General features: G+C 37.3%; 4 protein-coding genes and 2 long non-coding RNA genes across 9 annotated transcripts; 4 read left to right on the forward strand and 2 right to left on the reverse strand.

Moving 5' to 3' along the window:
• Positions 1–15778: 15778 nt before the first annotated feature.
• On the reverse strand, positions 15779–28203 carry LOC139116003 (uncharacterized). Its single transcript, XR_011548213.1, has 4 exons — positions 28064–28203; positions 23219–23518; positions 22412–22592; positions 15779–18819 (listed from the first exon to the last, which is right to left on the reverse strand). It is a non-coding gene; the product is annotated as an uncharacterized lncRNA (long non-coding RNA).
• Positions 28204–28525: 322 nt separating this feature from the next.
• On the forward strand, positions 28526–80009 carry LOC139116004 (uncharacterized). 2 transcript variants are annotated; one of them, XR_011548214.1, is made up of 7 exons: positions 28526–28631; positions 72141–72458; positions 73269–73370; positions 74212–74275; positions 76528–78267; positions 78354–79545; positions 79626–80009. XR_011548214.1 is itself a non-coding variant. In XM_070678493.1 (5 exons), exons 2-5 carry the CDS (start codon positions 72173–72175, stop codon positions 77063–77065), a joined length of 990 nt encoding a protein of 329 aa, XP_070534594.1. In that variant the 5' UTR covers positions 28526–28631; positions 72141–72172; the 3' UTR covers positions 77066–79937. The 2 variants fall into 2 exon arrangements, 1 of the variants encoding a protein (XP_070534594.1); XM_070678493.1 differs by having other exon boundaries at positions 76528–79937.
• LOC139116520 (uncharacterized) lies at positions 33487–35667 on the reverse strand. The gene is made up of 3 exons (XR_011548325.1): positions 35375–35667; positions 34696–34784; positions 33487–34421 (listed from the first exon to the last, which is right to left on the reverse strand). It is a non-coding gene; the product is annotated as an uncharacterized lncRNA (long non-coding RNA).
• A 2039-nt stretch (positions 80010–82048) lies between the features above and the next one.
• On the forward strand, positions 82049–90701 carry LOC139116005 (programmed cell death protein 2-like). Of its 2 annotated transcripts, XM_070678494.1 has the most exons (7): positions 82049–82198; positions 83352–83477; positions 84404–84564; positions 84922–85380; positions 86505–86615; positions 88215–88363; positions 89922–90701. In XM_070678494.1, exons 2-7 carry the CDS (start codon positions 83376–83378, stop codon positions 90053–90055), a joined length of 1116 nt encoding a protein of 371 aa, XP_070534595.1. In that variant the 5' UTR covers positions 82049–82198; positions 83352–83375; the 3' UTR covers positions 90056–90701. The 2 variants fall into 2 exon arrangements, with proteins under 2 accessions (XP_070534595.1, XP_070534596.1); XM_070678495.1 differs by lacking the exon at positions 82049–82198 and having other exon boundaries at positions 83388–83517.
• Positions 90702–93937: 3236 nt separating this feature from the next.
• LOC139116006 (solute carrier organic anion transporter family member 2A1-like) lies at positions 93938–103991 on the forward strand. Its single transcript, XM_070678496.1, has 9 exons — positions 93938–94076; positions 97723–98531; positions 98759–99079; positions 99671–99835; positions 100496–100712; positions 101087–101246; positions 102255–102445; positions 102764–102828; positions 103307–103991. Exons 2-9 carry the CDS (start codon positions 97727–97729, stop codon positions 103552–103554), a joined length of 2172 nt encoding a protein of 723 aa, XP_070534597.1. The 5' UTR covers positions 93938–94076; positions 97723–97726; the 3' UTR covers positions 103555–103991.
• Positions 103992–108641: 4650 nt separating this feature from the next.
• LOC139116008 (solute carrier organic anion transporter family member 5A1-like) lies at positions 108642–124411 on the forward strand. 2 transcript variants are annotated; one of them, XM_070678497.1, is made up of 9 exons: positions 108642–108738; positions 114835–115629; positions 115873–116193; positions 117166–117330; positions 118035–118251; positions 120556–120715; positions 121609–121799; positions 122128–122192; positions 122675–124411. In XM_070678497.1, the coding sequence occupies exons 2-9, from the start codon at positions 114843–114845 to the stop codon at positions 122965–122967; spliced, it is 2199 nt and encodes a 732-aa protein (XP_070534598.1). In that variant the 5' UTR covers positions 108642–108738; positions 114835–114842; the 3' UTR covers positions 122968–124411. The 2 variants fall into 2 exon arrangements, with proteins under 2 accessions (XP_070534598.1, XP_070534599.1); XM_070678498.1 differs by lacking the exon at positions 108642–108738 and having other exon boundaries at positions 114755–115629; positions 122675–124207.
• The last annotated feature ends 19768 nt before the right edge of the window (positions 124412–144179 follow it).

Consider the following 144179-nt stretch of genomic DNA (forward strand, 5'->3'; position numbering starts at 1 on the left):
AATTAAAGACTGGTGATACTTAGATTACGCACTCTAATTTACAAATTTCAACTCCTGACGATCACATTTGTTGTCGACTACGCTGCTGCACTTACTCTTCTTTCTATCACATATATTCATACAAAATAAAAGTTCACTATTTTCATTTCAGATATTTTTCATCTTATTCTTAATGAGTCCGGGTATTTCTTCACTTCCACACTTATCAAATGCTTTAAATGTTTTACTTTGATTCCGTGCTCGAATTTACAATCCAAACTCCTGCATTCACATTTAGTGTTTACTACGCTGGTTCATTTACCAACCCTTTCAGATAATTTTAATTTTAGTCAGCAAACTCATTTATTGCAGTACTCACATTTATTTCAAATAATAAACCTAGATGTCAAAGGACGTCGGTGCTCCAGTGCCACATGTTTATATCACCAGAGTCATTCTCAGCCAGAATTCTGAATAATACACGGGTATTTAAGTCTTACTTATATTATTGACAGTCTTGTTTGTATTGTATCATAGGACTGACGTCGGCTGGTTTCAAAAAAAGTACGCCATTATATACGCATCATATGAAGAGGCGACAGCGGTACAAGAACAGACGGTTGTCAAACCGAGTACTTCTGGTACTTCTGGTGTAGACAGTGGACATTTACCGCGAGGTGAGTGAGAAGGAGCTTGTAACAAAGTTTAGTAAAACGAATAATAAAAGAGTGGTACCTTGATATTATCATTCGTTTCGAGATAAATTTTATATTGTAGATAGCCAAAGATATGAAAACTTGTGTCGTGATAAGTGCTCTAAGAGTGTAACTTTTTGTTTTGTTTTAAATATTTCTCAGGTGTCAAAAGAAATCGTTCAAACTTTAAGGGAACCAGCGATAGAAAGGCGAAACAGAACAAATGTAAGAAAAGGAGATCAGCAATGGTTGACGCTGTCAAGTCTTATCCTCTTTCTACCGACAGTTCTCAATCTGAAGTAGAAGACGAAGCTTGGCCTGTTTCTGCAGGTCTGACAGTTTTACAAATTATTTTATATATTTATGAGGATCCAGAAAAACAATCACTGGGGTTAACAAAAGCGACGGGGGGGGGGGGGTTATTCAAGATAAATAAATTCGCTTGAGGTAAATAAAAACGGAGAGGGTACTGTGGTAGGTAGAGAAAAATCGCCGGAGTGAATAAGAAAGGAGAGGTACATCCAGAAAAGAATCTGGGGTAATGAAAAAAACGAGGTCGGGGGCTAACATCCAGAAAAAAAAATCGCTGGGGTAAAAAAGGAGGGTACTATTGTAGTGATAGATCCGAATTTATGGAAGACCGGTCACGACATGCGACATGCGAGTTTTTTTAAACTGCGACCTGGGAGTTCTTAAACTGCGACATGCGAGTTCTTAAACTGCGACGTGCGAGTTGCAAAACTAATATGGCGTTTGCATACATGTCATTTCGTTCTCCTCCTAACGATGGATTACAGAGGTAGACACGAGCCTTTTTCTACAATGGATACACCCTGGAAGAAATAGCGGCCACGTTAGGACTCCGACATGGATGGAAGACCGGTCACGACCTGCGACAAACGACCTGCGTCTTTAACTGTGATCTGCGACCTAACCCTAACCCTAACCCTACCCTAACCCTAACCCCTAACGCTAACTAACCCTAAGTTATGCCGTTACAATTTTTCTGTCCCTTGGCCTAACCTCCAGGGTTGAGAGCGAAGTAAGGCTTTTTACGAGAGAAAACCTAAACCCTAACCCTAACCCTAACCCCTACCCTAACCCTAACCCTAACCACTAATCCTAAACCCTAACCGCAGATCGCAGTTTTAAAAACTCGCATGTCGCATGTCGTGACCGGTCTTCCATACGAATTAAAGAAAATCGTTTGTGTCATTAAAAAAACAAGGGGGGGGGGGTTAGCGCCGGTGTAAATAAAAATGGGTTGCTTAGATATTTGTGAGGATCCAGAAAAAAGTGAAGGGGTGGGAGGATACAGTTCCAAATGATTTTAGATATTTGTGGTGATCAAGGAAAAGTCTTGGGCAAATTTCGGTCTACAATTCAGAATTTTTTCACAGAAACTAAGGATTCGCGCACATGTCAATACGCACATCTTTTCAACATGCATAAATGTAAATATGGGCATGCTTTTATGTCTAGCTGTCTTTCTCTCTGTTTGTATTTTTGTGCTATGTTACTATGTGGTTTTCATTTATGGCTACCTGCTTCTGTTTTATTTATGTGGCGAGCAATCCAATTTCCCAGTGAGGATTAATAAAGATAATAATAATAACTAAATAAAAATGGGAAAATCAAGAAAAAGAACACACAGGGGAGAGAAAATCGGAGGTTATCACCATCCACTTTAAGGAAAATACGAATGTATCATGATGCAAAATTTTTCAGTGGCTTTATGAATGTCAGGAAAAAAGCAGATATATAAAAGGATACTGAGAAAAAAACGAGCCGTGCTTGTTGAAAATATGGAGTACTTGTTTGGTGGGAAAAATCAAGATAGAGGTCGCTACCAATCAAAATTTGTGGAGTGGGCGGACAAAATAAAAAGTTAGGGGGTCTTGGTATCCCATTTTTCCCGTGAGCATTTCGCAAATTGCAAAAAAAAAATATAATAAAATAAATAAATAAATAAATAAATAAATAAATAAATAAATAAATAAAAACAAGGGGGTGGTCACGACATGCGACATGCGACCCGCGACTTCAAAACTGCGACCTGCGTCCTGCATGTTTGTCAAACTGCAACCTGCGACTTCCGGGTGCTCTGGCCTAGCTGCCACCTGCGAGTTTGAAACTGCGACCTGCGAGATCACGACCCGATCCATGATTTTAGGTATTTGGTGTTTATTGAGAGTATGAAAAGCAGTCACAAGTAATATCAGTGATAGGTGGTGTCATTTAGGAAAGAGATGAGCTTCGATGACACAGCTGTGTTGGCCTACGTGTTGTTCGGTTGCTTTCAAAGTCCGGTTTCAAAGGGACAATGCTCAACTGATCACCGATTTTCATGAATAAAATTTGTTTTGATAGGCCTACTTCAACAAGCATGTTGTTATATATGTTGTTTCCTAAAGTGGTGGCTATTTCACAGATCGAAATGACCTAGTTTTATAGGCCTAAAGAAGTATTCTGTGGTTGTTGTACTTAGATTCGGTGACCATGCACCCCATCCAGCCTTAGACATTACAACCCTTTTCAGAATTAGAGCGCGAAGCCAATGCAGTGAACTGCAATAAAACTGCTTACACTAATTAGTTTCAGCTGTAGCCGTGGCCACTTGGTGTTGAACAAGGCTACTTGATAAAGACCAAAAAGTCTGCTTGTACAAAGGCAAAACTAGCTCTGTCTGAGGCTCGAGTTGTAAATGAGAGTTTACGATTGGCACCCTGTGTTCAAGATTAAGATACAATGTAACATTACCATGCACTGGTCCATGTACAAATCTTTTTTATTTCAACTTCCCCAGACAAACTGTCTGCATGGGACATACAATGTTGTCGACTTTGCCAGCTGGCTACAGCTGAAACTAATTAGTGTGAGCAGTTTTATTGCAGTTCACTGCATTGGCTTCGCGCTCTAATTCTGAAAAGGGTTGTATTTATCTCGCAGTTTGTAAGTCGCAGGTCGCAGTTTGACAAACACGCAGGACGCAGGTCGCTGTTCTGAAGTCGCAGGTTACACCTAGCTAGGTCTAAATGCCAAAGTCACAGGTCGCATGTTTCAAACTCGCAGGACGCAGGTCGCAGTTTTGAAGTCGCAGGTCGCATGTCGTGACCGGATTTCCATAGTGGTGATCCTTAAGCTCTCTCATTATTTTGGTCAAGTAAAAAAATGAAGGGGTGGTGATCCCAGCTCACTCATTATTTTCAATATAGAGTCGATGCTGTACTTTATAATGACCGAAGAAAGTTGACAACAAGGTAGCCAAACTTGAAACAGCTAATTCCCTCATAATTCCACGAGCACTAGGTCGCAGGCGGCCATATTAATCACTTACATCAGTTATATGCGATGCGTCAGTGACTGGTAGTCGCCGAGATCCAACGATTAGGGAGGCTCTCACATATTTCTCAACGCCGATGCTTTCCGTATTGAAAGCTGATGTAAGTATACGATTCGATCGATGCAAGTCGCATGAAAATCGACTCGATTTGATAAAGTTACGGCCATTCGAAGTTCTCCGAATTGAGCGTGTGAGTACCGAGTATAGCCCTGCGTATGATGCTGTGTTTCTCGGCGTTATACGGCCTCCAACCACGGCCCTGCTAAGCTCCATTGTTGCATAGCCAAACCGGCGAAATGCGGTTCCAATTGGGACCGCACACGAAATAAATTCGATTCCGCTCTATGCTTACCCGAATAACTCAATCACTCACAGACTAAAAAAAAAAAAAAAAAAAAAAAAAAAAAAAAAAGAAGCTCTCGTGACGCCCCAAACCACAGGCGCTTCTTAGCTGGATAGTCTGCTAAGTAGATCGATTTTCGGATCCATTTATTGATCCCGTAGTCGATATGCCCGTCACTGCAACCTAAATAGATCGATCCGGAAATCATCTACTTAGCAGACTACCCAGCTAAGGAGCGCCTGTGCCCAAACCGGTAGTTTCCCAGCGATGCATGAACGTATCCAGTGGCAGGCCTATCAAATCGAGTCTAGTCCGATTTTCATGCGACTTGCATCGATCAAATCGTACTTACATCAGCTTTCAATACGGAAGGCATCGGCGTTGAGAAACCTGTGCGAGCATCCCTAATCGTCGGATCTCGGCAATCAGTGACTATCAGTCACTAATGCATCGCATACAACTGATGTAAGTGATTAATATGGCCGCCTGCCTTACAGTCAGCAGGGAAATAAAACACGAAACATCTTAACACACGACCGAGTGATCTTGAAATTATGAGAAATTTAGCTGTTTCGAGTTTGGTTATCTCGTTGTCAACTTTCTTCGGTCATTATTAAGTACACCATCTACTCTATATTGAAATAATGAGTGAGCTGTGGGATCACTATCCGCCTTCATTTTTTACTTGACCAAAAATAATGAGAGAGCTAAAGGATCACCCCTCTTTTTTGCAGCTCGCGAAATGCTCACGGAAAAAGGGATACCAAGACCCCCTAACTTTTTTATTTTGTCAACCCACTCCACAAATTTTGAGTGGTAGGACCCCTATCTTGATTTTTCTCACCAAACAAGTACTCGACATTTTCAACAAGCACGGCTCGTTTTTGTTCTCCTCAGTATCCTTTTGCATCATGATACACTCGTATTTTTCCCAAAGTAAATGGTGATAACCTCCGTTTTTTCTCTCCCGAGTGTTTTTCTTGATCTTCCCAATTTTATTTGCCCCAACCCTTTTGAAACTGTATTCTTCCGCCGTTCACTTTTTCTGGATCCTCACAAATATCTAACCAACCCATTTTTATTTACATCAGCGCTAACCCCCATTCGTTTTTTAATGACACAAACGATTTTCTTTAATTTGGATCTACCACTTCAAAATAACCCCTGCTGTTGTACCCCAGCGATTTTTTTTTTCTGGAACTTAACCCCCCCTTCGTTTTTTCAATACCCCGGATTTTTTTCTGGATGCAACCCCCTTTCTATTAACCCTGGCGATTTTTTCTCTATCTACCACAGCACCCTCTCCGTTTTTATTTACCACTAGCGACTTTTAAATCTTGGATGACCCCCCCTTCGTTTTTCCTCACAAATATTTAAAATAATTAGAAACAATCGGCGCGCCGTAGAAAGCACATGTAATTGCGAATCCCTTTCGTTAATAAGTATGCCATGTTATCGTTATTTCAAAGCTAGCTACCCCCCTCTCTCTGCTTTCTGTTCGTCCGATGAGCCATTATCTCATTTGGATACCTGGATGATTTATGGTCAGCAGGCAAGTTGAAAACTTTGGCACCTTTTTCATCTCAGCTGTATCCATGGTATAGCTGTAGTATAGTTCGCTAGTGTCAGTGTAAACATAACTGCAGTCACCTGTGAATGCTTTTCTTAATGCTTTAGCGATTGCAGTGATAAAGTTATTTCATTGAATAGAGAACTTGTAGTTAAAGCCTGTTAACACTGGGTCACTAGAATCCCATTTTATTTCGTGTGTCGCTTAGCCAGTGCATATCAATTATCTACATATCAATGAAATTTACACTCATTTATTTCTGTTCAATGCTGGACTGCCACAAACGTCTTTGATTACTGTAGCGCTGCCCCAACTCCCCACCGTTCCATACCGAACAAAATCATAACCATGGTTCATGTGTTTGTTGTTTCACTTCAAGGCTTTCCTACCACGGCGGTTCAACTTGGACTTCGCTGCCGGGAGTTTAACTCTGCCTCAGGCGGTGACGGGGAAGAACACACGCGGGAAGAGAAGTCTATTCTTCTTCGCGTCAAAGAAATGAGACTGAAAGCTGCGGAGAGAATATTTGAGGAAGAAATCGATGATATAAAGAATGGAAAAAGCCCTAGAAAACGATTGTTGATGAATAAAGCATTCGAACGATATGATCTTCGCCTTGAGAAAATCATACGCGGTAGCGTCTTCCTGTCGCTGCGCATCTTAGCAGTCAATGGTGTTCAAATTATCCGGCAGGGAGAAAAAGATACAGAACTATCTCGACAACTTGAAGAAATTCTTGTAACTAAGGAAATGACCGACTTAGTGAAGGATGATGGAGAGTTGAGAATCGTCTTGATTCCAGACTATGCAGAACTAGACAAAGTGGAAGAGTACTTCAAAGGTGAAAAGAAAGTTTGTAACATTTGAAAAAGTTACGCGTCCTGTGTGGAATCATATTATCCAAGGGATAAAAGCAGTGTTTAGTCTTATTTTGGTAACGCATTCATCGTTTATTTAGCCTATCAATCATTCTCGACCCACAAACCATATACGCTAAGTAGTCAAAGTAAAAGGTTAATATTTATCACCATGGGGTTTGTTACACGTGATCAACACAAATTCGTCGGCTTGTCTTGCCATCTAATAGTTAACGGTATTGGCAAATTGACCGGGCACGTTAACTCGAAATGATTCATCTGCATCGTCATTATCAATCGATACGCGTATATTCGTTAAACATATTTACAGATCATATGAAGTTGCATATATAAAATCGTAATGTCCGGTATTTCTTGAACACAATATTCTGGTCGAGAAATTGATCATCATGGTTATTTTTTTTATTTCGCATAACTACCTCGGTCTGATTTGACAGTTAGCGAACCTGAGAAAATGGCAGATCCAGAGAAGGTCGCATTGAAGGAAGAACTGCCAATTAATGTGCCCACGGTTTCAACTTCAAGTCCAAGAGCCATCAGACCTAATGAAGCAGATGCTAAAACCAGACACCTTGGAAGAGGTAGGCTTTTATTTAAATCATTATCTTACGACGTGCTCATGAATTATTTTATTTTTCAGGCTATCAGAGCTTGTCAACTATACAACCATCTTTGTGAACATGGAGAAGTTTCAGTTCTTGATTATATCTTGCACTATATTTGTTAACCTTCAGCCGGAGGCTGCAAAAGCACAGTTTTGTTTACCATTAGGGTTGATTTAAAGACAGGTTTGTTTGCAAGGTCTATAAGTTCCGGGATACCTGACTCATCGTTTTTAACATTTCATAGGTGTCAAAGACGGCGTAGTCCATTGGGCTTTGATGGAGGTACAGCGACTGAGCTTAAAAGACACAAGAAAAGAAAACACGCCGATTCCGATTACGAAGTCGACGATACAGTCAAGAGTGGGATGCAGTCTTCTTCCAGTGACAGATCCGAAACCGACGATGAACCCGAACTTCATTAAAAGGTCATACGTATTTCGGAAACGTTTAATACGTTAAAATTAAACGTCCCCCGGGAATTCAGACCGTGGTGACATACAAGCGTATGATCAGAGACAATCTCCAAAAGCAGTTGTTTTAGGCTGCATTCACAACACCAACTCAAACGCGTTCAATGCCCGCCTACTGATTTGATATAATTTTCTAATCCCCTCAAAAACTCGCCTGATCACAAGGGCCGAAAATCACGGCATTTGAACGACTACAGATACCAGATTATCGATCTACGCATACTTTCACCAGCAATAACATCGACCTCAGTGTCAATATTACCAACCGTTCACAATTTACTTATCGGGATTCTATCGTCCATGACATTCGAGAAGTCCAGTTCAATTCTAAAGTGGCCTGCTTGCCTGGCATCACAGTCGACCAATTTCGTGTGGATCTCCATGCTAACTACACTGGTGTTATTAAGCCTGGAGAGATAATTTTGGACAAATGGTTTTTGTATGAACAAACATCCCGAGCAGATTCTGGCGGATTACAAATTACTACTGAAGGGAGCAAAACAGTTTTAAAGTGGTAAAGTATCTGTTTTCAGCATTTATCTGCGAATAGATGATCCGGAGATTCAAGCTAGTGTCGAGGAGGTATACCACCTACTGTTAGCGTTATGTGAACGGGAAAGGTGTTGTTTAATAGACAATGATTTATCATTCAGATACAGTATTAATGCTATTGTCAAATCTCTCTTCCTCTGTAATGGTGTTCATCTATATCGTATGCTGGCGTTGATGTTATAATATGCAATGGCAACCTGACTTCACTCGTCATGCCTCAGCTAAAGTTAAGAATCATGTAGCAATCGCTCTTCCATTCATCCCAGAAACAAAACCAGATGTGAAATGAATGTGCTCACGTGTTTTACAACAGGTTCATTAATAGTAGTACGCTTCACAGAACAATCAGATATCTGTTATATCATTATATGTAGCAGGTTTCATCAACTTTCGCACAGTACTCTCAGAGTTAAATCACTAATTACAAAACTTTATTTAATATGCAAATGAGCTGTTTATTAACTTGACACTGCTCAATGCTACATTGGACAATTAGATATCTATCAGATCAACATATGTAGCACGTTTCATCAAATTTAATGCTGTAATTATGGAGTAATATCACTAATTACAAAGTTCATTAAATATGCAAATGAACCCTCAATTAACTTGACACTGTTCAATGTTTCATAGCACAATTAGATATTTATCAGATCAATATGTGTAGCAGGTTTCATCGAATTTGGTGCCGTTATTTCAGAGTTATATGCCCAATTACAAAGTTTATGAAATATGCAAATAAACCCTTAATTAACTTCACACTACTAAATGTTTTACTCCACCGTTAGATATCTGTCTGTCTGTAGATGGTACCTGTCTGCCAAATCTGACTTGAATCTGTACAGGCGTTTTTGAGTTATCATGTAAACAGATAGAAAGACAGACACACACTCACTCTCTCTCACACACACAGACACACACACACGGACAGACAGACAGACAGGCATCGCTATGACATTAGCTCACGCGTGTGAACACATGAGCTAATGATGCTACCTCCCGAATGCCAAATAGAAGCGTTTGGACACACGGAAAGAAACAGAATCGTTATGTCATGAGACACGAATCTCGACCTAATCCAAGTAATGTTCCTCGATCAATTCGTAATTATAGCCCGCGTAGTAATTTCTACAACATAACAACGACCAGCTACTATAGGACACGATGAGTCCGATGCTATTTTTTGGTGAAGATTGCATGTAAAAGGAGTTTGTCGGCACGGGATCGCTGTTGGTTTGTTTAACTGTGGAAAATCAGGTCACAAACAGAAATCGTGCACTTTCGTGCGGACTATAGATTGTTGGCGAGGAAGACCATCGACCATTCCAGGGTAGTATCCAGGATCGGTAAAAACAACAATGCCAAGACAATTTGCTCGTGGAACATTCAACATATTACCAACAAAATTGACAGGCTTAGATACTTATTAAATTTCGACCATGACTCTGAACTACGCTCTTTTGGTGTTTGTGTCTTGCTTGAAACTTTTTTGAATAACAATGTATCAAGCTCTGAGTTCAGTATCGATGATTTTAATTAGCGGACTGTGATAGAAGCGAAAAGACCGAACGCAAAGAAGGTGGAGGCATCGTTTCATGCATCAGATCTAATTTATCTTCAACCAGACGTTATGAAATTATGTTTTCCTATAAACTCAGTTTACCGACTACCAGACACAACAGTCATGATCTCGATGTTACCATTATTTATAATTTTGAACAGGCCTTTCTTGAAGGGAAAGAACTAATTGTATGCACGGTATTAATGTTGACTTCAGTTCTAATATATCACTGTGGTAATACAAACGACATAGTTGATTTCAGTTTCCTGAACTATATCAGCATAACAGTGCGTAGGCGACGTCTGTCGTCGAATGCGACTTCACTGCTAGGGCTTCTTTTGCTTTGTTCAATGCAACTTTTTATCCTTCGTTTTTGCAAGCTACAAAAATGTTAACTAAAATATCTCAAAACATATACCATATCTGACGCTCCGAAGACTTATGCCAAGTGTGATACTTACCTATGCAAATATTTTTCAAGTAATGCAGAGCAGATTATTTCATGAATGACATTCATATTTTTTAGTTATGAAATTGATTTCATATTTCTTAGAGTTCTAACGGCTATTTAGCCTGTGAGATGGCGGGGACGAGGATTGAGCAGCTTTTGTAGTTGGCAGCCGGCATGAGAAAGGGAGTTGATTAGTCTCACATGCCAGATCTCTAACCTGCTTTTGCGCTCGATTTGCCATAAAGGTGCGGGATTGCTGGATAGCCAAAATTGCCAACTTTGATATATTTAATAGCTATTCAGCTAAGAGGGTTTACAGCAATGACTCAAGGGAGAATTAGCGGCTATTCAGCTATTAAGTTTGGGACCTAATGACGGAAACTTAGTAGCTGCTTCGGGGTTGTTGAGCAGCTATTCAGCTATGATACCAAAATCCTTGGCTATTCAGCTATTCAAGCTAATAGCCGTTTTTAGCCGCTAATAGCCAATATTAGCTGGCTATTAGCTGGCTATCAGCTATTTTCTTATCAATCTTATTCATGTAAAAACACTGTCATGTTTTCCCGTATTGATTGTTGTCTTGCGTGGAAACTTATACTCTCATCATTAAAGGTATACAGTCACCTGTAATCTAAATATGCCCATATATGGTCAAAGGGGCGTTCCTTGGTATTCAAAATGCCCATGTGGGGGCGCTGTTTTTAAAAAGCGGCCACCCGCTTAAAATCTGTGATTGGTTAGATTTTCTCTTTCCATGGTAACTGTGGCAAAATTGGAACAGGTGACAGTATACCTTTAACCCGCCGAATGAGGTGACATACAATTCGTACGTGTATTTTCTGACCTTTTAATTACATTTTCAACATTTGCTTACGAACTTTTAAACTCGAGAAGTCTTGCAATGCGATTACTATTGCAATGCAGCATCTGTTTGTCAATGTCTTTCTTATTTCACCAATTATTCCCACTGCCTATCTGAGTGACCTCGCAACTGAGCTTCTGCTTTTCCACATGAACTTACTGGTCGCAGTTCTTTGTCTGATTTAGAACCTGTGTAATCAGTCATTCATGTTTGTCGCCGGGATAAGTATCGTTTTGCTCGTAACTTCCTTTGTAAATAGTTGTCAGGCCTTTTCAGACGTGTCCACTGCTTAGCTGGTAGCCAGCTAATAGCTGGCTAATAACAGCTAATAGCGGCTAAAAACGGCTAATAGCTTGAATAGCTCAATAACCAGCCCATTTCAGACCTTGGGAGTTGTTAGCTGGTAGCCAGCTAATAGCTAGCTAAGAGTGGCTATTAGCGGCTAAAAACGGCTAATAGCTTGAATAGCTCAATTGCCAGCCCATTCCGACCTCGGGGGTTATTCAGATATCCAGCAATCCCGCATGCCAATCCGATTTGCGCCACGAGCGGCGGAACCTTGCGAGCAACTGCAGATTCGGTTGCTTGCAACGTCTCCGCTCGTGTGCAAATCGAGAGCAAACACCTCGAGGTCTGGGATTAGAAACTACGTCTTTTACCTTATTGAGCGCTGGGCCAGGAGAGAAAAACCATATGGTGGGAGGAAAATGTTTCGAATCAAATTGAAGTGGGAAGGAAGTCATTCACAGCGTATGTTCACCTCTAAGTATTTATTTTCATCAACATACTTTAGAATAATATACTTAAATGTGAAACATGTTTAATTAGTACGATTCTCTCTCTCTCTCTCTCTCTCTCTCTCTCTCTCTCTCTCTCTCTCTCTCTCTCTCTCTCTCTCTCTCTCTCTCATATCATAACACTAATAGTTGAGACTGACAGCAGTGCTTATCTTCCGAAACAGAGTTTAATAGAAAAGGCATATAAAAACAATTTCGTCATTCGATGGAACTCGCTACTCACTAAATAATGTCCTCATCATTATCCCTCTAGTTGTCAGAGTAATAACCTTACTTCTAAGAATGATTGAGAGTACTGTTTTGGCGATCGATTGTTCCGCGGAAAGACTGGAATATCGTTTTACGTTTGTAAGTCATTACAAATGGAAATTGAAGCTGTGCATAAACTTTCGTATATAAGTACTTAAATATAAAGTTTTGATTGTAAAATATATATGAAATTAAAAATTACAGTAAGATACATGTTCTTAAAAGGATACCGGGACTAAAATAACAAAACATAAAAAGTCGTTGCCACGTGCATTTCGTATCTACACTCATTGTCAATAAGAAACTCATTTTACATTAGACGTATCATCCTTCGTGCTCAAAGTATTGTAAAAGACGTATACATATAGCTATATTGTGGAATAAAATGAAATAAAACTACAAATGCAAATGTAAAATAAAAAAATGTAATTTAAGATCCCTCGTTAAAGGTATACTGTCACCTGTTCCAATTTTGCCACAGTTATCATGGAAAGAGAAAATCTAACCAATCACAGATTTGAAGTGGGTGGCCGCTTTTTAAAATAGCGCCCTCACATGGGCATTCTTATACCAAGGAACGCCCCTTTGACCATATATGGGCATATTTAGATCACAGGTGACTGTATACCTTTAACGTTATACCAACAAACAATAAAAAAACCCGAATTCATGCATAGATTTATACCATACAAATTACAAGATTGCAGTTAAGCGTAGGAAAAAACAAAACGACAACGCTGAACGGCCATATAAAACAATTCTATTAGTTGCAATGGTGTACTTGATTGCAAACTTATAACAACAATAACACGAAACCACAAATCAATGGCACGTTGTAATTCGCCATTGTGACATTGAGGCTGATGCAATACGTTGTGGGATAATTTTCTTGAAATTTTGTGTTGGCTATTCGGCAGAAGTCCGATGAACAAATGTATAGTACATAATGTGCCTAAAAGTATATTCATGAAAGAGAGGTGAAGTATAACCATAAAATGTCAAAATCAAGGTCGCATAATTTTTTCCATAACGTCTTGGAAAATACCCTAAAAGGGTCGGTGAACACCAAAAACTGAATACACCATTTAGGTACTGTTACTCGGCTACAGCGGGAGAATTGTTTTTAACAAAATCTCCCACTGGCTACATTCTTACTGATGACCTACAAACTTACTTACAAACTTACTTACAAATTGTCACAATACAAAACACAATAAGAACGCCCTAAAGCACCAAAATAATCACGATCGTGCGAGTATATTTTGGAACAATCCACCCCCCAAAAAAATCAAATTGGCTAAAGTAGAAGCCGTAGTTCGAAAGAGCAATTTAATTATTCTTCCTGGCTTATATAATAAGAAAAACACATTAAACGGGTAGAAATATCTGATATCTGTTACTTTTTCTTTCGAAATGCGCATTACAATATTCACATTGCGGCAAACATGATAAGAAGTCACATGTAATTTTAAAATTGCATTCTGCATACAATTGTCCGAAAATATATCTTGGCAATCGTACACGTGTAACTTACAGTGGTATATCTTATCAATCATAATGAAAAAAAACAACATTTATTTTAGTTAAAACTAAAAATCTGCATGGAAAAGTGGAGAACATGAAACAAAAATAGAATTCAATAAAGATAACATTGCAGTATATAGGCATATATAAACAATTTCGTCATTTGATGGTACTCGCTACTCACTAAATAATGTCCTCATCGTTATCCCTCTAGTTGTCAAAGTAATAACCTTACTTCTAAGAATGATTGAGAGTACTGTTTTGGCGATCGATTGTTCCGCGGAAAGACTGGAATATCGTTTTACGTTTGTAAGTCATTACAAATGGAAATTGAAGCTGTGCATAAACTTTCGTATATAAGTACTTAAATATAAAGTTTTGATTGTAAAATATCTATGAAACTAAAAAATTACAGCAAGATACGTGTTCTTCACAAGGATACTGGTACTGAAATAACAAAACGTAAAAAGTCGTTGCCAACGTGCATTTCGTATCTACACTCATTGTCACTAAGAAACTCAGATGTATCATCCTTCGTGCTCAAAATATTGTAATAGACGTATACATATAGCTTTGTCGTGGAATAAAATTAAATAAAACTACACATGCAAATGTAACATAAAAAATGTAATTTATGACCCCTCGTTAAAGGTATACTGTCACCTGTTGCAATTTTGCCACAGCTAACATGGAAAGAGAAAATCTAACCAATCACAGATTTTAATCGGGCTGCCGCTTTTTAAAAACAGCGCTCTCGTATGATGAACGAATGTACAGTACATAATGTGCCTAAATGTACATTAATGAAAGAGAGGTCAAGTATAAACATAAAATGTCAAAATTAATGGCGCATAATTTTTTCCATGACATCTTGGAAAATACCCTAAAAGGGTCGGTGAAAACCAAAAACTGAATACACAATTTAGGTACTGTTACTCGGACTACAGCGGGAGAATTGTTTTTACAAAATCTCCCACTAGCTACATTCTTACTGATGACCTACAAACTTACTTACAAATTGTCACAATACAAAACACAATAAGAACGCCCTAAAGCACCAAAATAATCACGATCGTGCGAGTATATTTTTGAACAATCCACCCCCCCCAAAAAAAATTGGCTAAAGTAGAAGCCGTAGTTCGAAAGAGCAATTTAATTATTCTTCCTGGCTTATATAATAAGAAAAACACATTAAACGGGTAGAAATATCTGATATCTGTTACTTTTTCTTTCGAAATGCGCATTACAATATTCACATTGCGGCAAACATGATAAGAAGTCACATGTAATTTTAAAATTGCATTCTGCATACAATTGTCCGAAAATATATCTTGGTACACGTGTAACTTACAGTGGTATATCTTATCAATCATAATGAAAATGACATGCATTTTAGTTAAAATTAAAAAATCTGTATGGAAAAATGGAAGAACATGAAACAAAAATACATTTCAATAAAGATAACATTGCAGTATATATGCTGAAAATAGTAAACTGTTAGTCGTCCGGGTATATCTGAGAAAATCCAGCTTTATATCTGGTAATTTTTGATTGCTACAATCTAAACACAATCACTAAGTTGAGTTGATTTGTTTTTAATGATGCCAAAAGAGAACATTAAACAATACAAACAACAACAATATTTGGTATATAGCTAACACAGTAAAGCGATAGGACTTATTCTGCTGTAAACCAATAATCAAAAATCAACAAATAAAGTATGATTTCCACACAATTTTAAACCCCCTAATTCACCTCGGCTACATCATTTTGACGAAATCGCTTGATTAGGATTTGCATGTATTTTCATTTGTTTTCAACTTACGATTCAGAGCAAAATTTCTAATGTTGCATGATAATTGTTCAATAAATAGAAGCTACGCATTAACGAATACTAATATGTGGTCTCCTTTGACTTAAACAATTAATGAAGGTTGTGCAACACACAAATTAAACCTGCTGAATGTCCTAGCAGCCATAAAGCTATGCAATGTGAACTTATGTGTATGCAGTTAATATGAACTCCTCCAGACAAATATAGCAATTTCCCAACAATTATGTTATGCGCAATTTAATTCACGAATGTTGGAATTACATTCATTCACCAAATATTGTGGAAAAAATATTAAAGGCAAAGTTTATAAAACTTTGTAACTGACGCTATTGTGAGAACATTGCTTCATAAAAAGTGTCATGGTTCACTGTTACAGTTGATAAATGTAGACGATACTCTCACCTCCTCCAGCTTTGCATTGCACATATTTTATAAGATATTGGTATCAGTCAGATCACTCGAGGACGTAAACAGATGAAACTAACTTTTAACTTGATAAGTATTCATTTTAGGGTCATCGCCGAACGGTTTCATTGCCATGCTAAATTTTGCATCATTCATGATTTGACTGTTCGTAACTGCTTTACGTTATTTTCAAGACCGGCACATTTAAGCTCACTTTTCTCTGCTTCATTCAATGTGGGTTCATCAATGTCTACTCTGAGGTTCTTTTGACGATTGTCCGCTTCCTTTGTATCGACCAACGCATCTACCATTGGGTGTGCTTCGTGTGAATCAATTAACCGCGTGGAAGGTAGACACATTTTCACTTCAACGAACAAATCGCTTTGTTGAAACAGCTTACACCACAGCTCAACCCACTGAGGTTTATCATTATCAACATTTGAAAAGCGCCATCGAATAATTTGCAAGTTACGCAAATATTTCATCGCGGAGACATTTGTAACGAAAATTTCGAACTGCTGAAGCGATACTGAATCGATACCCGATGGATTGGCTAGAACCAGTTTCATCAACTCGAATTCTACGATCTGTTTGCTCAGATTTACGTATTCGGCCAGATTTAAATCACATTTGTAAATTTCGAGGGACATATTTCTTCCAGTGAAAAGAGACTTTAAACAAGGAACTAAATTCGTAATGGCGCAGCGATTGAATTTGATGATAGTGAACATTGCCCTGTCTTTCCAAATTAAATCAATTTCACCCTTTTCTGAGCTTCCACCCTCCTTACCGATACCTTCTTCCGCGTTTTGTTGGTATGGTAGAACCTCGATTACATCTCTTCGAGTATTCATTACCGACTGGTCATATGTCATTTGGCGTTGTAGCACAACAGATATTGTCTTCCGCCGTGGGAAGCACTTTATTGAATGTTCTAATAGTTCACAGATAGCCTCATTCGCAATTGCTGGAAAGCTGTGAATCGAAAACTCTTCAATGATGCGCTCACATTCTGTTGTTTTAATGACTGAAAAAAGTGTCTTCACATGTTTTTTGGTTAGTAAGCGTTCCAAACATGAATTTTCGTCCTTGCAGAAAATTGTAAGTAACATTACTGATGATGGAAATCTTAAACACATTTCTTGAAATATCTCTCTGAACAATTTAATTTCACAAAGACGCGATAAAGAGATGTCTATGTCCAGTTTCTTTTGACTGCTACATTTGGAATGAGCAATAATTTTCTGACAAAGCTTTACATTTTCTGCATTTAAAATGCCGGTGATTGTGTTCTTCTTGGTGAAGACACTGGCAGCATAATGCACCAGGGTTTGGGGTGCTTGTGTTGCGTTCAGACAGTCGTAAACAACGTTTAAGCTACACACCTGACCCAACTCTCCAAGGCATTCGAATGCTGTATCGCACTTTTCCCTGAGTATTCCAAATAGGAGCCGAAGCCCAAGGGGAGCATTATTATAACGATACGATGACATAACATTTTTGAACTTGGATCCAAGCATTTCCTTGAATTTTTCTTTTTTATACAACGAAGCAAGATATTTCGCAACAAAAAACTCCTTAAATATATTGTGTTTCACTTGAAATTTCAAATTTTTCTCTGATGTCATTCCGAGTTTGGTCGACGAACATCTACACAGAATCCCTATATCTTTGATATCAGGATTTTCTCCTAATCTTAAATCGCTTTCACTCAAGCTGTATTCCTCGAAAGAGCAGAATTTTGTTAACAACATACCAATGTGCTGTAATTGCTTTTCGATGTTGTCTTCTGATGTCTCACAATTTGTTACATTTGTCGTTATATACCTTCTCACAATAACTTCGGTGATTTGTTCACAAACTCTCCTTATTTGGCTCGGCTGTACGCCATCTTTAATCATTACGTCACAGAGAAGCATTGTTAGGAGTGGACACTTCATCAACTCAAACAAAACAATTTTGTCGCTAGAACATTCAATATCACTTAGAAACTTCATGGTTTTACTTTCCTGATTTGTAGATTTAAAGTGATTACGTACATATGCCTTTATGGCGTCTTCTGAGAAACCAGTGAGTGACAGTTTTCTGTCAAATTGTACAGAAATTTCGTCCATACCCATTCCTCGACTTGTTACCATTACCTTACAAGATCTTAATAGCCAACCTCTCACAATCTTAACTATTTCCTTCTCCTCAACATCAGGTTGTCTCATTATGTCATCCCAACCATCAACAACAATAGCTACCTTCTCTTGATTTTTTTGAACATATTCCTTCAAATATTTCCTATCTACCCTCGTATCTTCTGAAAACCACGCATCAAACATAGAATCAACCAAACTTCCTTTTAGTTCGTGTGGCCGAAGAAAGAAAAGAAGTTTGAAGTGCTTTAGGTAGCCAGCCTCACCTTTTGCCCAATCATACGCTAGCATCGAGCAGAAAGTGGATTTACCATATCCAGGGTCACCTTGAACTAGTATCCTTCTTGGATCTTCACCTTCTTCGTTGCCAATGAATAGCTTCTCTCTCTGGAAGGGTTGATTTTCTCCGACTCTTTCAAGTTGCAGTTCAACTGGCGTGTATATACTGTTACGATGAAGACCTGTCTCACACCACGGCAACGGGTCCATGACAGCACATTTGCTAACATAAATTTCACGTAGCTCTCTCTCGCAGTGATTTGCAGCGTTGACAGTAGAATCTAATAAAACCAATTGGAATGGAATAAATGAAGGCACATTTCAAAACCTCACGCAGTAAAAGCGTGCACAAAGGTTACGGTGTGAATAAATTGCGGCTATTTCAACCATACTTTCAGCTAACTGGCTATAATATGGTTTCTATGAATAAGCACAAAATGTGCTATGAGTAAGGATCGTTTTCACTCTTCTGACAAATGTTTCTTTCGCTCCCTCCAGAACTATTTTAGCAAAATAAAATAACTTTCCAACCAGGGAGAAACAGAATTTCGTTATTCTTTAAGGGCACGAGCACAATAAACGGCACTCAGCCGTGGGAGAAAATGGAAGGGGAATGAAAATGATTATGTGTAGAGCTACTTGACTACTTTGGTGACCAGCACACTGTAAAAAAAGCGGACGCTAGACGCGTCTTTACGCGTTCAAAATGTACATGTCGGTGTTCAAATTTGAACGGCTAGTGTTCATATTGTTAACACTAGTGTTCATATTATTAACAATGATGTTCTAAACCTGAACACGTAGTGTTAACAGCCATCTCCTTATAGTGTTCAAAAACTCAGCATGACAGAAATTTTACAATACAGTGAAACTATTGACAATCTTTAGTGTTTTTCACTTTACTGTGGCTATATTAAATTTACTACTGCCTCGCTGTCCGGCAAACGTACACGGATTTTGATGTAACGAATTTCCCACTAAGTGAAAAATATCTCCGGTCTAAAATTGCTGAAAGCATGCTTTTTCTAAAAAAGGAAGTATACAAAATAATTTTACACGTTTATTACGGGTTGAAATTTTGAAATTTTGAAAAGAAAATCAGATAAGCACCATGAACGTTGTTATTTTAACATCGGCGTGCAATAGGCGTTCTACTCCTTAACACTTTGTGTTCAAGTTTGGTGCCTTTTCTTATCCCATCATGCATCAAAACGGAAGTTGCGACATTTTTCTTGTAAACGCACGCTGAAGTCATGATCGTGTGGAAGCAAGACCAGAACGGGTAGGTTTCTCTCCAAAATTTTAAAATGTGTTACATTTTGAAGCATCTGTATTTTTATCCTTTGAAATTAATTGCATTGTACCTTGGAATAGCTAAAATACGCGAAGAAACCTGTTTTCTTTCAGTGGCTGGTATACCATACAGTAGTTGAGAATAGGCAACGGTACTTTGGGCCATCATCGCCTATCGATCGCAATCGGGTCAAGGGTCATCGCAATAGAACTGTGAGGATAACCCTTGACCCGAGTGCAATCGATACGCCATGCAAAGTAACACTACGTAATCACGGCTAACACATACATGTCTTTCAGTAGGCACAATTGCATGTAAAACATCAGTTAAACTTCGCAGAGTATACACTATATTGTTTCAGGATATGAGAGTGGGCTTTTTTACCTTTCACCAGTTGATGACAAGAAGAAGCCAATATTTTGTAACAGTTTTTGAAAAGAGGCACTGTATGGGAGTTCTCCCCTTTTCCTTAACCTAATCAGCCCTCTTGTCATTCATTTAAAGTCTCATCTCGCTATATCACCTATTGTTGCATCATTTTCAGATATGAAAAGTTGGATTTAACTGGAAATCGAAGAGTTGATACAGAAGCTGGTGGTACAGAAATTGAAGAAGATGAGTGTATAGGTAGCTATCTGGAAACAAGCTTGAGAACCTCAGTTCATCCCTATAGACTCAAACTTTCAAGGGTCAGTAACTGAATTTTGATAAGTTTTTGTATTTTTGTTCTTAATTAATCTAAGCTTTGGTAGCACGCTATGATCAACTAAATGTTGCTAGAGAATAAGCTTTCACAGACATGTAGTCTCACTTATCAGATGCAAGGTTGGAATGAACAATTAAAGCTGAAAGTGACAGAAAATTTGTATCTCAAAACTTACCGCCTGTTATAGCTTTGATATTTGCTACACACGTTCTTAGAGATGATCTTAATTGATAAGTTCAAATTATATGAAACCTTCAATTGTATATTTTTGCAGCTTTTTACCATTTTTGGTCAGATAATTTTTAAGTGAGCTGTCGCAGATTCTCTACATAACACAACGAGCACTTTCGACCGCTAGGTCGCTTGTTGTATTCCTATATTGGTGAGAAATGGCTAGTATTTTGTTTGTTGCCATCGGTTTCAGGCGGCACTTTCCTTTCACATGCCAATTTCAGTAAGGACTGAGATTCCAAGGTTCAACATCAAATGCTTGTTGATACACAGAACAAAACTAATGAAACAAAGTCAAAATTAGGTAATATGTTTTTAATTTCTGAGAAGTAGATTTTTGAAATGTAACTGATTTATTGCAGGTTTTTTTTAAAGATATTACAAACAAACAAACTTTTGTTTATGAAGGACATTTTTGGACAAGGAAATAGGTTTTACACTGCCAAGGACGCACTCTCCCCACTTTGTTCATGTTGTGCCTTACTGTGACATTTCGACAACTTGACATGTTGTGTTTACTTTAGTGTCGACAACTATGTATCATGTGCATTAGGGAAGCCTTGACTATACTTTTTAAAAAATTCCCATTGTTTATACAGGAGGCAATGTCTTTAAGAAACTGTCTTACATCAGTGGATTATTCATTTCATATATACGTGTTTCAACACAATAAGTAAGCCAAATTTTGAGCTTTTTCAAAAGATTTTTTGTGCGTTTTTAACAAGTGTGAACATAAAACGTAATTTAAGTAAAACCTGCTTTGTCATTACTTTGTTCGTATTATTTAAAACAATCTACAGGGTTTATGAGAATTTTCTTCTGTTTATGTTTTCGATAGGAAGGTGTTAACATCGTTGGCGTTTGCCTCTGACAAACTTTACAACGTAGCTATATTTATTATCCCATTTTATACTAAATTATTGTATTTTACTCAAGGAATTTATGTGTAATTTGAGAATAAAAATAATTTTACTGCATATCAGTGGTATGTTTTGTTATTTCAAGGCTTTAACACCCCCTGAACGCCCAAAATTAAAGGTGTTCAACGAGTGCATATCATGTGTTCTATCCTTTAACACATTTATCGTTGAACGGCGTCCATGCGTTCAAAAAGTGTTACAGCCCTTTGAACGCGTAAATGCGTTCAATTTTTTGAACACATTTCATGTGCAACGTGTGTTCAGATATGGAACACATGGTGTTCAATATAATGTCTGATGAACACACAGTGTTCAAATTCTGCACACGTGTGTTCAAAAATTGAACGTTGATTGAACACGTAAGTGTTAAATTTCTGAACGTCTAGACGCGTTCAAAAAGTGTTACAAAAAGGCGTTTAATTGGTGTTCTATCCTTGAACACTTCACTTTACAGTGCAGCTGGCAGTGAAGGGACCTCTAATTGTTTTCCTCAAGGCAAATCGGTCACAGAATATTGAAACATTGTAAACATTGCCTGTATGTGAAACATGCCCTACATCATTGACAAATAAATCGTTCATTTTCATGTAACCTCCTCATGAACGTTTTACTTCTTAATGATTTTAATCCACTTGTTTAATTATAAAGTATGTATCAGGAAATTGATGCTTGTGCTTTAATTACTCACAGTCCTTAAAACGTTTGCGAGAAATTTGACGCACCTGAAGGGCAATGATCACACGTGTATTCATGTCTTGATTCAGACGAGATTCATATATCTGTCTTTCGCTTTGAGAAGTGACATTTTCAGATGGGATGACCTCTGTTCTAACTTTCTTCGGGCTTGGCAGTTCATCGCCACTCTCTCCAGTACAGCCCCCTTTTGACTGCCTGTATGTGTTTCTGAAAAACAGATTGAAAGCAATCAAACATACGATATTCTTTAACTGACACTCTGCCATGCTGAACCATTGCAATTGTCGACCTGTTCGTGGATCAAAGTTAGGTGAATTGTAATTCAAATGTACAAAAACCGACAATTTCAATTTACAAAAAGGAAGGAGCACTTTACAATGCTCATAAAGAAATAATATCAAGGTATTAAACTGCCCGGTTTGACTTAATATGAATGTCTGACTTGGCCAAATTATTGACCAGCCATATACGTAGCGCTTTTCTGGTTTCATTGCTTTTGACTTATCATATATAACAAAATCCCCGCCTATTTTTTTTGCAACATTCTGGTCATAGCATTATGGTTAGGATTGTAGATACATATCGCCTTTTTTGATTTCTAGAAGTGTTGTCTTTGACTACTTTAGGTATTTCCGAACTTTGAGTAACATTGAATGTACGAACGTGATGAGATCAGCTTACTCTAATAAGATAGTATTATAGTTTCTGTGAAATATTTCTCTTATTTCTCATATAATACGGGATATAACAGTCATTTCAACAGATATGAAGGCCTCGTGAGGTGGCTGCTCTAATGTATTTAAAATATAAATATACACAAGAATTTTAAATACCTTCGGCCAGTTGTTCTGAGAAAAAGTCTTTATAGACATTGTAAACAAGGTCCTTGCGAGGTATTTCTTTGAGAACACGAAAAACTGTAGGCTTTATATCATCTGGCGGTATATGTTCAGATATCAAGTCAACGATATCAACGGAACAGTTTGCTTCCTCCAATATCCCTTTCGGTATCTTTTCTCGTAATTCCACTTTCGCTCTTTTAACTTGATTTTTTGTTAATTCATCAAAAATTTTGATCAGTTTCTCCCGACACGGTTTCAATGAATGAGCCATTGACGGTTATTAAGGGAAACCTGCAAAAGTGCAGAAATAATATTATTTAATACGGAGAAAAATATTAGCGGATGACGAAGTAAAACAAAACTTAAGCTGCGACTTCAAAATGAAAAGTTTATCCTATGCAGAGAGTGTAAAATACAGTTGCTGAAAGTTTAGTCGCTTTTTTCATACGAGGATGCTCCGTAACGTCTTCCAACCTGGCGATATAACTATACCATTCACCATGGGCATGGTGACCATAAGTTCGTTTGCATAAAAAGGAAAACAAAAACCAAAAACAAACAAAAGCCAATTCGTAGTGCAAATATTGTCATAAATATTGAGCTTTGGCGACAAAATGTAACATTTGAAAACAATAACATGCTTGGAATGCATAGCGAGCAGCGTCAAAAACTGTCAACTCTTTGAGTAAGAAATGAAAATGTGTAATATTTTCATTGTTAATAACACCTTCCCTAGAACTAGGGAGCATCAATGTCACCCCTGTCCTTATTAGGGACTGGTCAGTTTCTTCGGCCTTGGGGGGGGGGGCGGTGGATTCATGGGGGTCACTCTGTTTTTGAAATGCCCAATGGCGGGGAGGTCAGTGTGTTTTTTAATTTCGACATGGCTCATACTTGCAAAAATTTCATCATTCAATTTCGGGAGCGTAACTTTAATAATAATAAGACATATTTTTCAGGGTCCCGTCGTAGTGCAAAACTTTAATATATTAGACATATATATATCTGAGATACCTGTATGTTAAAAATTTATCGGCGCACCCTTCGGGCGCATTTACTTAAATATCAAACAATATTTTTCAGCTTGCCCTTCAGCTGCATGACTTTCATATATCAGATATATATATATATATATATATATATATTATATATATATATATATATATATATATATATATATATATCAGAGATATCATGATGTTTAATTCGGCGCACCCTATATATATATATATATATATATATATATATATATATATATATATATATATATCAGAGATATATGTCAGATATATCTTGATGTCTGTAAATTGAAAGTCTGTTTTACAAAGTATACTAATCATTATGAAATCTGCAGTTCATTTGAAAAGCATGACAAGTTCCTGATACTTTTCTGTTTCTTCTATGAGAATTCACTAATATTTCACAATCACATTTTTCTTACAACAGTCCTGGACATCTGCTTTTGCATAAAAAGAGTGGAGTACATTCACAGCTCATTCAAAATACTGTATTTAAACTTTTAGAATTGACACACTTAAGTTCCTATCTTACAACTGACATGACAACAATTTCACTAAAACACAGAATGGCTGAATGTTTAAATTATATCACAGACAAACATAGACAGACTGGTAACGCGGCATGCCTTTTGTTCCATGGTCGTCTCGGTAGACTATTGGCTTTTCATATTAAAATGAGCTACAAGGTGTTAAACCTTTTGGAGGCTTTGTTTGTGGTTGATAATTGCACGAGATTATGCGAAAAATATACGACGAGATGGCATCGTACTGCCAGTCGCGTAGCAACCATACTTTGTGAGCTCTCAGGCCAGAAACAATGCTTCACGCCAATCAAAACATAACACGCCAGCAGTTTCATAAACATGTCTTTCCTTGACGCACGTGTAAAAGACGGTATGACTTACCGTAAACCATTGAGTAAAACCAGACAGTATCGATAAAAGACTTTCAAATTTGGTTCAAACACACTCATTATATATTCATAAAAATATGAGAGGAATTTTTAAAACGGTAAAACTCACTTTCCTGAAGCTCAAAACACTCCCGTTTTCGCCAGCACGTCCATTCCGCTCAGCACCACACGACAACAACAACACAAACTTTGTCGAACATACTTTCGCTTAACAATTGGTGAAAATCCGAAAATTACCGAAGGATGCATGGTCGGCACTCTTCGGAAAAGAGAGCCGAGAGCTTCGTGAGGTGAGGCAAACACGGATTGTTTACGTAACCGCTTCACGCCTTAAACAGTAGCCGTTGCGATATATATATATATATATATATATATATATATATATATATATATATATATATATATATATATATATATATACAAATATATATATATATATATATATATATATATATATATATATATATATATATATATATATATATACGCACAAACTGAATTATTCAATTTATATTCCAACTTTTTTTACCGGTGTCGCGTGCAGGGGGGGGGGGGAAGCGTGTCACCTGTTTTTCGAAAGTTGGAATGGTGGGGGGGGGGGGGGGTCAGCCACTTTTTGACGTCGGAAAAAAATAATTCACCAGCCTCCCCCTGGGCCGATGAAACTGACCAGTCCCTTACTGCACATATTTCCGTGCACTTTAACTTATGGACTGAAAATGAGGTAACTATAATTATGATATTACTCAACACATTACATAATTAGCTGTAATTTCTGGCATTGCAGATAGCTAGATTGAACGGGCATGCATTAATGCTGGGAATATTGACATTTGCAACTAGAATACTTTTTGCCAGTATTCAATACCTTAAATCTATAATTAACCATCTGAAAACTATATTAAAATTCCACTGCAATAAAGAATAAATGTAAATTGAAGTGAATGGGAAATATGTTAGTGTACAGTGGATTTTGCAAGTTTAGTAATCAAACAACCACCACGGCAGACTTTAATTTGGACGTTCGGTACTCTACATTAGATTACCACATCTTGGAACTGATATGGCAGTTAGTGAAGTTATAAATTGTAAAATACTGTAGTGCCTGACAAACTCATTTTAAAGCCTCAGAAGAATAGTCTGATAAATTTGTTTAACATTGTGAATCTGCTTTGCCACAAATAAGTGATTACTACATATGATAAACTTTAACCTCCAAGAGCAAGATTATCGTAGTTGAGTTCAAATAAATATGCAAATGAGCCCTAAATTAACTTGACACTGTTCAGTGTTTCATAGCACAATTAAATATTTATCAGATCAATATCTGTAGCATGTTTCACCAAATTTGGTGCCGTAATTTCAGAATTATATACCTAATTACAAAGTTTATTAAATATGCAAATGAACCCTTAATTAACTTCACACTACTAAATGCTTTACAACACAGTTAGATATCTGTCGGATCAGTATATGCAGCAGTTTTCATCACATTTGATGCAGTTATTTCGGAGTTATATGACTAATTATAAAACTTCATGAAATATGCAAATGAGCTATTTATTAACTTGACACTGCTCAATGCTTCTCAGTACAATTGAATATTTATTAGATCAACATCTGTAGCAAGTTTCATCAAATTTAATGCTGTAATTTTGGAGTAATATCACGAATTACAAAGTTTATTAAATATGCAAATGAACCCTTAATTAACTCCACACAACTAAATGCTTTACACCACAATTAGATATCTGTCGGATCAGTATCTGCAGCAGATTTTATCACATATGGTGCAGTTATATCGGAGTTATATGACTAATTACAAAACTTCATAAAATATGCAAATGAGCTATTTATTAACTTGACACTGCCAAATGCTTGTCAGTACAATTAGATATTTATCAGATCAATATCTGTACCAGATTTCACTGACTTGGGTGCCGTAATTTCAGAGTTATATACCTAATTACAAAGTTCATTAAATATGCAAATGAACCCTTAATTAACTTCACACTACTAAATGCTTTACACCACAGTTAGATATCAGTTGGATCAGTATCTGCAGCATATTTCATCACATTTGGTGCAGTTATATCGGAGTTATATGACTAATTACAAAACTTCATAAAATATGCAAATGAGCTATTTATTAACTTTACACTGCCATATATATATATATATATATATATATATATATATATATATATATATATATATATATATATATATATATATCAGATCAATATTTGTTGCAAGTATCATCAAGTTTGGGTGCAAGAATTTCAGAGTTATCTCACTAATAACAAAAGTTCATTAAATATGCAAATGAGAAGATAATTGACATGACACTCACAGTATCATGATAATGTTCTGAGATTGTCATCTGTGAAAAGTTTCATGAAATTTTGTGCAGTATTTCTTGATATATGTCTACACTGTCATTGCCGTCTCCATAGGGAAACCATTGTACGAAAAAAAAACGATATTGCATAAATTCATTAATATGCAAGCCACACTAACCAAAATTTAATCAGTTCTTGCAAGTAGAATATGGTACCTGTGTACCAAATCTGACTTGAATCCGTTCAGGCGTTTTTGAGTTATCGTATAAACAGACAGACACACACACACACACACGGACAGACAGACAGACATCGCTATGACATTAGGCCACGTGTTTACACACGTGAGCTAACCAGTGCTTTCTTTACCTTATTTGATAGTAGATGGGCCCTTCAACTTCTATTAGTGCAAGATGCGAGGTATAATGATATTCAAATATGCAGATTACATTAATGAGCATTGTTTCGGTATTAAAATTCTATGCTAATGACCCTTAATCAATGTGGAATATTCATGTACCTCGAATCTTGCATTGTATATTCAACTTGTGACCACACTCACTTCCATCCAGTATGCTTCGAGACACTGAATGATATACAAGACCGTGTCTTAAATAATATCCCATCGATGAAATTAGTTTCCAAAGACAGTGACTTTGTTCACTTCCTTTTACTACTTCCATAAATGCACAGCAGCCAGTGTCTATTCAGTCTATTAAACATATACCACTGTTAAAATGGCGGTTTTCCCGGAAATGTGTTTGCCCTTTGACCTGAATTGAAAAAAGATGACCCCCACTTGAGGCGCGTACAAAACGAAAGTAGTTTGCCAGCTGCTATGCTGCTGCAATTTACTATAATACTTTATTTTGGTAGTTTTATTATTCGATATTCCAATCGCAAACACACAGAATGTATATCAAAAACCCCACTAATCCTGCCTATTCAGTGTGAATTCCGTAAAGGAGTTTGCATGTCTGACACGTACCACTCACTGACATATATTCTCGACTTTGGCGTCGCGCCACAATCTGCCTTCCGTGAATCACGTGACTAAACTCTTTGGCATATTTAGGACACACACAGCCCTGACAAAGTAGGGGATTTTTAACCCTGAACAGAAAATCAAGGTATGTAAATACTTACGTATTCATGTATTCAATGATTACTTGGAAAATAACATACAATATATGGCTCGTCTGCGGAAGGGCTGCGCTGATTTGCTTATTGATTATCCATTGGAAACCAGAGAGGCTGAAAGGCGGAAGTAGGTATATGGCTAATATACAGATTGACTGTTTAAGTGCCTCAAAGAACATGCAGACATACCACAAGTCTATGGATATTGTGTACAGAGTACCCCCAAAGACTACTGTGGTATAGACGTATTCGGCTATCCAATATTGCTATGGTTATATCAAACACAGTATACACACTCAAAACAATAAAAACATACTGAATTTGTGTTTTACAGCGGATTATTGTACAGGAATGTCACAAGTTTTCAACCCCCTCCCCAAAATGCCTCGTGTATTTTGTATCCATCGGCGACGAAAATATAGGTCAGAGTGTAGCCTGCAATAGGGTTCTATGAGTAACATACCCTGCGTATACCTTACGGCTGAGTAGCGTATGTTTTTTTTACCCTAGCACGCACTGCATCATGGGACCGATCAAAGAACTATACAATTACTACCCACGACCTAATATTCGACTATTTACCCTGTGCAACCTGTGTCAACCTTAAAAATATGCAAATTGGTTTCGAACGTGAAAATCTGCACATCATTTACATGACAATACGGTAACACTGCCTTTCAAGAAAAGTTTTTGCATTTTCTTCATGACTTGCTTACAAAAATATCTTGCTCATCCAACATGAGTGTTTCATGAATGTACCATCTCGTCATACAAATTGAAAAAATATACAATTTTATAAATATTTAAGTAGTATTTTTTCGATGTAAGTTATTTGCATTCCTCGATTTGAGTATAACGTAATGCTTTATTTTCATTTTATGGAATCTCTCATGACACTCATCATGATGAATGTCACACTCTTTCTCATTTTTACACAATTTGTTTCATCCAGAATGCTACAATATGGATGGATTATGGCCTTCTGTTAACTTTAGGATGGCAATTAAACGTATATTTGAGTGCAAATTACTGATGTCCAATCGTATCATGGGAAGTGATGGATTCACTTTTCATGCCAAACTGCACAAAGCTAGCAATTATATAGACTATGCAAAATATTACTTGTCCATCAAAACAAAATGATTTTGTTTTTATTCCGGAATAAAGAGGGCGCGTAATCTTCTACAGACTCAGTATGCCCAAGAGATCACTTAATGGCGCAACCCATATGTACAAACGCATGTATGGAAATACATATTTTTCTATGTGCGTTTATGTATGTGGTTTTCTTTGCACTGTGTTCCATTCAAATTCATGGCTTCATACTTAGGTTCCAACACAAGAAATTGACCTTTTTAAGCTAACAATTCTCTAGTGGTTAATAAGCTCAGAACCCCCGTAAATTATATATTTTCGGAAAGCCTAGATATAGGGAAACATTTTGGTTACCATACTGTTACCATTGTTTCCATAACTATCACGTGACAGGTAATTTGCATAACCTTTCAAAAATCGGTTTTCCCTATTTTTTGGTTCAATGCTTTGAGGTATGTGACTGAAATTGTGTGAGTGCAAGCTGTCATAAGGATCTTCCAAAGTGTGTCTCAATATTTTTTAAACCTTCTAAAACGATTTTTATGCCAGAAACACTTCCAGAGCGGTAACTTTAATGCTACTTGATTTCTTAAAAATTGTGCTCCAAAATATCTAAGCAAACAAATCTGAGACACTCTTTGGAAGAGCATTGTGACAGCTTGCATTCCAGAAAGTTTGAGTCAGATATTTTGAAGTATTGAGACAAAACATAGGGAAATTCGATTTTTGAAAGATCATGCAAATTACCTTTCACGTGATAGTTATGTACACTGTACTAAAAGGCTAATTTAACTGGGTACGCAAAGTGCTCGGCAAAGTATGTAAAATGAATACGTTTGAACTCATAAGACCTCATACACCACTTTTCACATTGAAATATTTTTCACACCTTTTACTAGTGGGGAGCAGGAGACATAAGTACCACTTTGATGATAATTGAAAAGTGAAGAAAAAATGTTAATATTTATCATAGTTTTTTGAAGCTTTGACACACTAGCATAGGGTCACATTTTTAATTACTTTATCCACTCTAAAAGGTAATAATATTCCAAGGTTTACACAGGTGTAAGATGTAGGGAAAAGGAGAGTATATACCCATGATAAATACACCAGGTGGATGGTGTTAACACAAAGACGTAATTGCATCCTACAATATTAACACTTGTACCTTTATAAACAGAGAAGTAAATTAGGCCAAAGATAGAAATTTTCTCCTCATATTTTGACCTGGACAAATGTTGGTTTAATTTACACATGTGTTAGTATCCAAAATTAGCTACTTTCACCGATATAAAACAGGGGTCTAAATTTTGGCAAATGTGGTCATTGGGTGCTCATATTTTGACCTGGACAAAGGCTGTCTGAATTGACACATTTGTCAGTACTGTAAAAGTAGCTTCTTTTACCGATATAAAACAGGGGTCTAAATTTTGGCAAATGTGGTCATTGGGCGCTCATATTTTGACCTGGACAAATGTTGTTTGAATTGACACATTTGTCAGTACTGTAAAAGTAGCTTCTTTCACCCATATTTAACAGGGTCTAAATTTTGGCAAATGTGGTCATTGGGTGCTCATATTTTGACCTGGACAAATGTTGTTTGAATTGACACATTTGTCAGTACTGTAAAAGTAGCTTCTTTCACCCATATTTAACAGGGGTCTAAATTTTGGCAAAAGTGGTCATTGGGCTCTCATATTTCAACCTGGACAAATGTTGTTTGAATTGACACATTTGTCAGTACTGTAAAAGTAGCTTCTTTCACCCATATTTGACAGGGGTCTAAATTTTGGCAAATGTGGTCATTGGGTGCTCATATTTTGACCTGGACAAATGTTGTTTGAATTGACACATTTGTCAGTACTGTAAAAGTAGCTTCTTTCACCCATATTTAACAGGGGTCTAAATTTGGCAGATGTGGTCATTGGGCGCTCATATTTCAACCTGGACAAATGACGTTTGAATTGACACATTTGTCAGTACTGTAAAAGTAGCTTCTTTCACCCATATTTAACAGGGGTCTAAATTTTGGCAAATGTGGTCATTGGGCGCTCATATTTCAACCTGGACAAATGACGTTTGAATTGACACATTTGTCAGTACTGTAAAAGTAGCGTCTTTCACCCATATTTAACAGGGGTCTAAATTTTGGCAAATGTGGTCATTGGGTGCTCATATTTTGACCTGGACAAATGTTGTTTGAATTGACACATTTGTCAGTACTGTAAAAGTAGCTTCTTTCACCCATATTTAACAGGGTCTAAATTTTGGCAAATGTGGTCATTGGGCGCTCATATTTCAACCTGGACAAATGACGTTTGAATTGACACATTTGTCAGTACTGTAAAAGTAGCTTCTTTCACCCATATTTAACAGGGGTCTAAATTTTGGCAAATGTGGTCATTGGGTGCTCATATTTTGACCTGGACAAATGATGTTTGAATTGACACATTTGTCAGTACTGTAAAAGTAGTTTCTTCTTTCACCCATATTTAACAGGGGTCTAAATTTTGGCAAATGTGGTCATTGGGCTCTCATATTTTGACCTGGACAAATGTTGTTTGAAATGACACATTTGTCAGTACTGTAAAAGTAGCTTCTTTCACCCATATTTAACAGGGGTCTAAATTTTGGCAAAAGTGGTCATTGGGCTCTCATATTTTGACCTGGACAAATGTTGTTTGAATTGACACATTTGTCAGTACTGTAAAAGTAGCTTCTTTCACCCATATTTAACAGGGGTCTAAATTTTGGCAAATGTGGTCATTGGGTGCTCATATTTTGACCTGGACAAATGTTGTTTGAATTGACACATTTGTCAGTACTGTAAAAGTAGCTTCTTTCACCAATATTTAACAGGGGTCTAAATTTTGGCAAATGTGGTCATTGGGCGCTCATATTTCAACCTGGACAAATGTTGTTTGAATTGACACATTTGTCAGTACTGTAAAAGTAGCTTCTTTCACCCATATTTAACAGGGGTCTAAATTTTGGCAAAAGTGGTCGTTGGGCTCTCATATTTTGACCTGGACAAATGTTGTTTGAATTGACACATTTGTCAGTACTGTAAAAGTAGCTTCTTTCACCCATATTTAACAGGGGTCTAATTTTGGCAAATGTGGTCATTGGGCGCTCATATTTCAACCTGGACAAATGACGTTTGAATTGACACATTTGTCAGTACTGTAAAAGTCTTTCACCCATATTTAACAGGGGTCTAAATTTTGGCAGATGTGGTCATTGGGCACTCATATTTTGACCTGGACAAATGACGTTTGAATTGACACATTTGTCAGTACTGTAAAAGTAGCTTCTTTCACCCATATAAAACAGGGGTCTAAATTTTGGCAAATGTGGTCATTGGGTGCTCATATTTTGACCTGGACAAATGCTGTCTGAATTGACACATTTGTCAGTACTGTAAAAGTAGCTTCTTTCACCCATATTTAACAGGGGTCTAAATTTTGGCAGATGTGGTCATTGGGTGCTCATATTTCACCTGGACAAATGACGTTTGAATTGACTCAGTTGTCAGTACTGTAAAAGTAGCTTCTTTCACCCATATTTAACAGGGGTCTAAATTTTGGCTAATGCGGTAATGGTTTCTAATACTTTGGCCTGGACAAATGTTGTTGGATTGTCACTCAAAAGTAAACACTTATACTAATATAAACACCAAGGAAAGATTATCAAGTAGAAACACAAGCAAACAATCTCACCCACACAGGCAAATAAACAAGTAAATTTTAAAAATTCAACCGTTTAATTTACATGAAAAAAAAACAAAAAACAATCTCATTGATTTGTATTTCAGAAAAAATAACTAAACTATAACTAAACTAAACAAATTAATACTACTGCGTTCAATTAAAACATGGAAATTTCCCTCATCCTCTTTACTCATTGTCCCTCTCCAGATGTGAACTCCTCACAGCCCATGAAGGAGACCCATCAGGCAATGGCCTAGTGGATGCAGAGCCCTCCCTCCTTTCATGTATAAAACCACCCCCCATTTTGTTCAATTTTCTTTCGTGTCTCTTATCTAGCATTGAAAAAGTGTCATTTAAAAACTTAGCTCTCCAGAGCAGGGGCCTTTTACGCAGCGGTTTGGCTTTTCTCGTTATTCCTAAATCGTCGTCAGAAGAATAAACTCCGCCAATGAATCTGTATCCTCTGATGACATATACATGGTGTTCATAACAGCTTTCAGTTTGTCCTTTGTCTCTTCGTCAACTGATGAGCACTTCTTAAGAGTTTCTTTTCTTCTCATTAATTTCTGTAAGGAAAAATATATATAATTTCATTCTCGAGTCGAATAATACTTCTGCAGCATATTCATTATACTAAACACAATATGACTGGGACCAGATAATTCTATAATATATTAGCAGTGAAGCAAATCTGATTTCCACCGGGAGTTATCAGATTTTGGCATTGCACTATGGTAAATGAGGCAGACACAGACTGCTAGAAATGTGTCACCATTGATCATTAATGTTCATCTTCTCAGACAGTATATGTATGTGAATGAAAACTTATATATAATCGTAAACATAACAAATTGGAATATTACCTGCTGCTTTTCTCTGCCTCCTTGCTTGCTTTTTTACGAAATGATTCTGCCTTCCCAGAAGCCTCCCTCTTTTTTTCTTTCCTTTTGGTAAAAAAATACGTCTTCATGGCAACTGGAAAAAAGGTGTTATGGTCAATTTGAGGTATTAATGAAAGTAAACATTTGATCTTAGTTATATTTATTATTTCTTTATGTGTTATTGAATTCTCTATGCATTAAGTTGATGTAAAACTTAAACTTTGACTGTATGTCTATAAATACTGCACTGTTGAGCTCATGATCTATCCATGATCATCCTATCATCTTGTCTTAAACTGAAAATTCCACAACATACCACAAGCAAATATTTTCTCCAATGATATACATTATCATTTGATCAAACTCACCCTGAATGACAGCTTCATCCTCCTCAAGCTGGTTCTTTACTGCTTTCTTTATGTCATTATTAACATTGCGATTAAGTTCGTGACCAAATCTGAAGATAATGGCAACAGTCAGACCCTGGCAAGCAACCATGAAAAGTACAAGGCAGACTTTTCTCCACTAAGTGGTCCATACAATTTAAAATCCACATTGAAGACATCGATTATGCAATAGGTACTTGGTAGACATTGTCATTTGCACTGAATGCCACCAGCCCCTTGTATCCACATGTACAGTACCGTCAAAGGTACAGAACAATTAAATTTCAGGAAAAAAAACACTGTCTAACAAACATAATTATTTCACTGTCTTGTAGTTATTCCACTTTCGCTTGAGGGCTAAAATCATAAGTATCATAATTTGGGAAGGTATTGGAATTTTCACTAGGGGAAAACAATAATTACAATTAATCATTGGTGACACTGAACATTCAATGAAGAGTAAGATTAAGTGATTGAGTCAACGCCACACTTTAATCACTAAGAGTAACCATGCCTAGGTAATGTATAATCTCTGTGTGAAAATGATAAGAAACTGTACGAACTAAAAGGCCAACACGTAATTTTAAAGAGAACTGGGTGCAAAAACAGCACAGCTAAAAATAAGGATGCACTCTAGAAAATAAATTTAATGGATACTTACGGCTTACTTGTGTCCCACCTTTGACCGCTTTCTACAAGGCCGTTGTAAACAGTGTGAACTGCATTCTGTGAGAAGAAAAACATCAAAGTTTGAGGTGGACAGAATAAGGATGCTGTGGTAAACACTCACAGACTATCGACAATAAGTTAATTCTTCACATATGCAAATCATACAGTAGCCATGCCTAGGTAATGTATAATCTCTGTGTGAAAATGATAAGAAACTGTACGAACTAAAAGGCCAACACGTAATTTTAAAGAGGACTGGTGCAAAAACAGCACGGCTAAAAATAAGGATGCACATTAATGTGCAGGTCATAGGTAACTCAATTCCGACCTTACATTAGTTTGAACACAGGGGGCAGACGAAAGTCCCCTGGGCTGGGTATAGGAGGGGGTTTTTTGTGCAACGGTTTACCTTATTTTATTTTATTAATTTTGACTGCGATATTTCAAATAAAGTTCAACTCCAAAATGTCTGACTGCCTTCTTTAAAACAACAAGTAATTTATTAATTTTGACTTGGTATTTCAAATAAAGATTTTGATACCACACTGTCCGACTGCTTATATATTACCGTCTGACTGCTTATATATTACCGACAAGTCCTTATCTCCTCTCCAACTTACAAGTGTATACACCACTGTAATTGCGCCGTTAACATTGCCAACTTGCTAATCCGCTGTCAGTATCAGTGGATTAAGTGATTGAGTCAACGCCACAGCCTGTGGTGTTGACTTAATAAGCTAATCCGCTTAATTTTGACTGTGGTATTCCAAATAAAAGATTTCGACTCCACACCGTCTGACTGCTTATATATTACCGTCTGACTGCTTATATATTACCGACAAGTCCTTATCTCCTCTCCAACTTACAAGTGTATACACCACTGTAATTGCCCGTTAACATTGCCAACTTGCTAATCCGCTGTCAGTATCAGTGGATTAAGTGATTGAGTCAACGCCACAGCCTGTGGTGTTGACTTAATAAGCCAATCCGCTTAATTTTGACTGTGGTATTTCAAATAAAGATTTCGACTCCACACCGTCTGACTGCTTATATATTACCGTCTGACTGCTTATATATTACCGACAAGTCCTTATCTCCTCTCCAACTTACAAGTGTATACACCACTGTAATTGCCCCGTAAACATTGCCAACTTGCTAATCCGCTGTCAGTATCAGCAGATTAAGTGATTGAGTCAACGCCACAGCCTGTGGTGTTAACTTAATAAGCTAATCCGCTGATAAGCGCAGTCATTAACAAGTTGCCAATGTTTGCGGAGCAATTAGAGTGCCAGTGAAATGTGCACTGGTTGAAGAGGAGATAAGGTATTGTATGTATTGAAAACACAGTCAGACAGTCAGGAGTAGATATTAATCATAGTCAAAATTAATAAAATCAAAGAAGGTAAACCGTTGCATAAAAAGCGCCTCCTCCCCACCCCAGGGGACTTTCATCTGCCGCCTGTGGTTTGAGGGTAAAACAACGTAAAACCATGAATGTTTTACATCCATGTAAAACAAATCGAAAAACGGATGCCGAAACGTCTTGGGTCGCGGTGCGGTGCCGAAACAAGCTTGGCCCGAAAATTTTGAGATGCTGAAATGACATATTGCCGACACTACCAAATACTATCCCACCAACAGTGTAAAGCAGATGCGTTGGAATAGGCGAGATTCTACGCCTGTAAGTTATTTGTTATTTATTTGTCGCTGCTAAGTTAACTTTTAGATATTGTGATTCACGGAGAACGTAAACCTCAAAAGATAAAGATGCGTACAAACGATTCTCGCGATTTGATTTCAGTGAGTTTATTTGATTGCTGGGACGTTTTCTAGACGTTTCGGCCTCCCAATTTCATGCCCCTAGACGTCTTGGCACCACAAGACGTTTCCCCACCGCTCACGGGCTACCTGTCAGAACTAGTGCTTGAGCGTAAAAAGTACTAAAATTTATAGTGCCGACCATAAAGCATTCACGTACGTGCTTTAATCTTTGTGAGAACATGGTAAGAGACCGTAAGGAAAAGCTTCATTTCATCTTCATATCTGTTTTTCTAAGTTTATCGATAGCGATAGCCGCCGACACGGCAAAAGTTTGAAAGTGGTGCCGTAACAAACGGCAAAACTCACACAAAATGCACATAAAAGTACTGTCAGAACGCAAAGGTCCGGCTTGCGAATGAGGCGCTCAGCCAATTACTAAATAGTTTGAAAAAATCGAAACAGGAATCGCGAAACGTCTGGGGTTGAGGTGCCGAAATGACTTGGGGCTGGAAATTGAGAGGACGAAAACTTTGCCGAAACGATCAGTTACCCATACTGGGATCGAATATGGAACTATCGGTAAGGATTGGCGAAAATGACTCTCAACACTTGTAAAAAATTCATTTCGAAAATCCTTACCTTCACTTTAATCGATGGTCTGACTTTTCTTCGGTCTTGTGTCGCGATTGCCAGTTTTTCTTCTAGTAGCTGCTGTTTCTTTAACATTTCCTCCTGATTTTTCAGCAGGCGCCGAAGTTCATTCTTGCTGATTGTCACTTCATCTTGGCCGCGATCTCGGCCAGGACTCGGCGATGATGACGCCCATTCGCTTGAAATTGGCGACGACTGCATTATGCTAGCGGTGATGACTTTGGGTGATAACTTGCTTTGCGGAGATCTTCTTGTAGACGCTGTTACTGAGGAACAGATTTGTACTTCGCGGCTTGTCGACTCTGTTTATATAGCGCAAATCGCGCAATGACTTCTGGGTACATCCTCGTACAACTAAGTTTTTTTTTATGTAGAATTATGAAAATTACATTTAAATTATTTCTCTAAATAAAAATAGAATCGATAATAAGCAATGTATTTAGGTGTTTCTGTGCACAACTTAAATACCACCATTGCATGCTATTTTATGACATCGTTTCTTCACGTTAGAATGTCAGTGGTAGGAATCGAGAATGTTTAGGTGTGCAACTTCCGGTAGCTGCTGGCTGCTGTCTTGAGCTCCGCCTCTCCCGCGCAATTTAAAGCCAACTTGTTGAAGATTTCCAAAAACGACTCTATCTCTCTCTTAAAAGATTGAGCATCTAGGATCTAGGTAAGTAATAGGGTGTTCGTAAACTGTTGTGTACGCTAAGCGTGTTGCCTCGTGCATCATTAGTCGCTTGTGTGAATGGCATGTAACGCACCGGTAAAGTACAGCTCGGTGAGCTCATTTTTGAACCTCGGTGAAATTCGAGCTTTAAAATTTTACAAATTCTCTTCTGATCTACTACTTGCGTGTAATAATTTTTGAGCGCTTAATGAAAGAAAAGTTTCTACAGCTATTTTTTTTAAATCGGAATTTCATTTTTCTCGTTAGAGTTCACACAGGGATGACGGCCAAATATCGTGAGATCTTAGGTCATTTGGTGTCTTGTAGTACCAAAGTCTGCACAGTGACCCCCTATTTTTATTCTTGCTTTGGTAAATGACTATTGAAAATTTCATTGTTGAAAGTGTGAGCAAATGTTAAACACATTCTCTTCTGAGGCGCACGAAGTAGAACACTGAGTGCCGTAGGTGAAGCGCACGTGAACGAATTGAGTGAGAGATCAGAACCACAATTATGACACATTATGTCATTTGTGTATGTCGAAACATATGGTGGGTATATGGTGTTTTATGTAGTCAATCTGGCTGTGACTGCGACAACGACTCAACGAGTTGTCATAATCACGACCCTGCGTTCTCAACTTGAAATGACGGTAAAGAAGGATGACTGCGAATCCAAACTAAGCGACAAACAGCTGAGCTAGCGTCGGTCGGTTACGCAGTCAATACGACAGAAAAAGGCCGGTGATTTGCAGAGCCCCAATGATTAAACCGTCGCAATATCCAGGCAAAACCTCCAGCTACAGCAAGGTAGCTACAACTGATCACACTTTACGACAATATATTCAATCTGGTTATATTCTGTACAATTGAAAGTAGTCATTGGTCGGCTATGATTAAAACATCGATGTCAGTGGCGGCCTCAGGCCGGTCAATCACTGCGGCACAATGCACAGTGACGCCTCTCTGTTGTTCACCGTGACACTTGCAAAACTTCCGTATTGCTATTTTTCGACAACCTTGATCGACAGAATAGGGCCGTTCACAGTTTACGTCACTGTTCTCTCATTAATATGCAAAAATAATATTTGTCCGCCTTTTTAGATTACGCTTTTGAAAATTACGCATGCAAGAACGACGAAAATACATCTCAGTGGGCGACTGCTAGTGTAACAATGAATACTAAAAAACATACTCACGACTCAGAGTACAAGCTGCAAAAACAGCCACGCATGAAACATTGATAAAATTTGTCCGCATTTCAAACTGCGTGCCCGATGTCGCGCGCGTACAGCTATATTTAGTAACAAACCTGTAACCGTGAGCAGCGCTATAGAACAATAGGTACTCTGCTGCACGCGACGCTTGTCGCTGACACCTGTTTTTAGCAGTATCGGATCAGCCTCATCAAATTCGAGTACATAGACCATGTTCGTGAATGGAAGAGCTTAGGAGTGTGTGAAAAAGTGATGTGGCTGACTCGCGTACACCAGAGTCACCCGTCAAGGCGATGTGTTTTTAGTATCAAAAATGAAAAGTTCTTTTTATTGCTTGTCTTGTCTGTACATTAAATTGAGAAAAAATCTTCGGGTAAATTTGTCGACGGCGCTTGACTGACTCTGACTACAGCCCCTGTAGTACAGGACCTGGCGTGTACTACGCTGTAGACTGTTGACAACGATCGGGTCAATCCCAGCTTCTTCGCTTTGTTATTACGTCTCCGGCGTATTTCTTTCGACGATCTTCGTAAGTGTAAACACATTTGAGGGTTTTGGTACGTGTCATTACTTTGTTGAAAAATAAGGAGAAACGTTTTTATCATGACACATGATCACAGGCGTGTGTGTGTCTATGCCCAGTCTCAAAGATGCGGGTTCGCAGAAAAAAAAAGTTTGAGTTACATGCATTGCGTACTTCCGCTTCCACTGCGTTCAAATATTAGTTCTGGTCGTCAAAAGAATGAATTCTTTCAGATACTGAAAGCGGGGGTACTTTTTCTGATGTCTGTCAAGTCAATAGGTAACACTTGTTTTAATGCCAGAGATGCATCACTAATTTGTTATGTAAACTTATATTTGTTTGCTCAGTAGGTACCAAGTTTTTTTGAATAGTTGATAGACCAGTCTGAAAAACTATGTTTCAGTATTCCTTCTTTTTTCTTTCAGCACCATCCACTTTCTCATCACCAATTTCCTTGTATTACGCAATTCCAGTGGGACATATCTCTGATTGTGAGTGCTATAGGTGAGTATAGACAAATTTTCAAGTGATGCATGTTCACTGTCCAAGGTGTGCACTGTTGATTTGCATAGTCTCAATCCATTACAATGTGCTTGACTTCCTCTTATCTTTGTCAACACTTATGATTGACCTCCTGTCATCTTTGTCAACATATGTCAAGTAGGGGTATTAAAAAGCATATTATACAATGAAGGTTGTGGCTTCCAGATTGTATCTGATTAGGAGTGAATGATTTTCTGTCCAGGTGCCCAAAGTCTGAAACTATCTGAAGTGGGCTTTGACAGTCCATGCCAATAAAGGGACATGTGTAATTTTAGGCAATTTTTTTCAGTATTCTGGTTCTACACACTATTTAGAGTCTCTTGTTCTACATCTTTTAGCATGGCTAACTAGAGATATTAAAGTGTGTTTTAATGACAAAAAAAGTTGTGTTTCTTACATATGACTGGCAAGCCTTAATTTGATAAATGAGGATTGCAGTTAGATAAAATTGTAGAAAGCTAAACCTCAGTATTAACTTCACATTGAGGGGCAACTTTATTCGGGAGATGCAAAACAAGCTTGGAAAGGGCTAGGCAAATGAAACAACAACCCACAAATTATGCAAATGGTCAAACTTTTTGCAAATAATTTGAATGTGCTTGATGGTAGATTTGACACTGAGGATTTAAGCAGAGAGTGTAACCGGATGTGTGCAAATATTCCATTACATCAATCTGTAAACTAATATCTGTTCAGTCTGTACACATTTGCATCCAAACAAGATACCTTGACCTGATGTTTTGCATTGATTTTAGCAGAGTGTTCAATAACATGCAACCTCATATTCTCCACATTAACTAACTGTTTGATTTGAATGTGACTGAATATATTTATTCATTGGATATTATTCAAGGCTTTCTTTCTAGTAGACCAAAAAGGGTGTTGATGTATGCCATCGTTTTAAAAACACTTGTCTTGAATACAGGCACTCCATACGGTTATGTTTGATCACCATCGCTGTTTATATATGGCCATGAAGGGAAAATTCAAACTTCAGTTGTCAATTTTTTTAAATATGTTAATAACAAAGCACTTGCAGGCACAGCCACTAAACAACAGATGTATTTCTATTGAGTAGCAACCTTGCAAAACTGGTTTTATTTAAGATCACTGGAAATGAATGTTAGTAGTAATAATGAGCTAATCATAGATAAAAGCACCAATAGTTAAGGTTTACTTTTGAATAAGTTGTAATGAATGAAAAGCCTGTTGAAATCGTTGAGTGTTTTAAAACAAACTAGAGATCACCATGGAGCTACCTCCATGGGATCAGAGAAGGATAAACATTTAAATTTCAGTGAAAAAACTAAATGAATAGTTATGAGGGCCATGCAGTGTATGTTTTTTTTTGAGGATGCTGAAAAGTTTTGATGTTAGTCAGAGAGCTTTGTAGAGAGTGTTCACACATTAAACATAACAGTGTGGTATTTTAATGTGAGTGTCAGCAATTTCATAAACAATGGCAGGAAAATAATTCATAAGAAACAAAATCCACTCTGTGAGCTGTATAAAAAGCGCCAATCATAGAAAAGTAAATGCAACTTTACACTGCTCACCCTTTACATGTACATATTGAGAAATGCCATCTTGACAGCCATATAGAGTATATTGTACCCATAATTTAGAAAGTTTCAAAATATTGTTATTTCATGTGCAATGACCATACTGAATACAGACCTTTGTTCATAGGAGACAGATCTTATTGTATATCGAGGAGATTGAAACTTAATTTATTCACATTAATATGTTTTGGGTAAAGCAAAGGCGACTTTCACAATTGGACAATAGCTAGTATTCTATTGTAAAATACCAAGCATTCTGCCTCTCAGAGCAGCCTGAATCCTTGTAATCATCTTTGTTATTTATGACAAATTAATTCTAGTCCTTACTTGAATCTTGGGTGCTTGAATTTACTTTTCCATAATAACCATGATTACTGTATATATATAAAATGATATTGATAAGCTAAATACTTGGATTTCATTAAAGTTCATGGATTCAAACAAGAAATTGCAGTTAGTAAAAAGAACAAAAATACTGACAAAATAGCTAAAAGTTGCATTTAATTGGAGCTTTACAGCCTTTAGGGATATGTTGCAAATATGAATTTGTTATTTTTTTATCATCAGCTGCAATTTAGTTATTTCTTCTACATTTAAATATTCTTATTTGTGACACACTTTGGGACACTGTGATCTTCCATGCACTGTTAAATAGTGCTGTCTATGGCATTTTTTTGCAAAAAGCATCTCAGGATACAATTCCAGGATTCCTTGAAAGAAATACCATTAATGACACACCAGTAGCCTGAGGCATTGTAAGCTTTTGTGCATGGCCTAAAAACTACATCAAAATCTTAAAATTCTGTAAATGTTGGGAAAATTGTATGTCAAGCATTGATTTATTTAGAAGCTGTAGTGCAAAGACTTCATGTTCTATTCATATAAAATGTAGGTGTCTTAAGCTGCTGAAATAAGTTATTACATTTGCGATGTTGATCAAAGCTTATGATACCTTCTTTCTTTTTTTTCAGCAATATCTACGTTATCAACCAGTATTTCCATCTAGCATTAATTGTCTCTGATTCTGCATGCCATCAAATAGGTAAGCATTCACATTCCATCAACAAACCACTGATGTTTGTACACGACAAATATTCCTATGGTAAAAGTACACTGTATCATGTGACCAGACTCAACAGGTATTAGCACCAGTGACCTGCTGATCTTTAGAACCCATACATAAGGGGGGTTTACACGTGGGAGTTAAGTCCGGAGTAGACACCGGAATAAATATAAACCTGTGTCAGTTGGACGTGTGAACAGACAACACCGAACTAACAAAGAACTAAATTAATTCGGTGTCAGAGGGCTGGTCCAGGTTCGGTGCTCCGTACTAAACAATGGCCTATTTACACGTGTGACCAGAACACCGAACTAAACGCCGAACTATATCCTGTCTTCGGTTCGGTCATTACCACAATGGACGGTGTGTTCAAGTAAGAAGCTCTCGCGATCGCGGCAACAATTGGTCACAGGAAGAGATCAGGCTACTAATTTCAATCTGGAGAGACGAAAACGTCATCCGTATGATGGACGGCACGTCGAGGGATCGGCAAGTGTATGAAGACGTCGCTGCCAAGGCCAGGGAGAAGGGACTCGAGAGGACAGCGGAACAATGCCACAACAAAATCAAACGGTTGCGAGCTCAGTTCAAGTCCGTGTCTGACAACAACCGTCATAGCAGAGAAAAACGATGCCATTTACGATGAGTTGTTAGTAAAGGGAAAGCAACTGATAGTAAAGGGAAAGCAACTCCACACATCGTTCATATTTGGGTTGTTTGCGTTTTGTGTATGATATTGTGTATAATATAAGTGTACATCATGTTTGGCTGTTTTATGTAAAATGTCGCTTAGCCATGGCGGGTACGATATAGTGGGAATAGAAACCGTATGTCGCCTGTATACGGTAGTATGGTTACAGAAAGTATCCGATGAAGTCTGGCGCTTATAAGTGTGTCGCCTATATTTCTGTTCCATCTATATGCGATTATTGGTTGGTTTTGGAACAGTTTTTTTAGTGTTTCGTCTTTTTCAAGTTCACTCCAGTTTTATGTCAGGGCCTTCTTGATTTTTGTCGTGTCGATGTACGGGCTATACGTTGTTATGAAGACTATTGTATTGTTGGTGGCGTTATTGGTTTCTTTTGTTGTTCAAGCAGTCTTTTCCTGCTTTTATGATCTGTCTCTCTGATAATGCGTTCTATTTCATTTTTTTTATATATTAATGTCGATCTTGTAATTTTTTACTAATTTTTTTTCACTAAATTGTGTGACTTTCTGTGTAAAATCGGTTTCGTTGTTACGTGTTCTGATGTATGGTAATGTTTCACCTTTGATCAGACCGTTGAATGTTGCTGCCAGATGGCATGAGTTTCTTTGTAAGAACTGGAAAATATCTGTTGGTTTTGTGTGTGTCTTGATGTCGAGAATATTCTCTTTGTTGTACCGACGACCTTTGTAGATAGTCAGGTCTAAATATGTGATTTCTTGAGAGGAGCTTTCAAACGAAAATTTGAAAGTAGGATGCATTTGTTGATGTTTGATATGAATTCATTGAGTTCGTGTTGTGTTCCGATGAAAATCAGAAAAACATCGTCCCTGAACCTCAGCCAGGTCGGTATTGTTGTTTGCGTTTCAGTATTATTCTCATTTCTGTCTCGTGAAATGAAGGCCTAATATCTGCTATTTCTGGCGAACAACCCATCGAGATTATTTCCGTATAAGAGCATCCCCATATTTGCCGGTAGAATTCATCGTTGAATTCAAAGTGTTGTTTATTAAGAGTATGTCTAGCAGAGCTATCATGTATTTCGTTGTTGGTTACTTGATTATGTAATTGTTTGATGATCTTTCCTGATTTAATGCTCTGCCAACTGATTCAATTGCCTCTTATAATGTGGTGTATTCGTGTTCATGGAAATCCAGTGTTACTAGTGTCGCATTGGCCGGAACTTTGATTGTCTCAATTTTCCGTATAAGAGTCTGTATTGTAGGTGTCTGTCTAGGTGTTTCATCTTAACATGAAATAGATAATGACATCAGACGGGGCGAGGCCAACAATATTCTCTCCTAGTAAATTTCTTCGCCGAAGGCGTCTCGATTGGTTGACAGAACACAAAAAGAGCGTAGACAGCAGCTACATGATGTGTGGGTCCGCCATTGCAAGCAAGCGATTGTTCTCTAGCCCAGATATTGCTGAGGGCGCTTGACCCGAACTAAATTCATACCTTGTATATGACGTGTAAACGTGAGATCGCTTAGATCGCTGATAAGGAATATTTACAGAACGACTAATCAGATTCCCTCAGGTTTAAAAAAAATACACGTGTAAACCCACCTATAGTTATCTATTGTTTGCACAAGTATTCATTGAATAAACCGTGTCTGTACCTGTACAATAGAAGTGAAGCTACTCTTTGAAGCTTTTTTCCAACAATACTACAGCTTTGCATATTTTACTTCAGCAGTTAGTGACATGGAGCTTATGTATGTATGGTGTCGTCTGTCATCAATGTTCGATATCTGTCAACGTTTTACATTCCAAGTTTCTTTGAAATGCCCAGTTAGATTTCTCTCTCAAAACTACTGGTCAAATAACTTTGATATTTGGAATAAAGGTCCCTTGGGATGACCTTTCAAGATTTGTTTAAATTGACCAGGAATATGCAAATTTGTATTTTAAAGGCAATCCTTGTCATTTTTGGTTAAAAATATTTCACCAAATCTTTTTCTGATAGCTTTGATAATTGCTATTTAGGTTCATAAGATAATAAAAATGTGATGTGTTGCAATTATGATAAAACCTACAACTTTGCATCTTTTGGAAAGTTTTGCCATTTTTGGTACAAAAATTTGTTTCTCAAAAACTATGCTCTTGATCAGTCTGGGTCATTTCCAAAATTGGTATTGCTTATCGTAATATTTCTATCAGTGGCCACATTGTCGACACATATTTTAGCTCCCATAGCCATATGTATATATGGCAATGGAAGCTATTCTTATAGGCTAGGAAATGTCTGTATGTATGTATGTCTGTATGTCTGTATGCCTGTCCGTCAACATCAAAACTCCAAAACCGCTGCACATTTCATCTTGATATTTGGTGTGTACATGGATGATGGGCTGTAGATGAGATTTTGTTCAAATGAAGTTGTCATTGCCAAAAATATGCAAATTAGTGCCAAAAAAGGCGTTTTGGTAAAAAATCTCCTTCTTCATAACCGCTGGTCAGACAGCTTTGATATTTGGTATACAGGTTCCCTAGCGATAACCCAACTTGGATTTGTTCAAATTGTGGTGAAATATGCAAATTTGTATTTTTAAGGAATTTTTTGTCATTTTTGGTCAAAATTTATTTCATCAAAACTGCTTGTCTGACAGCTTTGATATTTGGTATACAGGTCCCTAGGGATAGCCCAACTTTGATTTGTTCAAATTGTGATGAAATAAGCAAATCTGTATTTTTAAGGAATTTTTTTGTCATTTTTGGTCAAAAATTTATTTCATCAAAACCGCTCGTCTGACAGCTTTGATATTTGGTATACAGGTCCCTAGGGATAGCCCAACTTAGATTTGTTCAAATTGTAATGAAATAAGCCAATCTGTATTTTTAAGGAATTTTTTTGTCATTTTTGGTCAAAAATTTATTTCATCAAAACCGCTCGTCTGACAGCTTTGATATTTGGTATACAGGTCCCTAGGGATAGCCCAACTTGGATTTGTTCAAATTATGATGAAATAAGCAAATCTGTATTTTTAAGGAATTTTTTTGTCATTTTTGGTCAAAAATTTATTTCATCAAAACCGCTCGTCTGACAGCTTTGATATTTGGTATACAGGTTCCTACAGATAAACTAAATATGATATACAGAATATATGATGAAATCTGCAATTTTGTATTTTTGGTGCAATTTTTGCCATTTTTGGTCAAAAAATGTGTTTCTCAAAAACTACTTGTCTGATGCCTTTGATATTTGGTATACAGGTTCTGGGGGTTCTCTTAGTGTGATATAGTCTGGCAGAGACCCTGCGATTCGCGTTCTTCCCTGTTGGAACAGCAGCGCTGCCTTTTCAGAGACGCGAACGCAAATCCCAGGGTCTTGGACGTTTTGCAAGCGCACCGGTCGGATTTCTGCCTGATCCGGTAACTTTATAGAACTCCACAAATCCGTTAATCAAAACAAAAATGACAGGTAGCATAGCCAAATAAACTTTAAAAATGAAAAATAAAAACATACGCGGTATACAGGTCTACCGGCTACCTATATATATTCTCTCCGCCCATTAGATAGGTGTTTCTTTTGACGTCACTATCCTTATGAATATTCATATCCTTGCAAGAACGGACAGTCGCTGTGTCTGGCAGCGCGTGCTCACGCTGCACAGCTTCGAATGCAGACCCATCGCGGCGCGCACAAAGCAAGGCACAGCGACTGTGGGGAGTCTAAGTGTGATATAGTGAAATTTGATGAAATCTTCAATTTTTGTATTTTTGGGTCAGTTTTTTGCCGTTTTTGGTCAAAATATTTGTTTCTCAAAAGTTACTCATGTGATAGCTTTGATATTTGGTATACATTTTTATACATAATTATGATGAAATCATAAATTTTTATTTTTGCAGCTAATTTTGCCATTTTAGGTCAGGCCATCCTGAAATGAGCTATCAAAGATCTCAACCTTCTTCATCAATACATATGTCACAAAACGTTGCTCTCTTCATAACACAGCAGAGCTCTGTCGACCATTGGGTCGTTTGTTAGCTCCCATAGCCATATGTATATATGTTTACAAGTTTACATTTTATTGAAAATCTCAATAGCCACTGAGCAGATTAGATGAAAAATTAGCATGTAAGTACTTTGGGCTGACCTGAAATGATTGTGCACATCTTGGGTCAGTATCTTGGACTTGCTATTTTTCATGAATTTTTTTGTAATTTTCTCCTTTTTTGGTCAAAAAATATTCTCTCTGAAACCACAAGTCTGATTGATTTGAAGGAGTGACCTTTCTCAAATCTGGGCAAATGGTGGTGAAATTTGCATATTTGCTTTTTTGGCTATTTTTTTTCATTTTTGATCAAAATTTTTTTAACTCTGAAACCACACGTCCGATTGAGTTGAAACTTAGTATAGAGGTTTTTACGGGTGACGTCAGTAAGATTTGATCAAATTCTGGTGAAATTTGCATAATTTTATTTTATTGGGGGAATTGTTTCTATTTGTGATAAAAAAATCTTTTAGCTTGATTTTAGCTTGTTTTGATAACTATATGGGACGGACCAGTGACATTGTCACTATTTTTTAAAAATGCTTACAATTTTTAGTCTGGCTCAGACAACCACACATGGGTGTCATTTTAAAGCTTTGACATTGCTTTTACGTCTTGCAAAATGCCACATGTATACCTACACAAATAACCTTTATAACAGTATTTCTAATAGAGATGACAAACATCTACAAAATTATTCTCTGTACTTGAGAGAAATCGACAAACTTGGAGAAGAAATGAATCATCAATATTTCGAATATTTTCTCACATATCAAACTAATTGTTGGCGATGATCTTCTGAGAGCACGTGGAGCATGTTGACAGTCAAAATTTGTTGAAATTGATGGGACACAGGCTTAATGGGAAGCCAAAACATGCCGATCACACTTGGCACATAATTTGTGACACATACTTTATTAATGATGTATTCTGGTTGATGATTGGCTAACAGTTGGAATATATTGTCATAATGAGTCACTGATTTCGGAAATGACCTGGACTGCTGATAGCGTTGATATTTAGTATACAGGTTCCCAGGTTTGTCTGAATGTGATGTGTTAAATTGATGAACTTTGCAATTTTGTATTTTTGTGGCATTTAGCCTTTTTTGTCAGACCATCCTGAAATAAGCTATCCAATATTTCTACCTTCTTCATCAACACATTTGTTTCAAATGGTTATTCTGTACACAACACAGCAGAGTTCTATTGGCCGTTATGTCGCTTGTCATGGATTTTCCGGTATGGTGACTTCTTGTTGAAAATCACTTGTATTGGATATCCAATTCCATAGAAAACATGTATGCACGATCAAGCTTGAATATGTATGGTATTTGTTAGTGATTCAGTATCAGTGAACAATCTTCTAATTCACCTTCAACGTGTTTCTTTTATGTAGTGATCAAATGGATGGAAAAAGAAAACACTGTCCACACTGTGATGAAGAGTTGGTAACAAAGGTCTACAAGCGGCACCGCAGACAATATTTCAATGAAATTTCGAACAGTTGGACTACAGTTGCAGACATTAAGCAAGGAGACGATGAACCACTTGATGTCAGTGATCTTCTGCATGATATCACCACCAACGATGGTGGACAAAGCAACATAGAATGTGATTTCCTTGGATTGTGCACCGAAGGAAACTCAGAAAAGCATACTCAACAAGAGAACATCAAGGCTTTCATGGAAACATTGGAGGAAGAAGATCAAGCATACTTCTGTGAGCCCAGTGTAGAAGAGGAGAGCAATCAATGTAATTTTGAGATTTGGGACACTATAAATGAGAATGAACTCAATGAAGATTTTATTGAACAGTTGGACTCGTCAAATCTCTATGCTTCAGTTTTTGCAGAGGAGTCACATGACCCAAGACTATTGGCACTTGCTAATTGGTTCTGTCTGTTTTTATCTTACCTATGGTATTTCCACAATTTGACAGAGACATGCATGTTATTGATACTTGGGTTTTTTAGAATGATGTTCCTTTTTATAGGGCAACTGTTCCCATGTATGGCTGCCTTTTCTGTTCTCCTGCCTATGAGCCTCTACAAGCTAAAAAAAATGCTGGGTTTCAATGAAGACACTTTCACCAAATTTGTTGTTTGCCAAAAGTGCAGTTCTATTTACAAGTTGATGATTGCTACAAAAGAGTTGGCAGTCAAAACATACCAGTCAATTGCAAATATCGAGAGTTTCCCGCTCATAGACAGAAAAGGCACAGGCAACCATGTGGGGTACCTTTGCTTAAAGAGGTAGAAGTCAAAGAAATAAGAAGCGTTTGTACCCATTTAAAGTTTACTGTTTCAAATCTGTCCTGCATTCTTTGTCACATCTGGTCAAAAGAGATGGTTTCGCAGAAAAATGTGAATGTGGCGAGAGAGGAGACCATCTCCTGGTGTTATGTCAGATGTGTATGATGGAAGGATTTGGAGAGAGTTTCAAAGTGTGCAGGGCAAACCATTTTAAGTGCTCCCAAAAATTATGCAATGCAATTAAACTTAGATTGGTTTTGCCCCTTCAAGCACCTTCCATACAGTGTAGGAGCATTGTATCTAATCATTCTTAACTTGCCACGTGCAGAGAGGTACAAAAAGGAAAATGTAATTCTTGTTGGTTTAATACTTGGGCCACGGGAACCAACATTGAATATTAACCCATTTCTTGGACCTTTAATTGATGAACTCAAGCTTTTATGGGATGAAGGATTAGCATGTTCTATAACAGAATCAGGAAAACAGATAGTTTGTAAATTTCATGTTACCTTGATAAATATTGTAGCAGATGTGCCGGCTACAAGAAAACTTTGTGGTTTTGTTAGTCATATGGCTAAAAAGGAATGATCTAAATGTGAGGAGTTTATCACTGGGAATTTTCGTGAAAAAATCAACTATGGTGGTTTTGAACCAGCTAACAGGAGGCATAACGCACGGCACCGTAATCAGGCAATAGAAACTGATGAACAGACTTCAAAAACTGATAGGGATTCACTAGTGTCAGAGTATGGTGTACGGTATACATCATTGATTCAACTAACATATTTTGACTGTGTTAGATTTCATGTGATTGATCCACTTCACAATTTATTTCTAGGAACTGGCAAACACATAATGAAGAATGTATGGCTAAACAAGGAAAAACCTAAAATTTCAAAATCTCAGCTAGAAACCATCCAACAAAAGATTGACTGTGCCAAAGTTCCTTCAGAAATGGGAAGAATGCCACTTAAAATTGCTGCAAATTTTGGTGGGTTTACTGCTGACCAATGGAAGCATTGGATCATTCTTTTCTCAGTGTTTACTCTGAAAGGCATTTTACCTGCAAAAGATATGGAGATGTGGCACTTCTTTGTATTGGCTGTCGTCTTCTGTATTCTCCAGTGGTATCTTTCAGTAACATTGCTAAAGGCCATTCTTAGTTAATGCAGTTTTGTCGAAAGTTTGAGAAGCTTTATGGGTCAGAAAAGGTGACGACAAATATGCACTATCACACCCATTTGGTTGATTGCATTTTAGATTATGGACCAGTTTATTCTTTCTGGACCTTCCCATATGAGCGATATAATGGAATACTTTCTGATTATTGTGCAAACCATAGGTCAATTGAGATACAAATAATGCGGAAATTTGTAAATGAGCAGCTGTTAAATTACACGCCAAGGCCAGCAGATTACCAGGATTTCAATGAATTTTTCCCACTCTCTTGTCAGGGAAATCCCTTTGCAAATTTACATATCCAAAGAGGTAGTGATAATGAAGATGCAATGACACAGCTTCGTAAAATGTCAATGGGAAGTACTGATTTTGATGTGTCCATAGCACTGAAAACAATGCATTTGTTCAGTATGGTGGGGCCTGTTTGTATGGATTTCCTGGAACCATCATGGGTCAACAATCTTAGAGAGATGTATCGGGTTGTACTTGGAGAATCTGTCCTGCAAACTGTGAGTGGTTACATAAAGAAATGTGTAGCAGTCAAAGTAGCAGAAAATGTGTTAGGTTCTGAAGACGCACGGTACAGGAGATCTTCATATGTTTTGGCACGATGGTGTACGCTAGGTGGCAAGACCAGGCATAGTGGAGTACTACTTTTAACAGTGTTTAACTCTTGATGGTAAACCAGAAGTGTTTATTTCAGCAAAGGTACAATGGTTTCAGCAACATCAAAAAAATACTATGGAAAAACAATAGAGGTTTGGTGCAAGAATGCATTTGAAATGTCTAGCCCTGCATCCTTCATTCCAGTTCAGAGGATTCAGAGTAACGTCATAGAAGGCTTTGATAATATAAACTGAGAGAAAGTAATGTGTGTCATTCCACACCCGGTGAAATTTTACATGTAGTGTGTAACTACAAAGTGATTCCCTTTAGCAGTACTGATATTTATTACAATCGAATGTCATATCAGTTTATATGGATTGTATGTAAATGGAATTTCATTGAACTGAAATTGTAAAGTGCTTTGAAACAATGTAATAAGAAAATGAATGACAATTTGTGTACAGGAACATCTTCTGTGATAAATAAATGGTTTATATTTGCCGCATTTATTAGTTTACATATGCTCACTTCGATTTGTTTGAGTGTGTGTGGTTAGACATATTTAGGTTGTTTGCCAAGATAGTTATGAAGAAAATACTATTACCTTGGGCATGACAATGAATTATATTGAGGAGAAAGCAAATCTGTGAATAGGATGGCTGTGCATGTGTGATATTTTTCAGCCCAGTGACTTTGATCAGGTGCATCAAATCCATTAACTTCAATGACAAAATAGAACTTCTAAGAACAAGCAAGAGAAAGGGGCGCAAGAGAACATTTGTAGCATTGGAAAGACAGAAATGCATGGTTCTATTTGATCTACCGGGAACCATCTGATGTTTTTTTTTCTGTAGCAGTGTCAAATACCCAACCCAAAGGTTACTGAAAATAGTTATAGTGAAAATTTCCTGTGTTATTCAACATTTCAAAAAATTAAAGTGCCTGACAGTGTTATGTTGTCAATCGAGCAAGGCGAAAAGTAGGATTTTATAGACCTAAAGTCAAATCTCAAATTCGACCAGCCTACATTGCATGCTTGCAGTACTGTATGTACCTCATCACTGGGCAACTGAGAGGGCAAAGCCCCAATCGACATACCAGTAGGGCTAGTGTATCACAACCTGAAATACTTTACTTTAGGGCAAAACATTCCACGAAGTTGTAATGAATTTTAAGACCGCTCAGGTGCTGCCAACTTAGGAGTGGACCATTTGAGACCCGGGGGGGGGTCTGGAAGATTTTCAAAAATAAAATCCCAGCAGATACAATGGGAATTGTTCACTGATTCTAGATAAGTGAACACACTTTGTAGATGTGAACACACTTTGTAGATACATGCATATCATCTCTTGTGTGTTGACCAATAGATAATTTTGAACTCTGGTATGATTGGGACATGGACAGATTGCACTGACAAGTCAGATGACAGAATTGCAGAAGATGTTACAACAAAACTGTTATCGTCAAGTATTATAATCCGTGGCACATTTCGCCAAACCAATAAACCAATTTGCATTTTCAAAAAAGAAAATCGAAATGGAACTAATTTTCAATTTTCAACTGGTTTTATCATCTTGATTATTAACTTTTAGGCCTATTTCTAAATCTAAAATCTTTGGGCTGAGATTGAAATATAGGAAACAGGTATGTATACTGTATATGTATAGGTGTGTATACTTAGGATGGCACTTTGCGGCCACCATTCAAATTTCCCTCTGACAAACTCTATTTCCAACAATATACATTTCCAATATACCAAATGTCCAATTTTCCCATTCATTTTGGGCGTGGCCAAGTATTTTTTTCATTACTAGGTCGGAAATAACTGTATCGAATTGGAATTAAGGTGTAACATATATCTCAGTGTGACCAAATATACTGGGGGGGGGGGGGCTTACGATAATTAGCACAAGATACTTTTAAAAATTAGCGGGAATGAGGTACTGGTCAGTTTCTTCGGCCTAGGAGGCCGGTGGATTCATGGGGTCACCTTGTTTTTTACTTTAGTGATGGGGTCACCTATTTTGAAATGCCCAATATGGGGTCAGTGTGTTTTTAAGTTTTGACGCGGGCTCATATTTGCCTAATGCATTTCAGATTCTTACTTCTATCAGAAAAGTCGCGCGTCTTTCAATATTTCAACACATATTTCTTTTCTTAAACAAATTACGCCTAAACCCAGAGAAAATCATATTTATTCATTATAATATTACTATGTCAGATTTCCGTCTAGAAATGGTTTGGCTCAATAAATAAGTTTTCAACGTGCTTGGAGAAGTGGTCCAGTGCGTCGAACGGCTTGTAATTTTGCCTTGAAAAGAAGAAATAGCATCTTACGATATTGCCAAAGTCCCCGATATTAGGCGTTGTGGCGATCAAATACAAGTGTGACGAAAAACGTTTGGAGATTAATGTTCCCATAAACCCCACAGTACCCCCAGGAGAAATATGACAAGAGCTTATTTTGTCGCAAGCGGCCGATGAACCCACCAAATACAGTTTAATATGTGTGTGTGTGTGTGGGGGGGGGGGGGTAGGAACAGATTTTTGCATTTACTGAAAGCGACTTACAAAATTGCCGTTGGGGTACACGATATGCCTGATGAGAGCCAACACAAATTTTAATCAGTAACCACATTACATGCAGTTGCTTATAGCATAACTTCATGCCTCATTCGCCACTTATATAGTCATCGATGTGAAAGTAGTGCCGCAACAGGAAATTAACCGATTTTAAGCCAGATTATGGCCTATTCCTGTGCAAATGTGAAAAAGTCAAGCTGCTGGTCAGATGAACTGTATACTAGCTGTGTAACATTACCTTTTCATGTCATACAAGCTCTGCTTTCAAGTGTAGTAATGACATCACTGCCCATCCATGTCCCTGTGGCAAAAGTGCGTACTTTTTTGAACTTTTTTGAACGTCACGGTAAAAATGAAAGACAGTCAAATTATGGCAGTAATTACGTTCACATTTGAAAGAATCTTTTTAAATAAATCAGACATTTGAATGAGTTGAGAAGGGTTTAAGAGTAAATATAGTAGTAACCATATTAAATGCACAGGTTCAAATGACGATGAGGCTTTTTGTCTGTGCATGGGGGTAGGAGGAGACCTACCTCCATGGATATCAGTTTGCAAGGGGGAATATTTTCATAACCCTAGCACCCACCATACATGTGACGGTGTTCTCCATCATCAGATCATTTGTAATTCAAGTTGTCATCGACACCCGCCATCTTTATGTTTCCTATAACGTTACAGTAGATGTTTTAGTCTGTTTTATAGCACTACTGTGGTAGAACCATGACAATAATATCGGAGTCAACAGGAAAATTACACAACCCATACTGAGACGCGTACGCAATTCAATCATAAACCCTGGACTACTATGTCTCGATCAAGAAATTTCTTTACATCCATGCAGGGCTCGAAATTCTCGCCGCCCGACGCCCGTGACAAGTGAATTTTGAGTCCGGGCAAGTGAAAACAACATTCTCCCAGCCCGACGGACAAGTGAATTTCAATGAGGCCACTGTACGTACGCGCTGCCACTCTCTAGTTCTTTGAGTGTACCGCTTTAGATATGGCCAGCCGATAAAATAGCTCTGTTCTACTTGGTTACAAAATAGCAAAATATTGACGTCTTTGCACGATGTTTTTTTCTTCTGATGAAATCATGTCACGATGCCTCCTCAACAGAAAACTACAGCTTTCACAATAAAATGTTGTAAGGTGTTGAAACAATTTACCCTCCTTCCTACAAAGTTGCAATGTATTGAAACACTTTACTCTCCTTTCTACAAAGTTACAAATTCCCTGGTACGTGAAGTAAACATTGTTGCTGTTTGATTCTGCAATCGCGGTCCCTCAGTCCCTCATAGACGGACCGTGCTACAAAACATCATGGAGGAATGATGAATACACTGAGGCTTTGCTTCTGTGAGTCCCGCGTACCGGTCGTCCTTTTTAGTCCAAGTTTTATCTACTTTGCTTGAATCAAAATTTGGCCTGCAATTACTCAGTTTGATAGTAAAAACCATTATTTCAAAGGAAACTTTCACAAACAGAGTCAGAATACAAGGGGAAAGGAGAAAAATTTGAGGTTTTCTGAAAGGTCAAATCTGGGTCATCTTATGTGATGTCATCAAATGAAGACCCTTTAAGTACACAATTATGGTTCAAAAGAAACCACCTAGGGAGGTCCAATAGGTACAATCTTATGATAAAAGGTAATTTCTTGGTGCTTTCCAATTTAATGGCATTTAGCTTGACTGTCAGTTTTAAATTAAATTTTATTAACAGTTATGGCAAAGGGAAATTGTCAACAGTAGTTGCAGTAAGCATATCCATTTCAAATCATCACATTAATATTTCTGCAGAGTCCTCCAGTTTAATGATGTAATAGTGAACATCACTAGACATTTCTTGATGATATCAAAATATCAAATGAAAATGTTCCTGGGCTACAATGTTATCATTATCATTAAAACTATTATTACTCTTTAAAACATTGGGAAATGAATTGAACAATATCAGTGTGTCTTGTTTTAAAGGATACTTATGCTAAAGATGCTATTGAGCCTGCTTGATCACAACTATGACACAACACCACAATACTTGTATACACTGTCACTATGCTACCGAATGCTTTTTCTGCATGGAAAATTTGTATTTGTGTGGCTAACAAAATTTACATCATGACTTAAGAGTGCATAAATGTGCCACATAAGGTAGTAGAGCTTGTAGTGTATATGTATGATAAGTTGTCATACTGTGAACACTAACTCAATGCTGCAGAAGTATTCTGTATCTGTGGTAATACTCACATTCACTATTGATGCTACCTGATTTTTAGAATTGCCACCTAATTATTTCTTGTGGCAAAAGTTTACCATCAGAAATGAAAAAGTATTTTGATCCCTTCAATGTCATAAAAACACACATAATTAATGTAATAAAAATTAAACAAATATTTCTTTAATGTAAAAACTATCATGAACAAAATACAAATCATCTTGATTTGTAAAATTGGGAACTCCTGAATGCCGAGAAAGCTGTTGCTACACTTGAGATCATAAACTGTTTAAAAGTTGCTCAAAGTGGCTACAAGAGTTTTGATTTGGCTAATGAGTTGGCTAATCATTTTGGTGACTTTAATAGGGGAACCTGAAGTTTATGCACATACCATGTGGTAGCAGTGAACTAAATGATACTGAAAGTTTCATGTGGGCACAATTTGACACAACACCGCTGGCCCATTATATACTTACCCTTAGTGCACCTACCTGACTTGCCTATTAAAACCAGGTACCAGGTCATGATGACACACAATGACAATGTACCGGGTGTTGTTTTATTGAAATGCATTACATGTCCCCCAAAAATTTAATTGGTCACCCATTAAGACCTACTATGGGTCACTGTGTCCCCATGCTAGCAAAAGCTGGCTGAAACACTGTGTATGTGTACGTTACATAAGATATTATTTTTGATACACAGAATAAGGACACAAATTATCAGTAAGTTACAGCTATTGTTTCTTTACAATGACATTAATAAAACCATACATATTTACTCTTAAAATCATCTGAAATTCAGGGCAAGTGAATTTTTCTTCAGGACAAGTGAAATTGAAAATTCACTTGCCCTATGGCAAGTGAGTTTTTAAAAAAATTTTCGAGCCCTGCCATGGTTAACATTTCTCCTGTCATATGTGTTTCCCCAGTCGTTGCAAAGTAAAAGCGTAAGTGTGTAGGAGTTCTGTGGTAGAATCACAAACATTTATGTTTCCTACTGGGACAGTTTTAAAAGCCAAATTTAAAATGTACATGACTTGTCACATAGACCTTCGAAAATAAATAGTATCAAGCTAATTATCCGACATATCGTTTGCAAAAACATTTATCGCCGATAAATATCTGGTTAAGTATCGGCTATTTCACAAACCCAGCATCACGACGCACAAGTCAAGTCATCCTTGTATCGTATAGTATCGATCTTTGAGTCCCGAAATTGTCGATATGTCAAACTTCGATATTTACCCGATATTTTTCGGCGATTTGGGGACTCGATACTAGACGATACTAGCATGACTTGCCTCGTGCCTCGGCACGCCGGATCTGTGAAATCAAGGCCTGACTCAAGCTTCGATACTAGACGATACTAGATTCAGTCAAATCGCAAGTAAATATCCGATATATATATATCGGAGATTTCACCACCTCACAGTTCTGGTCAAACCCGACTTCCAAGGACTGACTCTAGCTTCGATACTAGACGATACTAGATTCAGTCAAATCGCAAGTAAATATCCGATATATATCTGAGATTTCACCACCTCAGAGTTCTGGTCAAACCCGACTTCCAAGGACTGACTCTAGCTTCGATACTAGACGATACTAGATTCAGTCAAATCGCAAGTAAATATCCGATATATATCTGAGATTTCACCACCTCAGAGTTCTGGCCAAACCTGACTTCCAAGGACCGACTCTAGCTTCGATACTAGACGATACTAGATTCAGTCAAATCACAAGTAGGATCCGATATATCTCAGATTTCACCGCCTTACAGATCTGGCCAACCCGACTTCCAAGGACTGACTCTAACTTCGATACTAGACGTTGCTAGATTCAGAGAAATCGCAAGTAAATATCCGATCTAACTCGGATATTTCAGCCCTTTACAGATCTGGTTAAGCCAATCTAACTTCGATATTGTATAGTCTAGTAGCCGTAAATATCGGGTATCATATAAAAGTGCAATGTCGCGGTGTCCTCGAGGCGGGTGTCAGGCTTTCGGACTCTTTACAATTCTCTTCTGATATACCACATATGGGGTTCATTTTAAAGCTCTTGGTGAAAGAAAACTTTTCATCGGCTTATTTTTCCGAAATTCGAACATTTTCATTTTTTCTCCATAGAGTTAACCCATAGACATTGGAGGGGGGGACTACTGTCTATGGTTAACCACAGTCCCTCTATCCACATGGATAGAGGGACTATGAGTTAACACAGGGATGGCGGCCATTTTGATTTTCTAACATCGGTAAATCTTTGGTAATTTGTTTCTCTAGTACCAAAATTTGCATGATGACCCTATTTTCATTTTTGATTTTGAAAGAGAAGGATTGAAAGATTATTTGATGAAAGTTAGTAAAAGTTTAAGTCTTTCACTTTCGAGGTGCATACTATACCTTAAGTACCGACTCATAGAGATTTGGAATATTTCTAAGTATCAGAGGCACAGGAAACAGCCGAAAGGGATATCAAGGGGAAAGGGGGAGCTATCCGTCTAGACATATCAACTGACAGACAACAGACAGACATACAGTCATAAAAGAAGCAAGATGACGGCGGCGCTCATAATGCAATGTGCCTCTCTTTTATACATCCATGCTGGAGCTAGAAATCATTAGCAACACGGGGCGAGATGTCAAGAAAATCTGGCTTTTGACAGTGTCACCGTAAATACATCAACGCTCGATTCCAATGCTTAGTTTTCAAATCGAAGATCATTTACACCTACTTTTCGTCGATTTTGTTTAAAAAGTTTGACGACAACATTTGTGCTTCTATTTTTACATCATTGATTTGTGTAAACCACATGTAAACTCCAGGTGCGTGTGTATCCAAATCTGAGTTGCTTCTGTACACATATCCATACAATACTGGGTTAATTTCCGCTTACGCACAATAGCAACGATGCAGTGTCACAGAAAATGGCGCAAATTAACATTTATTTTCGGACTGCTAGAAGGGAAGTAAAATCATGCAGACTTTTTTTTGTTTTTAATTTCACGTTTCAATCTTAATTAATATCGATATGTAACTTTGAAACGTCCTTTACTCTTAGATTACACGATACAGACTTTCGGTTTGGAGATATATGCCGAGTGCAATTTCGGTCATGTAGAAACTCCTTTTCGAGACTCAGCATTTTCCAGGACCGAGCTTGATTCCGATAGACAATACCGAATGTTGGACCCCTGGACCCTGCTACAAGGTTTCCTGTACATGTGTTCGATTTCTTTCAAGTACACCAAAAAGTGCTAAACAGTTGGAATAAATTTGTGTGACAGCGAAAATTCTTTGTTTGCCGTCCGTTGATTTTGAATAATGTACCATACAGCAAACGTAGGCAAGAAACACAAGTGTATTAATATAAGTTCGAATTATATTTAGTTTCCTTTGGAAAAAATATTTTTTTTGTCAATAACATTGTGTTTGTTTCTTTAAGTTGCTCTGAAAACCTACCAGAACGCGGACGGGGAACAAAGAATTTTATTTACAGCGCCCGAAGGAAATTTTCCACTGAAACTGTCCCTTGTTTGAATAGGCAGAGTAGATACTAATCCGAAGTCTGTGATTCTGGACGACGATCTTGAGATGAGGTCACGGGCTCAATTCTATCATGGATATGAAAACATCCATGATTCTATTTTGCGGAGTTTTCGTTTTTGGAAAACGTATAGGTTCTAGAAAGTTTTAATGACCATGCAATTCTTTCTCGTGCCTTAACAGAATGCACCACGCAGGAGAACTTGAATTCGAGTTAGGTGCGGAATTGTGCCTCTCGCCGTGTTCCTGTTCTAAACTCTGTGTATTGTCAATGGGAGCTAAATAAGCTAAACACAATAAAACACAGCTAAACACAGCTAAATTACGATCTTTAGCCCGATCTAAAAGCGTTCTAAACTTTCTAATATAGCTGGAGTTTAGCTCGGCTTTGAAGAGTCAAAAATTCTTTCCAGTGAAATAACCGATAATTACGATAATTATCCTGATCTAAATAGCGTTCTAAACTTTCTAATTTAGCCGGAGTTTAGCTCGGCTTTGAGGGGTGAAAACTTTTTTCCAGCGATATATCCGATAATTGCGATATTTAACCCGATCTAAATAGCGTTCTAAACTTTCTAATTTAGCTGGAGTTTAGATCGACTCTGAGGATCAAAAAGTAATTTCAGCTATGTATCAGAATAATTACACCGCTAATTCTCTTTCCAACTTGTTCTGTGATGTGAAATATTGGTAACGAATGTTTCAAACTGAAGATCGATGGGTTCGAAGACAACATATTGTAGGACCAAGAAAATTATATAAAATACTAGGAGGACAAACAAAAATTCTTGACTTAAATTAGAAAATGGGACCAATATCTGAATATAGCCCCAGAACACAGGTAATTCTCTGTTCCGATTTGTTCATAGATGTGATATATTGGTAATGTGCGTTTCAGAGAATGATATAGTACAAAGACGACATGTTGTAGAACCCAGAAAATTATATAAAATATAGGAGGGCGACCAAATTAACTTGTACGCTGCTCGATAGTTGATGTGTTATGCGGTAAAAATAGCGGTTGTTGGTTTGTTTCCGAAATGAACTCTCTATGAATTGTCCCCTGTACCATCCTCGCTGACATATTCGCTGATCAGTTCCCACCTCTTTTGGCGTTCGTTCAAGGAAGTGACGGGCAGGGTCTAGGCCTACAATACCAAGAACTTCTCCCGTTGAACTGAGATAAAAATACCCAGTATGTTAAAGTTTACCCAGTGATGTACTGCTTTGTCACGTCAACTGGCGTCAGATTTTTTTGCGAGGAAATCTACTTAGTAGATTACAATTTCAATGGAAAACAAAAGGCTATGACATTGTTTTGTGCGCTTACAGACTAGAACAAACTTGATCCCAGGGAACGCCAGGTTTAGTGTGGTCGAGCATATTTGTGTGGCCGTGCCAAGTGATGTAATAATTTGGCAATCGTCAGATTAAAATGTGTTAATTGTTCTTATCAACAGACTTTGTTTCTGTGAGCCAAGATCGTGGGAAAGAAGGTTATTACACCTGTCAGTCGAAATGCCAGAACAGACAGTAAACCAAGTACACGAACTATTAAACAAAATGTACGAGAACAAACACATCGACCATGATACTTGTAAGTATCTTGATCCAAAAAACACAATCCGTACCCCGCAGTAGTATTATTTCCTTAAAATTCACAAACCTCCGCAAAAATCTAAAAGACACACTGGTCAAAACAAAATTTACTGAAGTAAAGAAACATAGAACAAACAAACTGAACCACCAAACGGACTCACAACGAGACCAAAAATTAATATACTTGCCTCGCTACTCGAAGAGCAAGACCACTAAAATGCATTAAAATAAATTTTCACAAACACAAACTAAGGAAAGAATCTACACTGCGAGTGATGAGAAACCACACTAGGGTTTCGAAACGCAAGCGTCAAAGGGCCACTCTATCAACATTGTAACACCATGGCCCGGCTGCGTCTCGCCATAAGCTTTTCCCACACAAATAAAACATTACCGTAGACACTAATCCAAACTTCCCTACAGATATTCGAAGCGAAACAAACATTTCATTAACACAAACAATCGGATAAGAATGTAGGAACACATATTCGAAACGAATCAAACACAAACTCGACACAAAAACATTTTGATAGTTAGGTGGGGAGCCTCTTTCACATTTTACATTCCTCATTAGGTAGGACCTGTCTCTTTTACGTACAGGAAATATACTATTTCTAATGAATTGTCTTTGTACTACACTAGTCCAAAAAAGTTCCTGCAGGCGCTATTGAAGTGGCAGCGATTTCATTTCTTAAATATTCAATGATATCAACACCTGGTCAACGCTTGCCCCAAATATTTCACCATACTAAACCCACCCCGGCAAAGTGGAGCAAATTAGATATTTTTGACACAGTGGTGTAGCAGTGTATTTCACATTCCTTTGATAACCTGCGCACACAACGGAAAAAAAATCGTTGTTTATCACTTAGCTAAATAAACACATACGCACACATTTGCCCCATTAAAAACCATGATATCATTAGGCTGTTATAACAAGGGAAATATCACTGCCTGTAACTTTACAATGTCATATTGTCAAAGTATTAAAAAAGGATAGACTTATTGTGGCTCGTGAAATTTCGGACTTGACTTGACTTTGCAGTAGTGAGAAAGAATGGGATAAATAGTCTACTTTGTACAATTGACACCCCACTGACTTTGTCCTTCTGCAAGGGGTGTGAATGTACTACAGTCTTTTCCAAAGGTAAAACATGGTCAAAGTTACTAGTTTTGCATGTTATGTACCAGCTATAAAATGACAGAAATAGACAGTACTGTGTATACCGGTCAAAGTTTGCCCCCAATATTTTACCCTACTTTACCCACACCGGCAAAGAGCGGCAAATTAGCCACTTTCTACATAGTGATAATGCAGTGCATTTATCAATCCTTTGATAACCAGAATAAACAATGGGGAAACTTTATTGTTTGACACTACGATGTATGATCAAATACGCACGCCTTTATCACCCGTATAAACTCTAACATAACAAGTCACTTTTAACAACGGAAAACACAGCCGAATTTTACTCTGCAATACCTTACCGTTAAAGGATTTACAAATTAAAGCCTTTTTCGGCTAGGAAATGTTTAACTGAGCAAAACTTTGAAGGGATGAGAAATTATGTGTAAACTGACTACTTTTACACTAGTGTCAAACTACTGCCTTTGTCATACTGTAAGGCTCATGAATAATAAAGTCAAAGGTGCTACTTTCCTTGCCTGCGACCCCGATTCGAAAGCTAGGCAAAATATTGCATGTACTACACTGTCATTACAAGGTAAAACATGGTCAAAGTTACTAGTTTTTGCATGTTATGTACCAGCTATAAGATGATAGAAATAGACAGTACTGTGTTTACCCGGTCAAAGTTTCCCCCCAATATTTTACCTACTTTACCCACCCCGGCAAAGAGCGGCAAATTAGCCACTTTCTACATAGTGATAATGCAGTGAATTTATCAATCCTTCGATAACCAGAATAAAACAATGGGGAAACTTTATTGTTGACACTACGATGTATGATCAAATACGCACGCCTTTATCACCCGTATAAACTCTAACATAACAAGTCACTTTTAACAACGGACAACAGAGCTGAATTTTACTCTGCAATACCTTACCGTTAAAGGATTTACAAATTAAAGCCTTTTTTCGGCTAGGAAATTTTTAACTGAGCAATACTTTGAAGGGATGAGAAATTATGTGTAAACTGACTGCTTTTACACTAGTGTCAAACTACTGCTTTGTTATACTGTAAGGCTCATGAATAATAAAGTCAAAGGTGCTACTTTCCTTGCCTGCGACCCCGGTTCGAAAGCTAGGCAAAATTGCATGTACTACACTGTCATCACAAAGTAAAACATGGTCAAAGTTACTAGTTTTTGCATGTTATGTACCAGCTATAAGATGATAGAAATAGACAGTACTGTGTTTACCCGGTCAAAGTTTGCCCGCAATATTTTACCCTACTTTACCCACCCCGGCAAAGAGCGGCAAATTAGCCACTTTCTACATAGTGATAATGCAGTGCATTTATCAATCCTTTGATAACCAGAATAAACAATGGGGAAACTTTATTGTTTGACACTACGATGTATGATCAAATACGCACGCCTTTATCACCCGTATAAACTATAACATAACAAGTCACTTTTAACAACGGAAAACAGAGCCGAATTTTACTCTGCAATACCTTACCGTTAAAGGATTTACAAATTAAAGCCTTTTTTCGGCTAGGAAATTTTTAACTGAGCAATACTTTGAAGGGATGAGAAATTATGTGTAAACTGACTGCTTTTACACTAGTGTCAAACTACTGCCTTTGTCATACTGTAAGGCTCATGAATAATAAAGTCAAAGGTGCTACTTTCCTTGCCTGCGACCCCGGTTCGAAAGCTAGGCAAAATATTGCATGTACTACACTGTCATTACAAGGTAAAACATGGTCAAAGTTACTAGTTTTTGCATGTTATGTACCAGCTATAAGATGATAGAAATAGACAGTACTGTGTTTACCCGGTCAAAGTTTGCCCCAATATTTTACCCTACTTTACCCACCCCGGCAAAGAGCGGCAAATTAGCCACTTTCTACATAGTAATAATGCAGTGAATTTATCAATCCTTTGATAACCAGAATAAACAATGGGGAAACTTTATTGTTTGACACTACGATGTATGATCAAATACGCACGCCTTTATCACCCGTATAAACTCTAACATAACAAGTCACTTTTAACAACGGACAACAGAGCCGAATTTTACTCTGCAATACCTTACCGTTAAAGGATTTGCAAATTAAAGCCTTTTTCGGCTAGGAAATTTTTAACTGAGCAATACTTTGAAGGGATGAGAAATTATGTGTAAACTGACTGCTTTTACACTAGTGTCAAACTACTGCCTTTGTTATACTGTAAGGCTCATGAATAATAAAGTCAAAGGTGCTACTTTCCTTGCCTGCGACCCCAGTTCGAAAGCTAGGCAAAATATTGCATGTACTACACTGTCATTACAAGGTAAAACATGGTCAAAGTTACTAGTTTTATGCATGTTATGTACCAGCTATAAGATGATAGAAATAGACAGTACTGTGTTTACCCGGTCAAAGTTTGCCCCCAATATTTTACCCTACTTTACCCACCCGGCAAAGAGCGGCAAATTAGCCACTTTCTACATAGTGATAATATAGTGAATTTATCAATCCTTCGATAACCAGAATAAACAATGGGGAAACTTTATTGTTTGACACTACGATGTATGATCAAATACGCACGCCTTTATCACCCGTATAAACTCTAACATAACAAGTCACTTTTAACAACGGACAACAGAGCCGAATTTTACTCTGCAATACCTTACCGTTAAAGGATTTGCAAATTAAAGCCTTTTTTCGGCTAGGAAATTTTTAACTGAGCAATACTTTGAAGGGATGAGAAATTATGTGTAAACTGACTGCTTTTACACTAGTGTCAAACTACTGCCTTTGTTATACTGTAAGGCTCATGAATAATAAAGTCAAAGGTGCTACTTTCCTTGCCTGCGACCCCAGTTCGAAAGCTAGGCAAAATATTGCATGTACTACACTGTCATTACAAGGTAAAACATGGTCAAAGTTACTAGTTTTATGCATGTTATGTACCAGCTATAAGATGATAGAAATAGACAGTACTGTGTTTACCCGGTCAAAGTTTGCCCCCAATATTTTACCCTACTTTACCCACCCCGGCAAAGAGCGGCAAATTAGCCACTTTCTACATAGTGATAATATAGTGAATTTATCAATCCTTCGATAACCAGAATAAACAATGGGGAAAACTTTATTGTTTGACACTACGATGTATGATCAAATACGCACGCCTTTATCACCCGTATAAACCTATAATATAACAAGTCACTTTTAACAACGGAAAACAGAGCGAATTTACTCTGCAATACCTTACCGTTAAAGGATTTACAAATTGTAGCCTTTCTTCGGCTAGGATATTTTAACTGAGCAATACTTTGAAGGGATGAGAAATTATGTGTAAAGTGACTGTTTTTACACTAGTGTCAAACTACTGCCTTTGTCATACTGCATTGCCAATGAACTATTTAGACAAAGGTGGTACTTTAGTTGTGTGTGCCCCCGGGTCAAAAGCCAGGCAAAATTGCATGTACTACACTGTCATCACAAGGTAAAACATGGTTAATGATACTAGTTTTTTCATGTTATGATACCGCAGTGAAATGATAGAAGTAGACAGTACTATGTTTACCCGGTCAAAGTTTGCCCCCAATATTTCACCCTACTTTACCCACCCCGGCAAAGAGCGGCAAATTAGCTTTTTGGTACAGTGGTAAAGAATGGTGACACTGTGGCTACCAAAATGTTTCCCTATATCAAGGCTTTCAGAAAATGTATAATTTCTGGGGGTTCTGAGCTTATTAACCATCAGAGAATTGTTAGATTAAAAAGATCAATTCTGTCTTGGAACAGTGTGCGAAATTAAGAGAAAATAGCTTCAGGTCATAAGGACCTGCACCAAGCCAAAGCTTCAGGTCCTTACGGAAAACTGCCGGTCCTCAATAATGGCAGTTGTTAACGACCATTAAAGTCAACTTCTCCACCTATACTATGCTTTTGAATGTTGTAATATTTAATTTTTCATGTCCTTTTATCAATAGAGTCAGTATGATGTATTCACTCCAAAGGACTTTTGTTCACATAGATTCAAAATAGTGTAAGTGAATGATCATGAATCATTCATCTACATGATCTGGAATCTGAAAAGATCACAGCCCTCATCTTCCTCACTGTCATGTGCACACATTTATCAATATTTTCCACCAAGGGGGGGGGGGTGACTATGGGACTAACAGGAGAATTTGACATTTTTTCTAGCCATGTCAAATCCCCCACTCTCGGACTATAAAATGATGTCAAAGACCCAGGGGCCGGGGAATACAGGCTCATGCACTGGCTACATGTGGCTGATGAAAGCGAGAAATTTTGTCTATCGTAACTTTCTATGGGGAATGGCGTTCTCTACATTGCTGTGTACAATAGCGCTGTTCACGGTTACACGTTTGTTACTAAATATAGCTGTACGCGCGCGACATCGGACACGCAGCTTGAAATGCGGACAAATTTTATCAATGTTGCATACATGGCCGTTTTTGCAGCTTGTACTCTGAGTCGTGAATATGCCTTTTAGTATTCATTGTTACACTGGCAGTCGCCTACTAAGATTTGTTTTCGTCGATTTTGCATGCGCAATTTCAAAAGCGTAATCTTAAAAATGCGGACAAATATTTATTTTGCATATTAATGAAACAGTGACGTAAACTGTCACGGTGAACAGTCCTATATATTGTACACTACAGCAGGGTATGTGATATTGTGATTTGAAAATGGTTGGCGAGCTGAGAAGCACTTCTGAAATAAGCCAACGCAAGTGGTAGAAGAGTGAGTGAACAACTTAGTACCCTGAAAACAATCATGAGTAAGGGGAGTGTATGAATAATTTTTTAATGCAAACATTGATCACTATGACTTTTTTAGTGTAATGTACAACAGAAGGGAAAAATACTTGGTGTGTATTTCGATATGACGTAGGATTACTTTCAAAATTTTTCAAAAAATATATATGCTTAAATGTGACCTCGGCTGCATTCATGAAGAAACAGATGAAGTTATACTTTTAATAAAAGGATAAGTATCGTAACTTTTTCTCGATAATAGAAATTGCAGACAACATGAATGGCACACGTCGCCACTCGCGGAAATGAATGTATATTTTCTGATCGAAAAGTTTGCTGGGTCTCATCGCCCTCTGAAAGCTTAAAGTTATTAAAATGACTCTGAAAAGTTTGACAGACCTCGATACTGCTGAAAACAATCGACACAATCAGTCAATGATACCGTAAAATCTTAAAAGACGTAATTTTTTGCGACATTTAGGCCTACAGTCCATGATGACGCTGAGTTTTGCCTGCCTGTCGTAAAACGGTATACATCGAAACAATTTGAAGCCCTACTCTCGGCCTCTGAGAGTCGGATCATGCAACTCGAAAAAATGTTTCAAAACTATTATGATAAGGCCGCTCTGTTTTATAAAATGTACACTTGCTATCACGATATATCGTGGTAAGAGTCGGCCTTGTGAACTAAACCAAATGGTTAAAGACCAACGAGCAAGTAAGATGTTCTAGCGGTCCACAAACAAACGCAGCGAAACTTGAACTTGACTGTCGACTGCAGGTAGTGCAATTGGGCTGTCGTTTAACATCTAGTCCTTGTTCAAAACTTGAGGTAAAAAAATACCTCCATGTTCAAAACCAAATATGTTTAGTCAACAGCACTCTTCTCGTAGTAGGTTTTTGTCTTAAACTCTTCTGTGAGCCGTTTATGTTTTGAACGCTTCAATGGAAAATCAAAGCAAAGAAAACGGAGTCAGTTTGATAAAATGAAGGGCTGTATTATTGTGTAAATTCCGAACACTTAAAGTGTGGAACTAGTGAAGTTATACTGAGTGTTGTTATCATATGACACAGATATGCTAACATTACCAGGGTTACACTCACTAGACGAGTATTATTTTAATATTGTGTCTCATTGTTGCACCAAAATCAATCCATTCCATCATTGCTAGAATCTGCATGCACGGACGTAATTCATACTGATCTGAATGTAATCAGTTGTACCGTGCTATGCGCGTCGATCGGAGGGGTTAGGCTTTTCTTCAACGTAAAAAGTCGCAAGACAAAGAATTACTATACTGCGACATTGTCAACTCCCACCACCCCCGGTCTGGTGTACCATAGAGATCAAATTCCCTCTACAAGGACACGACGTGCGATCAATATCCCCTGTTGCCCCGCATTCCCACGGTGGAAAACATTGATAGGTGCATGACATTCAAGTCTGAATCGCATGATTCAGAGTCAGTCATTATCTGTATCTGTTGCAGGTCTTGACGGAGAAATTTTCATCATTTATTCCAAATTTCAGTCGGTCATAAGGACCGACATGTTGCTAAAAACTTTCGGCCCGACGAGAAATCTGTCGGTCTCGGACCGTCGGACCGACGTTAATTTCGCACACTGCTTGGAACCTTAAAAGTTTGCGAGATAATTGTCGTATACTATTTGAAATAAATGACCTTTATGACTTATGAAAACTACATACAGATATTTTACTGAGTCATATTATGACAGATAGATAGATATTTACATGGAAATGGCAAGAACCACCCCTTCAGAGTTCAGAAAATTTACAAATTATGCGTTTAAAATTAGAATATGATAGGTAACAAGGACAAACTGATGCTATGAAAGTTCTTTCTTGACATCAAAAATGTATCATTACAGACATAAAACCTGTGTTGTATTAAAGCTGAAATACCTCGTAAAGATCCCAATATCATAACCCTGCAACGTTTTTACTATTTTGGGTTTTCAGCCACACAGTAAACAAGTATCTCATTTCATCACATGCATAAATGTTCTTATAAAAATATGACGAGAAGAAAATTATACATTGATTTTGGCCAGATAGCCTCGAACTCTCAGTAAATGTTTATTTGAGTTGTTACGAGAGAAAAACGGTGAAATCGGCGACTTTATTTAAAATAAAGTTATTAGAAGTAATAACTACATTTACGGTGTCTCTTTCTGTTGAATGAATTTGATTTTTAGCAGTAATGGTATGTGGCAGTAAACAACATTTGGTCTTTCAAATTAGAATCTGTACACTCTGAATAACGTGGTTTGTATAACCCAATTCCGGCATTTCCATGGCATAATCGTCTGAAAAATGTAATCTTTAGATACAATATCCTTGTCTGTATTAAATTTTGCAAAGCAAAGTCTAAAACTTTAACCATCATAGCTTTTTGCATAATGCACATACATACAGGAACTTTGGTCAAATATAGCAACAGGCAAGTACAATAATACGAATTTAAGAACAACATTATGGTATGCCATTAATTCAAAACATTGTATTTAGTTAACATGTTTATCCTTTCCATGCTGAAAGGGACGAAAAACAAAGTGCAATGCTTCAAGAAGTAAAAAAAAACCAACCTATCATGCATGGCAATAAAACAAATGGAAGACTTAAGGACACTAGACCTGTAGTTGCCACATGGTTTCATGATGAAAAGTGGAACATATTTTACATACTTCATTCAGGATTTTTTGTGTCATCTCATTTGTTCATCGTAGCTTCAATTTGGTAGAGTAGACTCTTGAGAGCCCGTTTTGTCGGGGGGGGGGGGTCGTAGATTTCACACTGACAGATAGCTTATATATATATATATATATATATATATATATATATATATATATATATATATATATATATCATAGGGTCTCTTAGTATGAGCGATGAGCAGGCATCTTCAAACCGTTTGATATAAAACCCAATTTACCGGTTTTGTGAATAATAACCATTAAGTCTGCAAAACTATATATTGAGCGAAAACATTGATGTCTACTGCCACGTTGGCCTTCGAAATGTGTGCTGTCTTTGCCAACAATCAAAAGGGTGACATTCCGCGGATAGTAAGGGAAATGGATATCCCGAATGAATACTTAATGGTTACAAGAATTTAATGTTTTTTGCACGCAGTCTATCATGATCACGTCCAGCCTTGAAATGTTCCGTACAGCACTTGAAATTTTATTAGTTGTATTTTTGTGGCAAATTTTCCTGTCTTTGGTCAAAGAATCTCATTTTCTAAAAGCACTCGTCCCATTGCCTTGAAACTTGGTGTACATGATTCTAGGGTCAGCCTCTGTCAGATTTGTCCATAATGTGGTGAAATTTTTCGTATTTGTATTTTTGGGGCAATTTTCCCATCTTTGACCAAAAAATCATTTTCTCCAAAGTTCCTGTTGGGTTGCTTTGAACTTTGATACTGTTGATCCTGGGGTTGTCTTCTGTCGGATTTTTGGAATTGCGGTGAAATTTTCATATTTTTTTTTGAGGACTTTTTCGCATTTTGGTCAAAAATAAGTTTCTCTGAATGAATAATTCTGATTGCTTTGAAACTTGGTGTGTATGTACTAGGTAACCTTAGTTGCTTAGTCTTCAAATTGTGGTGAAATTTTCATATTTATATTTATGGGCAATTTTTCCGTTTTAGTCAAAAATCACTTTCTCTGAAATCGCTCATCCCATTGCTTTAAAACTTGTAGGCATGTTCAAAGGGGTAAACTTAGTTAAGTATATTAACTCTGATCTGCCACATCGAACCAAATGTGAGCCAAGTGTCATTGAAGATATGTTTTTATTTCAGTTTGACAAAAAAAACATGAAAAACCATGTAAGAGTTGTGAAAATGAGAAGAAAGAAAAGTTTAGGGTCGACTATTTTGAATCAGTGTGCTTTCCATTTCAAAACAAGACTTATTATCGGGATAGTCATACAGATCCATGAAGTAAGTTGAAATCGCAAAAGCTATCGAACGAAAGCAACACAACACTAACCTAAATTGTAAAAGAAGGTTGTACCGTCCTCCTTATTTTAGGTTTGTAAGATATGTATAGCTTTGTTCATTTGCGATCAACCCTGGCGAATTCCCTTTAAATGCCGAACAAGATATCGGAAAGGAAATTAGTTCACTCAATTAATATCTTTATGCTTTCCTCGACAAATAGGATAACTCTTGGCATCCGCTACCAGTCTCGGTATGGACACTGATGAATGCCGTGAAGAACTTGTGAAAATATATGACGAGCTTGGAAGCGATGACACAAAGCGTGCCAAGACGTACATGAAGTCCATGGGTGTACCTGAAAAGAAACTACAGAAATCTGGAGATGACAGCGACGACCTTGCACAGTTGACTTTGAGCCACTTTAAAACGGTACCAGAATGTAAAGCAGCACTGCGTTCAATACTCGAAAAGATTCCGAAACATGACCTTGTCGGAAAATTTCAAAACTTCTTCGAAACTGAGCCACCCTCGAATATCAGTAAGTTAAAAGCAATTTGCATTATTCATGGAAATCACAAAGATTTACAACGACCGCAATTTAAACATTTTCTCGTCTTTTACGTCACATAAACCAATTAGACCTATTAAAGTATTGTTAACTCTTGTTAATGTTAACCCTCACAACAGGCGTTCGTTTAAGGATGTTTCGATACGTGATGTTGTCCTGACATGAGGCATAATGCGCATTTGCTTTCTCTCTCGAGTTTTGTCGAGTTGATTAATTTCGTTGTATTACTGCTCACCGTCTCCATTCGAAAAATGGCTGGCGAGAGGACGGCGGGATACAGAAACAGAGATGTGGCACTGATGTGGATCAAAAACTTCAAAGATAACACCGTTTATTTCTTAAACATTGATGTCAAATCTTGCCAGGCGTTGTCCCCTCTTCTCTGGTACACGTAAATAAAAAAACTCGTAATTACGAGAATCAAATTCTCCTGATTACGAGAATAAAAAATTGGAATGCGAATTCAGGCTGTTTCCTCTCCAAAAAACTAAAACATTATGTTTAGCATTTTCGGCGTTTGTCCTCGGCCAGAAAACAACGAGCACTGAAATTTTGTTGTGTGCAAGGTGACTGCATCAGTTCTGAGAAAGTCATGTATTTTAAGTAATCTCCCTTAAGGTGCCTTCTATGCCTTTCCAGACTAAAGCTTCCTAATTGTCGAGATCTCGATTTTGGCCAAAAAATTACAAAAGTACGTCCCGATCGACTAAACTAGCATATTGTTGGTCATGCGGTAGATTCATCACAAAATGTAGGCGTTATTATTTCCATCTATTACAGAAGCACAAACAGATCGTCCGAGTCCGAGTAATGTCATCGTGAAAGGAGCAGATGATTCCCAGAGTTCTGTATCACAAGATGAAACTGTTGATGCCTCACCAGGTATGTCACATTTCAATGAGAACCTTTAAAAGACAAATCATCCAATCGTTCAGATGGCTTCTAATCGAAAATCAACGAATCGAACAACTACGATCTGGAATATTTTTGACTGAAAAGATACAAAGAACTTGTAAGATCTACCGCGCGCATATATATATATATATATATATATATATATATATATATATATATATATATATATATATATATATATATTATATATATATATATACATATATATACATATATTATGTGTGTGTGTGTGTGTCTGTCTGTGTCTGTGTCTGTCTGTGTGTGTCTGTCGGTCTGTGTCTGTGTGTGTCTGTGTGTGACAATGAACAATACAGATTCTATTTGTTGAGTGCAACGGTTAAAATTACATCATGAATACAGATTCTGTCATTTATAAAATACAAAGTTATCAGAAAAAAAACATTGTACAATTAGGATGTAAATGTGTAATATGACACTAAATATCCAACTTGCTAGCGTTATTGCATGGAGTTCAACTTATCAGTGGCAGACATAATGAATCACCGACATCATCCATGTGTCAACAGCAACTATATTTGATTTAACAAACAATTTGCGGACTCAGAGTAATTTACTTGCGGACTCAGAGTAATTCACTTGATATATGGAAAGTATGTATTCTCGATATTTATTTCGCAGGAAATATTTCCGCATAGGAATTTTGATATTTTCAATAAGATCGATAAAAGTTCCCAATTTCACATAACAAATTTTACGTCAGGAAATATCTTTAATTTTGCAATTGTTATACAGTAATGTCAGAAAAAATAAAAGTTTAATTGAAAATACAAATTTGAATCTTATACAGGTGGTTGTGCACCAAACTCAGAGGACAAAGACAAAGAAGAGGACAAAGTTGAGAACAGGGGCAGGTAAATTGTCAACTTTGTGTTTTTACACACAGCCTTTGAGTGAAGGGTTAAATATTATCGTGATACTATGGTTACGTGAGCAGTATCAGTGACAGCAACATATCCCCATAGTATGTCCCTGTAGATTAAAACTTGGGGGCGTACTTGTACTTTGCTTTATCTTTGTCCCCTGACAATGCTATGTCATCCAAATCCTCCTCATCTTTCAGTCAGATTTGCCCAATATTTATGAACTTGTGTAAGATTTACTTTTGAATAAATTTATGATAAATTTCAGCAAAATCTGTTGTTCGTGGAGGGGACACAGGCCCACAGACTTATATGACCCCGACGGTTGGCTGCTTGTCAAGTGACGTCAACCGACAGCCGAGTAAGATATTCTCCAACCAGATATGAACTGAATATGCTCACGTGTTTAACAACATGTTCATAATAGTAGTACGCTTCACAGAACAATGAGATATATGTTATCACTATATGTAGCAGGTTTTTTAAAACTTCGCACAGTACACTCAGAGTTTAATCACTAATTACAAAACTTTATTTAATATGCGAATGAGCTGTCAATTAACTTGACACTGCTCAATGCTTTATGGGACAATTAGATATCCATCAGATCAACATTTGTAGCACGTTTTATTTAATTTAATGCTGTAATTTTAGAGTAATGTCACTTATTACAAAGTTCATTAAATATGCAAATAAACCCTAACATTAACTTGACACTGTTCAATGATTCATAGCACAATTAAATATTTATCAAATCAATATCTGTAGCACGTTTCAATAAATTTTAGTGCCGAAATTTCAGAGTTATATACCTAATTACAAAGTTTAATAAATATGCAAATGAACCCTTAATTAACTTTATACTACTAAATGCTTTACAACACAGTTAGATATCTGTCGTATCAGTATGTGCAGCAGTTTCATCACATTTGATGCAGTTATTTCGGAGTTATATGACTAATTATAAGACTTCATGAAATATGCAAATGAGCTAATTATTAACTTGACTCTGCTCAATGCTTCTCAGTACAATTGGATATTTATCAGATCAACATCTGTAGCAAGTTTCATCAAATTTAATGCTTTAATTTTGGAGTAGTATCACTAATTACAAAGTTCATTAAATATGCAAATGAACCTTTAATTAACTTCACACAACTAAAAGCTCTACACCACAATTAGATATCTGTCGGATCAGTATCTGCAGCAGATTTCATCACATTTGGTGCAGTTATTTTGGAATTATATCACTAATTACTAAACTTCATAAAATATGCAAATGACCTATTTGTTAACTTGACGCTGCCGAATGCTTCTCAGTACAATTAGATATTTATCAAACCAATATCTGTACCCAATTTCACTGACTTGGGTGCCGTAATTTCAGAGTTATATACCTAATTACAAAGTTCATTAAATATGTAAATGAACCCTTAATTAATGTAACACTACTAAATGCTTTACACTACAGTTAGATATCAGTCGGATCAGTATCTGCAGCAGATTTCATCACATTTGGTGAAGTAATATCGGAGTTATATGACTAATTACAAACCTTCATAAAATATGCAAATGAGCTATTTATTAACTTGACACTGCCTAATGCTTCTAAGTATAATTAGATATATATCAGATCAATAATTGTTGCAAGTATCATCAAGTTTGGTGCAGGAATTTCAGAGTTATCTCACTAATAACAAAAGTTCATTAAATATGCAAATGAGCAGACAATTGACATGACACTCACAGTATCATCATAATGTTCTGAGATTGTCATCTGTGAAAAGTTTCATGAAATTTTGTGCAATATTTCTTGATATATGTCGACACTGTCATTACCGTCTCCATAGGGAAACCATTGTACGGAAAAAAACGATATTGCATAACTTCATTAATATGCAAGCCACTGCACACCAACCAAAGTCTAATCAGTTCTTGCAAGTAGCACATGGTACCTGTGTACCAAATCTGACTTGAATCCGTTCAGACGTTTTTGAGTTATCGTGTAAACAGACAGACAGACAGACAGACAGACAGACAGACAAACAGACACACACACGGACAGACAGACAGACATCGCTATGACAATAGCCCACGTGTGTACACACGTGAGCTAAAAATGAGATCTTAAATGATTAAACATGTGACTTAATTTATGTTTTACATTTAAATATACACAAAAGCAAAGTTATGAGTGGGAGAGTCTATTGTCGACTGACTTGTTACATAATGTGCTTTTCCAGCGTGCTGCTCCTAAACGACGAATGGGGGACTTCCAAAGGCGGCATCTCAACTGTGAATAGACAGGTAGCTCAGCAAGCCAAGCTAGCAGGATTTCGCGTATATGCAACAGCTTTAACAGCTGGTGGAGAAGATGAAGACGACGCAAAGGAAAAAGGTGTCGAATTGATAAAGGCAGATGCTGCTGGTTCAGAATCTGCTCCAGACAAAAAATGGTTAAACCTTTACCACTCTCGCCACTTTCCTTCCATCAAAGAAATTCCAAATTTGAAAGCGATTATTGGTCATGTACCAATAACATCACCTGCGGCTATTGATATCAAAGAAAATTGTTTTTCAGGAAGTAATGTAAAAGTTTTCCTTTTCAATCATGTGTTGCCTCAGTACACTGAAAAGCATAAAGAATCATGGGATATCAGTCTAACTGAGATTAAAACGGATGAGATCGTAGAACAGGCAGGCAAAGTTGACGGAATTTTTCAGTTGGCCCAAGAATATTCGAATGTTTTGAAAATGAGTACAAAGTACTTGATAAAGTAAACCACTGGCTCTACATTCCTAAGCCAGACGAGAAATTCTTTCAAATTAAGTTACGCAAACCTAAATCAATCACTTCAGGTCTTATACAGGTGCTGACGTTCGGTCGAGTGTCAGGTGTTGGATATCTGAAGGGATATGATGTTGCTGCGGCCGCTCTAAGTGATGCTATTGATACATTGTACAAAGCAAAAGCCAAACGCTTACCAGAATGGAGAATCAGGGGCATTGCGCCTGACAAACAAGATATAGCCATGAAGTTCATTAAGGAACACATAAAAACCAATAAGATTGAGATAATCGCTCTACCGTATGGTACCCAAAAAGAGATACGGAACGACTTGATGAAGAGCGCCCTCTTTGTCATGCCGTCAAGAAGCGAACCGTTTGGAATGGTTGCTCTTGAAGCTATGGCGGCCGGAATTCCAGTACTGATAACGAAAAATTCAGGCGCGGCAGATTTCTTAGAAAAGCATTTTCGCGACTATGCGAAATTGGTGGTTGTTGATGTCGGTGTAAATGATCAAAATATGGAAGAGGATATCTCGAAATGGTCATCCAAAATTCTTGAGATGCTAAGCGAAGGCGAGTACAATTATAATTTCGACAAGGCTCAAGAAATTAAGGCTTCTTTGGTGAAGTGTGAGGCAATCGAGGAAACTCTTCAAAACTTTAGAGAAATGCTATCAAAATAAGGAAAGACAGTATGAAAGAGTGATTTGTTGCCTGCCGGAGGAATGGAGCTCATGACGGTAATACCATTGATATGTGATCCGAAGGCGACGGTATCATCAATATAACCGTCATGAGCACCAGGTTGAGGAGAGGTAACAAGATATGATATTGCCCTTGCTACCATTTGTTATCAATTTTATTACACCAAACAAAGTCATTGTCTGAATCTTTGCACACAATATAGTCACAGTAGAGTCAAGAATCACCATCTTGAACCGGCCCATTTCTCGATCGTCATTTCTAAATTTGATGGTTAGATATTTGTAAAACAAAAACATGATAAAGGGGATGTATAATAAGATATACTATGATGTGACATAACTTGATCATGTCATATCATATCATATCATATTATATCATATCAAAATAATTATCATATCATATCATATCATATCATGTCATGTCATGTCATATCATGTCATGTCTGTCATGTCATGTCATATCATGTCATGTCATGTCATGTCATGTGTGTGTTATGTTATTTACGTCCATATCCATGTCATGGCATAGAATGCTTTGTCATGTCATATTTACGTGACATAACATCACAAGTTAGCCCAAGAACACATTGTGCTTTGTTAGTTTGTATCGTGTAACAGGTGTGATTATCTGTGGTCACAAATGTCACAAATGTCACGTGGCCAATTTCAAAGACAACTGTTTCTTTCGAACTCACAGCAAACGATAGAAACTTGCCTTTACCATGTTTGCATGCTGAACATATTCACAGATAAGTTGTCCTATATTCCGTTCAGCTACTGATAATCCCTACAACGGTTGGAAATACTCTCTGTGATCAAAATGATTTGCAATTGTGCCGTGTGAAGGCATCATACAGCTGAGAAATTTCTCCTTTTATTGAATATTCATATTTTATGTCAAACAAAGAATATTAAAAGATGTGTTAGAACTGTTTTAATGTGTTTGAAATGACAAAAAAATCAAGAGCAAGCAAGGGTTAGGTAAGGTAAAATATGCGTAGAATTTTTATGATATAGGTGTTTACAATGTGAACATTTTAAATAATTTTAATTTAGAATTATATGTGTTTTCTGAAAATAACGTCATGTTTTACGTATACTCTGAACGTTTGCCAATGTTTTATAAGATCTGTCGAAATTGAAATTCAAAGGCAAAGTCAAATATGCTACGAGCTTCTTTGAATTTACTGTTATGACACCAATCCTGTATTTCTTTAATATGTACATATACGCTCTTTCTATCCAAGATTTACATTAAAAATCTACTTTGAAAATTTAGTTTGGGGTATTTGTGAAACAAACATGCAGTTTAAAATAATAGGAATATGTTTTTACTTGAATGTTATATCCACTGTCACAATGTTATATTTTCCGTAGAGTAGTTTGTGATAATCAATTTGTTCAATCTTTATGCACTAGGGTACTTGAAAGCCGCGCAGTGAAGAGTTTAAACTTGTTAAAACTTCTTAAAGATCTATTTTTTCAGAAATTGATATTGTACGTTTTGAGCTAAATCTGCGCCATGCCCATGTGCATTTGTAGTAGAGTAATTTTAACCGTTTCAATGAAGACGTAGACATATATAAAATTTTTAGAGAGAATTATAATCATGAAAAAACATATGGGCGGAAAATCATTAAAATAAGATAAATTTGTGTCACCAATATTTTTTACATGTATGGAAAGAAAATAGCTGTCGAAGTTTATATGCTATGCGTACCTACTCCCGAATACAAAATTTTCATGTGTTAAATATTCGTATTTTAAGTTATTTTATATGTAGGTAGTGAGATCGTGTGAGTGCTATGCCTACAAAATTTTCATGTGTTAAATATTCATACTTTTAGTTATTTTTATGTAGGTAGTAAGATCGTGTGAGTTGACAAAAAACCAACAAATTAAAAAATAAAGACACCGTCGCTGCTGAATTTTCCAATTTGATTAGAAACAAACATGTCACTTTTTGTCCCAATTCTCTATAGGTAGTTTCGTTTTTCTCGCTTGTTAGTGTTTTCTAAGGCGTTAACTTTTGTACTTTGAGAATAGTTTCATCAATATGATTGTAATTTTCTATGAACCGCAGATTTTTTTACTTGAAAGAATGGGTATATGTGGAACAGAAACATACAAATGATTAAAGCACAGAGACGTAAAGCAGATCGACATTGCCTGTTGTTGTCTTTATCTCTTGGATATACAATGTAATAAAATTTGCATATATCATAATGTAACTTGATGCATTGCGTCTATACTTTGATAGGCAGTATGCATACACAGAAAACACATTAGGTCAATACACGTCACACTCCCTTAGATACTCATTGGAAATATACATACACTTATACAGGTAACCACATCTGTAACATTACGTCAACTCTCAGGTTCATTGTCAATGCTATGGCACTTGATATTGCAAAAATTGCAATACATAGTTTGTTATACATAGCATATTGTTCAAAATTTGTCTGCTATATTTCGCATGTTTTGCCATCTAGGCTTCTGTTGTTTGTTCAAGATTTAAAAAAAAAGTTTTATTCAACAAAATCAATATTGTACGGAAAATATAATAGGCAAAATTTTTATGATAGGCAGGTTTTTATGTGTTTGGTGAAGGACGTCTTTCGAGCGATACGGTTTTGCAAAGAGATGTGTGAATGTGAAATGGTATTTGGGAAGGTATGTAAAATTTCAGGACCATCGTGCAAAATATGACCATATCAACAAAATATGCCTCGTCTTATCCAAATAAATATTTAGAATTGTGCACATCAAGGCAAATAATTCTTCGTCTACAAACGCTGCTTCTCTCACGCTTGGGTTTTCGGGGCCGCCTAAGTGCTGAGAGGTAGCACGGGAATGCAACACTTTCAGTAACTGGAGCAGTTGTCAGTTATTGTTACCTCTTCCGATGTTTATTACAAAAGAAGTACTGCGACGCATACGGCTGTAGTGCACTCAAATTGCAGTTAAAAGGTTGTACAATATACTGGAATATTCCGGTAGGTCTCACAAGTCGTTGTTGATGTTGTTGTTGTTGTGGTATTTATTGTTTTCCAAAATACTAGGAAAGCTCTCTTCATATAAAACTAATGATCATAACATAGTCATAACATTTTATATTTACTTCACATATGTTTTATATTTAGTTTCAATTTGGTCTAGCGTAGTGGGATGCGTTCTTCCCACTTGTGGGGCGGGGGAAGCTCATGTAAACATCAGTCGGCGTGCCGTAATTTCTGATGCAGACAATATGTCAATAAAGGTCAAACACTCTAGAAGGTGTTACACTTCCTTGTCTTTGGAAGTTTTGATTAAATAAAAGGTTTACTGTTTAGAGAGTAGCTGCCGAGGCAGTACAGTGACAATGCCCATCAAATTAGGCTACTGGGCAATGCTACTCTTGCAACGATATTGACCCTATTTCTGAAGGTCTGTGCTACAATTGTGTGAATTTTGTCATAAATACTGATCATTATTCAGGATTTCAGTGCTGTAGGGTACTTGTAGCTATAAAATAATGACAGACATATTATTTTTTATTAGGAATATTCATATTCATGTCATTGACTTTACTAATAACAGGGTAGGTACGTACTACTACTGCATGCATTTTTTGCATGAAAACTAATTGTCATTCAGGATTCAAGTGCAATAGGGTACTTTTTAAGTATACAATAATGATAGAAATATTAAACTTTAATCAACAGTATTCATTATAATAAATCTATTAAGCTTAAATGTTATGACCGATAACGCCTCATGTCCCTATATTAAAGCTTAACCATCCTTGAATTAAATTATCCAATTTTCTTTGATACAGTTATTTAATGTGAGGTTTAAAGAACTCTTTGTGAAGGCGTCAAATAAAAATTTAAGTGATACGACATTCTACAGCATTTCGGGAAATCATGGGCGAGAACTTCTAAACTAATTAGGCCTAGGCCCTACTGGTGCAAAATTCTACATAATATTCTGACTGGAAAGTTGTTAGGAATGTACACTTTTCATGCGAGACTACGTGTCCAAATTCACAGAATATAATAAGGAAAATTAAAAATACGCCACACGTAGGCGTACGCAGGTCATAAATTTGAACGACGACTAAATTTCATAACTCGAGTCCGTGGTACGCAGCTAAAAGCACAGGTATACACACGCCGCTTCGCTGTCCGGTACCTTTGGCAGTATGTGACTGACCGCGTTGAGTAAAGAAATCACCAACAGTCCAACAAACCGGAAGTCCGTGTATGGTCAGTCTGCCGGGCCGTCTGTGGTAAATATTGATATACATGAAGCAGTCACACGTGGCGAACACATCATACGCTAGCGCGTCTCAATGTACCATTACAGAGCCTCCGAAGGAAATTAATTTCAATATAGACAGTTTAAGACATCGCAGCCGATTACCCAGGAATATACAGTATGTATGCACACCACTTTTATTCTACGATCCATACATCATGTAATCTTGAACTCGACTGAAACTGTGTAACTTTAGCTCGTGATTTAACCTGAGTATTTGGATCGGACGGTAAACAGGGTTTGCCGTCCGACCAAATACTTAGACAAAACATCGAGCTACAGTACTGCAGCTATAGTGCAGCTAGTTATACAATGCTGCAGTACTGCAGCTCGATGTTTTGCCATGGTACATGTATGTTTGTCGGACGGCAACACCAGACTCACCCACCACGGAAGTCTACCTCCATGCACCCATATACCCAGGCATAGACATCCCCACGTCGCGTTAGGCATTGCTCAGTGTGAGCGAGGTCTCACCGACCGGTCGCTGAGACTGAGCAATGCCGAAGGCCCTGTAGGCTGTAGCATTCAAAATAAGCACGCCGCGCATGGGGCGGCATTTTGATGTCAAATCCCACATATTTACTGCATTTAGTCGTACCAATTTATCACTACTGGTGACTAAACACTATACTACACTAACCGTTTCGTTTATTCAAACACGTTGATCACGTTCCATAAATATTGAGCGTGTTTCTGGGAGCCACCATTACCGGTACCTCCGCAGCTATGGAGACCCAGCATTATGACCATGGCCAAACCACTTTGAATTGCTTCTCTCAAAATTATCCCAGAAAGTATTTCATCAGCAGAATATGTTTTTACACCCCAAAGTGTTATTTGACAATTGCGCCCTCAACAGGAAGTCTACCAAATTCAGGAGGGCTCAACAAGATCAAGTTATATATGCCTCCTATCCAATTATGTCTAAAGGCAAAACCAAATCATCATGGACTATGCTTTTTAACCATAAAGATGTAAATGACTCACAGAGATTTATCCATGCAGGTCCCATCGGCAGTAGAAGTGGGACTGTCTATAAATGCTTACACCCATTTCCAAGGCCAAATATGACCATTCCAGCAGGTGCCGATTGTGCTGCTTTGACGAGATGTGGGATGTGTGCAGTGTACCACTGTTATGTACTATTGCAAGATGCTCATGTTGTGGTTCAGTTCTCACTGGTGCAATTATTTGTAATGTGACATCTGTTGTTTGAAATATAAAACAGTTTCGATGTACTGTATTGATTGAGCTCACTTTGCATCTAGTCAACAGCTGATAGGAAGTGAGTAATGTCTGCTGTTCTGCTTGGTGTTTGTGATGAAGAAATGAAAGACGATGTTTCCCATTTTGCCTCACCACCTTGGACTTGCAATAAAATAGGTGGCAAACCAGTAAGTGTAATTCAAGTCACTATCAAGGCTGACGTATGAGGTAATGGATATATTGAACTAGAGTATTGAACCCTGTACTTAAGTTGACAGTAAACCAACGGTCTGATTCAATAGAGAACAAAGACGTTCAGTGTGCATTTCAATAAACTTAGTCTTGCATATAAACTACGTCCTACAATTTAAATTCAGTAAGAGATTTCATTTCATGTGCATGTACTATCCATTCATGACCTATAAATTATCTCAATATTACATTGCAATGCTTTTTTGATATAGCAAAGTGACATTGAGAAAAGCCAGTAGCTGTAACTCTTGCGTTTGTTGTCAACTCAACTACACTGTTCCACACCACAAAATCATATGGAAACTCCCAACTATGTGGCTTATTAACACAGTGTCAATACTTGTAAAATGCACTGTAATTGTTTCTGTTTCAATTCTTGTCTGGACCGAAGTTCACTTGTAGCAATAGTCTACCCACGTACAGGCATAGTTGACAAAATGAATACTGTATATCTCAACATGCTTGGTGAGTAGATCCAGAACTACGTGTTGCCATGAAAAACAAAAATAGTGAAAAAAGATCATCAACAAGAAATAGCAACTGGCTCTCTAAATTTGATGTTGTGATTAGATTCAGAACCATGCAAAACTTTTTTGTGATGTCATAAGCTTGACAAGAAGAGGATTAAATTTTGTTTCTGAAAAATTTTCAAAGCCATTAAATATAGACTGTTATCAAGGCCCCTTGTGTGAATACTGAAAATCACACCAAAAGATGACAAGTTCATTCAGATATACACACATATGTACCTGTAATAATCTAAGAAAGGAAAGGAAATATTTATTACTGATGTTTATTTATTTATTTATTCATTCCTTCATTTACTCATTATTTGTCTGTCTGTCTGTCCATCTTTATGTAGGATTGGATGTATTCTGAATGTCCAAGGCCAGTATGTAAACTTTGTGGTGAGCCCCTTTATTTGGTTGTACAGATGTACTGTCCCTTGGCTGAGTCTCTATACCACAGAACACTTTATGTGTTTGCTTGTATGGCGAAGTCATGTCAGAATCAATCTGAAAGGTAAGCTTTACTGGATATCCACCAAAAATCATGAATAGTGTGAAATAAGAATACAAGAAGAGACAAATTCTTTAAGATTCTTTGGATCAATCTTGTGAAATTCATTTTCATACACTGTTTGCTGTGATAAAGTAGACCTGTACATCACAGAGGTTAAAACAGTCCTATATTTTTGTGAGTTTATGTTGACTTGTAGTGCTTCTTGAGGAAAATTTTGGCAGGTTCAAATGTTCATCATGATTCAAGTAAATCATTTTAGTGCTAAGATAGAATCACATTGAAAAACTTGAAGAGGACATCAAAATGGCTGATAATGAGGATTACTGACACAGGTTTGACGTCTTGTTCATTTTTCAGCTGGATTGTCCTCAGGTCACAACTGCTTGCTGACAATGACAGCAGCAAGACACAACACCAAGAAGTGCAAGAGCATCATGCAGCCATGGCAACTAGTGATTGGTGTGATGAAGCTGATGACTGGGGTGATGATGGAGAAGATGGAATCTCTGTAGTGGCAAAATTTGACAATTTGGGTTCGGAGGACAAATCTAAAGTAGATGACAGGAATTGTGAAAATACCATTGCAGCTGATAGACTCCATACTGCTGTACAGGCTGTGGAAAAATTGTCACTAGAGCAATCTGAACACAGCCAGGGAGACAGACCTTGGTTCAAGGGATATTTCATCAATGTGATTGAAGAAGAAACATTGCCTGCCAATGGAGATCTCACTCAACATGAACAGAAATTACTTGCTGAGTATGAAGAAAGGGAAGGAATCAGTGTGTTGGACTTTGAGATGGACAGTTGTACAAGGTGTGATGTATGTGTATTTGGCAGAATATACAGTGCGTTTCACCTAGGTACTGCAACATATGAGACGGACACAATCCACATACAAAACACACAATTAGCTAGGGTATCACGGACACATTTCAAAGCCACCGACTCGTTGATTAATTACAGTAAACCAGCATGGGGCAGCCGCTGTCTAGACTGAGAGATAAGCAGTTGACTGGACTTGACCTACATTGTAACTGTTTTTTTACAATTTCAGCTAAGAGTTCAAGAGGTTATGGTATTCTCAACAGAAACTAACTAAAAAGCCACACATTGTAATTGTAGATCGAGTCTATCTCTCAGTCTAGACAGAGCTGCTGCCCCATGCTGGTTTACTGTAATTAATCAATGAGTCGGTGGCTTTGAAATGTGTCGTGATACCAAAGCTAATCGTTTGTTTTGTACGTGGATTGTGTCCTTCTCATACGCTGAGTTGCGGTACCTAGGTGAAACACACTGTATTTGGTGAAATGTACACATACGAGTAGTCTTATCAGATACCATCATGAATAATTTCTGATATAAGCAGAGGTGTCAATTACAGCCATATATTTTGACTAGGTCAGTGACTGGCCTGATCTGTCCATACCAATTATTTGCATAAAGGGTTTGTCTCTCATATGCACTCTGACAGTCCCTCCAGTAGGGGACTGTAGCACAGTGTTTCACTTCATATCTAGCGCCCTCATGGTTGATGTTCATGCTCAACCTCATAGCTGTTCTCTGAGTACTACCAGTGGACAGTGAAAACATTTTGAACTCTTACGATACCAGGATATGTATGGAAAAGTTTGGAATCGAAAACGTTTTGATAATTCCAGTACAAGTTTTGATGTGGAAAAATCTTAAGAATTGAAAAGTCTTGCATTTGTACAACCACAGCAGATATCTCATGGCTTTGCCATACCAATAAATGTAATTTTTTGGGAAAATGACCTTTCCACTGCTGGAAAAATTCATGGAAATTCTGTGAATTTTCAATGACTTGGAGTAAAAAAAAAAAAAAAAAAAAAAAAAAAAAAAAAAAAAAAAAAAATATATATATATCTTGATTGATTGCAATGGAAAAAATATCAGTTTAGTGTATATTTTCTTTACAGACCCAAGAGTGGTGCATCAGAAAAATATGAGAAGGTAACAGCAAAACATGGAGACAAGATTTTCCAAAAATTTCTTAAAAGAGTTTCATCTTGCCCTGACCAGTGCCTAAGGTAAAGTTAACTTTCTAGTTGCTCTTGGCAAATTCTTGAAAAATTGACACAAAAGAAAATGATTTTTTTATTGCAGATAGGGTACTTTAACCTTTAAAATGTAACAGGTCATGTGACCATGTACCTGCATTTTCTTGTCTGGTAACAACAGCATTGTCAATGTTTGACCAGCAGTGAGTAAAATACCAAGAAAAACAGATTTTCTCTTCATATGGGAATGCACAGGCAAATTACTTGGTGCTATTTGTGGGTTGTGTGAAGAATATAGTTTGATACATGTATGTGAAAGCTTTTGTGGCAGCACTTTTCAAAGACATCAGCACAGTGCAAACCATGTGTAGAGAGAGTACTCAACTGTTGACTTTGCTGTTGAAATTGAACAGCTGTGTGACCTACATGTAATGTATGCACATGTATGTTTGTATGATATTATCTGTTCTTGAATTCTGCAGATTTGTGCTATACGGTGTTGAAGGTGATAAGCAACCTGAAACTGATAAATCTAGTCTTTCACTGAAACTTTCCTTAAGGGGACTTTAAACCATTCTCTTTCATATTCAAGAATAAAAACTTGTGCAAATTTTGGTACCAGGGAAAGAGTCACATAAGATAGCTGATATGTTTGAAATTCAAACTGGCATCTATCCCTGTGTTAATTCCATGGGGTAAAAATTAGTAAATATATTTATGTGAAGCAACAATGGTGAAATCTTCAATTAATCCACAAGCTTCAAAATTCCACAGAATCACCAGACCAGCAAAGTGGTGTAAAAATGTTTTTGTCTTGATTTTGTTTCCTTTGGTGCATTCTTACCAGTGCCGGAGGAAGTAAAAAAAAGCAACAATGTAGGATGTGGTGTTTGATAAATCAGATGTTACCTTCTCTGTATTGGGCTTAGTAGTTTCTTTAATATGGATAATCAGACATAATGAAAAGGGGATCCATGTTGTATTATCTCTAGTAATCCATACGTACAAAAACATTTTATTTTAGCAAAATTTGGTGTTTGGTAAACTTGCAGTATGTGTTGATGTCTGTGTATGATAGCATGGTAATAAAAAAGCTGATTCCACTTGACCTTGCATATATATGGTGTCTAGTATATGCAAATTTTGTGCACAGAACATGTGTTCACTGAAGTTTAACGCACACTCTCATAGAAGTGATGCTGTTGCACTAGTCTAGTTACACTAGTCGACTAGCATCCCCTTTAATATTTCAATACACTGTCATAATACTGGGTGTCCATCATTAATCTCCAGTGTACCTGCTGTAGGTGTGCTGTAGGTGTAATTAACTTTGCTGAAACCGCACCTCTTTTATGAGACTTTCTGTTGTCAGTGTCAGATGAACACATGGCGGGATCCATGCACACAGTGTGTGCATACCATATCAGTGAGATTGAGTCAAATTGGCTGTCATTCACATTCTGTGGTTCCATGGCTTGGGCAAATATGTACTTAAGGGCACAATCAGTCAACATTAGTAATGAACAGGTGCTAAAGTCCCTATAGCCAGGCAATACGTGTATACTACAAGTATCTAACATTTTGTTTTGAGTTTTTCATTTGTTCCACCTGTCTCATCTTCTAATCTAGATATGAATGGGATGGTCATCCATTATTGATGACAGCAATTGAGGAGCACAGCAGAGTTCCAGCATGTAGTCACTGCAAGAGTGACAGAGTATTTGAAGTTCAGCTCATGCCAACTTTAGTTTCGAGGCTAAAATTACATCAAAGTGAAGGTAATGTAGGACATTTTTCAAATTTCAAATATTTATGTGACAAGGGTACAAGTATAATCATAGATGCAGCCTATCTATTAGAAATAATTAATTTAAGAAATCCATAATTCAACTTTTTGTCTTACGTACAGGTAAGTATGGCTACCTTTGAGCCAAATTGACTTCCTACTGACTCATGACTCATTCACTCTGATGAGGGATAAGAGGCTTACATAAGGGAATTCCCTGAATTTCCTTAATTGATGCAGTGTCTCAGAAGCTTTTAACCAATTGGTTGGCCGAAAGTCGCTGTTTTAAGGTAGAACACATCTCGGTGACAGATAGTCCGACTGTCAAACTTTTACAATTCTTTTCTGATCTACCACTTGTGGGGGCTCATTTTGAAGCTCTTGGAGAAAGAAAACTTTTTACTGTCTTAGTTTTTTGAAAAAAAGATTGAAGGATTCACTGAGAAAAGTTTGAGCAAAAGTTTATCTCTTTCACTTTGGAGGCGCATACTACCTTAATTGAAATATTTCCAAACAGCCAATCAGGGAAAATATAGATCATTTCATACTCCTTAAGTTGCTCTAAATAATCTACCAATGAGATATAACTTTCCGAGCTGCTGCACATTGCCAGAGTTTGTTAAGTTGAGGGCACACTCAATCTGATTAATATCAGATGTAGAGGTGCTGATGTTTCCATTTTTGCAGTTCTCATTAGCTGATAGTCACCCACCTTGTTATATCTCACCCACTGCCATCTGTGCTACAGGTTATCAGCAGGGGCTAATCTTGTCCTGTCACAGAGTGATATATTTGCTTTTTAACTGTCAGTGCAACAATTTCTTTCATATCATAGCTAATATTTTGTAGTTTGAGCAGTATGTCCTAGGTATATAGTTATATTTCTGTAACAGTGTTCTGACTTGTCCTCAATCCATTGCTGAAATGTGGTCTCAAGGCAATTCAAAGGGACATAAGCTGTAACTTATGGCAAGTTTTTCAGTATTCTGCTTCTGTATATCAACTACCGTGTCTGACCCTAATCCGTTTGTCATGCTGAAATTTCGAGTATTCTTTTTGTCAACACAGCTTGTATGTGTGTAGTTATCATTGTTTTTTGTTTAGTCCGGACTTGAATACAATTTTCAACAATAACAATGGAGATTATACTCATATAGGTTGTGTTGATATGCTAAATACTTGGCATTAATTTACAGTTTAGGGATTCAATGCAGAAGTGTAGGGAAACCACAAAACAAAAGTTCTGAAAAAATAGCCAAAAGTACAGCTTATGGAGCTTTAAAGTAGGTACTTTCGTCACATGACCTAAGTCCCTGAAAGCTGTAAGCATGCCAAAATTACTCCTAGAGAAGACAAGATTGAGGTTAATGATAACAAAACCTTACTTTTCATCTCATTTTATCAATGGTTTACTGAAGCAGCAATATTTACTCCAAAATACTGGGTAAACATGTATCCTTGAGTTCAGTGAAAACAGTACATGGTGTTCTTGTGCATTCAGCTAAGCTATAATTAAATTTAATGTATTGTTATATATTTTTTCTCGACAGAATCAGCTGTAGACTTTGGTACTGTGTACATCTTTACATGTAAAGACAGTTGTTGGAATACTGATGGATCATACAAATACAAAGAAGAATTTCTTATCCTACAACCAGATCCAGATCAGAAATATTTCAAATGACATTCAAATATCAGCAAGAAGGACAACAGCTGTGTATTTTGGTCATATTTATTTTTGCTTTAAAAACCAAACTGATTTTCTTACTGTGTCATATTCTGCTCCCTAATGTGTGTTGAGAATACAGCGTATTTCAGTGTGAAGTCAATGTGTTGTGGACGATATGCTGTGAAACTGTTGACAAATGAAGTCAGATAGACTTGAATAAAATGTAGTTGGCAACCATAACAATGGAAGTTGCACACAGGCTATGTTTACAAAGTGGGCACGTTGTATTTGGACATGAGTTGGGAAGTTGAACATAAAAGTACCTTTTTGACGTACAGAATGCAAATGCTTGAACAAATATCAAAAGCTACAGCCTATCCAGCAGGGCTTCAAATGTATCTGTTGTTGTCGTCTTTGTGAGATGAAGATGTGGGATTAAGAAATTAGCTGTCACTGAAAGTGACTTTAGATTTTCTTATGCACACAAACAGGAGTTTCTCTAACTTCACTTACAGCAGCTATCAGTCAAGGTGGACAAATTCCACTGTTTCAATGGAACAGACTTGGAACAATGACTATTGTAATCTTACACCACATGCCACATGGAATGCTGCATTGAATAATTAGTATTGAAACAATAAAAGGTGCTCGAGGCAGCATCAAAAATACATATCAAGCCTCAGGAACTCACAGATCATTGATGTAAAACTGAGCACCTGCTCTGCCTCCCACTCCAAGTTCCCGCAACTTTTATCTGCTGCATGGATAGCCATTGCATGTGTAATAGATTTCAACTATGTCCAAAGAATAATTATGACATCGTTGCTGTAAATTATGCCTATTGATATCATTCCAGAGTTCCCAACGTTAATTTTGGTACGGTGGCTGTACGTTTAACAATACATTGAAAAATTATCAAAAAAGTCTTGTGTACAGAACATCTGACTATAAAGTAGACATCAATGACAACAACAATAACAGTCATGATCACTACTACTGCTACCACTACTGCTTCTACTTCTGCAATTATGACAATAATGTAAATTGCATATCTAAGAGTATATTTCAGACCAGACATACATCATTTATCTTACATAGATGAAAATTCTGCTCTTCAATATTAACGTTAGAACAATTTTCAGAAGTGTTGGTATGAGATGATCTAGGTATCTGAATAAACTGATGCATGAACTTGATGATGCCAGGTGTCTGCAATTTTCTGATGTGGCAGTATTGATTGGGATTCTATATAGCTGCAGAGCTTTTGCCTGATTAAGTATGATCGAATCCAGGGTGTCCTGATATCTTTGCTGACAACAACCAATAGATTGTTCGAAGCACATGCTGCGTTGCTAGAATACAGGGTTTCACACCAATCTCCAAGTGTTTCAGAACCTAGTTTTCTCTCAAATTTGCCACTCTGCTCTGGCACATCTCATCAGTAATAGAAAAGGAAACAAATTGTCATTGACTTGTCATACTTATTCCGTTATATAACACTGCATACTAATTCAGCAGCTGTTTCATTCACAATACTGGTACCTGTATCATTCATTATCATGTTAGAAAACAGAGCATTGTATAATTCAATGATCACGTTGATGATACAAAAAGTGCAGTTATTTGAAACGGGACCCTACTACCATATTATTTAAATTCTTTTGTCCGAACTTCTCATCTAGCCACATACAGTTCTAATGACTCTGTCGTACCATAGTTTGTATCTGTGAAACAATATCCACCATGGATCGGTTTCTGGACTAACGGCGTGGAATGATGATTTCGAGACTCTAACATGGTGTTGTGCCCTTGAAGCACTGGTAATGGGTTGTGTGGGTCACTCATAAATGCTACTGGTCTTTTAGCTATGTGATTACATAAACTGATACGTGTACATAAACTGAAACTTTTAGCCTAATGGGTAAAACTCCATAAAACTTAGAGAAAAATTCAACATAAACTCCATTTACCACTATATAGTAGTTTTCTTAGACAATATGTAGATTCAACTCGGGTGATGCTTCTTATGGTACTAGTTTACGTCAAAATTTTGTTCAATGGTTTAAGTATGACTGCCGTTGACAAGTAAGCTTAATGCAAGGCAAAATGAAAGTTACTGCTTAGTTTTGTGACATAGCTTAATTTACAAAATGTTCTTTATGAAAGATTTGTTAAATTCTCGAAAACCTCAGCTTGGAAGCAAAACGGGGAATTTCCTTACGTGGGCCGTATTAGGAAAGAGAAAAGTTGAATATAGGCTGAAATTTCTGATTCATCTTAGGGAAAGGGGATACTGAACGGTACTACCCCATATCAATGCAGCGTTCATACAAGACAGTCTGTTATTGTTTACTAGTAAGTCTTGGCAATTATCAGACAGCCAGTCAATAAATATTCAAAATTTGCAAATACAGAAGAACAAACAAGGGAACGTTAAGGTCAACATAATGCACGTAGTACTAGTAATGAAACATGCTTATGTAATTTTCTGAATGAAAGTTGGCAATGATAATATACATGACAATACCGCATTGCAGACGATTCAACAGGAAGCATTCCGTTTAATTGTATGAAGTCTCAGACGAAAGGAAAGTGTTGTGTTACGTATAGTTCTCATCTGTGAAAAAGTAAAATATATGTTTGCCAATCAGAAAATATTGTCTCCGAAACTAATGTTCTCTAAACTGAGGTCACCACAAAAGTTGATGTCAATCTGAAAGAGCTCCATTAGAGAACTGTAACCGTAGAGGAGTTTGCGAATATACAGGGTCGTCTTCAAAACTGACTTTGGGAAGTAAAATCTACGGTTTTGAATATAGCAGACATTCTCATCGAAGTAGTTTTGGAAAAGGATTCCGGCAATATATGCAAGAAAATCAGTTATTTTCTCCATATCAGGCAGCCGTCATTATTTGCAGCTGGGGTGGGGGGGGGGGGTTGGGTTGGGGGGATGTCGGAGGTGGGTCACTTAAAAAATTGATCAATGAATCAATTTCTCAAAATTTTTGTCGCGAGAGGGGGGCACCCCCACTCGCGCTCTCCCCTTAGGGGTGTCCTACGTCATTTTCTACTACTTAGGGTAAAACAACTTGAAAAAACCTCTCAGATTTCACCAGACTGCACTGTCGCGCTCATCAATTTCTCAATTTTTTTCCACGCAAGAGAGGATACACCCCCGGCCCTCTGGCACTCTCCCCCTGTCAGATACCCCAGTGAAACCCCTGTCATGATACCCATCCAGATTCTAAAAAAATACTATATGGTTTGGTATTTGTTAGAGCGTGAGCTTTTATTTCTATATTTTGTTGTGACCTTGAATTTCACTTTGTTGATTTCACCTTTTTAACCGTCATGAGCTAACTGATGATAATCTAGCAGGGTAAACCAGGATTTTAAAAGTCTTTACTATTGCTGTATTTTTGTACATTTTACAAATATATGTATTGACATTTAACTTTTTTTAGTTGGGGGAGTTAGTCAAAGAGGGAGGGGGGTTGCTCAAAGTCATCATGTTTGGCGGAGGGGGGTTACTCGAAATTTCGGAGTTTCCAATGAAATTCTGAGTTCGACCCCAAGCCGTAAATTATGTTGGCTCCCTTAAGCACTCTGTTACGTTCTTTCTCTGTCTAAGCAATCATCACACAACAAGACAAAACTTATTAAAAGCTAGCAAATGCAGAAACAATTGACGAAGTAAGGACGACATTATATAACACAGAATAATATAAATTTGTGATCTCGTATTGATATTTTCTGATTTTCTGCATTGTATTCAAGAGAGAGAATATAAATAACAGAAATGCTTTGCAGACGACTCGACAGGAAACAATTCCATTCATGGTATGTTGTCTAAATAGAATGAAACTCTTGTTTTTAAATAGTGTACCGAATCACGTGACATATCTATCTGCATAATAGTATGTACGACAGCGTTTTTATTCTGGATAAGTTTGTTCATCATAACATTTGTAAACTTAACGGCAGACAGAGTGAGCATAACTTCTCGCCGTGACGGGAGCAACCTCAAGGAAGAGAGGTAAGCGAGTTGTAGAACTTACAGATCAGCACATCTTCAATAATATATTGGAGGCGGAAGGAAAACAACAATTTTTTTTTTCAAATCATCGGTGTTTGTGCGGATGCGTTCCGGTGTGTACGACAGTGTGGATAACAATTCCTGGTCCAATTCCTCGGTCTCAGTAAGGACAAGACGCGAGGTCCATTTCTTGACAAATGTGATATTGGAATTAACCCTTTCACCCCCAGTTCCCTGTATACAGGTCCAACTTTACCATAGAAAACAATGGATTTGGGACAAACCATGGTGGTGAAAGGGTTAAAGTAGAACACGCCTTGGGAACAGATAGTCGGACTCTCAAATTTCTACAATTCTGTTCTGATCTGCCGCTTGTGGGGGTTATTTTAAAGCTCTTGGAGAATTACCGTGTTAGTTTTTCGAAAATACAAAAATAAATTTTCCCCCCATTTGTTTGGCCAGTTCTAGACTTTGAACGATGACCCCCAATTTTTATTGTTGATTTGGTAAGAGGATGGTTGTAAGTTTTGGCAAAAATTTAACTCTTTTACTTTCGAGGCGCATACTACCTTAAGCAACAAAAGCTGTAACAAAATATAAATGAGGAACGGGATGCACCCGATTATCCATGACTTCAGGAAAAAATTGTGCATTGACATGTGGCAACAAAACTAAACTGTGCGATCACTTACTTTTCTAAGATTTCCACGAAACAGTACGTACAATTTCTTGTGCTTAGCAATTGCACGAAATTATAGTGTTTTTAAAACGATCTCCAGAACCGATAAGCGCGCTGAGCTCAGGTTTTCATACAATAAACACGTAAAGAAGACAAGTTCTGTATGATCTACGTTGGTATAGTAAGCCAAGTCTTTAGCGATATAAAATCACATATAATATCATATTGGAATCCAAGCTATGAAACTATACTTTTGTATAACGGTTTTGAAAGCCTCGGTGTTTGAATGAAACCGGAAAGAATTATGGAAGCAATAAACATATACAGTCGATTCAGTTGACAAATAGTCTCTTAACATGCAAAACAACCGGATATAACTTCACTGAAATAAACTCTATTAAATAATATGAATAAAAGTGATATTTACCGGCATTCCAATGTTATTCAGAGTATGTACCGTGTGAAAGTAGTCTGTGAATGATGAAGGCCACTTTGTCTTATTTCAGACATGTTCAGACACTGTCTGTATTTTTGACAGACAGGTAAAGGCATTTCGTCATCTACATAAGCTTGGCAATCATTATTTGTTACCCACGCTTCTGAGCACCATGTGCCGAGGTACATAACATCAGAGAGCTTGGACGTGAGTGAAACTCTTGTACCAATGAATGTAATTGTGATTACACTGAAGTGTATGGAATAATGGTCAACGTGTATGCCTCCTGTTCGTAATTGTCTTCATGTCTGTACTTTAGAGAGGCGTTGCCAATCAAAGTTGATTAAGGTAGAACGCGCCTCGGGGACAGATATTCGGACTCTCAAAGTTTTTTTCAATTCTTTTCTGATCTAGCGCTTGTGGGGGCTCATCTTAAAGCTCTTGGTGTAAGAAAACCTTTTACCGGCTTAGTTTTTCGAAAATCAAAAATTTTACATTTTCTCCATAGAATTAACACAGGGATGGTGGCTATTTTGAATTTCAAACATCGATAAACCTTGAGTAATTTGTTTCTCTAGTTCCAACATTTGCACAGCGACCCCGGTTTTTATTCTTGATTTTGAAAGAGAATGATTGAAATATTCTTTGAGGAAAGTTTGAGCAAAAGTCTTTCACTTTCGAGGCGCTAACTACCTTAACAAGTACACATCAATGAGAAAGAAAGCCCATTCCACTGAAATTAACATTAGTTTGCACATCTAAATTGTACGTGAATGTGTTACGTCATATGCTTCTGCTCTTAGTTATAATATTAAGAATATATCAAGAGCATTCTCTACCCTTGAAGTAAAACATGCAACTATTCCCAACATTTTTTATAATGACGTCACTCAACGATAAATCAATGCCACGAAGAAAAACTGGGCCGCGTAAACAACGCGGGTGACCACACTGCATTTCTGGGGTGTGGGCGGTAAGAGTAATAACGTTAACAGTATTCTACGAATTCTACAAGTTTTTAGGTGATTAAAATAGATTTTATATGATGGATATGATTTGAACAAAATGTGTGTTAATTTCATTCATCGTCACGGTTATATTTAAAACCTTTTACTTGTACTCCATCATGAGTGATTTCTAAACCAACCCAACTGTGACATTTACATGAAGAGACAAAAGTTAATAGCAAGACCTGTACACTCTCAAATTCATCGCTTTTTCACAAATTATATAACGATGAAATTACACAGAGATATTATTCTCTAATATTTCGACTCGTGGTGACACTGTCATTACGTCACTCGTATTTTCCTTCGCTGAACGAAGAAAATAATTAGGGAATAATATACTAATGACATGCACAAGCTAAGAATTCGTTATTTTTTGCAAAATAAAATAAGTTTTCCATGACGCTTCCGCGTTTAAACTTTTGAACTACTTTTAGGAATAAATATCAGTACGCCGTGCACAAGTTGTCAATCATTTCCAGTAGTCCGTCGTGTGCGTTAGTGCTCACGTTCGTTCGTGTGGAGCAAATGACAGCTCTCGGTCTACACGTAGGGTACCTTCCGCAAAGTTATACTCTATTTCAAAGATAGCATAGTCCTAGAAATTTATCACAGACGAAGATACGCTATTTTTGGGAACAAATATCGACTGAATCTCGACGGCGCGAACACTGTAAACGTCGCGCCTGACCCTGTTTGCAATGCGTACGGAACCCACGGTATACGCGACCAGCTTCGAGTTCGTTGTTTCCGCAAATTATTCACGTAATTCCTTCGGAATATACAGGCGGTACACTCTTGTGTTTACATTGTTCTGATTAGTAATGTCGTAGTCTGTGAAAATATCGATTTCATCACATGACTTTTGATCGTGGGAGAAACATCGGCCACCATGTTGTTTGTTTACATATTTACGAGCACACCGAAGATCGACAAAAAAAAAAAGGTCCGACGCACCAAAATTGATGACGTAGAAGCGGGTTGTCGTTACGTAGAACGACCAGAGAATAAATCCCGTATTTTTTGTTCGGAGACGACAAACTTGGCTTGTGCATGTGATGATTTGGGTCACACGATACGTCTGCAAAACATGATGAAGTATACATCGCACCATGCAAATCTCCCTATAACTGTGTTTCATTTGAGTATTTTGATCATACCATTGAATTTTCTTGACAAATTGTACGCTGCAAGTATCATTCTACTGACCAGAGAGAGAGAGAGAGAGAGAGAGAGAGAGAGAGAGAGAGAGAGAGAGAGAGAGAAGAGAGAGAGAGAGAGAGAGAGAGAGAGAATAAGCCGACCAAAAACTTTGATTGCTTAACGAACTTCAAATTTAAATGAGACCAAACAAGTGGTATATAAAAAGTTTAAAAGTTTGCAAGTCAAAATATCTATCCTCGAGCGCATTGCGTTTTTGTTAGAAATGTATAAGAAAACCGAAATACGATCATACTGGAGGCTCTGTTCACGTACATTGTCATGTCATGAAATCCTACACGAAAATGTATTTCTTTTTTTCAGAAACATGGAAAACGCAAACGATGAAAAGGAGATCAGAGATCTTACGGGAGAGGGGGAATCATTAGCCGTAGAACAGCGGCTAAATAGGGATGGGAAAAAAGAACAAGAAAGCGGCAAGGTAGTTGAAGATGTTCCATTTCTTCCTTTTCAACTCGAAGATCGCGGTCATGTCATCAACTCGCCTGAGAGCCAGGAAGATCCAGATATGATGTTTGGCATAGGTAGCTGGCGGCCGCAGTGTCTTCAGATATTTGCCGATTTCAAATTCGCATTCTTTGTTCTCTGCGTAGCCTCCTTCCTGTTAACAGTCAACTTCAGTGTCTTTCTGAGCGGGATGACGAGCATCCAGAAACGGTACTCCCTGGACAGTGGGTTGATGGGACTCAATGCTACCTTATATGAAGTGTCGTGCGCGATAACGATCGTGTTCGCATCTATGTTCTTCAGTCGACCGGATAGCCACCGTCCTCGGCTCATTGGTGTTGGTATACTCCTCGCGGCTTTGATTCAGGGTTCAGTGTCGTTGGCGCATTTCCTATCGGGCACGTACAAGTACTCGACCGTAGTAATTGGAACGAATGACACGACCATGTGTTCGGGCAGTTACAGCACGTCATCGGGTGACATACTCGGTAATGCGAGCGACACTTGCTTAACTTCTGATGATAACGAAAGGGAAAGTGTGCAAACGGCCGCAATCTTGTTACTTGCTCATACTTTAGTCGGAGTGTTCTTCACACCTCTTCTTATTCTGACTCCCGCCTACATAGACGATGGCGCCAGTAAACTGAAAGCCCCGCTCTACCTAGGTAAGCTAGTTGCTGATAACAAAATAGGTGCTGCTTGAAAGTGTTTACGTAAACTGTATTCAGACATTGATCAACCCCGATATCTTGTTCAAATAGCTAAAGTTTCAAAGAGGTAAAACTCTATTAACCACATGCATCGATCATTTCTTTAGAATACAGAAACTGAGTATAAAAACAAACAAACACTTGAATAAACCTAATAAACTGTTTTCTTTATATCCAATTAGGCATTTATTATACCATGTTTAGTTTCGGACCAGCGGTTGGATTCCCCTTTTCATCATTGTTTATTGACCTGTATGTCGACTTCGATCGAGTCAACATGTCCAGTATCGACATAGACCCGTCCGACACACGATGGGTCGGCGCTTGGTGGTTGGGATTTCTCGTTAACGGCGCCCTCCTGCTCGTGGTTGCCATCCCAATTACACTTCTGCCGAAGAGATTTCCTCAAGTGCGACAAAAAGATGCCACCACAAGTTCGGTAGTGTCAAGTAAGGATGAGGGCGACGCCAAAGTTGCACGAGAGGCTATGAGACGCATTAAAGGTAAAAGTAGAGTATTGTATTTGCCTTGTTAAAGTTTTCCGAAAACTTACGGTGGCGTTGCACAAAACAGTATATTTTGCCTAAATTCACTTAGCTTCGTAGATTCATTCAATGTTCATTAATTTTATGGTCAACTTTTAGCTTACAAGCAGTCGTAAGTTAGGCGAAATGGATAGTTTTTGCAACTTTGTGGAAGTACCCGATTCCTGGGTTCCTTTTTGCTCGTTTGCAACATGTCAATAAAAATTATCTGCTCTCTCGATTTGTCAAACTTTCCTGAAATGTTCACATGCATAAGTACGCATGAGCCTTTTGAGCTTTCTTTTACACTCTAATATCATGTTAAAATATAGATGTTGTTCAACTTGCAAGCAAAGCTTGCATGTGTGTAATTTCCCATACTATTGACGACTATTTTAGTTCTGTCAACTCGTCTGTCTAAAATATCTTTGGTATTTTTTGTGATTGAATATGAATACAATGTAATTGGGATGAATATGTTGTAATTAATGAAATATAACATAAAATTCTAATAAAAGGGTCAATACATAAGAATAATTGTTGTCTAATGACTTTTGTTTATTTTCCCAGAATTTCCATCGGCGGTTCGTCGACTCTTCACCAATGTGCCTCTGATGTCTGTATGCCTTGCCTATAGCATTGAGACCGCCATACTTTCTGGTGTGCTCACGTACTTCACCAAATATATTGAGGTGCAATTCCAGGTCTCTGCCGCAAGAGCAGCATTCCTGACAGGTCTTACTGCTTTTTTAACATTTCCATTGCACTACACTACACTACACTACACTACACTACACTACACTACACTACACTACACTACACTACACTACACTACACTACACTACACTACACTACACTACACTACACTACACTACACTACACTACGTTATGCTACGCTATGCTAAACTACACTACACTACACTACACTACACTACTCTAAACTACGTTATCCTACGCTACACTACACTACACTACACTACTCTACACTACACTACACTACGTTTTGCTACGCTATGCTACACTATCCTACACTAAACTACCCTACACTACGCTACGCTACACTACGCTATGCTACACTACACTACACTACACTACACTACACTACACTACACTACACTACACTACACTACACTACACTAACTACACTACACTACACTACACTAAACTACACTATACTGCACTAAACTACACTAAACTAAACTGCCCATTGCACTGCAATGCCAATTGCCCATCGTAGGCCAACTGTGTATATTACGTCAACCCGTTCGCAAGAGAGTGAAAACCAGAAGACAACTTAAAGGATAGAGTCATTACAAGGTATATTTAATGGTTTGGTCTTTGTTATTAATTTACGTGTTCAACACTTTATTTCTTACTTTTTACTATACCCTTAAGGTGTTGTTCTGATACTCTCAACATCGCTTGGCGTTCTCGTCGGTGGCCTGGTCATGCGGTACTTGAAACTATCGCCATTGTCGACAGCGAAAGCTCTGGTGGTATTAGGAGTGGTCAACGTGTTACTGCCGATCCCGCTGCTGTTCTTGGCCTGTGAGCAAAGCACCTTTGCAGGGTTATCAGTTCACTACTCGGACATGACAAATTCATCAGTTGGGTAAGAGATATTCTGGATGCTCAAGGGGCTTTTAGAAAAAGGGTGTCCTGCGTGGTATAAATACAACTTTGCGATCGCTTTCTTCTCTTTCTACAGTGCAAAGATAGGCCGAACCAAAATGTCAAATTAAAATAGATTCGGTTTTTCAAAATTCCAAGGTAATTGTTGAAAACGTCGTTAAGAAGAAGAGGGAACAAAGATCTGAGGTTGACAATATTAGCTCATGTTCACAGTCAGTCAGTCTATCTTTTATTTGTTTGATTTTTTCTATCATTTTGACAGGTTTTTGACAGTTGTTAAGGTGACAAAGAAAAGTTTGCCGAAAGTTATTTGGCATAGTTTGTCAAATTCTGTGTAATTTCACTTCCTTTTAGAAACAGTCTCATCGTCGACTTAGGTCAATCCAATCTTGCATCGCAATGCAATTTGAACTGTGGTTGTTCTGTCACCGAGTACGATCCAGTGTGCGGCAGTGACGGCCTGACGTATTACTCGCCTTGTTTCGCAGGATGTACTGAAGCCATAACCACAAAGGTACCCGTTGAGATTAACCTGAAATAATATGGTCTAACATGAACACACGATATGAATAGAAATCACATATAATGAAGAAATAGAAGGAAACTAACTCCATCTACGAAAAAAATTAAATAATTCACTGTCTGAATCTCAATTCGTCCAAAATTACTATAACTGTTTTATATTTTCTTGACACATTTATCATTTACCATACATCAATACAGACTTTTGAAACATCAGTTATTTCGCCATCCGTCTTACCTACGTATGACAAGTGATCGTATATTAGTTTGTTAAACTGGATGTTTGACTATCGGTGTTTCTTAAAATGGCCGTACTTCTCGAAATACATGTTAACATTTGCATAAATACTTTGGACTTGCAATGACGAGCATATGAATATTTCTTGGGGACACTTGTAAAAGAAAACAAAGACAGTTTTTCATACAAATAAACTGACGGTTTTTTTGCTATTTCCATATGTAATAGGGCACAGGAAAGCATGAACCATACTTTTACATGTTTGTTTGCTCAAGAGAATGCAAACTGAATAGAAAATGGGTTTCCTTGTTATAGTAGTCCTGTGTTCACTCTAAGCAGACCTATTTTTGTAAAGATTAAAGCTTAACGTGACTGTAATGTCGGAATGCTAGCACTTGACGAAAAGACCCTTTTGCGTTTAATATGATATTGGCAAAAAAAACCTTTCAAATATTATGCTAATAGAGAAATCATCAGCTTGTCTCCCCCTTATGTAGCAAAGCGTTAACTTTCGAGTACAGTGCACGGATGCCACCTTTTAATTATTGCTATGAACATTTGTTCGGCTTTAATGGCAACAAGAATGCTGTTAATGAGAAGTGCTTCTGCGTCACTCGCAAAAACTGTATATTAGCTTCTCTTCAAGGTGATCGTCTCTTCTGACATGTGTTTAACCTCTGTTTATGAGTAGACCACAGCATTGTCATGGATATATATAGTCTGAGCTGGGTCAAATTCAAAAGTACCGATTTTCTGTTTCAGAACTTCAGCTCCTGCAGTTGTGTCGGTCCTGCGGCCAAGAAGGAAGGGGAAACTGTCAAGGAGGGAATGGCTGTCGGTGGGATTTGTGAAGAAAGCTGCGGGGGAATGCTGGAGATATTCATAGTTATCTCGTCTGCAGCGAGTTTCATGTCTGCGCTACCTGTCACCGCGTTCATCGTACTTCCTTTACGGTGAGTAGATCTCTTGCCAGCTTTATCGTCTTTGTGATCATCGTCATTGTGAGTTAAAATGACGCTCAAAAACTATAGACCTGAGAAAATCAAGTGCCCTCTATTTGTAGCAGGAGTCTCATCCAAACGGAATTCCTGTAAATCAGTGTATTTACCCGTCTTAATATGTACCAGTCCGTCATGCAGATCAGACCCTTCCGAAAAGCACGCTAAATTTAGTCATGCGCGTGCTCATTGCCTGACCGTATAGTCATTTTGTGATAGTAGGGAGAAGAATTTCAGCATTTTCAATTATGCGAAAGGGTTTTCCTTTTTCAGCGCTGTTGCGCCCGAGGACAAACCATTTGCCGTCGGTATACGACAGTTCTTCGCCCAAATAATCGGTAAGGCAATTCAATAACTTCATTGAAATCTTGATGTAAAGGAATTCGAATGTACCTGGGCATCAAAGTAGCACAGTTGAGGTGCAAACCGTGTTAGATAAATGTGTAATGTATTATTATCACGACAGAGACTACATATAATATGCGATATGCATATGTAGGTATCGTAGTCTATGTTTTCATCGCAATATTCTTTTGGATTTATTCCAGCTGAATTCTGGCAATTGTTGAACAACACTACTTGCTTCGGGCAGATCTCCTTTAGTGCATACTTAACGTAATGATTGAAAAAAGTGATGTTTGGAACTGTGAAATATTTACTTTGTAAAAAGCAAGAAATATTAAACAATAAATTAATTAACTTCTAGTTTTGTACAACTGGTGGATAAAACAACCCTTTAGGAATATGGTAAGATTAACAGAGAAAAGGAAACCATCAAAGCAATGCAATTTCGTTTTATATCAATATTTCTTTCAGGCTGGATGCCTACGCCCCTTTATATGGGTTACGTCATCGACTCGGCGTGTTTATTCTGGGGAGTATCAGAATGTAGCATTTTCAGTACCTGTTGGATGTACGACCTCTTTGACTACCGATTGAAAATGTTGATATTCCAGATCGTGTTCAAGATCTGCGCCATAGCAATGTATCTCATCCTCTGGCTGTCTCTCAGGAAACGAGAAAAGTCCATGAAATTGCAAGACTCCGCAGTAGATTCCAAGTAGATTCCAGATAACATGACCTAAAGTGGCTGAAAAGCTGAGTAGCCACATAAAATCTGCGGGAACTATGTCGTCTAATTGTATGATATCACCTTAAATTAAGCAACGTTTAAGTAATCAATTTTCAAATTATATCATTTGGGGCGGAAGAAAGTTTGTATAACTACTTTTCAAACTTTAATTACGATTACGATTTATAGGGAATAAGTTGAATATATTTGTACAGGCTTTAATCGTATGTACATGTAGATAAGGTTCTAGGACAGTTACCACCCAGACTAACACCCCCTAGGCAGCCACAATGGTTACTGATCCATTTCCTTGATATTCGGCTGTCGATATACTTCTGTATTTTCATAGCAAAACAAGAAGTTCTTTCTGGAAACCTGACACCCGGAAAGTTCTGGCAATGTAGATTAAAATTACTATGATGTATATTACATTCTTTGTCATGACTCATCGATTTCATTCTTGATATCGGGGGAGTGGGGGGGGGGGGTCAGGTCTTTTGGCGCAATGGATATCTTCCTATCAAATGTGATAATTCTATAACTGAAGTCATTATCGTTCTATGATTATTTTGCCCCGACACCGAGCTTGCCTGTACGATTAAATCTAACGTCAAAAGAGGTATTCCTTTTCGAATCAGCTGCAAAGATTTGAGACATGGAAAATAAACATAGAAAATAAGCACGATGAGTTAGTGCCTGGATTGCTAATTACATATGATACCACAAATTATCTGCTGGATATTATCGGTACTAAGTTCGCCGAAGTAGCCCGAAAAAATTGATAAGCAAAGCATCCATTCCTACCTACATACATACCTACATACATACCTACATACGTACCTACCTACCTACCTGCCTGCCTGCCTACCTACCTACCTACCTACCTACCTACCTACCTACCTACATACATACATACATACATACATACATACATACATACATACATACATACATACATACATACATACATACATACATACATTTTCAGTATTATGTTTCAAGATGGCGATTTCTATGGGTAAAAAAGTCAGCTTAATCTAAGGGATTTGGAATCGTACCTGATCTTGATATGAGAAAGCAGGAGGAGTTATCTAAATTAAAGGGATGATTGTAGGTGCTTTTGCTTTTTTATTGTAGTTAGCAGTGTTCGTCCCTGAGTTTCCTGGCTTTCATTAATGAAGCACCGTCCTTGGATCAGCCGGTCGTTGGAGGGGCGGTAAATGACGATATAATACAGAAAAATATATTATTTCATTCAGACTTTTCATCTAGACTGTTGTTTCACCATTGTTTACATAACTATCACGTGAAAGGTACTTTGCATAACCTTTGAAAAATTCGTTTTCCCTGTGGTTTGTTTCAATGCTTTGAGATATGTGGCTGAAATTTGTGTGAATGCTGTCCTGAGGATCTTCGACAGTGTCTCAAAACTCTTTAAAGCCTCCAAAACAATTTTTATGCCAGAAAAAACTTCCAGAGCAGTGAATTTAACCCTAGTTGATCCTTTAAAATTGTGCTCCAAAAATAGCAAGATATAAAAAATCTGAGACACAATTTGGAATAGCGTTGTGACAGCTTGCATTCTAGCGAGTTTTAGTCAGATATTTTGAAGTACTGAGACAAAAGATAGGGAAAGGGAAAGATTATGCAAGTTAGTTTTCATGTGATAGTCATGTAAGCAATGGTGACACTGCGGTTACCGAACGTTTCCTTCTATCAAGGCTTTCAGAAAATGTATAACTTATGGGGATTCAGAGCTTATTAACCACCATAGAATTTATTGTTACTTTTACAATAGGGAAATGAGAAATGCCTAGCTGTTTGCTTTGTAAACAAAGAATGTACGTATAATGCCCGATGTTTTGTTGTCAAGAATTGTGGCAGTGCATTAAAATCCATTTGGAACAAATGTTTTCTCGATGGTCTATGAAGGAACAAAAATTATAATAAAAATAAATATAAAACCATTATCCAAGTCAAATACGACACTTGACACATTTTGTTCATTTCGAATTTCAACCTAATTTCAGAAATAGCTTCCTTGTCAACTTTGATCACCTCAAAATATTTATCGAAATCCAATTTTGACTACGGTTGTTCTGATACCGAGGACGATACAGTGTGTGGTAGTGACAGCATGATTTATAACTCCCCATTTCCAAGGATATGCTAAAGCCTGTGGTTGTATTGATCCTTTTCCCCAGTGCGAAGGTGGGGGGGGGGGGCTGTTGGCGGGATCTGTGTTGAAAGCTGTGGGAGAAAGTTTGAAATATTTAAAGTGCTCTCGTCTGTCGCGAGTTTCGTGTCTGCGTGCCTTTCGTGTCAGCGAATTCATCTTGCTTGCTTCACGCTCAGTGGACCACGCACCACAAGCAATGGTCAATCCACAACTCATGCATCAGTTTTCTGCTATACTTAGAAAAAATCTGACAAAATAAAGAAACTTTTTGTTGTCTATGAGCATATAATGCAATTCATTTAATCACTGGTTAGAAAAACACGAAAGTCTCTCTGGTCTTAGGTGAGACAAGTCCCTAATTTGTAAGAAAAACATATCAAGGGGTTGTAGTCTTGGCAGAGACGGATCACTAGTGCCAGAACGTAGATTGCCAGTAAATGACCTCTTTCAAGTAAGCATAAATGCAATTGACCGCTGTCTTTCAAAAGACCAGAAAATCTTTCCTGCTTTTCTGAACACTGATTAATTGGGTCGGCAACTTTAATGTCTGGCTTATCAACACGTTCTTGTGTACTTCAAAAGAAAACGTGTGTGATGAACATGCAATTATTCACAGTCTAGATGAAGGACCTGTATATTAAATCAAAAAGAAGTATGTTGTCTTCTCTCACTGTATGCTATGGCTTTTACACGTAGCAATTTAAATTGAGAAACACAAAATTATCAATATTCAAACTATATAATTCAAAGTGGAAAAGAGTTACCACTTTCGAACTGTAAAGACTTTTTACATGGAAGCCATTTGTAGGGATTAACTCTAATATTTTTGTTCTGTCTGAATATCTTACGTACCATTTATCAGAGCAGTGCATGCACATGTACGTTATAATGGATTGATTGATTGATTCGCACGATCATTTAATGAAGAAGCTCTCAAACAATAAGCCCTCCTACGTGACGTTTAATCTTATATATAATACATATATTTGGTATTAGTTATTCATAAAAAATCGATTGCCGTCTCTAATGCTGTGCCAGAAACTATTTTTTCTTCAAAATTGGTACTTGACGTAGTTTATCAGTTGTCCTATTCGTTCTGTTAAGGTCTTCCAAAAACTATAGTTATTTAATTTGTCACGCATAAAGCTGTGAAATAAAGATATGTAATGAGATACAAAATGGCAACAGGCTCATGATACAGTAGCTGCAAATTTAACTGCCGGTCTCAATAGAAGCATTTTCATAACATTAAGTTTTTATTGAAACAAAACTTATCAAGATTGCACAATTTGTAGCAGGTTTAAATCACAATTCGTGGAGGAACGTGAGACATTAGGAAATGCTTAATATTTATGGCTAGCGTAAGCTTGAGAATTCTTCTTTTATGCACTTGCCAAAATTGGAAAACTCCACCTGATCATAAATCAGATTAACCCCCCCCCCCAAAAAAAACCAAACAAACAAACCTTCAAATAAAAAAAATCGGAAAAAACCCAGAATAATAAAAAGTATCAGCCCCTAAAACAAACGTATACGCCAAAGGAACAATGCATAATTTGTTGATTGAAAAGTGCATCCAAAGAAAAATTCTCGGTTCATATCTATCCACATCATCAAGCAGCATGTTGGAACACTATTTTATCATACTGATGACAGCTTTCCGTTACATTCGTTTGCCGATGTACTTGTGTTTTATCCCAGCGAAACAAGAGGACTTTTCTTGTAAACCTGAAGTCGGAAAAGTCCTGGCCGCGTTGATCAACATCGCTTTGATGTATAGATCTATGATTGTCACCAAACATCGACAACGTTCTCCATAACTACGGGGGACCAGGTTTGCCATATTAGCTCAAGTGATATCTGTCATATCAAATTTGCTTCTTTACCTGCAAGTCATTTTCATTTTTTGACTTTGTTTTACCATACCGTCGATAGGGGTTATGCTTTTCTAATCGTTTGTAAATATTTGAGAAATGGCAAGTAAACCCGGAAAATAAACATGCCTTTGATTAATTACCTGGGCTTGAAACTGCATATGATACACAAATTATCTGATCGATAAGTTCGGAACTCTACACGCACGCGATCTATTTAGATTCATCAGCTAACCGGTCCTTATCACCAGCTACACATGATAGAATACAGACATCAGCAGTGACAGATGGTCGTAATAATCATTTCAAAAAAAACCAACAAAAAACAAACAAACAAACAAACAAAAAACTATTACATTTTGATTTGGACTATATATGTTGGTAAGTAAAACAGTGACTTGCGTATGTATGTTATGCCTTTTTTCATCATCAGTTCGTGGCCGTACCACTTCTGGAATGTTGCCCAGTGCTTCAACTGCGCATTTAAACCACAGACTGTGTACATTCCTTGACTACCTCGGTTCATATTTTTCTTGGGTAAAGACAATAGTGCTTGTGCGTTTGATAGGTCTACGACTGTGCATGACTCGTGACACAAAAACACTTCGGAACTGAGATATTAATGCATGATAGCTAGCTGTAAAATAAGTCATACATTCAACTAAGCGGAATGCATGCCGAACAATAAAAGATAACATTAGGCCCTAGAATACTGGGAGAATTTTGGAGAATTCATGATTAATACACAGGAGTTATTTATCACGTGCCAGTATCGACCCATTTACACGTATTTTCAAATAGTTTTTTTTTCATCTTGCGTTTATAATTTACCATTTACCCACATACAGAGTGTACTATTTATAGTCCCTTTACAGTGTGACTCCATTTTTTCTTAATATGCCTGTACTTACCCCAGATACCGCACAAAATACATGTCTACATTTTCTGTGTTAATTATAATTTGACATGATGGTGCACGTGATCGAAATTGTCCAAATTTAAATGTGTCAATCGGCATAATCAGACGTATTCGCAACCAGTATAATTGAAGAGTTTGTCCACCGTAAAAACGGCAGTGTGCAGTGAAAGTGCCTTCTACAGTAGAGAACCTCAAAGACAAAAGGTGAGTTAAAGAACATACCTACATGCTTATCCTTGACAATGTTCGATAGGGAACAATTTTCTCAGGGAATAAAAAGTTACGAATGCTATCTTTGCAATTGGAATTATTTTTAGAATAGACTTGCAGCAAATCTAGTGTTACGTGCAGAGAAAACGAACAAAAGGGTGAACTCAGCAGTTAACGTTTAAACAAAATTTATTACGAAAATAAAACTAATTGCTAAGTCAGGGATAGAGTACAAGCTTTAAAAGTGTACAGACTACTTATCTCAGCTGGGACGGCAAAGCTCCAGTCTCAGAGTTGTAACAGTCAGTCGGATGAATGAACAGTCCTTTGGCTTGCAGGCTTGAAGCTGCACAAAGTCCACAGTATAAATCCAGCGTTGACAGTGAAGGTCTTGAAAAGTCTTGAAAATTACTACGGCTGGAGTTTAGTAACACACAAGAGACACGATCCCAAAAGTCTGACTGGAAGCTGAGCACGTCCCTTTTATAAAGGCATATAAGAACAATCTAGAACTTTTATTGACATGCTAATTACTGTTCTAAAATTATCTCCCTTACACAACTAATCAACTTTCCAGAACATTCCAAACATGACTAATTGAATTCAAGGTTGTTAGGTCATCAAGGGCAGTGACCTTGAGAATGTTCTAGACTAATTGAACTCAGGTCATGATGAGTGTGGGGGAAATGACCTACATAACACACCCCCTCTTCAAAAAAAGAAAATTTTTCAAAGAAAAATCTTTCTTTTGCAAATGTAATCTTGAAAAGGATTTAAGTACTCAAATTTGTTTTACTCTAAAGTAAATTTCTTGAAAGTGAACAACAATAAACTCTAAATACGAGAGAGACAGTCTGCAATTAAATTGTCTCTGCCTTTGATATGTCTAATGTCAAGATTAAACTCCTGTAACATTAAACTCCATCTTAGCAATCTCTGATTTTTGCCTTTAAATTTCTGCAGAAAAACAAGAGGGTTGTGATCAATATAAACCACTATTGGCTGATTTGAAGAAGTAACATAAACTTCAAAATGCTGTAAAGCTAATATCAAAGATAAACACTCTTTTTCAATTGTAGAGTAGTTTCTCTGGGATTAGTTTCTCTGGGATTTGTTAAATTTGCTAAATTTGTTAAAAATAGCAAACAGGATGATCGGTCCCATGACTATCCTCTTGCAATTTGGTATTGGAAAACTTGAAATGGCACTGAATTTGGCATAAAGTATGCATGGCAAAGTCCGGTTATTTGTATTGAGTTCTATAAAGTCATTGTTCGGCAAATACTTGGCTTCCTCCTGGAGATATTCCGCTTTCGCTGGATTCAGTCCATCTGGATGTTGTTCCACTGGATGACTGTCGCAGACATCTTCGTTGTGATAGATGACGTTTGTCCTCGTTGGAACATCTTGAAACAGGTGTTTATATTCATGGAGCAGTTCTTTCACCTGTTGTTGTTGTTCTGGCTGGAGGTGTGCCAACTTTGTAGACTCCAGCTTCTCCAGGATTTCTGAGTTCTGAAGCTTGACCGAGCCCAGCTTTGAGTTTAGAGTATTTTCACTCAAGTCAGTTTCAGTATCACTATCTTCATAATGGTTTGAACTGACTGCACTGACAGGCTGAGTTATAGTAGGATTATCCCTATCCAAATATGGCTTAAGCATATTTATGTGACATAGCTGTTTTTGTTTTCGCCTGTCAGGTGTTATTATGATGTAATTTAAATCACTCAATTTCTTATCAATTAGGTATGGCCCAAAGTAACGAGCATGGAGTGGTTTGCCAGGAATTGGAAGTAGAACAAGAACTTTTTGACCTGGTTCAAACTTCCGTTTGAGGTGCTTTTATCATATTTGGTTTTCATTGACTGTTGAGATGACTCAAGATTTTCTCTGGCTAATTCACATGCTTTAGAGAGTTTTGTACGAAAATCTGACACATATTGCAAAATATTCAGACAATCATCATCGTCTGATAGGAATTTCTCTTTAACGAGCTTAAGTGGGCCACGGACTGTATGTCCAAATACAAGCTCAAATGGGCTAAAACCAAGAGACTCCTGAATTGACTCTCTAACAGCAAAGAGCAGAAAATGAATTCCTTCATCCCACTGCTTCTCTGTGTCAAAACAGTAGGTCCTAATCATGTTTTCCAAAGTTTGATGAAATCGCTCAAGAGCACCCTGACTTTCTGGATGATAGGCGGATGACCTATACTGTTTAATGCCTAGCTGATCCATTACTTGTTGAAAAATACCAGACATAAAGTTGGAGCCTTGATCGGACTGGACACATTTAGGGAGGCCAAATAAAGTGAAAAATTTGACTAAAGCTCTCACTATAGTCTTTGTCTTTATATTTCTCAGTGGTATGGCTTCGGGGAACCGAGTTGATGTACACATAATGTCAACATGTACTCATTTCCTGATCTTGTTTTTGGTAGGGGCCCACCACAGTCTATTAGAATCCTACTAAATGGTTCTTGAAATGCAGGAATTGGCTGTAAAGGGGCCTTTGGAATGGTCTGATTTGGCTTTCCTACCATTTGACATGTGTGACAAGTTTTACAGAAATGTGCTACATCCTGCCTGAGATTAGGCCAATAAAAGTGACTGAGAATTTTATGATAAGTTTTCCTTACTCCCAAATGACCAGCCCAGGGCGTTTCATGGGCCAGGCGCAATATTTCAGCACGGTAGGGCTTTGGAACCACAATTTGATGTTTTATAGCCCAGTCGTCATCAACCAAGACATCTAGAGGTCTCCATTTACGCATGAGAATACCAGACTTTGTATAATAGGAAACAGAGCTATCTGAAGTTTTACCTTCATCATCTACCCTGTCAAACAAAGACAAAATATCTGGGTCTTTGTGTTGTTCTGCAATGAGATTTGATCGAGAAAATGTCTGACTTTTGTCAGCAGAAGTTTTACTGGAAGTTTCAAATCCACGAGGGATAACGGAATGATCCGTGTCAAACACCTGACTGAGAAAGGTGTCATTTAAGTCAACATCTGTGACATTATTTTTGAGAGTATTTTGATTCTCGGAAGTTTTCTTTGACATGGCTCGAGTAATGGCACATGAAGGAAATAGATCGGGTATCTCTTGTTCAATTGGCTCTGGATCCTGATCTAAAGTAGGATTATCAGTCACAAGTGGATTAGTAATGACCTTGTCCCCAGCAAGGTCGTTTCCAAGAAGAAGGTGAATCCCTTCGAAAGGCAAAAAAGGCCTAATACCTAAAGTCACAGGTCCAGAAACAAAGTCCGAAGACAAATAGACATTATGGAGAGGAACAGGAATGTAGTCATTACAATCTACCCCCTTAATAAGAACTTTAGAACCTGAAAATGACTTTTCAGAAAACGGCAGGGTATCTGCCAACAAAAGAGACTGGGAAGCCCCGGTATCTCTTAAAATTTTGACAGGGGTAGCGGAAGAAAAATCACTAGAAAGTGATATAAAACCATTATGAATAAATGGTTCGAAAATACCCATAATGCTATCTTGAGAAGAATTGACCTTGACCTCATTAATTGGGGATAAGAGGGGTTTAACCTCAGAAAATGTGTTGCACACATTATTAGACTCTAATTGAGTTGATGAAGAAATAAAGCCGGTTGGCTTAGATCCACTTTGACCACTTTGACCTTCACGTTTTCTTTTCAATTTGAAACACTCTGACATTAAATGGCCGTCTTTCTTACAATAATTACAAGAAAGTGTACCAACTGTTTGTCAGAAGGAGATTGAGACTTGGGATCTGATGATGTGGGAGTGTTACTTGAATTTTGTGAACTGTTGTCATTTGATTTCCTACTCTCCTTTGAGAAATTCTTGGATGAAAAGGAGGAGTTAAATTTACCTGCATTGTTTCTGTATGAAAAGGACTGGGATGGTTTGCTGAGAAATGAAGATTTGTGGGTCAATGAATAATCATCGGCCAAACGTGCAGCAACCTCCAATGTATCTGCCTTTTGTTCATTGATAAACGTCTTGATGTCACTCCGGATGCACCTTTTAAATTCTCAATCAAAACAAGCTGTCGTAATTTGTCATAATTCTGACTGACCTTTCAGAAGAACACCAACGATCAAACAGTTGTTCTTTTGTTCGAGCAAATTCAACATAAGTTTGATCCTTCACCTTCTCACAATCCCTAAATTTCTGACGGTAAGCTTCAGGCACCAACTCATAGCCCTTGAGAATTAATTCCTTCACAGAATCATAATTTGAAGCCTGCTCTACTGACAACTGAATGTAAATTTCTCTGGCTTTACCCACCAAAGCACTCTGCAAAAGCATAGACCAGGACTCCTTAGGCCAATTCAGACTCTGAGCAATTTTCTCAAAATGAAGGAAATATTTATCAACATCCTTTTCTTGGAAAGGGGGAACTAACCTGAAATGCTTAGTGATGTCAAACTTGTCTGAAGGGAAGAATTTTCCTGACTGTCCAAGCTCTAAACGTTTTATTTCTACCTGTAATCGCTGTTCTTCTAATCGCAATTCTTTTTCTCTCTGTCTTTCTTCCATTTCTAATCTTTCCTGCCTTTCTTTTCTTTCTGTCTTTCTTCCATTTCTAACTGCATTCGTATTTTTTCTTTTTCTAATGCCTGTCTCTCTTTTTCCATTTGTAATTCTTTTTCTTTCTGTCTTTCTTCCATTTGTAATTCTAGTTTCTTAATCTCCAAATTTGTCTGCAATTCTAGTTCTAATTTTCTGAGTTCAGAGGAAGACTCAGGCTCATAATCTTTTAAGGCAGACTCCTCAAAATGGCCAGAATTAACTAAATGTTTTGCAATCTTGAACTGTATTTCTCGCTTGCGCATAGATCTTTGACATCTACTTTAAGGAAATTTGCCAGTGCTATGAGGTTGTCTTTTCTGAGGGAATTAAATGTGTCCTGATCAAGGTCATCCATAAATTCGTCTGGCTTGAATTCCGCCATGATTGAATTTCGCTGAGTTCACAGTATACAGTAGTTTTGAAAAGGCTGTCAAAATGTTGTCAAACGGCTCAAAATATTCGTCTCCCGGACGAGCCCCCAATTTGTTACGTGCAGAGAAAACGAACAAAAGGGTGAACTCAGCAGTTAACGTTTAAACAAAATTTATTACGAAAATAAAACTAATTGCTAAGTCAGGGATAGAGTACAAGCTTTAAAAATGTACAGACTACTTATCTCAGCTGGGACGGCAAAGCTCCAGTCTCAGAGTTGTAACAGTCAGTCGGATGAATGAACAGTCCTTTGGCTTGCAGGCTTGAAGCTGCACAAAGACCACAGTATAAATCCAGCGTTGACAGTGAAGGTCTTGAAAAGTCTTGAAAATTACTACGGCTGGAGTTTAGTAACACACAAGAGACACGATCCCAAAAGTCTGACTGGAAGCTGAGCACGTCCCTTTTATAAAGGCATATAAGAACAATCTAGAACTTTTATTGACATGCTAATTACTGTTCTAAAATTATCTCCCTACACAACTAATCAACTTTCCAGAACATTCCAAACATGACTAATTGAATTCAAGGTTGTGAGGTCATCAAGGGCAGTGACCTTGAGAATGTTCTAGACTAATTGAACTCAGGTCATGATGAGTGTGGGGGAAATGACCTACAGAAATCTAGGTAGACTGAGAGTTTGAATGGAAAACAAAACCGTTGCAATACCAACAACTCAATACCTCGATACCTCCGTCTTTTAGTTAATATCTCTGTTAGCTTGTTTACCAAACCTAATAAATGCAACACAAGGACAAAACATGTCACTTCTTCACTTATCCGGAGATAATGGTGCTTGTAGCCTGTCCTAGGCGTAAGCACCGGTTGAAACAGGCAGACTTTTATAGTTTTTACAGCTGATTCAGGTTTTTCCGGTGTCAAAATGTTATAATGGTGTGTGTAGTCATAATGTTAATAGTTTGTGTTAATGAAGGTGCGATGTAGAATTCGTTTGACACACACTGATTCCGTCAGACAGGGAGATTGATAACCAAAGAAACTGGGTTACTTTACCTTCTAAATTATGACAACTCCCTTAATGATTGATTGGAACTACGTTAATTACTCTTTTTCGCCATAACAACTAGGACTAGACATGGAAAACGGCAACGATGAAAAGGAGAACACGAAGCATATGGGAGAGGGGGAATCACCTACCGTAGAACAGCGGCTACAATGGGAAGGCGGCGAGGCAGTTGAAAACGTTTCATTTTTTCCTGTTCAACTCGAGGATCGCGGTCATGTCATCAACTCGCCTATGAGCCAGGAAGATCCAGATATGATGTTTGGTATAGGTAGCTGGCGGCCGCAATGTCTTCAAATATTTGCCAATTTCAAATTCGCATTCTTTGTTCTTTGCGTAGCCTCCTTCCTGTACGCGGTCAACTTTAGTGTCTTTCTGAGCGGGATGACGAGCATCCAGAAACGGTACTCCCTGGACAGTGGGTTGATGGGACTCAATTTTACCTTATATGACGTGTCGTGCGCGATAACGATCGTGTTCGCATCTATGTTCTTCAGTCGACCGGATAGCCACCGTCCTCGGCTCATTGGTGTTGGTATACTCCTCGCTGCTTTGATTCAGGGTTCAGTGTCCTTGGCGCATTTCCTATCGGGCACCTACAAGTACTCGACCGTAGTAATTGGAACAAATGACACGACCATGTGTTCGGGCAGTTACAACACGTCATCGGTTGACATACTTGGTAATGCGAGCGACACTTGCTTAACTTCTGATGATAACGAAAGGGAAAGTGTGCAAACGGCCGCATTCCTGTTACTTGCACATACTTTAATCGGAATGTTCTTCACACCACTTATTATTCTGACTCCCGCCTACATAGACGATGGCGCCAGTAAACTGAAAGCCCCACTGTACCTAGGTAAGCCAGTTGCTGACAACAAAATATATGCTGCTTCAAAGTGTTTCCATTAAAACTGTATTCGAAGGCACAATATTATAATTTCTCGTACATTACATTGATCACCCACGATATCTTGTTCAAAATGATGAAGTTTGAAAGACTCATTAACCACATGCATCGATCATTTCTTAGGAATTCAGAAACTGATTATAAAAGAACACTTTAAAAACCTAATAAAATGTTTTCTTTAAATCCAATCAGGCATTTATTATACCATATTAAGTTTCGGACCAGCGGTTGGATTTCCCTTTTCATCATTGTTTATTGACCTATATGTCGACTTCGATAGAGTCAACATGTCCAGTATCGACATAGACCCGTCCGACACACGATGGGTTGGAGCTTGGTGGTTGGGATTTCTCGTTACTGGTGCCCTCACACTCGTGGTTGCAATTCCAATTACGCTTCTGCCGAAGAGATTTCCTTCATTGCGACAAAAAGATGCCACCACAAGTTCAGTCGTGTCAAGTAAGGATGAGGGCGACGCCAAAGTTGCACGAGAGGCCATGCGACGCATTAAAGGTAAAAGTAAAGTACTACATACATTTTCCTTGGGAAAGCTTTCCGACACTCAAGGTGGCGTTACACAAAACACAGTGTATTTTGCCCCAAATCACACACTTTTAAAGATTCTTTCAATTTTCATTAATTTGTTAACCAAAGATTAAAATATTGTTTAGGTTCACCTTTACGCTGGACAAAAGCAGTCTTAAGTTGGGCAAGATGGAGAGTTTTTACAACTTTGTGCAACCAACAGATTTACTTGATTATTTTTCTCTAGTTTGCAACATTTCAAAAAAGTTTAACTCCTCTCTTGCTTTGTCAAATTTTTCTGACACTTTCACATGCATAAGCACGCATGAGCTTTGAAGCTTTCTTTTACACCCTAATATCTTGTTACAAAATAGATGTTGTTCAACTTGTAAGCAAACTTTGTATCTGTGAAATTTCCAATACTCTTCTGGACTATTTCAGTCCTGTCAATTTGGCTGCCTAAATATGTTTGGTATTTTTGTGATTGAATATGTATACAAAGGAATTTGGATGAATATGCTCTACTTAAAGGGACATTAGCTGTAACTTTTGACTAATTTTTCACTACTCTGTTTCAATGTATCAACTACAGAATTTTACTATAATCCGATCATCATGACCAATGCCCGGTGTCCTGCTTGCCAACGCAGCCTGTAAATATGAAATGAGCATTGTTATTGTTGATAAATGTATTCTAGTCCGGACCTGAATACAAAATTAGAAAAACAACAATGCAGATTATACTCATATAGGGTATATTTATGAGCTAAATATTAGGAATTTTTCCATGGTCCAGGGATTCAAACCAGAAACTGCCGATGGTACACAGAACAAACAAAATATAAAAAATGACCAAAGTTACAGCTAATGGATCTTTAATAAGATATAACTTGAAATTCTAAGAAAACGGTCAATACATAAGAATAATTGTTGTCTGATGACTTGTGTTTCTTTTACAAGAGTTTCCATCAGCGTTTGGTCGACTCTTCACCAATGTGCCTCTGATGTCTGTATGTCTTGCCGATAGCATTGAGGCCGCCATTCTTTCTGGTGTGCTCACATACTTCACAAAGTATATCGAGGTGCAATTCCAGGTCTCTCCCGCAAGAGCAGCATTCCTGACAGGTCTTACTGCTTTTTTAACATTTCCATTGCAATACACTACACTGCAGTACAGTAGAGTACAGTAGAGTACAGTACAGTACACTACAGTACACTACAGTACACTGCAGTACACTACAGTACACTACACTACACTACACTACACTGCACGGCACTGCACTGCACTGCACTACACTACACTACACTACACCACACCACACCACTTTACACTACACCACACTACACTGCACTGCACTACACTACACTACACTACACTACACTACACTACACTACACTACACTACACTACACTACACTACACTACACTACACTACACTACACTACACTACACCGCACTATACCAAATGCTTTGAATGATACTCTCGACTGTGCCAGCCACAGCTTCAAAAAACCTAATCGTAGGTAGATCCATCAAGAATCTAAAAGATATTTGATTGTATTAACTTCGGCTTTGAACTTTTTATGCGTAAAATATGACACATACATACACAGAATAAATGCATGCAAATGCAAAATACCCATCACATAGCCTCACTGTGTATTCTACGACAACACGTGCGCAAGACTGTATAAACTACACGACAAATTACAGGTTAGAGCCATTACAAGGTATATTTCACAATCAGTGCATGAACGTTTGCTCGATTTAGTCTATGTTACTAATTACGTGTTCATCACTTTATTTCTTACTTTTTAACTACCTCGGAGGTATTGTTATGGTACTCTCAACGTCGCTGGGCGTTCTCGTCGGTGGTCTGATAATGCGGTGCTTGACACTATCGCCGTTGTCGACAGCGAAAGCTCTGGTGGTATTAGGAGTGGTCAACGTGTTACTGCCGATCCCGCTGCTGTTCTTGGCCTGTGAGCAAAGCGCCTTTACAGGGTTATCAGTTCCGTACTCGGACATGACAAATTCATCAGTTGGGTGAGAGATATTATGGATGCTGAAGGGGCTTTTAGAAAAAGGGTGTCCTGCGTGATATAAATAAACTTTTCGATCGCTTTCTACAGTGCAAAGCTAGGCCGAACCAAAATGTCAAATTGAAGTAGATTCGGTTTTTCAAAAAATTCAAGGTAATTGTTTATGACGTCGTTTAGAAGAAGAGGTAACGAAGATGAGGTTGACAATTTTAGCTCGTGTTCACAGTCAGGCAGTTTGTCTTTTTTGCTTGTTTGTTTTACCTGTCTTTTTTTACATGTTTTAAGGTCATTAAGCAGTTTTATTTCAATATTATTGCTCGTTTGGATTACTCATTGAACTTTAACAGATAGAGATACATATCTTCATAGACTCGACAAAAGTTGCAATGATGAACTGCACCAAATTTGACAAAATTTATGATGAAATAAAACTGCTGTTTCCTGTCAAATAATCTATTATTTTCAATTTTAATACACTTTTAAATTTTGTTTTTCTCTTAAGCCAAATAAGTCACAGATGTATTATCAGAAAAAGATAAGTAACATTCATAGACAACTGCAAACAGTACTGATATCGGAACATGAATGTATTTTTATTTTAAATCAGTGTTTATTTTGTGGTATCTTATAGAGAACATTATTGGGACAAACAATAATAAAATAATGTTTGTTCACTGAGGTAATTGAAGATACCTTACAAGAGAATATATGTGATCGTATTAAAAAATCTTTGAGCTTGAAATACCTCAGCTCCAGCATTATGATGAATAGTCTACCATTTCAACGAAGATCATTTTTTGCGCAAAATTCATGATAAGATTTACTTAAGCAAGGACTGAGACATAAGTGGATCTATATTGAAATTAAAATGTTGAATTGAATTTTTGCCGGAGTATATGAAAGATGTGGATAATTTAATGATGAAATCAAGTTTCGTAACAGCATCTTTCAAAACCAATTACAATAATACGGCTCCCTATCGGAACGTTTGTGAAAAGTTTAAAAAAAAAGAGAGAAGAAAGTCCAGCCAGATGTAGTTTTAGCTTTCATATATTTTGACTGTGCGATATATTTGGAAGTCAAATTTGTATCGTGATCATGGAATTTATTTCAAGGAATACTGAAAAAATAATCCTTATGCATCTTAAAAATTGCCACAACCCTAACATTATTATGGTTGCCAGTCGCGTAAAGTGCTTCTTGCTCACTTTCAAAAAATCATGTTTAACGTTAAACTTGTAAATTGAGATTCTGCGTGTATGATTTCCGATATTATTGTCGTCAGCCAAACTTAAGTGAACACTAGAATTCAATACTTAACAACAACGTTGCGTATAATGCGCAGTTGAGTGCACTGGCAAAGCTAGAATTTTGTATTTCAAAACGCGTTTAGCAAAGAAAATATCATCGACTATCTACTACCGTTAGGGGCTGTCGATAATAAAAGCTGATGCACAAGAAACGTAATTCCTTCGTTTTACTTGAGACCCCCCCTCAAAACGAAAGTTTTTATGTGAAATCAATTTCGTATTATGATGCCTTTTCTGGCGTACCCACACGCACATCTCCGATCTGAACGACCATAAAAAATACCGGAAGTGCACATTAATTTATAAACCTCCACTTTTTAAGACAGAACATTTAAATGTATTTCGCATGTAAGAAAATGTTTCACGTACATTTTTCACGTTGAAAAAGCACACTAGTTTTTATTTCACATTTATATCTTTTCGTTGTCTTTTCTGTCTCCGTATTTTGTGGTCATTCTGTTCTTGATGAACGTGAAGGTAGTATTGCGTTCTCGCCGCAAAGTCGCACTTCGAAAATAATAGACGAAAATCCTTATTCGATTTTGACGCACACAAAACGAAATGAGCTTTTACTCTTTCCAACCCCCTAAACGAAATAATTACGTTTGTCGTACGTCAGCTTTTATTATCGACGGCTCCTTATCGTGAAGATATATTATAGCTGTATCTCATAAGCAGAGTTTCACTATCTTTGTTCACAAATAAAGGGATTTATAACTTCATAGCTAAGAAAAGCAAAGTTTGACGAAAGTTAAATTGGCATATTTAAAAAAAATTCAAGGTGATTGTTGATTACGTCGTTAGGAAGAAGAGGTAACAAAGATCTGAGATTGACAATTTAGCTCGTGTTCACAGTCAGTCAGTCTATCTTTTTGTTTGTTTGATTTTTTTCTGTCACTTTGACAGGTTTTGACAGGCTTCAAGATCACAAAGCAAAGTTTGCCGAAAGTTAATTTGGCATAGTTTGTCTAATTTTGTGTAATTTCACTTCCTTTTAGAAACAGAGTCATCGTCGACTTGGGTCCATCCAATCTTGCATCGCAATGCAATTTGAACTGTGGTTGTTCTCTCACCGAGTACGATCCAGTGTGCGGCAGTGACGGCCTGACGTATTACTCGCCTTGTTTCGCAGGATGTTCTGAAGCCATAACAACAAAGGTACCGGTTGTGATTAGCCTGAAATAATATGGTCTAACGTGAACACACGATATGAATACAAATCGCATATAATGAAGAAAAAGAAGGAAAATAACTCCCATCTGCGAAAAATGAAATAATTCACTGTATGAGTCTCAAGTCGTCCAAAATAACTAAAACTGTTTTATATTTTCGTGACACATTTATCATTTATCATACATCTATACAGACTTTTGAAACATCAGTCATTTCGCCATCCTTCTTACCTATGTATGATAGGTGATCGTACATTAGTACGTTAAACTGGATATTTGACTATCCGTTTTTCTTAATAGCCGTACATTATCAACCTTTCCTCGACATACATGTTTACATTTACTTAAATTCTTTACTTCCTATACTTTGGACTTGCAACGTTGTGCATATGAATGTTTCTTGAGGAAATTTGCAAAACAAAAGGAAGACAGAGTTTATTTTGTGCACATAAACGTGATGAGTTTCTTGCTATTTCCATAGTATTAGAGCATGGGAAAGCATGAACCATACATGTGTGTTTGCTCAAGAGAATGCAACTGAATAGTATAGGGTTAGTTGTTATTGTAGTCCTGTATTAAATTTAAGCAAACCTATTTTTCGAAGGATTCAAACTTAAAAAGACTGGAATGTCCGAATGGTAGAGCTTGACGAAAAAAACCCTTATATGATATATAATATATGGCAACATTAACCTTTCAAATATTATGCTAGTAGGCAAATCATGGGCTGTATATTAGCGTCTCATGAAGGGGATCGTCTCTTCTCACCTCTGTTTCACCTCTGTTTATGAGTAGACCACAGCATTGTCATGGATATATAGAGCTGGATCTAAATTAGTATATTATTGAATACAAAAGTGTTTTGTTTCCGAAACTTAGAACTTCAGCTCCTGCAGTTGTGTTGATCCAGCGGCTGAGAAGGAAGGGGAAACTGTCAGGGTGGGAATGGCTGTCGGTGGGATTTGTGAAGAAAGCTGCGGGGGAATGCTGGAGATATTCGTAGTTATCTCGTTTGCAGCAAGTTTCATGTCCGCGCTACCTGTCACCGCGTTCATCATACTTCCTTTACGGTGAGTAGATCTATCGCTAGCTTAATCGTCTTTGTGATCATCGTCATTGTGAGATAAATTAACCTCAAAAAGTATTGACCTGAGAAAGTCAAGAGCTCTCTATTTGTAGCAGGAATCTTGTCCCAACGTTATTCCTGTAAATCTGTGTATTTACTATTTCTAATATGTACCAGTCCGTCATGCAGATTAGACTCTTCCGAAAAGCACGGTAAATGTAGTCATGAGGGGGGGGGGGGCGTGCTCAACTGTCTGACTATAAAATGATTTTTTGAATGTTGGGATAACAGTTTACCATTTTCAATTATGCGAAAGGGTTTTCATTTTTCAGCGCTGTTGCACCCGAGGACAAACCATTTGCCGTCGCAACAAAACAGTTCTTTGCTCAAATCATCGGTAAGCAAATTCATTAACACCATTGGAATTTTGATGTAAAAGGAATTAGAAGGTACCTCGGCATCAAAAGTAGCAATGTTGAGTTGCAAACCGTGTTAGATAAATTTGTAATGTATTATTAGGTCACTAGAGAGACTACATATAATATGTGATATGCATACAAAGGTGTCGTAGTCTATGTTTTCATTGCAATATTCTTGATGCATTCCAGCTGAATTCTGGCAATTGTACAGGACAACGATGCTTGCTTCGGGCAGACCTCCTATAGTGCATACTTAACATAACGGTTGAACGTAGATGATGTTGGAACTATGAAATATTAACTTTGTAAAAAGCAAGAAATATTAAACAAAAAATTAATTAACTTCTATTTTTGTACAACTGGTGGGTAAAACAACCCTTTAGGAATATGGTAAGATTAACAGAGAAAAGGAAATCATCAAAGCAATGCAACTTTCGTTTTCTATCAATATTTCTTTCAGGCTGGATTCCTACGCCCCTTTATATGGGGTACATCATCGACTCAGCATGTTTGCTCTGGGGAGTATCAGAATGTAGCATTTTCAGTACCTGTTGGATGTACGACCTCTTCGACTACCGATTGAAAATGGTGACATTCCAGATCGTGTTGAAGATCTGCACCATACCAATGTATCTCATCCTCTGGCTGTCTCTCAGGAAACAAGCAAAGTCCATGAAATTGCAAGACCCAGCAGAAGTAAACAAGAATCTTAGTAGCCACATAAAATCGGGAAATATGATGATATCACCTTAAATTGAGCCACATTTAAATAATCAATTTTCAAATTATATCATTTTAGGGTGGAAAAGATTGTATAACCACTAATCAAACTTAAATAATAATAAGTCATCCATAGGGAAGCCATCTTATAGGGAATAAGTCGAATATAGTTTTACTGACTTTAATTTTATATGTAGAGAATAGTTTTTAGATACGTGTACTGTTCAGTTCATGTACTTTAACGTATGAAACATTGACGAAGTACATTAAATGTATTCTCTCAAGTACTCTCTCTTGGATCTTCCCATAAGTGAACGTTGCTTGCTTGCTGTGACGTTACTTCTCAAGTTTTACTCAATTCTTCCTTCCATCCTCCCATTCATTCATTCATTCATTCATTCATTCATTCATTCATTCATTCATTCATTCATTCATTCATTCATTCATTCATTCTATTCAATCATTCACGTTCTGAGTAAGTAAAATGAAAATGAAAAACTCGCACATTGAGTCCTTCTTCTAAAATGTCAGGGGACAACATGTACAGTTGAATACTCACACTGTTTCAACAGCTTTGTTCAGTATCGTACATTCGGTATGATTCTTAAAACGTTTCGTTCACCGCCTCTGTAATGCTTTGTAGGGAAATTACCTCTCTTTAAAGTATTGTTTTTTGACGAAGTACATCAGTTTAAGATTTCGTGTCTATTTCAGTGTACTAAAAGAACATTTGTGCAAGATGACACACGCAGAGCTACGAAATGACGACATATATTTCGATACAAAATGGCATTGCAGTACCTACCTTTCGCTGCGGGTCACAATAGAAACATAAAAATATTGCTATTGCGGATATTTAACAGTTTTAAGCGATCTTTGTGGAGTAAAATTGTACTTTAGGAAATATTCAATCATTTTGGCCCGCTTAGACTGGTGAATTTTCTATAATACCTTCAAAAGCGTAAAACCCCATCCGATTAGAAAGCGGAAATCTCTAAGAAAACAAGGAGTATTTTATTGGATGATAAGTGAATACAACATAATTCAAGTTCTCGGGCTATATCTATCCTCTTTGTATGGAGAAAGGTGTGTTATTGGTACAGTTGGTAGCTTTTCTACTGCATACCAGCCAGCCGAATTATTGCTGGTCCATTTCCTTGATATTCAGTAATTGATAAAGTTCTGTTTTTTTCATAGCAAAATAAGAGGTTCTTTCTGTCAACCTGACACCCGGAAAGTTCTGGCCATGTAGATTAAAATTACTATGATATGCACTGTTTTGTCATGCTGCATCGATTCATTCCTTATATCAAGGGGAATGGGGTATGGGGTCAGGTTTGTCGGCGCAATGGGTATCTTTTCTATCAAATGGGATTCTATAACTGAAGTCATTTTCATTAAAGTATACCTAGACGATTAAATCTGACATCAAGAGAGGTTTTGCTTTGCGAATCAGCTGCAATAATTTAAGACAATGAAAATAAACATAGAAAACAAGCACGATGAGTTATTGCCTGAATTGCTAATTACGTGTGATTGCTAATTACGTATGATACCAAAAATTATCTGCTGCTAGATATTCTCGGTACTGAGTTTGCCGACACACCGAAAATATTGATAACCAAAACCATCCCTTTCACAGGCTACGCATGATAGTATACACATACCAGCAGTCGGAGATCGTGAAATATTTTCAATAAAGTCCAATTTCATTTAATTTGATATAGGGTACGCTAGTAAATGCAAGGATTGTGCGTTTCGACGTCATCATCTGTAACCTTGCCCAGTGCTTGACCTGCGCTTTCAAAACACAGAATAGACCAGTGACTATCATACACGTTTTTACCTTGACGAGAAGGGGTTGCATTAAGTTAGGCAAACACAAAACTGTTTGTATGTTGAATATTTCTACGGTAACACGGTAAAACCTTTCCGTACTGAGTTATTAATAACAAGTAAAGGTAAAATACGTCATAAATTAGACTAAGTGAAATAGGAGATGTTTAGGTCTCAGAATACATAGCAATTTATGATAATACAACGAAGGTGTTTATCACAGTACAGTAAACACGATTGGAACTGATGTGGGATAATTTGATAGTGAACTAATGTTGGTTTAATCTGCCAATGTAAGCTTATTTGCCTTTCTCTTTAAGCAATGCACATGTTTTTATGATATATTTGTAATATTGTAACATTCAGTCAGAACACCAAACACTGTTGTGAAATTTGAAAAATATAATTATCCAATTCTCCCAAATTAGTTGCAATCGTGTTAGTATCGACATATTAACGCGTATTTTAAATGCATCTTTCATGATGCATTGGCACTGACAAAATACAGGTGCTGTATTTATGATTTCAGTATTGTATTACTCTATTTTCTCGTAATATGCCTGTGTTTACCCTATATAGGACTTAATTTAGAAAGCGCATCGGGACAGATATTCTGACTCTAAAACTCTGACCTACCACTCGTAAGGCTCATTTATATATATATATATATATATATATATATATATATATATATATAATATATATATATATATATATATATATATATATATAATATATAATAAGACAAATTACTTCAAGTACAAAGTAATAATAACTGTAACTTAAGTTTCATGCATTCTGCAATCCTCAGACAGAAGATGCTTCGAGGACTGTAATTTCCGTCAAGGTCATCTTTATACTTTGATATATATATATATATATATATATATATATATATATATATATATATATATATATATATATATATATATATATATATATAATATACTGAGATATCAATGGTAGCTAGAGTGAAAATATGTCATGGAGTGAATTAAGCGAAAAGCATACCGAACAATAAAAGATAACACTTTAGCCTCAGAACACTTTGGGAATTCATGATTAATACACAGGAGCTATTTCTCGCTCGTATTTTCAAATGAATGTTTTTATGTTCTCTTTACAATTTAGCACTCACAAACATACAGAGTGCAGTATTTATGGTTAATTTACTGTATTACTCTATTCCTTTATTAATATGCCAGACTATACTTACCCCAGATACCGCACAAAATACATGTCTACATTGTCTGTGTTAATTATAATTTGACGTAAAGGTGCACGTTATCGAGTTGTCCATATGTAAATATTTCTATCGGCATAATCAAATGCATTCGCAACCATCGTTATTGTAGAGATTGTCCAACGTAAAATTGGCAGTTTGCAGTGAAAGTACCTTCAACAGCAGAGAACCTCAAGACAAAAGGTGAGTTCAAAGGCATACCTACATGCTTATCCTTGGCAATATTCGCGGAACAATTTTCTCAGCAGGGAATAAAAAGTTATGAATTCCCTCTTTGCAATTGACGCTATTTTGAATAGACTTGCAGCGAATCTAGGTAGACTGAGAGTTTGAATGGAAAACAAATCCGTTGCAATACCAATACCTCAATACCTCCGTCTTTTTATTAATATCTCTGTTAGCTTTTTTACCAAACCTATAGAAATGCAACACGAGTACAAAACATGTCACTTCTTCACTCATCGGGAGATAAATGTGCTTGTAGCCTATTCTAAGCGTAAGCACCGGCTCAAACAGACAGACTTTTATAGTTTTCACAGCTAATTTATGGCTTATTAATGTTTTTACGCTGTCATATTGTTATAATGTGTTATAATATTGACTGTCATAATGTTAATAGTTTGTGTTAATGAATGTAAGATGTGGAATTCGTTTCATACACTGGTTCCTTCAGACAGGGGGATCGATAACCAAGGAAATTGGGTTCCTTTAAATTCCAAATTATGACAACTCCCTTAATGCTCCATTGGAACACCGTTTGCCATCGCAACCTGGACTAAACCTTTACGAAGTCCCATTATGAACAACGTTATGCATACATTTTTGATAACAGAACTTACAGCAGGACCAACGCCTCCGATTTTTCCCAATAATGTGTCGCTCAAGTAACGATTCAATTTTTCTAAGGGAACGAGCGCAATTAACGGCAGGGGCGGGGGCTGGAAGAGAAAACATGTGGTGCATATATTTTTTACGCCCCCCCTAGCACCAGCAAAAATTTAAGTGCCCCCCCCCATCACCGGCAACAAATTTTATGTGGCCCCCCTCCCCAAAAAAGAAAGATTACATAGGTACAAAGTTGTACACATATATATAATCCTTATAACTTTTAATATATGCTTTAGTGAAAACAACATTCTTGCATTCTTGAAATAAATAATAAACAAATAAATATATAAATAATAAACAAACAAAATATCATATGTTCAAGCTTTACTACTTTTAACACCTACAGCTACTTTTCAGTATTGTGTTGTGCTATTTTAATCTCAAAGAATGATGAAATTACCAAGTACCTTATAAACAATCTACAAGTTCATTCAGTGCTGTTATAGTTGTTATAGTTGAAGCATTGATATAGACATGAATTATTTTTAATGATGACAGTAACTGCACATCTCCAAGTAAGTCTAACAAGCTCAAGTCAATTTTTAATAATAATATTGCTCATTTTACACATAACAACTGCATTGTGAGGTTTAAGACTTGGTATTTCATCATGCTACAAGAAGTTTAACAAGGAACTCAAGCTTCAACCAGGAACAAAAATGCTAAAAAATATTGTCTGTCTGTCATGGTGTAAAAAATTTTGGTGGGCCACCGCTCACCTTCCCTGGAATTTCAGAACACTCATTTTTTTCGTGCTCCCCCATTTTCTCTTCCGCCCCCCTGCCGTTAATTGTGCTCGGTCCCTAACAAACATTGCTACATCAAAGCATAGGACACAGGGAAAATGCGTTTACCAACGCCAGCCTGCAGTTTCATTAACACTGTTTACAACACGTCAGCACTATCACAAAGATAACAATGACTGACAATGTTGGAATCTCTGGTTACCAGCGGACATTGCATCAAGCTTATAGTTTTACACTAGATGCAATGCCACTCACGTGGTTTTGAAACAGATCTGTAAAATTACCCTTGCATGACCTTTCTTGAATTAATTATACAGTTCATAGAAAGAAAGACAGAAGCTTTAGGTACCGGAAATAGGCTAAATAAGGTTATTGTACGACTTAACGTCATCATTGAAAGATACAGCTTTAAATTTAAATGAAAGTACATAACTTCACGAAATAAAAGAGACAATTGGAACATGGTAATAACATCAGGTAGTCGGCCAGCTTACTAGTTTGACATATATATCTGGAATTTTCACCAAAAGTATGTTAATAGAGAAATAGTTGAATTATATGTATTTATTGATACAATTTTCACAAATATATCAGATAATATGACATAAATATATCGCTGCCCGCGATCATGATTGCTTTCAAGAGTCTACATTATCCGGTTTATACCAGCACGTCGATCCAAAATCAATAATGCGCTCTCTGCTTATCAGGAGATGCCTCTTGTCATGTTTCAAATGTTGTATGCTTCTTTGACAGGCGATTGGGCCATTCAGTCTTCTGCATTGATGAAAACCAATATTATTTTCACTTTAGGCCACTAAAAATCAAGCGCCCTCACAACTTTCCAGTAATAAGTAAGATTAGACATGCCTGATACGCGTCTTTTAGCGGAAATAGATACACGGAAATTTAGGATCATGACAAAATAGCGCAATAGTTCCAACCAGATTCAGTTTTAATAGTAACTAAAATAGTCCGATAGATGTCGATGTTTCAATATTACAGTATATGATGTATCAGCGTGAATAACAATACGATAAGTGGTTAAGGATGAATTTCCATAAGTAAAAAATTGAAAACAAAACCACACGATGGAGACAGAGTTGACCATCAATTTGTGTATCCTACACGATAACGTATTCTGATAATTTTTCCAGAATCATGGAAATCGTAAAAGATGGTCGCAAGAACAGAAACGAATCATCGTCCAGAGCTCAGCAGCCACGGGCACAGTGACAAAGGCAAGGAGAAATTTGCGAGGCAGCTGCGACCAGGCCATCTTTTTCAGAAGAACTCGACGACCGCGCTCAAGTCACCGATTCGCCAAAGAGCCAGGGTGATCCAGATATGATGTTTGGCATAGGAAGCTGGCGGCCACAATGTTTTCAGAGATTTGCTAATTTCAAATTCGCATTCTTTGTTTTATGTGTGTCAGGTTTTCTGTTAATGGTAAACTTCAATTGTTTTGTAACTGGGATGACAAGTGTTCAGAAACGATACTCCCTAGATAGTACCCTAATGGGACTCAATTCGACCATGTTTGACACGGCAACTTTGATATCGGTTGTGTTTGTCTCTGTCGGCTTAGGGCAGCAAGATAGTCACCGTCCTCGGGTCATTGGCCTAAGTATAATCTTTGCAGGTTTATTTCAATGTTTTACGTCACTCTCGCATTTTTTGTCGGGTAAGTACAGATTCTCGTCTGTAGTGATTGGCACGAATGACACGACCTTGTGTTCAGTTAGTAACCATAACTTGTCAGACGAAATACTTGGTAACACAAGCGACACTTGCTCCAAGATTGACGAAAGTGAAAGTATGCAGGCGGCCGTGCTTTCATTTCTCAGGCATTGTTTTGTCGGAACGTTCTTTGCACCCCTGACGATCTTAAGGAGGTACGCTACCATTCAAAAAAATGTTAGGACATTCTTGAAGTTGACTTTTCTGAAATAATCTTTATGTGTACATTGCAAAGATATGAAAATAATATGGGGTACCCATGCAAATTTTTTGAAAAAACACATGCCGGCTATTGAACCACTCTTTTTAGAGTGGGGATTTAGTCGAGCGGTTCTCTCTGTGGCCTCTCCGCTAGGCGACTGATGTCGTATGTTGTAAGTTCGAACCCGATTGAAAACTAACCGTATGCCTTTATTGACAGAAAACCACTAAATCTCCCATTTTGCGAAATTTGCACTTACGAGCAGAATCTTTATTTTATCGCAAACGATTAACAGATCCCAGTGTGCATACCACATTTTTGCATTGCCAAGACATCTGAATTAGGACAATCAACTAAAATTTGTGATGTCTTGTCTAAAAAATTAAATATTAGACCCTAAATTTATCATTTAACTGTAAAATTAGTTTTTTTAAAAAATATAAACTTCATGTAAATGCACAAAATAATTTTCAAAATGTTAAAAAGTACAGCAATATCTATCAAACAGACAGTGTTCTTTGCTTTAGAAGCAAAAAACGTTGGGTTCACCACGCAAATTTTCTTACTAAACATCAAAAAGTGACGAAAAAAGGTGAATTTTGTTAGACCTTAGATTTGACCATAGGGGAAAGAAATCAGTCCCCTTGGGTTGGGAGGGAGTTTTTTTGTCCAACGTTACGGTTTACCTTATTTTATTTTATTAATTTTGACTGTGATATTTCAAATAAAGTTCAAGTCCAAACCGTCTGACTGCTTTCTTTATTACTACAAGTAATTTTATTAATTTTGACTGTGGTATTTCAAATACAGATTTCGACTCCACACCGTCTGACTGCTTTATATATTACCAACAAGTCCTTATCTCCTCTCCAACTTGTGTATACGCCACTGTAATTGCTCCGAAAACATTGCCAACTTGCTAATCCGCTGTCGATATCAGCGGATTAAGTGATTGAGTTAACACCACAGTCGTCCCACACACATTAAAATAAGGAAAGGGTTGAAGATCACAGACACAGTGTCACGATGTCGTCCGTAAAACTAGTGGACGCTTAAAATATTCATGAATTCGTAAATAAACAGGAAGGTAAACAACTTATTTTTCATAAATAAACGGTAAAGGAGCTCCCTAGTGACCGGCCATTGAGAGAAATTACTGAAAAAAGTCGAAAACCTGAAAGCAACAACTTCGCGACCGGTCGTGTAGACAAATGTTGGCAAATATTCAACACTTTACACTAACAGCCACGACCTCACGATCGATCGTTGAGAAAAATTACCAGGAAAAAGTCAAAGCCTGAAAGCCATAACCTCATGACTGATCATTGAGAAAAGGTCGGGCTAAATTCAACACTTTACAGCCACGACCTCACGACCCATCGTTGAGAAAAATTACCGGGAAAAAAGTCAGATTCGAAGCTTGAAACCGTAACCTCATGACCAATTGTTGAGAAAATGTCGGGAAAAATTTAACACTTTACGGCCACGACCTCAACCGGCCTTGGACAGAAAATGAAGTCGAATACCTGAAAGCCACGGTCGTTTAGAAACATGTCGTGAAAATTCAACACTTTACAGCCACGACCTGGCGCCATCGGTTTGGGAGAGAAAATATTGGGAAAAAATCGGAAACCTGAAATCTACGACCGTGGACGCTTAAAATATTCTCGTGGAGAGAAACTGAAGCTCCTTGTCTGTGATGAAATCAACTAGGCTACCGTCCGACCGATCAGGAGAGAAAATGTAGAAAAGTTAAAAGTCAATAACAACAGCCATGTGGAGAGACAGTTCAGAAAAAATTAAAATAAATCTGCACGGCCTGAAGGAGAACAGCAACATTACAAAATTTTTGATGACATAGATTTAGTTCCTGACTGCATTTTTTTCTTGCTTTTAGCTCATTCATATTATGTTCTGCCGTCGTTGAGTTGCGTGTTTGAAGAATGATAATGGTGGAAAGTGCATAAAAATACAGCGAAAATATATAAAAGTCAGCGTGGACCCTCTGTTGTGCCGCGCAACAACAACATAAACGCAGCCGCTGACGTTTTTACTAACAGAATACATAGACGATGTATCAAATACCATGAAATCGTTTTTATTGAAAAGGCGTGCTTGCAGTACCAGCACCTTAATAAACAAAAAACTGAATAAAAAGTTGATGATTTTATCCATCTAGTTCTCGGAAACGAAAGCGAGGGCTGTCCATCTTTGAGGAAAATACTATAACTTACGCTTGACATAGACGCGGAAGGGAAAAACACACTAACATTCTAAAACGAGAACAGGCAAGAAAATGTAAGCAAATTCGTAAGCCTGGTAATACCGGGGGTAATACTAGGAAGTCTAAGTCGTGTTCCTTGCCATTCAAGATGTTTTGTTGATACGATGTGCACATGGTGGAGGTTCTTTTGGAATACAGTAGGTGAGAACTTCATTGGTATGGACAGTCGCTGATGTATTATCGGGGAAGCCGGGCAAACGAGTCGGTCGCAGCATGGATGTAAAAAATAGACTATTTTTTGCATCAATGGTCAAAGTCGATGACGGTGTGCTAAGTTTACGATACACGCTAGATGTACGGTGACGATGCATCGATGGTGGCATCGAATAATACGGATAGTGTATAATACATGATGACATCTATCTATATTGAGCTGCCTGCAGCGGTGTTCGTTCGGTTGATGCTGTCCAAGCCTCGCTGAAAGGAGTAAAAAATTCTCCTTTTCTGTGGCTGAAGAAGCTACCACCTCGATTGATCAAGGAGGTTTGTGTAGATGCATGTGCAAGATGCGAGAGGCAGGAAACGTGATATCTCACCCTTCATCTCTTTCTGTGCAGATTTTTCAGAAGATTTGTTTATGTTCTAAAACTCATCGTTATCAACTTTTTATGACAAAAAGGATACAAATTGAATCCTTGTTTTGATTTTGTAGGATTGATTAAAACCAGTCTTGTAGCGTGCTCATATAGAGTGTACGAACTTTTCATTATATAACATCAAGGGAAATATGTTTACTTCTGGAAAGGAAATAAACAGGTTTGAGGTCAAAAGGTTCTACTTCCGACTTCCGCTCTTACGGACGACATCGGACCATGACCGACTCAAAAATCTATATCTTCTCAGATTTGCGTTTTTTTGTGACACTGTGTCTGAGATCTTCAACCCTTTCCTTATTTCACTACGTGTGGGACGGCTGTGGTGTTGACTTAATAAGCTAATCCGCTGATACGCTCAGTCATTAACAAGTTGGCAATGTTTGCGCAGCAATAAGAGTGGTATGTGCACTGGTTGAAGAGGAGATAAGGAATTGGAAACACAGTCAGACAGTTTGGAGTCGAAAGCTTAATTTGAAATATCACAGTCAAAATTAATAAAATCAAATATTAAAGGTAAACCGTTGCACAAAGAAAACCTCCTCCCCACCCCAGGAGACTTTCATCTGCCCCCTGTGATTTGACCCTCTAGCTTACTGATATTATGTCAGAGCTACAATTGTTAATCATTCTCTACTGGTCTTTCAAAATAAAAATAACTGTCGATTTTTCAGTGCAAAAATATAATTTCGGTTGTTTTGATTCATAAAAACTTCTGAAAGAAATATTATAAGGTCACTAGCATGATTTTTTATAATTTTGTCCTGTTACTCACGCTCACCAGGTTAGGTGGTCTTAAAGGAACATGTACATCTTCTGGATAAAAGAGGGCGCTCTCCTATATAGAATGGTAGCGTACTACCTTAATTCCTTCCTATATAGATGATGGCGCAGGTAAACTAAAAGCCTCTCTGTACCTTGGTAAGGGAAGACAATAGAAGCATCATTTCACACACGTAGACTTAACAACTAAAATTTCTCGTTTTGATTACATATCAATCAATCAATCAATCGATCAATCTATCTATCTATCTATCTATCTATCTATCTATCTATCTATCTATCTTTCTATCTATCTATCTATCTATCTATCTTTCTACCTACCTACCTACCTACCTACCTATCTATCTATCTATCTATCTATCTATCTATCTATCTATCTATCTATCTATCTATCTATCTATCTATCTATCTATCTATCTATCTATCTTTCTATCTATGTAAGCTTTGTATATCAGAAAAGCTATATATTATCATTGCCGACAAATTTAAACTGTTAAACAAACTTATACATACATACATACATACATACATACATACATACATACATACATACATACATACATACATACATACATACATACATTACATACATACATACATACATACATACATATATACATACATACATACATATATATATAGTGTAGTGTTAACGGGAACTAAGGCAGTTTCAAGGTAGGCGTTGTATTACTGGTCAGTTTCGTGTAGGTAGAACCTACACTCATCAGATACCGTAGCCTATTGAACAAGAACGCAGTGCTCAACAGAAATTATGCGTTGTACTGGACTGAATATGCAAATGAGCCTGAAGTTGAATGGCAGTGGAAAAAAGAATGGGGAGTGACAGATGGTGATGATTTGTCTGTCTCATGAATAACAGTCAGGTAACAAAATTCTTGAGGAGAAATTTGCTGGAGTGGCGACATGTGTTAACGAGTTCATTGCGTTTGTTAAGGGTGGCCAATTGGGGTTTGCATATTATAAAGTATTTCTCCCAAAGACATAAATTGCATCTGTTGCTGATGGGGTTGTAGGGTTTGGCTTGTTTGAGGATTTTCCATGTGATGTTGTAATTGATGTTTTTTTCCTTTAATGTCCATATGTATTTACTGAGTTCTGTGCTATTCTTTTTGGCTGGGTTTTTGAAGGATGCTTTGTGGTTGTTAAATCGGGTTTTGAAAGTGCCGGCAGTGAGACCTACATATGTCTGATTTGGTTTGCTGTCCGGGGATGAGACTGTGGCTTGATAAATGACGGATTCGGATAGGCAGTGTCCAGACATGGGGCATGATGACCGCACTTGGCAGTTGCATGGCATTACCAAAGCCACACCAAGACAAGTTGAACTCATTGAAAAAGATCTGTGCGCCATCTTCAACCGCAATGGCCTCAAAATCACCATCGAGGCAAACAAGAAAATAGTCGACTTCCTTGACATCACCCTGAACTTGAACACCGGAAAATACATGCCGTACACCAAACCGAACAATGCACCCCAATACGTCCACAGCAAATCCAACCACCCACCTAGAATCCTCAAAAACATTCCAGCATCAATCAACAAACGCCTCGCAGAAATCTCCTGTGATGAAGAGTCCTTCAACGCAGCCGCCCCACTCTACCAACAAGCCATTAACAATAGTGGATATAAGCACAAACTCCAGTTTTCGCCACCATCAACACAACCACAAGCCAGCAAAAGAAACCGCAACAGAACATAATCTGGTACAACCCGCCATACAGCAAAAACGTGGCCACCAACGTCGGAAAGAGTTCCTGAAAATAATCAAAGAAGAATTCACCAAGGACCACGCCCTCCACAAGATATTCAACCGGAACACCATTAAAATCAGTTACAGCACCATAAGCAATACAGCACAAATTATCCAGGGCCACAACAAAACAATCATCTCTAATAAAACAGATAACAGTGCGAAAAGACCGTGCAACTGCCAAGTGCGGTCATCATGCCCCATGTCTGGACACTGCCTATCCGAATCCGTCATTTATCAAGCCACAGTCTCATCCCCGGACAGCAAACCAAATCAGACATATGTAGGTCTCACTGCCGGCACTTTCAAAACCCGATTTAACAACCACAAAGCATCCTTCAAAAACCCAGCCAAAAAGAATAGCACAGAACTCAGTAAATACATATGGACATTAAAGGAAAAAAACATCAATTACAACATCACATGGAAAATCCTCAAACAAGCCAAACCCTACAGCCCCATCAGCAACAGATGCAATTTATGTCTTTGGGAGAAATACTTTATAATATGCAAACCCCAATTGGCCACCCTTAACAAACGCAATGAACTCGTTAACACATGTCGCCACTCCAGCAAATTTCTCCTCAAGAATTTTGTTACCTGACTGTTATTCATGAGACAGACAAATCATCACCATCTGTCACTCCCCATTCTTTTTTCCACTGCCATTCAACTTCAGGCTCATTTGCATATTCAGTCCAGTACAACGCATAATTTCTGTTGAGCACTGCGTTCTTGTTCAATAGGCTACGGTATCTGATGAGTGTAGGTTCTACCTACACGAAACTGACCAGTAATACAACGCCTACCTTGAAACTGCCTTAGTTCCCGTTAACACTACACTATTTTGCTCTGGATTCGCACCATTGAGCACTCTGCCAGCAATACTTGCAATGAACTTGTCTGTTTAATTTGCATAACAAAGTTTATATGGTCTGGTCTTTTTTGTACCCAGTTTGGTCGTCTGCGGATTGGTGATTTAGTATGATCTCAGAGCGACACAAGTATTTTCCCAAGCTTTGTTAGTCCGTGTAGCTATCATTTCATTGTTTTGGTAGCCTGTGGATAAAGTTGGCAATCTGTTGACGTAGGACTATAGCAAATTTTGAGTCCTGGCGGCCTTTTGACTCTACCTCTGTGTGTGTTGGGGGCAGTGGTTGACACAACATACTCCTCCCTGCATTTGGTGACTGGCGTTTTGCAAATTGTCTATTTAGCGTTGCTGTCAAAATATTAAAGTTGTTGTTGAAACACTTTCTATTTTAAATTACATTCACCTTATTTACTTAATATTGTATGCAAATTGTTAGGGTTATGATTTTTTAAGTTTCATTGACAAAAGGCTTATTTCCACATCTCCATTATAATTTGAGTTGATACTTCATTCACATTTTAAAATTTACCTGAGTGATGATGAGGGGGACAACACCAGTTTGTTTTTACTGAAATATGATTCACATGTTCTTCTATGTTGTGGAACGTAATAAAAGCTCGAATTTATCCTTAAATCCAGATCCGTACTAAACTTGATTTCTTCGACTCATTTTCTCTTAGCTCATTTCCTTATGGCCAAGTTGAGATGTTTTGCGGTTCTCAGACACAATTTCCTTCTTTACTTTGCTCACATGATTCATTCACCTGTAATTGCACTGTAGGCATACATTTTAGTGTAACTATGCTATCCTTAGTTTGAAATTCGTGCATAGTATCGGGTTTTTTGCAGTAATATGTGTGAAAAGTTATTGATCTAAATTACATAAAAAGAGAGACACTTTAGATTTACAGTTAAAATGGAATTGGTATGGGACTGATGCAAACATCACATAATTGATGTTTGCCCATTCGTTAATCTTGGCCCACTGAGGGAATTATCAGTCAATGTAAACCAGGATAAGCCTCCTACCATAGTTAGCTTAAACTTTTCCTGTTGATTGGCAGATCAATCAATTGCATTTTAATCTGGAAAAAGTTTAAAATATCTTCAGATATCTTTCAATAATTGATTAAGACTGCTGATTTAGGTATCTTCTCAGCATACCGAGGTGAAGAAAGTTTGTCTTCACCTCAGTATGACAACACTGGGTTTGCAGCCGTATGCCATTCGTGAATAATGTACAACATTTTGTGCAATCAATGGTTGTTATTTAGTTTGGGCCTTATTTTCCTGATTTTAATCAAATGCTGATATGAAATTGTTATCATTTTTTTCTTAAATCAAATTGCCCAGTACTTCGTCCTGTTGACATTATCAATATGGAATGACAGGTTTTCCGCATAGAAAATAACAGAAAAAATATTTAACTTCATCATAAGCCATCAATTTCTTTGCATCGATCATGTTTGGTTTAAACTTAAGAATTGGCGTAAAAGCATGGTGATCACCTCATCGGTCAGTCTGCATGCTGTTAAATTTCCAATTTATCATAACGTTAGTAAAACGTCTGTGTGACAATATGTATACTGGTACATACCTTATTTGTAAAGCATTTAGCCGTAGCTGATTTATTTGCATTTTCATGGGCCTAAGACAACTAGACTTCTAACCCTCTGGTTGTTTGGATTTTTCTTCTTCTTGTCCTTTGATTCTTTGATTCTTAGGCTGCATTCACAAAGACCTCTGGAGAGTGGAGGGATTTCAGAGGGGACTTGAAAAATTTACAACATGCCAGGGGGGTCTGAAAAAATGACACTGCGAAGGGGGACTTAAAAATTTATTGAATATCAAATTCCTTTTCAAAGACCTTCTGGCACTTTCATTTCCTGCAATTCCAATTTTCGGCGAGCCCTTCGGGAGCAAGTTTTAGGGTATATTACACAATTTATTGATGATCCAAGCAGCCACATTGTGGCAAAAGATTTAGGTTGTCATAATTTTATTCTTTCCAAAACCCTCTGTTGGGCAAAACTGTCCTGTACAATGACTATAAGTTTCAACTGAACCTTTCAATAACAATTTTGGAGATAAATAATTTGATAACATTCTCCCAATAAATTGGGTCTAGGTCAGTGTTAAACGTTCATGTCATTCCAAAACAAATTTCACGCACACACATTGACCTACAGACCGTTTGAGCTGGATTTTTTCTGATTATGTTCTTATTGTGGGTATTTACAAACTTTGGAAGTGCCCGAAGCTTGGTAGCCATATTGATGTTTGCAAATAACCAACATTAACCATGAGATAATATTGACAAATCTTCTTTTCCAAAACCTTAAGACTTTTTTGGAGGAAAATTTGTCGATATCATCATTAACATAGCAATGTCAAGTGTGCGAATGATGTTTCAATTGGTTGTGTGGCGTGGCGGCCATATTACCAAAAACAAATAAATTCTGCATTAACAATCAAATAATATTAAAAAGTCTTCGACAAAACGGGAGGACCATGTCATCTTAATAAGACAAGTATTGCCTAGACATTGTTTGCCAATTGCAACTGGTTTGGGTTGTTTTGAGTAATGCAAAAACATTTTCCCCCAATTTATTTGATAACCTTGACCTACCTCTCGAATTCTCAAACTACAAAGGCCATAGATTGGGATTTTGACTAGTTTTATAACACAAGATCTCCGAAAAATTTTGGGATGACCTAGGTTGACCTTTCACTCAATTTTACCTAACAACAATGCAACGGGTTTGGGTTGTTTTGATATCAACCAGTATGGCACAAAATGTTTCCCCCAATTTGTTTGATAACCTTCACCTACTTTTAGATATCTCATGAAGTGAAAAAGGTGACGTCTTGAAGTAAGTGGCAGCAGATACCTTTTGGATATTATTTCTTAAATGAGGAAAGAAAAAATGTTGATTTTGTGCATTACGTAATTATAAAATTAATAAGAGGTTAAGATCTTGCAGTTGCATAAGATTTTCTCCCTATTTTAGCACAGTTTAGAAGTGAGTGTTTCTTTTCAAACTGTATTTAGAGGCTTTTATACGACGTCCAGTTTCGGACCAGCGGCTGGATTCCCCTTTTCATCACTGTCAATATATTGACCTATATGTTGACTTCGATCGAGTCAACATGTCCCGTATCGACATAGAGTGAGCCGTCTGACACACGGTGGCTTGGGGTTGAGTGACTTGGATTTCTCGTTAACGGCGCCCTCTTGCTCGTTGTTGATCGTTGTTGATATTTCAATAACACTTCTGCCGAAGGGATTTTCTCCTTTGCGACAAAATGATGCCACCACAAATTCGATAGTGTCAAGTGAGGATAAGGGCTAGGCCGAAGTCGCTAGAGAGGGGTTCAAATTTGATCTCGACGAAAACAATCTTCCTACATGTAAATTCAACTAAGCGAATAAAACCGACAATGCTGATCAATAAAATATAAGTTTACGTCTCAGAATACGTTGCAAATTCATGATAATACACCGCAGGTATTTATCACAGTGCCAGTATCGACCTATTTAAGGGTATTTTAAATGCATCTTTCATGATGCATCAGCAGTGACAAAAATTCAGGCTGCTGTATTTATGATTTCTGTATTGTATTACTCTATTTTTCAGTCATATGCCTTTATTTATCCTAAATAGGGCTTACGTTAGAATTTTATTTTTGTTTTTCTAGTTCGGGTTTGCACGGTAACCCCCAAGTTTTATTCTTGCTTTGGTGTGACAAGGGTTAACAGTTTCATCGAGGATAGGTTGAGCAAAAGTTTAAATCTTTCACTTTCTTTCAAATTGTGCTAAAAAAAAAACTACATGTAAGCAAGATATAAAAAATCGGAGACAAACTTTGGAAAAGCGTTGTGACAGCTTGCATTTCAGCAAGTTTGAGTCATATATTTTGAAGTATTCAGACAACATATAGGACGACAAACTACAATATAAGGTTAGACAAATTACCTTTCACGTGTTAGGTATGTAAACAGTGGTGACACTGTGGTTACTTAAGTGTTCCCTATATCTAGGCTTTCAGAAAATGTATAATTTACGGGGGATCTGAGTTTATTAACCACCAGGTAATAGTTACATTAAAAAGGTTAATTATTTGTCTCAGAACCTTAACTGGAATTTGAAAATCATGGAATCATACCTGATCTTGATATAAGAAAGGAGGGGGAGATACCTAAATGTAAAGTATGTGCTATGTGTTCGGACCTGAGTTTCAAGGCTCACGTTGATGAAGCATCATCCCTTGATCAGCCGGTCAGTGGAGTGAGGTAAATGACAATACATTACAGAATTATTTCATTTTTGGACACCGTGGCGCAAAGCGCCAAAGGTGTCCTATGTTGCCACAATGTCTGTGTGTGTGTCCGTCTGTCCGTCCGTAGACAGATTTTGTTCCACTCATAACTTGAGAACCCCTGAGTACAATTGTATGCAATTTGGTATGTAGCATTGTTATGATAAGATCTAGATCTGAATAGATTTTGGTGGGTGTGGCTTATTAATTAAATGTTCATTGTGGCTCAAAGTTGGATATACATGTGCTGGTAAAAAAGGTGCCAAGTATGAGAAATGAAATTTTTTGTACAGCGCCATCTAGCGGTGAGAATTATCTGAACTTTGGATCTGCTACCGTCCTTGTTACACCTATCACAGTCCCTGTGCTCCTATATCATCTTTTCCCGGTGCACGATTGTAATCTTGTACTTGAAAAAGAACTACGTCCAATTCATTAAGATTTACTTTGTACATCATGAAAACCACATCATGAATACTGATATGTGTGTGATCATTTTTGGAATAAAATATATGTATCAAGTAGTGTTTTGGAAATTCGTATGATCCGAGTCACATGTCTGACAGACTAAGTACGAACATGCTACGGCTGAAGTTCTCAGTGTGTAAGCGTGTTGGAATTTTCGAAGCATTTTTTCTCGTTTAATTTGGCAAATTATCAGCAAATTCCTCAATACTTCATGGTAACCCTTTTTCTCAATCGTTTCCGGGAGTTTCAAAGTCATACGAACGAAAATGAGTGAAAAATTTTGATGCAAAAATTGTGCATCTGCGAGAGTGGCCGCCATGTTTTCAACTCTCTATTTAGCTCTCTGAGCCTGTGTATACACAGCGTTCTTTCGCATTTGAGCGTAAGCGTAAAGAGACTGAAAGTATTCATATATAAATAGCCAATGATTCGAGCTTTATTTTCGTGTTTTTCGTTTGAATTTTGGCCAAATAGTTGCTTTTTTAGCGGGTTTTGAATTTTTTAAAGCGTCTAAAAACATTAAATGACTTTTAATTAACAAACGAAAGAAAAAAATAAGAAATTTAATTCATTATCTACAAAATGAAAATATTTTGTACAAGCTGAATCATGCAGCTCAAAAGCGAACGATCAATGTTTTGGACGAGTATGAGCGATTTTCGCAGGGATTCCCCAGACCTATCGTAGAACGTATACAGCAGCTCTGTTGTTGGTTTGCAAGCTATAATTGTTAGTTTTAAAATAGGGAAATGAGAAATGCCTAACTGTTCGCCTTGTCAACATAGAATGTACGTATAATGTCCAATGTTTTGTTGTCATGAATTGTGGTACTGCATTAGAACCCATTTAATGTTTTCTAGAGGGTCTATGAAGGAATAAAAATCATAATAAAATAAATACAAAACCACAATCCAAGTCAAATACAAAACTTGGCACATTTCGTCGATTTCAAATTTTAACCTCCTTTCAGAAATAGCTTCCTCGTCAACTTTAGTCCATCCCAAATTTTACCCAAATTTGACTACAGCTGTTCTGAAACCGAGTACGATCCGGTGTGTGGCAGTGACAGCATGACATATAACTCCCACTGCCTCGTAGGATGTGCTACAGTGGCAATTAATCGCAAATCCTCAAATACCCACTCTTTCGAACCCTGAACTTCGGCAGGCTGTGGAAGAAATTTTGAGATAGTTATAATATTCTCTTCTGTCGCGAATTTCGTGTCTGCGTTGCCTATCAATGAATTCATCTCTCTTGCTTTTGTAGTAGACCAAGTACCACATGCAATGGTCCCTCCACAACCCATGCAGGAGTTTTCTGCTATACCGAGAAATAGTCTGAAAAAATGATATTTAACTTTTTTGTCTATGAGCATAAAATGCAATTAATGTAATCACCGGTTTGAAAGAACACGAATGTCTCTCTAGTCGTAGGAAAGACATATCCATAATTTGCAAGAAAAACATACCAAGGGGATGTAGTCTTGGCAGAGACGGATCCTTAGTGCCAGAACACGGGAAGCCTTCAAAACAATGATTAAATGACTTTAATATCTTACCTATCAATACATTTTGCGTGTAGGCCTATTTTAGAAGAAAACGTGCGTGATGAACAAACAATTGTTCATAGTCAAGATGAAAGACCTGTATATTAAATCAGCGGGCAATATGTTGTCTTGCCTCATAGTATGCTATGGTTTTTACACTTAGTAATTTATAATTGAGAAATACAAAATAATCAATAAACAAACTATATAATGGAAGGTGGAAAAGATTCACCACTTTCAAGCTTTAAATACTCTTTTACATGGGAAGCCATTTTAAAGGTATTAAATCGGATATATTTTTACTGTCCTGATATCTAACGTATATACAGATACCATTTTGTAGATATCGTACAGTCTCGGTAAGATACGTTGACGACATAAGTGTAACATGATCTCCAAAACAATGTCTCTTACATGTAAGTCATTCCTTCAAGTCGAACAGTCACTTTTTTAATATGGCAGTGCATGTATGTTATCATGGATTTATTGATTCATTCGCAAAATCATTCAAAGTAAAATAAAGAAGATCCCAAACATTGGGCCCTCCTACGGATGGTTTAACCGACTTCAGCTGTATGTTCGTACGTTTACCTCACTTTTGTTCTGTCTTTTTTATCTATTTCTTGTTCCACTTCGTTAAACATACTTAATCTTACAGTATTTGTAAGCAATACTTGTATATGCAATGTGGATGTATAGAAAACGAGATCTTGTTTATTTTTTCTCTCTTCAATTACTCATTTACCAAGCATTCAAATTCATAATGCATATATGTGGTATCAATTATTCATAAAACAAATCGCTCGCCGTCTCTGATGCTGTGTCGGAAAATATCCTTTATTCAAAGTTGGTATTTGATGTAGTAGATTAATTTGTCCAATTCGTTTTGTTAGCTCACGTGTTTAAACACGTGGGCTATTGTCATAGCGATGTCTGTCTGTCTGTCCGTGTGTGTGTGTGTGTGTGTTAGTGTGTGTGTGTGTGTGTGTGTGTGTCTGTCTGTCTGTTTACACGATAACTCAAAAACGCCTGAACGAATTCAAATCAGATTTGGTAGACAGGTACCATATGCTACTTGCAAGAACTGATTAGATTTTGGTTAGTGTGGCTTGCATATTATTGAAGATATGCAATATCGTTTTTTTTCCGTACAATGGTTTCCCTATGGAGACGGTAATGACAGTGTAGACATATATCAAGAAATACTGCAGAAAATTTCATGAAACTTTTCACAGATGACAATCTAAGAACATTATGATGATACTGTGAGTGTCATGTAAATTATCTTCTCATTTGCATATTTAATGAACTTTTGTTATTAGTGAGATAACTCTGAATTTCCTGCATTAAACTTGATGATAATTGCCACAAATATTGATCTGATATATATCTAATTATACTTAGAAGCATTAGGAAGTGTCAAGTTGATAAATAGTTCATTTGCATATTTTATGAAGGTTTGTAATTAGTCATATAACTCCGTTAAAACTTCACCAAATGTGATGAAATCTGCCGCAGATAATGATCCAACTAATATCTAACTGTAGTGCAAAGCACTTAGTAGTGTGACATTAATTAAGGGTTCATTTGCATACTTAATGAACTTTGTAATTATGTATATAACTTTGCAATTACGGCACCCAAATCAGTGAAACTAGTTACAGATATTGATTTGATAAATATCTAATTGTACTGAGAAGCATTTGGCCGTGTCAAGTTAACAAATAGGTCATTTGCATATTTTATGAAGTTTTGTAATTAGTGATATAACTCCGTTAAAACTTCACCAAATGTGATAAAATCTGCTGCAGAGACTGATCCGACAGATATCTAATTGTGGTGTAGAGCATTTAGTTATGTGAAGTTAATTAATTTTTCATTTGCATATTTAATGAACTTTGTAATTAGTGATATTACTCCAAAATTACAGAGTTAAATTTCATGAAACTT

This window comes from Ptychodera flava, chromosome 17 (assembly GCF_041260155.1).
Source record: "Ptychodera flava strain L36383 chromosome 17, AS_Pfla_20210202, whole genome shotgun sequence".
Taxonomy (NCBI): Eukaryota; Metazoa; Hemichordata; class Enteropneusta; family Ptychoderidae; genus Ptychodera; species Ptychodera flava.

Bases quoted from the DNA above. Each gene is read 5' to 3' on its own strand.
- LOC139116004 (XM_070678493.1), top strand. From the start codon at position 72,173: ATGGACACTGATGAATGCCGTGAAGAACTTGTGAAAATATATGACGAG. The intron at 73,371-74,211 runs GTATGTCACATT...AATCTTATACAG, and splicing joins AACTGTTGATGCCTCACCAG to GTGGTTGTGCACCAAACTCA. The intron at 74,276-76,527 runs GTAAATTGTCAA...GTGCTTTTCCAG, and splicing joins AAAGTTGAGAACAGGGGCAG to CGTGCTGCTCCTAAACGACG.
- LOC139116005 (XM_070678494.1), top strand. From the start codon at position 83,376: ATGTCTGCTGTTCTGCTTGGTGTTTGTGATGAAGAAATGAAAGACGAT. The intron at 83,478-84,403 runs GTAAGTGTAATT...ATCTTTATGTAG, and splicing joins ATAAAATAGGTGGCAAACCA to GATTGGATGTATTCTGAATG. The intron at 86,616-88,214 runs GTAAAGTTAACT...CTTCTAATCTAG, and splicing joins TGCCCTGACCAGTGCCTAAG to ATATGAATGGGATGGTCATC.
- LOC139116006 (XM_070678496.1), top strand. From the start codon at position 97,727: ATGGAAAACGCAAACGATGAAAAGGAGATCAGAGATCTTACGGGAGAG. The intron at 99,080-99,670 runs GTAAAAGTAGAG...TTATTTTCCCAG, and splicing joins GGCTATGAGACGCATTAAAG to AATTTCCATCGGCGGTTCGT. The intron at 100,713-101,086 runs GTAAGAGATATT...ACTTCCTTTTAG, and splicing joins ATGACAAATTCATCAGTTGG to AAACAGTCTCATCGTCGACT.
- LOC139116008 (XM_070678497.1), top strand. From the start codon at position 114,843: ATGGAAAACGGCAACGATGAAAAGGAGAACACGAAGCATATGGGAGAG. The intron at 117,331-118,034 runs GTCTTACTGCTT...ACTACCTCGGAG, and splicing joins AAGAGCAGCATTCCTGACAG to GTATTGTTATGGTACTCTCA. The intron at 122,193-122,674 runs GTAAGCAAATTC...TATTTCTTTCAG, and splicing joins GTTCTTTGCTCAAATCATCG to GCTGGATTCCTACGCCCCTT.